General features: G+C 43.3%; 3 protein-coding genes and 1 pseudogene across 7 annotated transcripts; 1 reads left to right on the top strand and 3 right to left on the bottom strand.

Moving 5' to 3' along the window:
* The first annotated feature begins 18318 nt into the window (after positions 1-18318).
* On the top strand, positions 18319-20528 carry LOC120029634 (annotated as a pseudogene).
* Positions 20529-44173: 23645 nt separating this feature from the next.
* On the bottom strand, positions 44174-96409 carry LOC120029458 (C-Jun-amino-terminal kinase-interacting protein 4-like). 4 transcript variants are annotated; one of them, XM_038974676.1, is made up of 28 exons: positions 95795-96407; positions 78259-78379; positions 70606-70676; positions 68654-68751; positions 63760-63904; positions 60459-61050; positions 60214-60304; positions 59784-59914; positions 59352-59409; positions 58972-59124; positions 58816-58876; positions 56866-56996; positions 56570-56626; positions 54498-54677; positions 54177-54309; positions 53968-54063; positions 52242-52409; positions 51934-52105; positions 51596-51805; positions 48875-49043; positions 48669-48797; positions 48433-48581; positions 48153-48301; positions 47868-48039; positions 47529-47642; positions 47061-47234; positions 46852-46989; positions 44174-46633 (listed from the first exon to the last, which is right to left on the bottom strand). In XM_038974676.1, exons 1-28 carry the CDS (start codon positions 96092-96094, stop codon positions 46521-46523), a joined length of 4275 nt encoding a protein of 1424 aa, XP_038830604.1. In that variant the 5' UTR covers positions 96095-96407; the 3' UTR covers positions 44174-46520. The 4 variants fall into 4 exon arrangements, with proteins under 4 accessions (XP_038830604.1, XP_038830605.1, XP_038830607.1 ...); XM_038974677.1 differs by having other exon boundaries at positions 54498-54679; positions 56569-56626; positions 60214-60301; XM_038974678.1 differs by lacking the exon at positions 44174-46633 and having other exon boundaries at positions 46871-47234; positions 54498-54679; positions 56569-56626; positions 95795-96409.
* Positions 96410-98237: 1828 nt separating this feature from the next.
* On the bottom strand, positions 98238-114459 carry daglb (diacylglycerol lipase, beta). Of its 2 annotated transcripts, XM_038975013.1 has the most exons (15): positions 113731-114459; positions 113115-113266; positions 112704-112878; positions 102191-102458; positions 101974-102096; positions 101748-101875; positions 101418-101544; positions 101224-101307; positions 101065-101142; positions 100876-100956; positions 100667-100794; positions 100482-100550; positions 99930-100002; positions 99571-99815; positions 98238-99395 (listed from the first exon to the last, which is right to left on the bottom strand). In XM_038975013.1, exons 1-15 carry the CDS (start codon positions 113823-113825, stop codon positions 99200-99202), a joined length of 2022 nt encoding a protein of 673 aa, XP_038830941.1. In that variant the 5' UTR covers positions 113826-114459; the 3' UTR covers positions 98238-99199. The 2 variants fall into 2 exon arrangements, with proteins under 2 accessions (XP_038830941.1, XP_038830942.1); XM_038975014.1 differs by lacking the exon at positions 101065-101142.
* An 8191-nt stretch (positions 114460-122650) lies between these two features.
* On the bottom strand, positions 122651-135816 carry LOC120029595 (zinc finger protein 420-like). Its single transcript, XM_038974879.1, has 7 exons — positions 135586-135816; positions 127943-128145; positions 127731-127832; positions 127479-127574; positions 125645-125755; positions 125416-125539; positions 122651-125316 (listed from the first exon to the last, which is right to left on the bottom strand). The coding sequence occupies exons 1-7, from the start codon at positions 135611-135613 to the stop codon at positions 122831-122833; spliced, it is 3150 nt and encodes a 1049-aa protein (XP_038830807.1). The 5' UTR covers positions 135614-135816; the 3' UTR covers positions 122651-122830.
* Between the last annotated feature and the right edge of the window lie 8363 nt (positions 135817-144179).

Here is a 144179-nt window from a genome sequence, read left to right as displayed (position 1 = left end):
GGTCTCGACCGCGCCCTGTGCAACTGGGTCCTGGACTTTCTGACAGGCCGCCCCTGGTGGTGAAGGTAGGAAACAACATCTCCACCCCTCTGATCCTCAACACTGGGGCCCCACAAGGGTTCGTTCTCAGCCCTCTCCTGTACTCCCTGTTCACCCATGACTGTGTGGCCATGCACGGTTCCAACTCAATCATCAAGTTTGCAGACGACACTACAGTGGTAGGCTTGATTACCAACAATGACGAGGCGGCCTACAGGGAGGAGGTGAGGGCCCTTGGAGTGTGGTGTCAGGAAAATAACTTCTCACTCAACGTCAACAAAACAAAGGAGATGATCGTGGACTTCAGGAAACAGCAGAGGGAGCACCACCCCATCCACATTGATGGGACAGTAGTGGAGAAGGTGGAAAGTTTTAAGTTCCTCGGCGTATATGTCATGGACAAATTGAAATGGTCCACCCACACAGACAGCGTGGTGAAGAAGGCGCAACAGTGCCTCTTCAACCTCAGGAGGCTGAAGAAATTGGGCTTGTCACCTAAAACACTCACAAACTTTTACAGATGCACAGTCAAGATCATCCTGTCGGGCTGTATCACCGCCTGGTACAGCAACTGCTCCTCCCAAAACCGGAAGGCTCTCCAGAGGGTAGTGCGGTCTGCACAACGAATCGCCGGGGGCAAACTACCTGCCCTCCAGTACAACTACAGCATACCGATGTCACAGGAAGGCCAAAAAGATCATCAAGGACTACAACCAACCGAGCCACTGCCTGTTCACCCCGCTATCATCCAAAAGGCGAGGTCAGTACAGGTGCATCAAAGCTGGGACCGAGAGACTGAAAAACAGCTTCTATCTCAAGGCCATCAGAGTGTTGAACAGCCACCACTAACATTGAGTAGCTGCTGCCAACATACAGACTCAAATCTCTGGCCACTTTAATAAATGGACTTAATAATGGTATCACTAGTCACTTTAAACAATGCCACTTTATATAATGTTTACATACCCTACATTACTCATCTCATATGTATTTACTGTACTCTATACCATCTACTGCATCTTGCCTATGCCGTTCGGCCGTTGCTCATCCATTTATTTATATGAACATATTCTTATTCATCCCTTCACATTTGTGTGTATAAGGTAGTTGTTGTGAATTTGTTAGATTACTTGTTAGATATTACTGCATTGTCGGATCTAGAAGCACAAGCATTTTGCTACACTCGCATTATCTGCTAACCATGTGTATGTGACCAATAAAATTTTATTTGATTTGTATTTATCTAACATATGCCGTTGTGGTCAGCAGTTTTAATGCGATGGTCATTTTAATGTTGATGTCGGCATTTGAAGTTGGCCTTATAGTGACTTGATGGCCTGTATTTAGGCATAGTGGTTTAATATGTAAATTTTGTTTGGTAAAAGATGTTTAAATGTTGGTTTTATTCATGGTTTTGATTTATGGACAGTATTCCTATGATGCGTTTTATTAAGATAGAACCAAGATTTCGTTGTGATACGACACTCCTTTGCCGTTTTCAATTGCATTTATCAGACATTTTGATTGTTTATACATGGAAATTTCATTAGAAAACTTGGAAATATGATTTATACATCTTAGTCTAAAATAATATTAATAATGTGTATAAATTGCTCCTCCTTCATGCATTTTTTGTGAAACAGTCCCATTTCAATTATTGCACACAAAACACACACACAAACACACACGTTTACATTACTACTTGCTGACATTTACTGTCATGAACATTACAAGATTATATAATTTTGTATTTAAAATCACATCTTACCGATTTAGTGTGATCCCTGTCCCTGCTTTCCATCGCTGAGCCGCATAATATCTTGGCCATATTTGGAGACTTTGAGCTGCACACAGGCCTCAGTGGTCAGTGGTCAGCCGGCTGCATGAGTGACTCAGGATTGACTTTATGTGTGAAAAGATCTGTTCACATAGATACTGTATGTGGATCCAAATGCTGAAAGCATTGCACATGCAACTTTCTTCAGAATCAAATTTCACTGACAGGCTCTCCCAACGGTGGATAATGGAGGCCCCCTGATCTCTCTCAGTCCCTTCCAGTTCTTTGCGCATCTTCATGAATTTTGATGACGAAAGGGATGATGCCTTGAGCTCGATCCCCATCCCCATCCACTGAAACACATAAAAAAAGAAAACATTGGCCCATGTTGCTTGAAGTCTTGAAATATGACAGAGAACTCCCCCATGACGTCAGTACCGATAGTGTGTCGGGTTGACAGACCTTTGAGTTGCTTGAAGTAGCGGAAAGTTCCACTTTGAATATCCCGTGAGTAGACTTCTGGCTTGGCAACGAATGCCTTCCATGCATCCAACAGATCCAGCACTGTCTGGCCTGAACCCTGCAGGCACAGGTTAAGCTCATTGAGGTGACCTGTTATGTCAGTAAGAAACAAGAGTTTTACAAGCCAATCCTCCTCCTCAAGCTCTGGGTAGTTTTGGCCCTTTTCAGCCAGAAAGGCTTTAATCGTATCCAAACACTCCACAAACCGTTCCAGAACCTTCCCTCCACTTAATCACCTGGTACTGCAGTGAAGAGGCAAGTTTTTGTGGATTTGTTCCATCTCTTCCGGCAGTGACCGAAACTGTTTGTCAAAGATGAGCGAGCAACAAGGACATTCAGCCATCATAGTACTTACTGTACATCAGAATTTGAAATCTTGGAAAAGATTCTCTTGGTGAATGATACAGTGAAATTGAACTACAGAGTGGCCAATCTTTTTGCGAATCCTTTGTGTTTCCTCACCATAGCGGGGGCACCGTCAGTAATAGCGAATATGTTTTTAATATCGACACCTCTCTCCTCAAAATGATCTGTGAAGGCTTTTGCTACATCTTCTCCTTTAGTAGTACCATGCATGGGTTATAGACAAAGCAGCTCCTCATGTACCTGCTCTGAGTCACAGTATCTTGCAACAACTGCCAGACATGGAATCTCATTCACATCCACACTCTCATCAAGAGCCACACTAAACTCAAGTGCATCTTTTAATTTGACCGTTTGCTGCTCCTTTCAACAGCTCTGGCAGACGCAGGCATGTCTTTTATCTTTGAGATGATTGTGTCTTTGTTAGGCAATCAAGCCTACGAACTCCTGAGGAAAGCCTCCTTGATATATTCCCCATCAGTAAATGGTTTTGAATGTTTAGCAATGCACTGCGCAAATTTGTAGCTCCACTCTGTAGCTGGATTTTTGACTGCATGTAGATTTGTAAACACAGTGCTTTGCTTTTCACACCTGGACATGTCCCTCTTGATTCCTTAAGCCTTGTCCGCCTCCTCCTTGAAGTTTTTCTCATGTCTCGTTTCAAAATGACACTGTACACTTGATGTCCAACAAACAACAGTTTTACAACAAAGAGGGCAAACAGCCCGGCCCTTCCATATTCCTTTGTCCAGGAGGCAGTAAATGAGCGGACATCTGTCTTATGTTTCTTTGCTGATGACATTTTACACCCTGAACTTTTTAAAATAACAATGGAAGGCTTGCTAGCTGCAAAAACGAATCTCTCATCTTCAGTGCCGCCTTGGTTTTGAATTTGGCGGGAGAGGCAAGGCGGTTTGTCTTGTGCTGAACTAATAATATGATATTCCTGCAATATCATGAAAGGCTATTGGCTAATCAGGACTGACATAGTGTGGGAACTACAACCTTGCACAGAATACCAATGCAATTTCGAAGCCAATGCGTGTGTGTCTGTGTGTGTGTGTGTGTGTGTGTGTGTGTGTGTGTGTGTGTGTGTGTGTGTGTGTGTGTGTGTGTGTGTGTGTCTGTGTGTGTCTGTGTGTGTCTGTGTGTCTGTATGTGTGTGCGAGAGAGAGGTAGAGAGAGAGGTAGAGAGAGAGAATGAATATTTCATTTGCCCCTGAGGAGGGAGAAAAACAAAGAGAAAGTGTTCAAAGAGACAGGCCAAGACTCCTGTCAAAATGTACTGTCTATGAAGCTTACTACTAATGTGTTGCATCAATATGCTCCCTCCTGATAAATTACACTGCTTGGTTTATATGGCAGCTCAAAATGAATGTGCTTTTTTAGCTTTTTTAAATGTTTTACTTGTTAAGCAAAATCTCTATCTCTGAGCAATTTTAATAGTATAAAATAATATAGTTTTAAAAATGTTGTGAGCATACAATATGGGTGGTCATTTCCATGTAAAAGGACCCCGTGAGGACCATTGTGAAGTTCATTGGAGCATGTCAAATTGGGTGTCAAAAGAATCTATATTTTTGGGAAATTAAGGCATACAGTTACTTCAGAAAATATTCATACCCCTTGACTTATTCCACATTTGGCTGTGTACAGCCTGAATTCAAAATGGATTAAATAGATGTTTTTTCTCCCATCTACACACAATACCCCATAATGACAAAGTGAAAACATGTTTCTAGAAATTTTTGCAAGTTTATAAAAAAAATTATATATAGAAAAGTCACATTTACATACATGTCAGTGTTCACACCCCTTTGCTATCAAACTTCAAATTGAGCTCAGTTGCATCCAATTTCCTTTAATCATCATTGCGATGTCACTACAACTTCATTGGAGTCCACCTGTGGCCAATGTTTGGGCATGATTTAGAAAGAAACACACCTGTCTATAAGGTCCCACAGTTGACAGTGCATGTTAGAGCAGAAACTATACCATAAAGTCCAATGAACTGTCCATAGATCTCTGAGATATAATTTTGATGATGCATATATCTGGGGAAGGGTAAAAAACAATTTATTGAGTGTTGAAAGTTTCCAGGAGCACAGTGGTCTCCATCATTGGGAAATGGAAAAAATATGGAACTACTCAGATTCTGACTAGAGCTGCCTGTCCGACCAAACTGAGTAACCGGTCAAGAAGGACCTTGGTCAGGGAGGTGACCAAGAACTCAATGATCCCTCTGACAAAACTACAGAGTTCGTTGGCTGAGATGGGAGAACCTGCCAGAAGGACAACAGTCTCTACAGCACTTCAGCAATCTGGGCTTTATGGGAGAGTGGCCAGATGGAAGCCAATCCTGAGAAAAAGGCACATGACAGCACACCTGGCGTTGTCAAAAAGGCACATGAAAGACTCAGAGCATAAGGCAAAATATTCTGAGGTCTGATGAGACAAAACTTGAACTCTTCGGCCTGAATGCAAAGCGCTATGGCTGGAGAAAACCAGGCACAGCTCATCACCCGTCTAACACCATCCCTACCATGAAGCATGGTGGTGGCAGCATCGTGCTATAGGGATGCTTTTCAGCGGGAGGGACTGGAAGACTGGTAAGGATAGAGGGAACAATGAATGGATCCAAATACAGGCAAATCCTTGATTAGAAGCTGCTTCAGAGTGCAAACAACCTTAGACTGGGGCAAAGATTTCTACAGGACAATGACCCCAAGCATACAGCCAAAGCAATGCTGGAATGGCTTCAGAACAAGAATGTGGAAGTCCTTGAGTTGCCCAGCCAAAGCCAAGACTTGAATCCCATTGAAAATCTGTGGAAAGACTTGAAGATTGCTGTTCACCGCCAGTCCCCATCGAACTTAACAGCGCTTGAGAAAATCACCAAATCCAGATGTGCAGAGCTTATACAGACATACCCAAGATGACTCAAAGCTATAATCACCGCCAAAGGTGCTTCTACAAAGTATTGACTCAGGCGTGTGACTACTTATGTAAATTTAATATTTCTGTATTTCATTATCAATAAATTGTCAAACATTTCTAAAAACATGTTTTCACTTCGTCACTATGGAGTATTGTATGTAGATGGGTGAGAAAAAATAACAATTTAATCCATTTTAAATTCAGGCTGAAACACAACAATGTGGATTAAGTCAAGCGGTATGAATACTTCCTGAAGGAATATATTGTTCAAACATCTACCTGAAAAAGTCATGAAAGGTATTAGAAATACATCAAAACACTGCCAACTGATATCAACACTTATATTTAGTTTAGCAGAACATTTTCTGCCTTCTGTAAGAAGCATTGAGGTTTATTCCTTTTCCTTATTTTCTCATTAAACTGTAAGATGTCAATATTGTGTTTATTGTTCATGGAGCTGTTGATAGCCAAAAGATACCTGTTTTTGATTGTAAATTAGATGTGATTGGCCTGACTGAAACATGGCTCAAGCCTGATGAATTTATTGTGTTAAATGGCGCCTCTCCCCCTGGTTACACTAGTGACCATAACCCCCGCGCATCCCACAAAGGTGGAGGTGTTGCTAACATTTATGACAGCAAATTTCAATTTACCAAAAACAAGTCTGCATTTTTCTCTTTTGAGCTTCTAGTCATGAAGTCTATGCAACCTATTCAATCACTTTTTATATCTACTGTTTACAGGCCTCCTGGGCCGTATACAGCATTCCTCACTGAGTTCCCTGAATTCCTATCGGACCTTGTAGTCATGGCAGATAATATTCACATTTTTGGTGACTTCAGTATTCACATGGAGAAGTTGACAGACCCACTCCAAAAGGTTTTCGGAGCCATCATCAACTCAGTGAGTTTTCTCCAATGTCTCGGGACTTACACATTTCCACAATCATACCCTGGATCTAGTTTTGTCATGTGAAATATTGTGGATCTAAATGTTCTTCCTCATAATCCTGGACTATCGGACCACCATCTTATTACGTTTGCAATTGCAACAAATAATTAGCTCAGACCCCAAACAAGGATTATCAAAAGCTGTGCATAAATTCTCAGACAACCCAAAGATTCATAGATGCCCTTCCAGACTCCGTCCATCTACCCAAGGACGCCAGAGTACAGAAATCAGTTAACCACCTAACCGAGGATCTAAACGTAACCTTGCGTAATACCCTAGATGCAGTCGCACCGCTGTAAACAAAAAAACATTTGTCACAAGAAACTAGCTCTCTGGTATACAAAAAATACCAGTGGCCTGAAGCAAGCATCCAGAAAATTGGAATGGAAATTGCACTCCACCAAATTGAAAGTCTTTCGACTCGTTCGGAAAGACAGTGCCGTGTAATATCGGAAAAGCCCTCACTGCTGCTCGATCAGCCTACTTTTCCAACCTGATTGAGGAGAATTAAAAACAATCCAAAATGTATTTTTAATACTGCTGCAAAGCTAACTAAAAAGCAACATTCCCCATGTGAGGATGGACTTCACTTCAGCAGTAATGAATTCATGAACCTCTTTGATGAAAAGATGATCATTAGAAATCAAATGACAGACTTCTCTTTGAATATGCATATTTCTCCAAAACTCAGTTGTCCTAAGTCTGCACAGAACTGCCAGGACCTCGGACCAATGGAGACACTCAAGTTTTTTAATCCTGTATTTCTCAACATATTCACATTCATGGCCTCTAAACCTTATAGCTGTCTACTGGACCCTATTCCAACTAAACTACTGAAAGCTGCTTCCTGTGCTTAGCCCTCCTATGTTGAACATAATAAATGTCTCCCTAACTTCAGGAGCTGAACCGAACTAAAAGTGGCAGTAATAAAGCCTCTCCTGAAAAAGCCAAATCTTGACACGGAACATTTTCAAAAACTATAGGCTTATATAGAATCTCTAATTACTCTCCAAAATGTTTGAAAACCCTGTTGCTCAGCAACTCACTGCCTTCCTGAAGGCAAATAGTGTATACAAAACGCTCCAGTCTGGTTTTAGACCCCATCATAATATTGAGACCGCACTCGTGAAGGTGGTAAATTCCCTTTTAATGGCATCGGACCAAGGCTCTGTGTCTGTCCTCATGCTCTTAGATCTTAGTGCCGCTTTTGACACCAACAATCACCACATTCTTTTGGAGAGATTGGAAACCCTAATTGGTCTACACAGACAAGTTCTTGCTTGGTTTAGATCTTAACTGTCAGAAAGATATCAGGTCGTTTCTGTGGATGGTTTCTCCTCGGTGTTCCTCAAGGTTCCATTTTAGGACCACTATTGTTTTCACTATATATTCTACCTCTTGGGGATGTCATTTGGAAACACAATGTCAACTTTCACTGCTATGCAGACGACACACAGCTGTACATTTCAATAAAACATAGTTAAGCCCCAAAAATGCCTACCCTTGAAGCCTGTGTTTCAAACATAAGGAAGTGGATGGTGGCATTTTCTTTCACTTTTGAACTGAGACAAAACAGAGAAGCTAGGTCTTAAGAAACAAAGCGATCTGCTGTTTGATCTGACAATTAATCTCAATGGTTGTACAGTCATCTCAAATAAAACTATGAAGGACCTCAGTGTTACTCTGGACCCTGATCTCTATTTTGATGAACATATCCAAAATATTTTAAGATCATATTTTTTCCATCTTCGTAAGCAAAAATCGGAAACTTTTTGTCCAAAAATTAAGCAGAAAGCTGATCCATGCTTTTGTCACTTCAAGATTAGACTACTACAAAGCCCTACTCTCCAGCTACCCAGATAAAGCTTCAGCTAGTGCTGAATACGGTTGCTAGAATCTTGACTAGAACCAAAACATTTGGCCTATTTATTGCCTACCTCCTCATGCCTTTTGCACACATTGTATATAGATTCTCTTTTTTTCCTTCTTTTTTTCCCTACTATGTTATTGACTTGTTTATTGTTTACTCCATGTGTAACTCTGTGTTGTTGTCTGTTCACACTGCTATGCTTTATCTTGGCCAGGTCGCAGTTGCAAATGAGAACGTGTTCTCAACTAGCCTACCTGGTTAAATAAAGGTGAAATAAAGATTTTTATTTTTATTTTTATCATATTAGTACAGTGCTAACCTACACTGGCTTCCTGTTAAGGCTAGGGCGGATTTCAAGGTCTTACTGCTAACCTACAAAGCATTACATGGACTTGCTCCTACCTATCGCTCCGATTTGGTGCTGCCGTACATACCTACATATACGCTATGGTCACAACATCCTTATTGTTCCTAGAATCTCTAAGCAAACAGCTTGAGGCTCCTATAAAGCTACATTTTTATGGAATGGTCTGCCGATCCATGTGAGAGACGCAGACTCCGTCTTGACCTTTAAGTCTATACTGAAGACTCACTTCTTCAGTAGGTCCTATGATTGAGTGTAGTCTGGTCAAGGGGTGCGAAGGTGAACGGCAAGGCACTGGAGTGACGAACCACCCTTGCTGCCTCTGCCTGGCCGGCTCCCCTCTCTCCACTGGGATTCTCTGCCTCTGACCCTATTACGGGGGCTGAGTCACTGGCTTGCTACTGCTGCCCATGCCGTCCCTAGGAGGGGTGCATCACGTAGTGCCAGGCTTTTCCCCCCGCTATACTCGACTTGAGTGGTTGAGTCACTGATGTGATCTTGCTGTCTGGTTTTGCGTCCCCCTCAGGCTCGTGCGGTGGGGGAGGGGGGGGGGGGGGGGGATCTTCATGGGCTATACTCTGCCTTGTCTCAGGGTAGTAAGTTGGTGGTCTGTTGCTATCCATCTGATGGTGTGGGGGCTGTGCTTTGGCAAAATGGGTGGGGTTACAGTACATTCTGACTGGTTAGCCCTGTCTGGACAGGGCCACAGGGCCACTCCCCCTATCTATGCTGCAATAGTCTATGTGTCTATGTGGGGGCTAGTGTTAGTCTGTCCTGTCTGGTGTAATTCTCCTGTCTTATCTGGTGTCCTGTGTGATCTTAAGTATACTCCCTCTAATTCTCCCATCTCTCTCGCTCTCTTTCTCCCCTCCCGGAGGAACTGAACCCTAGGACCATGTCTCAGGACTACCTGGCCTGACAACTCCTGGCTGTCCCCATCCCCAGTCCACCTGGTCATTCTGCCGCTACAGTTTCTGCTGTTCTGCATGTGGCTATGGAACCCTGACCTGTTCACCGGATGTGCTACCTTGTCCCGGACCGGCTGTTTCGACCCTATCTCTCCCTCTTTCTCTCTCTCTCTCTATCTCTCTTTCTCTCTCGCTACTGCACCTGCTGTCTCAACCTCTGAATACATGGCTATGAAAAGCCAACTGACATTTACTCCTGAGGTGCTGACCTGTTGCACCCTCTATAAACACTGTGATTATTATTTGACACTGCTGGTCATCTGTGAACGTTTGTACATCTTCAAGAACGATCTGTCCTTAATGGCCATGTACTTATAATCTCCACTGGGCACAGCCAGAAGAGGACTGGCCACCCCTCAGAGCCTTGTTCCTCTCTATGTTTCCTCCTAGGTTCCTGCCTTTCTGGGGAGTTTTTCCTAGCCACCATGCTTCTACATCTGCATTGCTTGCTCTTTGGGGTTTTAGGCTGGGTTTCTGTATAAGCACTTTGTGACATCTGCTGATGTAAAAAGGGCTTTGTAAATACATTTGATTGATTAATTGCCTTGTGCCTTGAAATTCCGTTACCAAGAACCCACATCCAATGACTATGAGACCAGTCTAGGGTCACACGAGTTGAATATTGACCATTACAATAGTACTTCTTTCCTCTTTTATTGAAGAAAAATGTACTTGCCAAATTGGGCATACTTATGAACTTGTTCTGAAGTGTGTTGCCAAGCCTGTAATGGTTTCTTCCAACTCATTCCCCCCAGCTAATATTCTCAGGCTCCTACTGTAGCCTACAATCTCCTTTGAAATCGCTGGCTGCCTTGAGTTTGTTTAGTGCCGTGTTTACTGTCTGGCCTTGCTGTGCTGAGGGTGTCCCTTAGGGCTGACCCAGGGTCAGCTTTGGCTAGGGTAGCAAGCTGGGAAGAATGTCACAGGGAAGTGGAGACTGATCCCTCGTCAGTGTGAAAAGACATCCATCAGAACAAATTTTACATTCTCCCAGACTGAGAAGAGGTCAAAGAGTGGACACAGAGCCAGCTCAATTTCTCTCTCCCTCTTTCTTAATCTTTCACCTGTTCGCGCTTCTCCAAATCCCTCCACCTCTCTCTCTCTCCCTCTCCATCTCCCTCCCTCCATCTTACCCCTCATTCATAGTGTGTCTGGAGCTCAGCCAGTAAAAACAGCTTGAGCAAACCTGCTTTCCCCTGGGCTCTCTGTGTGTGTGTGTGTGTGTGTGTTCACTCAGATGACCATATCCAGGACACTGTGCCATAGGGTCAGCACGTACATCCTTTCTGTCTACTCAAACAAGGCAAGGTCTGCCAGTCATGCACAATACCCTAATGTCTGGCTGTTCTTTCCGTTTGGGTCTTGCAGCAAGGACTATTCTTTGGAAGACTACACTGAGTGTACAAAACATTAGAAACACCTGCTCTTTCCATGACATAGACTGACCAGGTGAATCCAGGTGAAAGCTATGATCCGTTATTGATGTCACCTGTAAAATCCACTTCAATCAGTGTAGATGAAGGGGAGGAGACAGGTTAAAGAAGGATTTGTAAGCCTTGAGACATAAATTGTGTATGTCTGCCATTCAGAGGGTAGTACGTGCCAGGCATCGGTTTGAGTGTGTCAAGAACTGCAACGCTGCTGGGATTTTCACACTCAACAGTTTCCTGTGTGTATCAAGAATGGTCCACCACCCAAAGCACATCGATCCAACTTAACACAACTGTGGGAAGCATTGGAGTCAACATGGGCCAGCATCCCTGTTGAATGGTTTCATTCCATCCCCCAACGAATTTAGGCTATTCTGAAAAAACGGGGTGCAACTCAATATTAGGACGGTGTTCATAAGGATTTGTACACTCAGTGTACAGTATACTTGTGAACTAATGTTTATGTTTCACCATACAAAAATGGATTCTGTTTTCCAAACATGTCCTTCAATCTCTACAAGGGAACTAACTATAAGTGTGGAAGATGTGCTCAGTGTAACAACATGGTAAACAGTTCTACCAGAGAAAGTTCATCACTTGTAACTCTACCAACATTGTGTTTATGCTCACATGCCCGTGTGGTAAAGCCAATGTGGGCCAAAGAAGAATATGTTTAAAAATAATATCTGAACATATAACAGCGATCCGGACTGGCAATATTGAATATGCTAAGGCAAAACATTACTTAGAAACCAAACACTGTCCTCTTTGCGCTTTGTGGGCCTGGAACAGATCATACCTATTAGAGGTGGTAAAATCCCTAAAATGTACTTACAGCGAGAGATGTTTTGGATTGATAAATGAAATACCATGTACCCTCAAGTTTTAAATTATTATTTCTAATTCAGATCTATTTTGCAGATTATTAAGGCTGTGCTGTATTTTGAATGCTCATGTACAGCGCATTTGGAAATATTCAGACCCCTTGACTTTTTCCATATTTTGTTACGTTACAGCCTTATTCAAAAATGGATTAAATCGTTTTTTCCCCTCATCAATCTACACACAATACCCCATAATGACAAAGCAAAAACAGTTTTTTTTGAATTTTTTGCAAATTTATTACAAATAAAAACAGAAATATCACATTTACATAAGTATTCAGACCCTTTACTCAGTACTTCGTTGAAGAACCTTGGGCAGCGATTACAGCCTTGAGTATTTTGGGGTATGACACTACAAGGCACACCTGTATTTGGGGAGTTTCTCCCATTCTTCTCTGCAGATCCTCTTAAGCTCTGTCAGGTTGAATGGGGACCGTCGCTGCACAGCTATTTTCAGGTCTCTCCAGAGATGTTCGATTGGGTTCAAGTCCGGGCTCTGGCTGGGCCACTCAAGGACATTCAGAGACTTGTCCCGAAGCCACTCCTGCGTTGTCTTGGCTGTGTGCTTAGGGTCGTTGTCCTGTTGGAAGGTGAACCTTCGCCCCAGTCTGAGGTCCTGAGCGTTCTGGAGCAGGTTTTCATCAAGGATCTCTCTATACTTTGCTCCATTCATCTTTCCCTCGATCCTAACTAGTCTCCCAGTCCCTGCAGCTGAAAAACATTCCTCATGAAGCTGGTTGAGAGAAAACATTTTTATTTCACCTTTATTTAACCAGGTAGGCTAGTTGAGAACAAGTTCTCATTTGCAACTGCGACCTGGCCAAGATAAAGCAAAGCAGTTCGACACATACAACACAGAGTTACACATGGAATAAACAAACATACAATCAAAAATACAGTAGAAAAATTGATATACAGCGTGTGCAAATGAGGTAGGATAAGAGAGGTAAAGGCAATAAATAGGCCATGGTGGTGAAGTAATTACAATATAGCAATTAAACAATGGAATGGTAGGATGTACAGAAGATGAATGTGCAAGTAGAGATACTTGGGTGCAAAGGAGCAAGATAAATAAATCAATACAGTATGGGGATGAAGTTCATTGGATGGGCTAATTACAGATGAGCTATGTACAGGTGCAGTGATCTGTGAGCTGCTCTGACAGAATTTTGATAGAATGCCAAGAGTGTGCAAAGCTGTCATCAAGGCAAAGGGTGGCTACTTTGAAGAATCTAAAATATTAAATATATTTTGATTTGTTTAACACTTTTTTGGTTACTACATGATTTCATATGTGTTATTTCATAGTTGTGTTGTCTTCACTATTATTCTACAATGTAGAAAATAGTAAAAATAAAGAAAAATCCTTGAATGAGTAGATGTGTCCAAACTTCTGACTGGTACTGCATGTAAATAAGGTATTTCAGTTTTTTGTCTTTAATAAATGTATTTTTTTTAACCAAAAAACCTGTTTTCACTTTGTCATTATTGTGTCTAGCTTGATTAGAAATGGTTTTTATTAATCAATTTTAGAATAAGGCTTTAACATAAAAAAGGTGGAAAAAGTCAAGGGGTCTGAATACTTTCCGAATGCACTGTATGTGTATATTTTCCTACATTCAAATAATTTTTCTATCCAGATTTGTTCTATCCAGATCAATTTGTTATACCCCAAACCATACATTTTTGTAGGCTTTCCTGTGCAATAGGAAGTAACTAAATGCACCCAAATTTCAAAAATGTCCTGTGTGTGTGTGTGCATACACGTGTGTGTGAGATCGATAGAGAGAATTCAAATTTTATTTGCCCCTGAGGAAGGAGGAAAAAACAAACAAGAGAAAGTGTTCCATGGGACAGGCCAAGACTCCGGTCAGGAACGATTCCCGTTTAAAACAGAAGAATTTAGCTTCAAAGAACTGAACTGTCTGTGAAGCTCACTACTAATGTGTTGCATCAATATGCTGCCACCTGATAAATGGCACTGCTTGGTTTAAATGGCAGCCCAAAATGAATGTGCTTTTTCCACATTCATAAATACAACTATTTATGATTGTCTGGTAGTGTTCATATTGAAGATAAATCCAAGTAACGCCACCATTTGGTGAGATTAGATTAGATCACCCCAACACCAAATGCTCAACCCCCTCAAACGTGTCCCTGCTAAAATATCTGTTGTCAGTCAACATACAGTATATCTGTTGAAGTAAAGGTGGCATAATGAAATGAATATGGCTTTGATATTATTGTTTCATGGCATTAAAATAGAGGAAGATCTATGCACACACTCCTGTGATCGCTATAAAACTCTCTGATGTATACTAACTAATCAAGGGGGCAGACCTGCATCTGTGGCACTGACTGAGACAGATTGCTGCCGTTAATGTGAAGAGCAGATACTAATGCACCAACGTCACTGTCAAGCTGTTTAAAAAACACCTCCGACAGACATGAGTCACTGCCTCCGCTGAAAGATGGAAATGTGTCTCGTCTCTCTTAAAAGCATGGCTCGATCTGAAATGGTATCCTATTCCCTATACTGTGCACTGCTTTTGACTGGAGCAATCTATTATTATAGGGTGTTATACTATGAAAGACAGACAACGTCATCATTGTCTTCCAGTCTGAGTGTTTCTTCAGTGAACTGGGTGATGATGTTTTATTATGCAAGTGGGTCTCCAGCTTCTACACCCTGTGATTATAAACTGCTTATTTACAATTCAATCGTGTGTTTGTATAGCTGCATCAGTGAATGTGAACCCAGAATTTTAATTGGGTTCAGTCACTGGAGCTGTTGTTGATTTCAACGGACCTGCCTTCCACAAGACCAGTTGTCTCGGAAAAGAGACATAATTGTTATTTTCTATAGAAATATGTTTTCAAATGTGCGTGTGTTTGTGTGCGAATGCTAATGCATGTGTATATGCAAGTGTGTGTGCATGTCTGCATAGGTGCATACTGTCTGAGTGTACCATAGGATAGTGTGCCTGCTGGGTCCTTCTCCAGTTTCCAGTCTCTGCTCAGTTTCTGCCTTTTTCAAAGCTGCCTAATTAATCATGCATTATTAAGACAGAGCTGAGCTGGGGAGCGTAATAGCCTTCACTGCAGTCCCAGCACAACACAGGCACACACAGGTCCTAATGACTGCTCTGTGTGTGTGCGTGTGTGTCGGTGTGTTGGTGTGTGTGTGTCGGTGTGTTGGTGTGTGTGCGTGCGTGCGTGCGCATGACTTGAAGGGCATCAGCGGTCAGAGAGATAACTTGTAGCAGTACTTGTTACTGCTCTCAGGGGTGAAGCGCTTGAAACCTGCGGTACTTCTCAATGAGCCTCAAATCCATTTTAAATTGCACCATCTGTTATTGGATACACCAGGACACGACCTTAGCTCATCTTTTCATTGGTCTCATCATTAGGATGATATATCTCTGTCAACTGAAAAGCAAGGGACATTTGCATATTGAGTGTTCAATTAGGTTTCTCTACACTATTCTATTCTATTCCAAACCTAACAACAGTGGTTCTAAAGCGGAATATAATAAAGAGAGGTAAAAAATAAGGTAATATTTGTGGTTGTATGGCCTCTCGGTGTGTGTCCATCTCTGACCTGGCTTCTCTCCCCTGACCCAGATGCCAGGGTGTGTGTTAGGGTTAGGGTTGAACCAGGATGTGGACATGAAGCTAGGGTTAGGTTTAAGAGGGTTTCTGTTTGTATCAAACCTTGGGTTGCACGGGCCTATTGCAACTTCCTGCTATGTCTGCATATGTATATGGCAGGTCAGTCTGGTCTGGAGAGGATGGGGGAACATGGGCTGGTTGTTTGCCTGAGGCATCAATGGAGGCCGAGAGCTCAGAGGGGTCACCTGCGATGGTTCAATGAGAGAAAGACAAGGGTTGATTAAGTGCTGAGGGTAAACAAGTAAAACACATTATAATAATAAAGCATGCAAGCTGGAACAGTAAATTCATAGATAAATAATTGAATAAGTAAATAATATAGTAAAACTATATTAAAATAAAGGGATTAAGGGATTAAGTGCTGCAAAAATAAGTGCTTAATATAATAAATAAATAAATATAAAAGACAAAATGTGGAAAACCTGTAACGGTTTTCTTCCGTTGGTGAAGGAGAGGACCAAAATGCAGCGCGGCTAGTGTTCAACATGTTTAATAAACAAAGGGACGATGACGACGACGATAACGTGAACACTATACAAAATACAAAATAACATACGTGAAAACCGAAACAGTCCTATCTGGTGCAGAACACAAAGACAGAAGACAACCACCCACAAACCCCAACACAAAACAAGCCACCTAAATATGGTTCCCAATCAGAGACAACACAAAACACCTGCCTCTGATTGAGAACCATATTAGGCCAAACATAGAAACAGACAAACTAGACACACAACATAGAATGCCCACCCAGCTCACGTCCTGACCAACACTAAAACAAGTAAAACACACAAGAACTATGGTCAGAACGTGACAAAACCACTGTTTGGAGCATCAGTCACGCCCCACAACCAGCATTGTAGGCTGCAGCAAGCTAGGCTGCAGGGCTACACCCACACCTGAGGCCACATGGCCTTGTTAGGCTGCAGCGCACCTGAGGAAATCTAAGGGGCTGCTTTTGTTCAGTACAGGGGAGCTCCTGGCTGGACGCCGGAGGCTGACTGCTACAGACATTTGTTTAAAGCCCTGGACACTGTGTTCTTCACTGGAAGAAGGGACTGGACCTCAATGTAAGCTGGGTAGCTGTCCAGCAAATGTTCTTTAAAGTTAAGGCTAACTCTAGGTTAGGTTAAGTAGAGTGGGAGAGTGTTTTGTTTTCAGTTAATGTTTGAGAACCAGCTTTGTGAACTTTTTATTTTGAATAATTATGCCAGCCTAGCCTGGTTTAAGCTGTGCCCCTGTGTGTTGGACTTCTGTCATTGTTCCTCCTCGATGCCTTCCTACCAGCCATACCTAGCGAGTCGTTGCAAAAACTAGAGACAAAACAAGGCAGGGCAAATAAATACATAATTTTTTCCTGATCTTACTCCTGGTGTTGGTGGCCCCTCTGGATCTCGTAATTTGTCCCTGACCGACCCCTACAGGTCAAGGTTAGATATTCTTATTTATTTCCCATTCAAGCCAAGTGGAGCTAAGGTCTTGAGTTTGGCTTTCCACCTGGATTCGGAAGTTCTTCTCTGGCCTATGGTCCAGGAGGTGTTCATCTCCAGACCGGTGATGCTGACAGAGGTTGTGGGGTTGAAAGTTAGGGTTAGGATTTAGGCTCTCTGGCTCTCTCTTCTTCTGTCAGCCTACCTACTCATCAGACACCCTGTCTGGCTGCCAATGTTCTGCCATGCCCCTCTCCTGTTCCTTGTAGAGGCCTTCACGGGTCCAAAAAGTTAGACCCGTTCTGAAATGGATCTAGGGCTTTCCCACCCAGACCCAATAAAGAATTGTTTTAAATATAGCGACCAGTTCCGAAACGGACCCGAGGAAAACTAGACTCGTTACGTATAGAGCTGGTCAGATCAAGACCCGGGCAGATTAGAGCTAACCGCAATTTTTAAAGCGCGAGGGAGAGGAGGTAGAGATAGGTCTCTCTAGCAGGGTCCGTGCTATGTGTGTAGGCTGTGTGTGAGTGTGAACGAGTGACATGGGGAGCAGGGAGGAGGGAGAGGCGTGCGACAGCAACCAACCAAGCAGTGTCTCGACACAATCCTGTCTCGGGGCTCAACGGACAAATCCTTCGACCTCGTGGCTTGGTTTTTGCTCTGACATGTACTGTCAACTGTGAGACCTTATATAGACAGGTGTGTACCTTTCCAAATTATGTCCAATCAATTGAATTTACCACAGGTGGACTCCAATCAAGTTGTAGAAACATCTCAAGGATGATCAATGAAAACAGGATGCACCTGAGCTCAATTTCGAGTCTCACAGCAAAGAGTCTGAATACTTATATAAATAAGGTATTTCTATTTGCAAAAAATTCTAAAAACCTGTTTTCACTTCATCATTACGGGGTATTGTGTGTAGATTGATGTCGAAAAATTCAAGGGTTCTGAATACTTTCCGAATGCACTGTAGGTGTGGTGTTAGTTGGTGCAATTTTTTCCTTTCCCCCTTCCTTTTGATTTTTATATTACAAAATGTAACATGATCGACCACACACTCCTGCACATTAGGTGGCAGCATGCACAAACAAAATGTGCCAACATCATGATACCAAAGAAGAAAAAGAAAAAGAAGAAGACGTGGTCCATCAATCCATGTAGCCTATCATGTCTGCCAGTAGCTCTCGAACTCTCTAGGTCGGCATTCTGCCTTCTCCCTACAGCTTTCGGCCATTAGCTTAGCCCACGACTACCTCGTGTGAACTACAATCCTGACGCTGTGTTTTAAAGTTTAGAAACCTCAATAACCATCACTTGTGAAACAGCTTATCTTTCATCAGCGAGAAATAATCCTTAAAATAAAAAACATACACTTACTGTAGCAGTTTTGAACAGATCCATACAGCTATGGTATGGGTGCCTCCATCTGACAAAACTACATTTACGCTACACTTGCCGAGTTACGCTTACACACAGGTGTTTGGACCATGCTAGATAGCTAATTAGCATAGGTGGTTGCCTCTTGTCCTCCGTAAACAAGCACTGTAACATGGAGATATGGCCGTGTGGGAACACTAACCCTATCAAGGTGTGTATCAATTTAATTTTTTGGTTTTTGAAAAAGATTTCACGCTGATATAAAATATAAACTCCTTATGTTTCCAAAACAGTACCGCAAGCGATGCGTGTTAATGTTCAGACCGAACTTCAAAAAGCCCAGCTTAAAAAATATACTATCGTCAATAGGCGCTAAAGCAGTTAGCATCTATGAATGGGGTATTCTGTCAAAAACAATGTTGAAAGGGGGATAATGTTAGCTACAGTAACTTCGTTAGGTAGGCCTACGTTGGTTGGAGAAAAAAGTACATTAGGTCTTCTTACCCTTATGTTTAGCCAACTGTACAACGTTTCTAACGGAAAATGCGCCCTTCTGCTGCTTGACTGGCAGAGCCCACAAAGGAGGGGAAATTAACCTAAACCACTATAGTTTTTTAAAGTTTTTTTGTCAGGTATAGTTAACTTTTATTTTATATCAAATGGCCCGAGTTGCCCGCCTCCTAAAAAAAACACTCAACCCCTCTGACGTCAGAAATTACAGACCAGTATCCCTTTTTTATGTTCTTTCCAAAACACTTGACCAACTATCTCGCTCTCTCTCTCTTGACCCTAACCAGTCCAGCTTCACAGCGGGTCACCCAACCGAGACTGCTCTTCTCTGTCAGAGAGTCTCTCCGCACAGCAAAAGCTGACTCTCTCTCCTCTGCTCTCATTCTCTGAGATCTATCCGCTGCTTTCTACACCGTGAACTATCAGATCCTCCTCTCCACCCTCTCACGGCTGGGTGTCTCATGCTCTGCACATTCTTGGATTGCATCCTATCTGGCAGGCCGCTCCTACCAGGTGACTTGGAGAGGATCTGTGTCTGCATCACGTACTCTCACTACTGGTGTCCCCCAGAGCACAGTTCTAGGTACTCTCCTCTTCTCCATATACACCAATTCACTCAGCTCCGTCATATCCTCACATGGTTTCTCCTATCATTGCTATGCGGATGACACTCAACTACTTTCTCCTTCCCCTCTTCTGACACCCAGGTGACAACATGCATCTCGGAGTGCCTGGCAGATATCCCAGCTTGGATGTCTACCCTCAAGCTCAACGTCAACAAGATGGAGCTGTTCTTCCTCCCGGGGAGGGACTTCCCGCTTCAAGACCTCTCCATCACGGTTGACATCTCCATGGTGTCCCTCTCCCAGAGTGCTAAGAACCTTGGCGTGACGCTGGACAACACCCCGTCATTCTCTGCAAACAACAAAGAAGTGACTCGCTTCTGCAGGTTCATGTTCTACACAACATCCGTAAAATACGACCCTACCCCACACAGGAAGTGGCGCAGGTCCTAATCCAGGCACTGGTCATCTCCAGTCTAGACTACTGCAACTCACTGTTGGCTGGTATCCCCGCTTGTGCCATCAAACCCCTGCAACTTATCCAGAACGCTGCAGCCTGCCTAGTGTTTGACCTTCCCAAGTTCTCCCACGTCACCCCGCTCCACTGGCTTCCAGTCAAAGCTCACATCCACTACAAGACTATGTTACATGCCTATGGTGCAGCAAGAGGAACTGTCCCTCCCTAACTTTAGGCTATGCTCAACCCTACACTCCAACCTTTGGTCTCTTAGCCCAGTCCAAGCTCTTTTCTGTCCTGGCACTGCAATGCTGGAACCAGCTTCCCCCTGAAACTAGAACAGCATAGTCCTTGCCCATCTTCCAAAAACATCTGAAAGCTTACCCTTTCAAAGAGAATCTTAAATAATCTCACAGCACCCCCCCCCCCCCCCAAAAAAATGTTTTGCCTTTTGTGAACTAACACCTGTACGTTACTTTTTTAATCCCCTTACTAGCTCGGACTTTACTGAGAGCTACTTTATTGAGGAAAAATGTACTTACTGTGATATGTGGTTGTTTTAAGATTAATGCACAAAGTGTAAATTGCTCTGGATAAGAGTGTCTGCTAAATGACTAAATGTAAATATCACTCAAATATGCAATTAATGGTGGTTAATATTGAGCAATATCGAGAGGCTACCCTCACACATCTGAAATTATATGCTTAATTGATGTTTACCGATCATGAAAATCATGCAGTTACTTGCTGTATAACTCTGATGGTAGAGCTAAATGTGCACATTTGCTTTTCATGGAATAATTGGACATTTGTAGTTCTGACTATGTGTAATTGGGCGGCAGGTAGCCTAGTGGTTAGAGCGTTGGGCCAGTAACCAAAAGGATGCTAGATCGAGTCCCCTAGCTGACAAGGTAAAAATCAGTCGTTCTGCCCCTGAACAAGGAAGTTAACCCAGTAGGCCATCATTGTAAATAAGAATTTGTTCTTAACAGACTTGCCTAGTTAATTAAATAAAACAAATTATACGCTGCGAGTCAGTAAGCAGGTGCAGAATGTGAGTTTAAGAATAAGACAGATTAACTAAACAGTAGAACGTTTAGCGTACTGAACGTGACCAAAACCAATACTGCCTAATGACTGAGGCTACTGAGGGCTAAATAAAGGCAGAGTAATAAAGATGATGAGGTCGAGGTGTACATAACGATGGGGAGCAGGTGTGTGTAATGATGGTTGCCTGGACTGGTGGTTAGTAGACCGGCGACGTCGAACGCTGGAGTGAGTGAGTGACTGGGAGTAGGCATGACACTATGCTCTTCAAGAACAGATAATATCACAACCAAATATTTATTTAACAATCCCTTGAAAGTGGTACGCAGTTGTCAATGGTTTTAGCGGAGCTAGGAGTCTCCTTGCCCCCCAGCAGGCAAATCAAACTCTTTGCACCTTATTGTGACGTTTTATTGATAACAATCTATTGCCGTTTGATGACGTTTTTAATTTAATTAATTTAACCTTTATTTAACTGGACAAGTCAGTTAAGAAGAAATTCTCATTTACAATGATGACATATGATTGGCCAACAACAAGCTAAACGCGCCACTCTCGTGAAAAGCAAGAGCAGAAGTATCATACTGTCATGGTTCCTCCTGGCACCAGAGGGCGGCAGTGACCGCCCTAGAGACTTTTATTGGACTGTGTGTGTCTTATTATTTCATGGTTGTGTCCCTGTTAAAAGAGGTGTGTTTTCTGTGGTCCTTTGCAGAAACTTGAATTGTTTACTGTGTGCTTCGGTGCTGCGGCTATCGTATCTTAGTAAAGTATTATGTTTATTCTTAACCACTGATTCCTCGTCTGGTCTCTTCTCTGCACCTGGGTCCAACCTTATTACATCACAGCAAGCTTCTGCCACAACATGGACCCAGCAGAGATCACCCAGATCTGGAATGTGGTAGCCCACCAAGGAGCACTGTTAGGATGGCAGCAAGAGCAGCTCTCACAAATCTCCAGGACCCTTCGGGCACTTACCGAGTCCCTCCAACCACGACACGCCCCAGGAGGAGCCAACGCCCAGGTCTCATTGCCCAGTGCTACAGATGTCGCCGTTGTTCCTCCAGGGAAACTGTACCGGGAACCCAAGATCCCAGCCCCCGAGCGGTATGACGGCCACCCGGGAGGATGCAAGGGGTTCCTCACTCAGTGTTCTCTGGTGTTTGAGCTACAGTCCTCCTCGTTCCACACCGATTGGCCATGATCACCTACATCATCTCTCTACTCTCGGGCAAGGCCCCGGCGTGGGCAACGGCGGTGTGGGAACAGCAGCCACCATCTTGCAGATCCATAGTAGCCTTCACTGACGAGTCTTCGACCACCCAGTCGGCGGACGAGAAGCGGCCAGCCGACTGTTCAACCTCCGCCAAGGGGCCAGACCAGTGCCTGACTTAGCCATTGATTTCCGCACCCTCGCCGCTGAGAGTGGGTGGAATACGGAGGCACTGGTTACTACTTTCCACCATGGTCTGTCTAACTCCATCAAAGATGAACTGGCCGCACGGGAACTGAGAGAGGACCTCGAGTCCATAATAATGCTGGCAATCAGGTTGGACAACCGCATCCGGGAAGGGATGAGACAGCGCTCTTTTGACACCACTCCAGCATTCTGGTTTCCTGAGCACCCCAAGCCCACCGAGCCCAGCATGGAGGATCCCATACAGCTGCGTTGCACACGTCTGAGCCCACAGGAGTGTGCCAGGCAAATGAGCGAAGGCTTCTGCCTCTATGGCGGAGGTCTTGGCCTTCTGCTTGCTACCTGCCCAGAGCTGACGGGAAACACCAGGGCTCACCAGGACAGAAGGAGACTCTGACGAGCTGTGCAGTTACCTCCCGGCTACCCAGTCACCGTCTCTTACTACCCGCAACCCTCCACTGGGACAACCGTCAGCACGAGATTCAAGCCATTGTGGACTCCGGGGCTGCAGATAATTTTATTGATCAATACTTAGCAGGAGAGTTACAGATCCCCTTGCTTGAAATGTCCCATCCCTCTACAGCTTCAAGCCCTCAATTGATGCCCCATTGGCTCCGGTTAGGTGGAATATCTGACCAAGCCCATTCTACTGCAGGTTGGGCTGAACCACTCAGAGACTCTTAGTTTTCAGTTGACAGTTTTCTTATCCTAGGGTACCCCTGGCTAGCGCTACATAACCCACTAGTTTCCTGGTCCATGGGGTAAGGACTGCCAGACTAAATGTCTAAGACCCCCACCAAGAGCCTCGCCATGTCCTCCTGCATCCATTGAAGACCAAGACTTTCCCGCTCTCCCTCCCGAAGACTTCGACTTCCGGGAGGCCTTCAGTAAGAGGCTGGAGGCAGGTTTCATTCACCCCTCTACATCCCATGCTGGTGCAGGCTTCTTCTGTTGTGGGTAAGAAGGATAGAGGCCTGCGCCCCTGCATCAACTACAGAGGGCTGAACCAGATTACGATCAAGAATCGTTACCCCCTACCCCTGATGTCCTCTGCATTGGAGTTGGTCCAAGGGGCCCAATTCTTCACCAAACTGGACCTCCGCAACCCTTACAATCTGGTGAAAATCAGGGAGGGAGATGAGTGGAAGACTGCCATTGACACCCCTAGTGGCCACTATGAGTATTTAGTCATGCCCTTCAGATTATTGAACTCACCGGCAGTCTTTCAAGCATTGGTAAATGACACCCTGAGGGATATATTGAATCGGTTCATCTTCGTTTACCTCAACGACATCTTGATCTTCTCCAAGACCCTTCTGGAACACATACTGCACATCCGCCAAGTCCTGAGATGCCTCCTGCAGAGTCAACTATATGTCAAGATAGAGAAGTGTGAGTTCCACGTATCCCAGGTTTCCTTCCTGGGTCGCATTACCTCTACCACAGGCATCCAAATGGACCCCGTAAAGATGCGGTTGCTGACTGACCCCGTCCCACCTAACGCAAGCAGGTCCAGTATTTCCTCGGGTTTGCCAATTTTTACAGGCGTTTCATAAGCAACTTTGGTGCGGTGTCAGCGCCTCTCACGGTCCTAACCTGCAAGTCCCAAACCCGTTTTTGCTGGACCCCCGAGGCTGACAGGGCATTCATGGAGCTCAAGGATTGTTTCACTTCTGGACCCATCCTTGTTCATCCTGATCCGACTTATCCCTTTGTGATGGATGTGGACGCCTCGTGGATGCCTCGGACACCGGAGCAGGGGCGGTCATTTCACAGCAGAACGAGGAGAACAAGAAACTGCACCCGTGCGCCTTTCTCTCCAAGCGGTTCTCGCCAGCGGAACGCAACTGCAATATAGGCAACCTGGAGCTCTTATCAGTTAAGTGGGCTGTTGAGGGGTGGAGACACTGGTTGGAGGGTGCACCTCATCCTTTCGTGATCTGGACGGACCATGAGAACTTGGTCTCCATTCAAGAAGCCAAGAGCTTGAATGCTCGCCAGGCTAGGTGGGCTCTGTTTTTTAACGGGTTCGATTTCATACTTGCCTATCACCTGGGATCCAAGATTCAGAAGGCAGATGCCCTGACCTGCCAACACAATGTCTCTAACGAGGAGAGGGACCCCGAGCCCATCATCCTCAGCTCACGCATTGTGGCCCCTGTGATATGGAGTATTGAGACCATGGCCCGACAATCACAGACCCGAGAACCTGACCCCAAGTACTACAATGAGGACACTCCTCTAAATTAACTGGGCGTCCAGGTGGAAATTCTGGTGGCCCAACATGATGGAGGATGTGAGATCCTTTGTTGCGGCCTGTTCCATCTGTGCCCAAAGCAAGTCTTCACATCAGCGGCCCTGGTCTCATCTGTCTGTAGACTTTATCACAGGGTTAACTCCATCTCAAGGGCTTACCACTATCCTAGTGGTCGTCGATCGGTTCTCCAAGGCAGCCCATTTCATCGCCTTACCCAAGTTGTCTTCAGCAAAGGAGACCGCTGATCTAATCATTATCCATGTCTTTCGACTACACAAACTTCCCCAGGACATTGTCTCAGATTGTGGGCCCCAGTTTTTTGCATGGAATTGGAAGGCATTATGTTCCCTGTTGGGGGCATCGATGAGTCTCTCCTCGGGGTTCCACCCTCAGTCGAATGGGCAAACTGAGCAGGCCAACTAGAAGCTGGAGAAGTTCCTCCGCTGCTTCTTCTCCACAGGCCAGCAACTGGAGCAAATTCCTCGTCTGGGCGGAGTATGCTCATAACACACTGCCGAACTCGTTCACTGGACTGTCACCGTTTGAGTGTCAGTTCGGGTTCCCCCCCCCCCCCCCCCCAGAGTGGGGGTGCCATCATCGTTCATTCGACGATGTCGCCACACCTGGATCAGAGCCCTACCCTCCTTGCTCTGCTCCTCTGCCCGACACCAACATTAGGAAAACCGGCACCGAAGACCTCTTCGACTCCTCCAACCAGGCCAATAGGTGTGTCTGTCCATCTGTGATCTTCCCTTAAAGGTGGACTCGTGGAAGCTCACTCCTCGCTACATAGGACCATTCAAGATCCTGAGTCGCATCAATCCGGTCACCTATCATCTCCAGCTTCCCAGGTCCATGAGGGTCTGTTCGTCCTTTCATGTCTCCCGTCTCAACCTGGTAAGGACCAGTCCATTCTCTCCCCCCACACCTGATCCTCCGCCCCCTCGACTTGTGGATGGCCGCCTGACCTACACAGTCCGGCGTCTGTTGGAGGCTTGTCGGGTCCGAGGAACCGAGCAGTACCACATGGACTGGGAGGGCTACAGTCCCGAGGAGCGGGTGTGGGTGCCTGCCCAGGACATCCTGGATCCGGGTCTTGTTAGAGACTTCAAACAACAACGTGGTGGTTGGCTGGAGCCGCTCCAAGGGGGGGGGCTGTCATGGTTCCTCCTGGCCCCAGAGGGCGGCAGAGACTGGCCTAGAGACTTTTTATTATTTCATGATTGTGTCCCTTTGCAGAAGCGTGAATTGTTTACGGTGTTTACGGTGAATTGTTTGTGTTTGTTGTTTTTCAAGTGTACTGTGATCCTGAGCTTTCGTATCTTAGTCAAGCTTTATGTTTATCCTTACCCACTGATTCCTCGTCTGGTCTCTTCTCTGCACCTGGGTCCAACCTAACTACATCACACATACAATTTATATCTCTCTCTCTACTGCAGCAGTCACATTCAGATCTGTACAGCTCCTTCCGGACTAGTCAGTTAATAAAATTACACATACCCGAGACAATCATATCAGATCCAACCCAGTCCCATGACATTATTTAGAATTCTGGATCTGGACCCGCTTGGGTCCCAGATCAGGTCTCGGTATTCGAGTACAGATGGATCCGTGAAGAGCTTAAGTTCATTGCTCCCTCCTTTTGAATGTAAAAAAAAGGTCAAATAGGGGGGGCTTATATTTGTATGTAACTTGTACAGTGTAGTGATTTTGCATATCCCACTCCCCCTGAGACACCCTCAGAGAGTGTAGTTACTGCAAACGTACTGTATTTAATGGTGCTATTTCTCGTAATTTTTCACTACCTTTAATAGTTTACCCTCCCCCTTGCCCCACCCAGACCAGAAAAAAAGTACCTGTCAGATGTCTTGCTTTCTCTACTGTCTCTGGTATTACTCCCTAAGCTGTATAATAAACATTAATAATGACAAAATTCTTATTTTAGATGAGAACTATTGACCGTTCTTATTTTGCAAAAGGATCTTCTATTGCAGGGATGTGTGAGTGTTTTTCTTATTAGTGTTTTTCAGACCTCCGCATATACAGTCTTTTTATAGGCAGGTGGTCTGGAGAATCCTTGCCTCAGCAGCGGTCTACTTGCTGTCCCTGGTCTCTTTAACCGGCAATAGACGTCTAGTGACATGATAAAAAGCTGGTGAACATCAACAAACTCAACCACGCCTGCAGGAGGCGGGAGCCCCCATTTTTCGCAAGGCCTGTACACAGAATCATACGAACTTAAATGATAACAATCATCACCAATTTTTGATTTTTCCGACAATTTTCCAGAGAACATTCCTTCCCTCCAGAACCATTTATTGAATGGCCCAGGAACACCTTACATCTTCAACATTTCTGTCTGAGCCAATATTTCCTCACTATTTCATCACAATTGATTTGCCTGTGACATTTGAGTGAGACAAAGAACAAAGTATGCCTTTGTGTTTCTTATTTACACAACAACTGAGTATGAACCCTGAGTGAGAGTACGATTCCTTGCTGGAGAAACAGTCTGTACAATAAAGTATAGTGATGAATGCTCCAGACAATAATGAGAATATGATTGATCACAGGAAAGATAATTGAAATGGATTAATAATTTGTGTTTGGAACTTAATCCTTTCAGTCCCTTCGAGTTATTGTGTGTGTGTGTGTGTGTGTGTTTGTGTGTGTTTGTGCGCGTGTGTGTGTGTGTTCGTGCATGTGTGTCCGTGTGACTTATAGAAGTGATAGGGGGCCCAATTGTGAGAGAGAGGTAATAACATTCTGAATATCAGCCATGCCCCAGGCCCTCTGATCTTGCTGTGATCAATACCACTACAAAGCTCTCCACATCCAATGATTTGATGGGAAACGTGTTGCTATCCTACCAATCCACCAACAGATATCTTCAACACATCCCAACACTAAGGAAAAATCTGAATTCACACGTTGGTTGTTTTAAACTGTTGTTTGAGTGTCATTTATTTGTGTGTTTTTCCCATCATAGAAACCTGACACATTGCAGAGCATCATGCAGCAGAGTACAGGCCTACCATTGCAGAGCTCTAAGGCTTACAGTCCTTCTGTTGCTCCACTTAGCGGTTCTGATATTAGGCAGGCACACAACACTTTTACCATAAAGATAAATACTTCCCAATTTGGTGGCAGCTGGAGAATCTCTTTAACCTTCAGCTGGTATCATATTTGCTTCAAGAGATGTACAATTCAAGGAGATAGTGGGAGAGTCAGTGTGTATGTGCATGTGTGGGTCCATGCACAAGTGTTAGAGAGATAAGGTCAGAGTGTAAAAAAGGGAGACACTTGTTTACAGGATGTAATATATGTAATATATAGTTATCATGTTCTCTGTCAGGTCAGGGAGACACAGTGACTATGCTTTGTCATCATACATAGACCCCTACAGCATGTTTCTCTTACATGTGTCCCCCTGCCCTTTCAAACTCTGTTAACACCAGGGATGCTGTCACGCCCTGACCATAGATTGCTTTGTATGTTTCTATGTTTTGTTTGGTCAGGGTGTGATGTGGGTGGGCATTCTATGTTGTATGTCTAGGTTGTCTGTTTCTATGTGTTTGGCCTAGTATGGTTCTCAATCAGAGGCAGGTGTCAGTCGTTGTCTCTGATTGGGAGCCATATTAAGGTAGCCTGTTTTTCATTGTGTTTTGTGGGTGATTATTTTCTGTTCAGTGTTTTTTGTATTCACCGTTCAGGACTGTTTCGTTTCGTTCTCGTTATTTTGTTTTGTGTTCATGATAATAAATGATCAATATGGACACTTACCACGCTGCGCATTGGTCCTCCTCTTCTCATTCCAACGATGAGCGTTACAGATGTTTTGGAGATAAATATAATGTAACATGACTCACAGAGCATAAAGCCGCTGTACTATGTGGTTTAAAATATAGTAAACATTATACCGTTTACAGCCTTCTGACCCTTGCCTGTTTTTTTTTTATACCCAAAATGTATTGTACTGGTAAGCTCAGTAAGGCGTGGAATGTAGAGTATCTAGGATATTGTCAGAACTGTTGGTAAACAACAGTGCTGTTGCCAAGGCAGTTACAGACCAGTGGAGGCTGCTGAGGGGAGGACGGCTCATGATAATGGCTGGAACGGAGCGAATAGAATGGCATAAAACACATAGAAACCATGTGTTTGATGTATTTGATACCATTCCACCTATTCCGCTCCCACCATTACCACAAGCCCGTCCTCCCCAATTAAGGAGCCACCAACCTCCTGTGTTACAGACAGACCACTCTGCTCTGTCAAATATTGATCAACAACGAGTGGAGTCAGAAATGTGACAGGGCCATGTTAGGACTTTCGGAATGAGAAATGAAATGCCAACCTGTCTCGATTTCGCTTGCTTTTTTTCAAACTTGTCCTTCAGATGCTGCTATGATAGAAAGAACGAATGCTGTTCAAGAGATTATTTCACAAAAGACCCATTGAGGATTAGATCACAAAGATGTCGGACATATGATCCAGCCTACAGATCAGTCTGTAGATGGCGTAGTCGGCAGTGTGATGTGACTCAGTGGCCCACTGACCCAGATGTCCCCCACCTTGCTGACACTGCTTGGCTTTAGAAGTAGATCAGAGTAATTTTGAGGCCAACAGATGATCCACCTTCAGACCCTGAACCTCCTGAATGACCCCTGACCCTGTGACATGACAGTCACCTAGTGAGAAACCACTATATTTCTGACCTACATATTTAAAAATTGTAAAACGGTCAGCCTGTGCATACATGTGTGTGTGAATGAGTGAGTTTGTTTGTTTACAAAACAACTCTGTGCTGTTAATTGAGCTGTCAGCAGCTGTTTCCAAATAAGCTCTTTCGGACAAGCAAAAATGATTTGCAATTAAGAGGCACCTTACAGCAGGGGTAGGCAACGAGATTCAGCCGCGGGCTGATTGTTGTCGGAGCGGATGGTCGGGGGGTCCGGAACATAATTATAATCATTTGTACACTGCAAATGAATCATAACTAAGCCCAAAAATATTTCAGACCTTGAATCACATGATCACATATGTTTCTAGCGAATGGATGTCCTAAATTAAACACATTCTTAGCTGAATTCCTGGTGATTTTACAGTCTTTTTTTTACCACCACAAAAAATGTAAATATAGATTTTTGTTTTTTTTTACTTTGGAAGGGAAGGGGGAGGGGTGGGGTCAAAACAAATCACTTGCGGTCCTGTTACCGATCCCTGTTGCCACCCCTGCCTTACAGGCACAAACATACCCACACCTGTTTTCGTAAACACCCACATCAACAAGGAGGCATTATATGAACTATAAAAGACTTACATTATCATATGAATTGAAACCATAAGAGATTAATTAATGCACCATTGTGCTTTCAACCATTTTCCTCTTTTCTTTTCTTTTCTCTTACATCCGTGAGCTGAAGGACCTCTCAATATCTCCATCTCTATTTCTCTCTGTGTGTGAGATAAAAGGATGAAAGGATGTGGATGAAGAAAGGGAGCGACTGCTATTCCTGGCCCACTAGAGAAGTGTACGTCTCAATTAAAGACCAGAGATGTGCATCACAGGTGTGTGTGTGTGTGTGTGTGTGTGTGTGTGTGTGTGTGTGTGTGTGTGTGTGTGTGTGTGTGTGTGTGTGTGTGTGTGTGTGTGTGTGTGTGTGTGTGTGTGTGTGTGTGTGTGTGTGTGTGTGTGTGTGTGTGTGTGTGTTTGTAAATGTGAGAGATTTGACTTAGATTTTCTTTTTTTTCTCGTCATTAGTATAACAAGTGCACTGTAATTGAACTAACCTTCCTTTAAGGAAGAAGAGAGAGAAAGGGAGAGAGAGAGCAGAGAGAGCAGAGGGTGGAGAGAGAGGGACGGAGAGAGAAAAGAGAGAAGAGAAAGAGCTACAGTAGAGAAAGAGAGTGAGGAAGACAGAAAAGAGAGAGGCAGGGGAGCGAGGTAAATGCGAACATTAATCATCTGTGAGATATACGGCCTGTAAACAGAATTATCCTCTGAATCTCACCATCAGCAACTTAGCATGGCCAGTGGTCATAGCAATACGATTATAGTGGCTGAGGGACTGTACTGTATTAAAATATATCTCTGCTACTGATGACTCCTTAGATTGCCTGATGGAAGACAGAGAGAGGGAGAGGGAGGGAGAAAAAGAGAGAGAGAGGGCATTAGTATTGACCTCCAAGTCTGCAGTATTCTAAAAGAGAGAAAGAGGGAAGGAAGAGAGACAAGTCTGAGAGTAGGACAAGTCTGTACAGTATGTACACTGAACAAAAATATAAATTCATCATGCAACAATTTCAAAGATTTGACTGAGTTACAGTTCATATAAGGAAATCAGTCAATTTAAATAGATTCATTAGGCCCCAATCTATAGATTTCACGAGTGGGAATACAGATATGCATCTGTCTGTCACAGACACCTTAAAAAAAAGTAGAGGCATGGATCAGAAAACCAGTCAGTATCTGGGTCGGGTGACCACCAATTTTGCTTCATGCAGTGCGACATCTCCTTCACATAGATTTGATCAGGTTGTTTATTGTGGCCTGTGGAATGTTGTCCTACTCTTCAATGGCTGTACGAAGTTGCTGGATATTGCAGGAAACTGGAACACGCTGTCATACAAGTCGATCCAGAGCATCCAAAACATGCTCAATGGTCGACATGTCTGGTGAGAATGCAGGTCATGGAAGAACTGGGACATGTTCAGCTTCCAGGAATTGTGTACAGATCCTTGCAACATGGGGCCGTGCATTATCATGCTGAAACATGAGGTGATGGCGACGGATGAATGGCACGACAACGGGCAGTTAGGCCTGTCCATACCATAACCCCACCGCCACCATGGGGCACTGTTCACAACGTTGACATCAGCAAATCTGCCCGGTACAGTTGAAACCAGGATTCATCCATGAAGAGGACACTTCTCCAGCGTGCCAGGGGCAAATCAAAGAGGAGCATTTGCCCACTGAAGTCGGTTACAACGCTGATCTGCAGTCAGGTCAGGACCCTAGAAAGGACAATGAGCACGCAGATGAGCTTCCCTGAGACGTTTCTGACAGTTTGTGCAGAAAATCTTCAGTTGTGCAAACCCACAGTTTCATCAGCTGTCTGGGTAGCTGGTCTCAGACGCTCCCACAGGTGAAGAAGCCGTATGTGGAGGTCCTGGGCTGGCGTGGTTACACGTGGTCTGCGGTTGTGAGGCCAGTTGGACATACTGCCAAATTCTCTAAAACGACGTTGGAGGTGGCTTATGGTAGAGAAATGAACATTCAATTCTTTGGCAACAGCTCTGGTGGACATTCCTGCAGTCATCATGCCAATTGTATGCTCCCTCAAAACTTGAGACATCTGTGGCATTGTGTTGTGTGACAAAACTAGAAATTTTAGTGGCCTTTTATTGTCCACAGCACAATGTGCACCTGTGTAATGATCATGCTGTTTAATCAGCTTTATATGGCACATCTGTCAGGTGGATGGATTATCTTGGCAAAGGAGAAATGCTCACTAATAGGGATATAACAAATTTGTGCACACGATTTGAAAGAAATAAGCTTTTTGTGAGCATGGAACATTTCTGGGATCTTTTATTTCAGCTCATGTAACATGGGACTAACACTTTACATGTTGCGTTTATATTTTTGTTCAGTGTAAGTACCCTAACTACAGGAATTAAAGTACTGCTGTTAGAGCTTGGAGCAGAGAGAGTAGTGTTATTGTAATCCTCCGGCAAGATAACATTGCCCAAGGGTTGTGTAAGAGATATAGAAACACACAGACACACACAGACACACACAGTCCGTCATTCAGAGGGACAGCAGGTGGACCAAAGGGCATAGAAAGGTAAGCCAAGGACAGCAAAGCTTCAACCACTCTTAAGGCCAGGATTCAATCAGATCAGCAGTAACCCGCATTAGCCAACATAATGCATAGATTTTCATTGCTTTTGTTTAGGCAGCGAGCGGCTGCTATTGTGGTTATTGTCATGAAATAACACCCCTCTTATATCCCACTGGGGTGAGAAGTTCAGAACACGAAAGTCTAGGCTATATAGAAATGATGACCCATTTTTTAAATTTATTATCATTAACAAAACAATAGTGCTTTATATCACCCTAATCGAGGTGTAAATTACATCACATTCCAGGGTTCGAACTTGTAATGCGGCTGTATGGGATATTTACTGTGACTCGACAAGGAATTGGCCTGCGATTTCTGAAACATTGTAGGGTAGGCTACAAAAAAAAGCAATTGCAATACTTACAGTAGTTAGTTATATTTCTTGTGTGTTTTTGATCTACTTGACTTAAAAATATATATATATTATACTACTACTGATATTCATTACTGCATTGTTGGGAAAGAGCAAGCAAGAAAAGCATTTCACTGTAGGCCTACTTGTGCAAGTGACAATATCAAATTGAAACATGATACATAGGCCTACTTCAACGTAAAAGATCAGCTGTTAAATTCGACTGTACACTGAGTATACAAAACATTTAGGACACCTGCTCTTTCCATGACATAGACTGACCAGGAGAAAGCTATGATCCCTTGTTGGTGTCACTTGTTAAATCCACTTCAATCAGTGTAGATGAAGAGGAGGAGACAGGTTAAAGAAGGATTTTTAAGCCTTGAGACAATTGAGAGATGGATTGTGCATGTGAATGGTGAATGGGAAAGACAAATATTTAAGTGCCTTTGAACGGGGTATGATAGTAGGTGCCAGGCGCACCGGTGTCAAGAACTGCACCGCTGCTGGGTTTTTCACGCTCAACAGGTTCCCGTGTGTATCAAGAATGGTCCACACCACCCAAAGGACATCCAGCCAACTTGACACAACAGTGGGAAGCATTGGAGTCAACATGAGCCAGCATCCCTGTGGAACGCTTTTGACACCTTGTATTTGGTATTTGATTAGAATCCCCATTGACTGTTGCTAAAGCAGCAGCTACTCTTCCTGAGGTCCACACAAAACATAGAACATGACATAATACAGAACATTACAAGAACAGCTCAAGGACAGAACTACATACATTTAAAAACAGAACATATAGTCAACATATCAGTACATACACATAAAATATCTAGGTCAAATAAGGGAGAGGTGTTGTGCCATGAGACGTTGCCTTATCTCTTTTTTGAAACCAAGTCTGCTGTTAATTTGAGCATTTGCGATGGAAGTGAGTTCAATGCAATAATGGCTCTATATAATACTGTACGCTTTCTTGAATTTATTCTGGATTTGGGAACTGTGAAAAGACCCCTGGTGGTATGTCTGGTGGGGTAAGTGTGTGTGTCAGAGCTGTGTGTAAGTTGACCTGTAGAGTCCATGCCCCGATTAATTGAGGCTGTTCTGAGGGCAAAATGGTGGGATGCAACTCAATATTAGAAATGTGTACCTAGTGTTTGGTATACTCAGTGTATACCGGTATTATAATCCACGTTGCCTATGATATTGCAGTACTTGAAATACATAGCCTATAGGCTATCTATTTAGGCCTACTAGGCTACTAGGTCTTATTAAATGAGAGATGCGCATGGAATTTGTTGTATGGCTCCTTCGTGAATATGAACCCATCATGACCAGAAAAGGTGAGGAATATATTCTGCAATGGTTATGAAAATAAAGCAGGAAAAATCAAATGAAATGTATTTAATGTATAAAATTGACCTATGTCTAATTATAATATTCTGATGTTTAATTATAATTTACCTATGTCTAATTATAATATTCCTATGTCTAATTATAATTCACCTATGTCTAATTATAATATTCCTATGTCTAATTATAATTTACATATGTCTAATTCTAATATTCCTATGTCTACTTATAAGATTCCTATGTCTAATTATAATATTCCTATGTCTAATTATAATATGCCTATGTCTAATTATAAGATTCCTATGTCTAATTATAATATTCCTATGTCTATTTATAATATTCCTATGTCTAATTATAAGATTCCTATGTCTAATTATAATATGCCTATGTCTAATTATAAGATTCCTATGTCTAATTATAATATTCCTATGTCTATTTATAATATTCCTATGTCTAATTATAAGATTCCTATGTCTAATTATAATATTCCTATGTCTAATTATAAGATTCCTATGTATAATTATTTTAGATTTAAAAAAATAAAACACAGATTTTCTCTCTTCTCACTAATAGCAAATAATTTCTTTCTTGTTAATATGTTTTTCGTTTTTTATGAATAAGCTTTTCATCACATCCCCATTTGCACAAAATACTTACTTGACAGCTTGCAATACAATATCTCAACCACTAGCAGATGTGTGTATGCATGGTCTTAAGTTTGCTGAGAGGTGAGCACATTCTCACTTCAAGTACATGTTTTATAAATGCCAACTTTTGCATGAAAACTGGCGCATACACATTTTGGGCTATATTTGTAAGTAAGCACAGTTTATTAATGAGGCCCCAGGAGCCGCTTGTGGATTTGGCAGCTCTAACACCTCTGACACCGCCTAAACAAAAGCAATGAAAAGCTCTGCGTTTTTATCGACTATCGTGTTAGTACTAATTTGATTGAATCCTGGCCTAACAGTACCTCAGACCAGGGCCAGAGAGGCTCTACCACTATATCACTAGGGTGGTAATGCACTGAGCCTCTTACACACACAGACACACACAAACAGATGAGGTGTCTTCACACTGGGAGCTAAGTCACAGATCCACCCAGAGAACGGGGGAGAGGCACGCACGCACGCACGCACGCACGCACGCACGCACGCACGCACGCACGCACGCACGCACGCACACACACACACACACACTGAGAGGGGAAATGCTTACAGGTTTTCCTGAGGCAGCTGAGATTGGCAGGGGCAGGGGAGAAGAGGTGACGAAAGTGGAGGAGAGAAGAGAAGAGAAGAGGAGTAGGAGAGGGTGAGGGGGGGTCAGGTGGGGGCCTCCATCAAAGGGCAAAGTTGAGAGAGATGTCCCGACTGTGCAACACCCAGCCCAACCCCCACCCTCCGACCACTCCCACCAACAGCTGTGTGTCATAAACAAGCACACGATCTCTCCTGAACCTCTCCACTCATCTCTCTCCAAGATCAGAGCAAAGGGTGCAGATCCAAAAACAGGAGGTAATGTAACACATATTTATTTCAAATCTTAATTACAACTGTGCTTTTCCATGAGACTGGACTGTGGGGGTGATTGAACTATGGTAGAACATGATGCGTGTGTGTGCGTGTCAGCTTAGTGCCCTTGTTGTTGTGCAACCATGGTGTCATCCTGGTGTCACAGTGCCCTGTATGGCCAACATTTCTCAGTGTGCAGAAAGGCACACAACACCGTGGAGGATGCGATGACAGAGGCAGTGACCTCTCAACATGATTCCATGTTCCTCCGCTCACTTCAATCCGTGGCTGTAACATTTTATAGTGATAGGACCATATGATGATAAAAAACTACGCTCGCATGAACCTTCTGAGATCTGAAGACGGACTTGTGTTAGCTTCTTGAGCTAATGCCTAGGCAGTCTTGAGTTGTGCAACCCAAGTTTGAAAAGGTGATCGGTAACATCTGAGGGTGCAGGTCCTACTTTTAAAATTGGTAAATAATGTGAAGGAGAGATGACAGTATCTGCAGGTAGAAGTCACTAGGGTTGCAACATTCTGGAAACTTTCAATAAATTCCCTGGTTTTTCCAGAAATCCTTTTTTGTTGTTGCACATTTATAATAAAAAAAAACTGAAATATCACATTTACATAAGCATTCAGACCCTTTACTCAGTACTTTGTTGAAGCACCTTTGGCAGCGATTACATCCTCGAGTCTTCTTGGGTATGACGCTACAAGCTTGGCACACCTGTATTTGGAGAGTTTCTTCCATTATTTTCTGCAGATCCTCTCAAACTCTGTCAGCTTGGAAGGGGAGAGTCGCTGCACAGCTATTTTCAGGTCTCTCCAGAGATGTTAGATCGGGTTCATGTCCGGGCTCCGGCTGGGCCACTCAAGGCCATTCAGAATCTTGCCCCGAAGCCACTCCTGCGTTGTCTTGGCTGTGTGCTTAGGGTCGTTGTCCTGTTAGAAGGTGAACCTTCGCCCCAGTCTGAGGTCCTAAGTGCTCTGGAGCAGGTTTTCATCAAGGACAACGTAAAAATATGTAAAAATGGAAGAGGTCTGAATACTTTCCGAATGCACTGTATAGTATACATTTGTTATATCTGTGTCCATATTGTCCATTAGTTTCTAGAGATAGTTTAATTAAGAGAAAATAGCCAAATGAATGAAAAAAGCATCTAATGTCACACCCTGATCTGTTTCACCTGTCCTTGTGCTTGTCTCCACCCCCCTCCAGGTGTTGCCCATCTTCGCCGTTATCCCCTGTGTATTTATACCTGTGTTTTCTGTCTGTCTGTGCCAGTTCATCTTGTTTTCCAAGTCAACCAGCGTTTTTTCTCTTAGCTCCTGGTTTTTACCCTTGCCTGTCCTGACTCTGAGCCCGCCTGCCTGACCTCTCTGACTGCCCTTGACCCCGAGCCTGCCTGCTGCCCTGTACCGTTTTGGACTCTGACCTGGTTATGAACTGAACTGTCCCCGACTTGCCTTTTTCCTACTCCTTGGATTATAATAAATATCAGAGCTCAAACCATCTGCCTCCCGCGTCTACATCTGTGTCTCGCCTTGTGTCGTTATATCTAATTAACAATGACATTCTTTTCAATTAACTCTGCAACTCTTCCAACCATTGACAAAACATTGACAAAAAATACATATTGGCAGTAAAATAAATAAAAGTATGTAAATATATATAAAGGATATTTCATGCTGCTGAAACATTCATATTAAACACCAATGGTATTCACTAAGTTTCTGGTTTATATTTAAGATGTTTTACAGCTTTGGCATTGTATTTATTTTTAAATAATCTTATTTTATTAGTTCATATATTTTACATGTGATTATGCCACACAGAGGGTCAGAGATAATTACAGACACCTGTGATCATCAGAAGTACCCAAAAAGGCCACTAAAATGCATTGTGATGGATTACAACAAATCCTTGATAATCACCAAAATTCTGGTAGTTTACTGGTAAAATGTGAAAGTTTCAAGTAATATACCCTCCCTTTTCAAACGTAGTTGCTGATGAAGACCGGTCTCTCTGTAAATATCGGCTGGTGAGGCTATAAATCAGTTGTGTTAATGGGTCTGATCAGAGAGAGCGAGAGAGAGAGAGGAAGACATACATAACATAGTGACATAAGCTTGTTAGTGTAGAGGCTTTCCTTTCTGTATGGGAACATATGGTCCCATTGAGGATCAATGGCATATATAGGCCAGTCTTAGCACAGAGTCTAACACGGCTAATCGGCTAACTTTCTAAGATGTCCTCGCTGCAACAAACACACACGCACGCACGCACGCACACGCACACACACACACACACACACACACACACACACACACACACACACACACACACACACACACACACACACACACACACACACACACACACACTCTAAAATGACCCCAATCCTCCTGCTCTAGGCCGATGGGTCAGTGAACACTCTAACAGTGTGTACATTTGTGCGTGCGTCTATTTTCAGTCATGTCTGGCACATTAGTACAACTATTAATACAGCAGCCAATATTTTCCTCTTGCTGCAAATCCATATGGCCAATATACCACGGCTAAGGGCTGTTTTTATGCACGACGCGAAGCAGAGTGGCTGACTACAGCCCTTAGCCGTGGTATATTGGCCATATACCAAAAAACCCTGAGGTGCCTTATTGCATTTCTTGGAGATTGCATTTCTAAATTGCAACATTGTCACTTAGGTTGGAGAGGCAGACAGCAAGGTTCATACAAACCTCTTGCTTTTTAAGTATTTGTCCAGTAGGTTTCCTCAGGAGTGGGTGGGTCACTCCAGCCCCATCTCTCTCTTTTTCTCTTTCTCTCTCTCTAGTGATCTTCTCTGCAGCATCAGAAGACTCCTCTGGATTCTTACCAACACAGGAATGTGGCAGCAGTGACCCTATAGTCAGTCCTAACCTCCCCCTTCAACTACTCTCTTCTCTCTGGCCCCCTGTATTCCTATAGGCCTAATCACTCCCCTCCCTCCCTCAATCCCTCCACAACCTCTCTCTCTCCTTCCTTCGATTCCTCTACACCTTCTCTCCTACCTTCATCCCTCTTTCTCTCTCTGGGCAAGGTGAAGAGCAGACAGAAGTGGATTAGGGAGAATCTGATCAGGAGAGAGAGAGTTACTCCTCACTATTCCTTACTCTGCCCACTTGTGGGGGTCAGGACCTCAGGCCTGTTAGAGGGACTAGCAGCCTTTGGCTCGGAAACAGCCATCACTGTCAGCATTGCTCCTAACCATGCCTACCTACTCCGATGTGTTTGAATATACAGTCATTGGTTGATGGTGGTTGGTTGATCAAAGCAACTTATTCACACACAGGTATCATTATCAAACGGTGACCATCTGGCTACTTTTAGGGTTTCGATGGTATTTTTTGGATGGTTTGTATTCTGTTATGAACCATTACCCCCAGCTGTAAACGTAGTTTGAAATTCTACTACATATCACCATGAGTGTGCTAAATGCCTCGCTATCTGTGCTCACTGGTTCATTTTAGGAAGTAAACAACTTTCACAACCTTGTCTGGGGAAAACCCATGAAGAAAGTTTCAAGGAGTCTTGGTTCACTTTAGGTAACCTTGGTGTGTTAATAGGCTTAATATGTTGTTCAAACTCACTATGGGTTGCATGTTTCCTCACAATATTGTTTTGAACATTAGTTTTAGAACTGAGCATTCTACTCAATGCATTCTCAATGAGCACTGATGAAGATTTCATCAAAAGTGCAACACAGTGGCTTGGAACTACGATGACATTTCAAAAGGAGGCAAATAATTAGTAAGAAAACCTTTTGTCATCATTTTGATGTCGCCAGATTGACTTTAGATGCAGTATAACGCTAGCTAGCTGGCTAAGATCGAGAGGAGACCACTGGATTTATCATGGTTAGCTATTTTTGACTAACTTTGCTAGCTAATGACAACATTGCCATTTGTCTAAAGTAAATTTGACCACATGATAATGATGGCAAAGTTGTTTCTTACTAAATATTTGCCTACTTTAGCAATGTCATGGTTATTCCAGTTCACTATACTGTAAATCAGATGAAACAGTCATTAGCCTGCCTTCATAGAATGACTGGGTTTATCACGTAGAGATAGAGGACTCATCTTTATATCTGTGCCGTTATAGCGTCTGTGACAGCACGGGCATCGCCACTGAGGCTACAACCCATAGGAATCCCCACCCAGTTGACATCTTTGATTACTTTAAAATGACCAAAGCAGGGTGGGCGCCCTCAATGGTGCTGGTCATGCTAAAACTGCCAAGAGGCCTCTATCATTCAAATCAAATCCAACTTTGTCACATGCGCCGAATACAACAAGTGTAGACCTTACCATGAAATGCTTACTTACAAGCCCTTACAAACAGTGCAGTTCAAGAAAGAGTTAAGAAAATAATTAACAAAAGTAAAAAATTATAAAAAGGGACACAGTAAAGTAACATTAAAGAGGCTACATACATTCTCTATGGTTATCACGACTTTTGGGCACCACAATGGCAGAGGGCAGCTGGAGAACGGTCATAACAATGGCATGACGCTACCGAGTGACGGAGGTGCAACCTATGAATATTGACCAATAGTTTCTCTGTAATCGTGAGGATTGCTGATGCTATGTAATGGTCAATGAGAGGCTTTGAAGCCACCGGCTGCCATATTGGTACTCCTCAGAAGAAGCAGTACTCCATAGTAATGAATGGAATATTACATTATTTCAATAAAATGTTTCAATGACAAAATTACATGTTTTTTAGTATGTATTTGTTTTAGTGGGGAAGTAGCATTGGTACTCTACAAAAATACTTTCAGGAATATGTTTTATATATTTTTTGATGTTCAGTTTACATAATATAATTTAAAAGTATGCATTTAGTGGTAATAGGATATACTTGTCAAAATGTATACATTAATACATTCAATTATATAGCTACCAAAATCTATTTATTTATTGTTTACTATGGAGGAATACCAAAATATACATATATTGGGTCATTGTGACTCAGCAGCACAGGTGGCAAAGCATTCTGAACATTTATTCTCAACTTTTGAAAGAGCTGTTCTGGAACATTCTCTCCTCAAGCATCATTTTTTGCATGGATTAAATTACATGAAATCGAAGCAATTTATCTTCAAGCTTCCTTATCTGATCATTGAATTTATGCAGATTATGTGTTCATGCTAATTTCCCCTAGTCATATGCTACTGAAAATAGTAGCTGCAAGCATGAAAAACACAAAAACAAACATACCTAAGTTCTATTATGAATAGTATCTAGCTTCTACTCTCATTCAATGGTCCTTGTGGTACCTAGAGATCTAAGCAAATTCTTTCCATGATACCTTTTTTACAAATCCGTTGGAACATCTTTGAAGTGATTAATCAAAGACAGCATATTTGACTGTTACAGCCTTCTGCATAGTTACAGGGTCTGAAATTACACCTCCGGTAGCTCCTCCAACCTCGTGGCTATCTTCTCAGCTACTGTATCAGGGAAAACATCTATTTTTAGAGTTTTAAACTTATTTGCTCAAGGGCAGGGCAGCGTAAAAGACCTTGAAATAAGGACATGACAGCTGAAATTGGATACTGACTTCAGATGTTAGCATTATCTCAAACCACTGAGTCTGTGCAGCTTTGAGTGGTTTTAGGAGCCTCTTTCACAAATATCTGAGTGTATGGAAGAAAGGGTATTCTATTTCACAAACCCAGCAGAAGCAAATGGCAGGCAAACCAAACCTGAACTTCATCTGTCTATGGCATCCATTTTCAGGTCCAAATTTAAGAGTTGGTCAGCAACTGCTGATTCTCCACTACGGCAGAGGAAGGATGTTTTGGACAATGGATTCCATCACCTGACCTCTCCTTTCAAAATGTCCTGTGTATTCTATTCTGAAATGTTGGTGTTGTTGATTCTATTTTATTATTGTCTATTCTAAAAATCGGTTTTGTTCTCTGCCAGACTAGGTCTAAGTCTGAGTGTGTGCGTGTGTCTAGGCCGAGGGCGAGCAGCCTGCATTCTGAAGCTCATTCTCCCAGACACCGTCTCTAGCAGACCCTTTGATGTGCTGTGTCAGCGCGCACGCACGCACGCACGCACGCACGCACGCACGCACGCACGCACGCACGCACGCACGCACGCACACACACACACACACACACTAGCAAATCCCCTTTGGCGACAGAGCTGGAGAAGGAACACTCAGACATCACAGAGGAGGAAGATAAACAGAGAGATGGAGAGAATAAGAAAGAGAGCGACTGCAGCTGTGTGTTTGGGTCCAGTGACACCTATGATCTGAAAGACCCGATGATGACTGTGACACTCAGACACAAACTGCACTCAGCAGAGGGACATAGCTAATGATGAATTGATATGGGTCCTATATGATAGGGTGAGAAACCAAGTCTTTCTCTTACTCCGACCAGTGTATTGTTTAATGAGAGGGTAATGTGGAGTATTTTCTGTGAGTATGATAATGACAATGAGTTATACCTTGTGGTAGAAATACACCATTCAACAGATTCAGCACTCACCTCATTGCACCCATCTGGCCCTGCAATGAAACATATGGGCAGACAACACAGACACGCATGCATGCACTGCAGCCAATGCAGGATTGTTTCAGGCACCTGAGATATTACCCTTTCCATAAAATAGAAAGAGTGATCCCCTCAGTGTTATTGGTTGGACCGTAGACAGAGAGGCCTGGGCAGCGGGTGATGGTGTGTGCCGAGACATTCTAGTCATTTAGCAGACACGCTTATCCAGAGCGACTTACGGTAGTGAGTGCATTCATTTTCATACTGGTCCCCCGTGGGAATCGAACCCACAACCCTGGCGTTGCAAGCGTCATGGGGCCAAGGCCAAGCCAACCTCCCCTAGAGACACCAGCTGGCTCATTACATAACCGCTACACCCTGAGAGAGCAGGGAAGCAGGGAGAGGGAGGTGTGTATGTTCTACTGATATGGGTGGTGTAAATGTGTGGGCCAGGGGGGCAGCGCAGCAGGCCAGGCATGCGTGACCATTACTATCACCCCCTCCATGTGTCCTGTCCAAAGTCACCATCCATCCTCACACCCTAATACGCACTAACAGAAATGTTATTACATCCTTATTGTCTAGCGGCTAAGTGAAACAATTGTAGCTTTTGCGATAGAGGCACCAAATTTCACACATGGCTATAGTGCCATCGCAGATTTTGTACATTATTGGGATGGAATGGAACATTAAATCCATGAATAGAACAGTAAAAAGCCAATTAGAGCAAAGGGAGAGGTGTTTCTATTGGCTTCTAGTAATGCCCCCTTCCAGACGCCACCAGACTGTGGGGCAACACTGACACCTGGTGGCAAGGAAGAAAAGTGAATGTGTTTTCTTCAGCGAAGGATGACCTCTTTTCAGGAGTTCAAATAGAGCCTGTCCTATTTTGACCTTTATTTAACTAGGCAAGTCAGTTAAGAACAAATTCTTATTTTCAACGACAGCCTAGGAACAGGGGTAAAACGACAGATTTGTACCATGTCAGCTCGGAGATCCAACCTTTTGGTTACTAGTCCAACGCTCTAACCACTAGGCTACCTGCCACCCCTCTATTGCAGTAGGCTAGGCTACAGGTGGGATATTATGGTATGATGCTATATGTAAAAAGTCAATAGTTAAACACTGCATTGAAATCAAGGTGTTTCATTGATTACAGGCGCTCTGTCTGGCCTTGCAAGGTTATCATCTATCCAGTTAATGTAGACACACATACAGCAGAGAGATACTATTTCAGGGCAACATGAGACAGCGTTGTGCTAAATGTTGGTTTCTGCCTATCCTAAAGCAATCGATACTGTGGCAGAGCATTAGAGAGAAGAGAGAGCGAAATAGAGAGGGAGAGCGAGCGAGAACGAGAGAGGGTGTCTACCTTCACCAGGCAGCGCTCCACAGCCATAAAAGAAAACCAACCCTCTATCTCCCTGCAGAGTTAACCTCTGGTCAGTCATTCTCCAGGGTGCTGGCTACTGCTGAACATGGACAGCCATTGTGTTTGGTTTACACATATGTACGCTGAATGTTTGCTTATCTTTTAAGAGGTTGATTTTAAGTGCACCTCATGTATTGGAAAGAGCCATGTCTGGTAAAGTCAAGAGCACCTAGGAATGATTTCAATAAGTTGGAAAAAGCCAAATAACGAGAGGACACAAGAGTTTCCCCAAAAAAGTCAGTTTAATTGAATGCTAAAAGAACAAGGCTGAGACGCTGTATCAGTACATAGGTGATGCATCACAACAGTTTTTTATGTGGGGGGGGGGGGGGGGGGGACACACGACTGTGACCTGTTCATCAACCTCCAGGTTAGAGTAGAAAGAAGCTGATCTTAGGCACTGGTCTGTTTTACACATTTCACCTTAGCCGTAATGAAGGATTTTGTAAGGATAAGCTGTTGCTAGATCACTGCCCAATGACAACTCCTACCCAGAACACTCAACCTTCCCCTGTGGATGTAGTGCATAGCTCAGTAGTTTCTCTCTCTAATTCAACCACTCATGTATTGACCATTCCAATAACAATCCTTGTCAAAATAATATCTAATGTAAAAAACACAATTTCAAATTTGTCTACATAAGACCGAATCAAGTCGGTCGCTCACATATATAGTGATATTTCATATTGTACAAAGTTACATTCTGAACTGCAAATGCTCTTTCATAGAAATAAATACTGAAATGGCTAAACTGCAATATGAGGGATCTTCTCCTGGAGAGAAACACACACACACTTTCACCCCTCAGGACAGACACCAGCTAAATCTGTTGATGCACAGACCAGAGACACATGAAACCTTACCCCCTTTCTAGTGCACTTCTTTCAACTAGCCTGGCCAAAATAGTGTACTAGATGGGGAATCAATGTGTCATTTTAGATGCAACCAGAGTCTAAAAAGACAAAATGTACAAAAAGTTAATCAAAATAGGCTTAGAGTCTGAAAACTTCAGTATCATAGCAACCTATGGGGGGAGCCACCTTGCCCTCTAGTGTACAAAAGGTAGAAGAAAGAAGTTGTTCCTAGACGCTGATCTAAGGTCAGTGTTGAGTTGTTCCCCTTAATGTTTCATGTTGGGATTTAGAGAAGATAAACTGATCCTAGATCTGTGCCTATGGGTAACATCTACTCTCAGCGTACAAAAGATGTCAGAAGCAGAGAAGCCGGCTATTATACACCAACATCTCTGCTCTCGGAGAGTGCTCTTAGTTTATTTGCAGAGATGACAGCTTAAAAATATATCTCTATTCTATACACCATGATCATTTTAACAAAGACGGTCTGGCAAAATGTTATTGTATTTACAGAGAGACGGGGCTGAACATGCTGCTACAAGGCCACACATTACACATTTACTTTATTTGGTAACCGGCCATGTAACATTCTTTCACATAGGAATAAATAAATCTGTCACACTTAAAGTCCATAATGTAGTTTTCAATATATTTTTTCTCAACTTTCAAACATAAGGCAGCCGTTGATTTTCGTAAAGTGTCTGCAAGCTCTAGCTGGTGGGAGGGAGGGAAGGCGGGAGAGCAGCGGCCCAGAAACTAAAGACGGAAGCCCTGTTCCAACACTTGCAATGCAACACTGCCTTCCTTCCGTGAGGTAATAAATTATTAATCTATATGTATCCATCCTATTTAAATCTTGTCAATCATTACCCCTAGAAAGAAAAGGTGCATTTCGAAAGTATTGAAACAAGGCGATTCTCTGCCCCAGCAGCTACGGACATGATTGATCAGAGATCTATTAGGTTAGCCTAAACATAAGCCCAGTAATGGAGGACAACACTGATCCCAGGTCCAGAAAACTCTTACAATTGATTAAAAACTGTCTTTCATACAATCAAGAACCATGTTCTCACAAAATAAAATCTATCACGCAAGAGTACGTCTGTGTCATTCAGGACACACAGGATTGGCTCACTTGCTGGATTGTCCTGTAATCCCTTCTTTCTTATTGGACGATGTGAGACATCATGGGGTTGATTTGGTTTTGCATTTCAAAACACATCATAACCAATAAACCATCATTATTCTCCTGTGAGCAGGTCTCTTATACAGTATTGTCTCCTCTCCGTCTATCTGAAAGAAAGCACAGAGGGGAGGCCAAAGACACACCCTGACCCTGCATTGATTCCACCAATCACCACACAGTATTTGGACAGAGGGGTTGGACCCTAAGCATCCAATAGAAAACCAGGTGCAAAATATGATCTAAGAAAATTGAAATCACCATTTTTTTTGTTTTCACTAATAATCATTCTAGTAATAATAATAATAATAATAATAGAAGCGCGACAGGCTTGTATCAGATTTAAAATACAATACAATCAGTAAAATAAAACATTTAATTAAAAAAATGTAAAACAAAACAAAGATACAAAACCAAAATTAGAAGAAAATAAATAAACAAAAATAAACATGCAAAAGAGTGAATCTGACTGGACAGCTTGTTCCTGCTTTAAATAGGCTCCTCATCGCCGTGGCATGGTCAGAGGTTAAAGTTCAGTCCTGGCTGTCCATGACCTGCCAGACGATCAGGTGACTCCTCTCAGCTTTGGCCAGGAACGGCTGCAGCTTCAGAGTGGGCTCGTCCAGTGGCTCTTCAGTCTCATCACCTACACACACACAAAGACACACACACACACACACAAAGACACACACACACACAAAAAGACACACACACACACAAAAAGACACAAAGACACACACACACACACACACACACACACACACACATTAAGCCACTTCAACTCATACAAATATCTATGTTTTCATGCCCTGCCATATACTGACTGTACTTGTCAGTCTGATGTGATGGTCCATGCCAACTCACCCATCCTGAAGTCGATGTATCCCTCTCCTCCACTCATCACCAGAACAGACTTGCCCAACTGCTTTTGAGGGTTCTCCTCTGCCCCGTTGTCACCCCCCGCCTCCGCTGCTCCGCCTGCACCTGACGGGATCACCTGACCTGGGGGGACCTTCATCAGTTAAAAGGCAGGACGAGGAGGAGAAGAAGAGAGGGAAGAGAAGTGAAGTTACCTGGGACAGCGGTGAAGAACTTGACTGCGTCTCGGTGACCATGGAAACAGAGCTGAGCGTGCACCATGGAGCAGAAGGGTACGAAGGTTCCAGCCGTCACCTTGTCACTGTTCTCATCACCATACACACGGATCACTCCGCCAGGTTTACCTGGCCCTGCCATCACCTTATTGGCTAGAGAGAGAGATGAATCGTTAAATAGAGAGAGGGTGGATAGATGGAAGGATGGAGAGATTTTCATTAAATAGAGAATGGGAGGAGAAAGAGAAGGATGGAGAGAGAGATCTATCATTAAATAGAGATTGGGAGGGGAGAGAGAAGGATGGAGAGAGATCTATCATTAAATAGAGATTGGGAGGGGAGAGAGAAGGATGGAGAGAGATGCATCATTAAATAGAGATTTGGGGAGAGAGTAGTGGGCATAGAGAGGGGGATGGAGAGTGGGAGAGAGACATTACTTCCCCTTACTGTCAGTGAGAGGTATAGAGATGATGACTCCATTGCCAGTGCCGACCCAAAGACGGTTACAGGACACCATGAGAGCTGTGATCCTGACAAAGGAGAAGCCCAGCTTCCCCGTACCTGAGGGAGACCAACATGACACATTAAGAAAAGAGGAATAATGGGTCTGTATTTCCTGTATGTCACTTGGGCTTGCTAATGCTGTGAACCCCTGTCCCATATCAGTCAAAACTAGCTAACAACGAGGACACAAACACCACAATCAAGTTGCGTTAGAAGCATAGAACGTAGAACACACAATAACTACATCAACTGCAACAGGTGTAAATGGCCTTGGTTCCTCACCCAGCATCTTGCTGACGTAGGGCTCTATGTCAACGTCCTGCAGGTGTTGGTGTGTGTGGGAATGGAACAGTCTCAGAGTAGAGTCCAGTCGGATGGACACCCAGATACCATCTCCTTCCCCCGCCAGCTGTCTCACCTGGCTCTCCTTACGGGGGTGGGCATCAAACGACTTCTACAGTGGAGAGGAGGATTACAACTATAATCTGTGGACTGAGCCTGTGTGAGTCCGTGTGTGTGTGCGTGGGTTCTTGTGCGTGCGTGCGTCCATGAACGGGTCAGACGTACCTCTATCTTCATGGCTTTGGGCTGGACCACGTAGATCTTGTTCCTGTAGCCACACCAGACCTTGTCGTGAACCACGGTCATACAGCGGACAGAGTGGTGGGGTCTGCCCAGGTCTAGTAGGTGGTAGTTAGTCAGGTCCCACTGACCATCTGGAGAGAGGGAGAGTAAGAGCGGTGTGTAAGCACCAATGTAGGAATCCTTTAATGGACACAGTCACATAAGAAACTAAGACAACCAATTAAAAGTCACACAAACGTGTAAGAAAACATCTCAGCCTTACCCACTCCTCTGTGGAAGATAGCCAGTGTTCCATCAGCCAGAGCCACCAACACTCTCCCCTTCACATGGACAATGCCCAGGACAGAGTCCTTCAGCTTTATAGAGTGGAGACACTTCCTCCACTGGGCCACTGACGAGTGCACGTACACACTGGAACACACACACATTTGACTGATGAGATCAATATGAGATAGATAAACTGATCTGATTGATTGATTAAATCGATCGGCGTCTCACCATCCGTTCTGTGCCCCAAGCCACATGGTTGGTAAAACACTGCTCATCTTCTGGGCTTCTTCTCTCATCAGGTCCTGTTCCTCTGGGTTAGGGTTGGAGCTAACTCCATCCTTCACCAGATCAGACTCCCTGAGAACAGAAACAGGATGTTAGTGTGTGTGTGTGTGTGTGTGTGTGTGGTGTGTGTGCATCCCTGTATCCCATACCTCTGTGTGTAGTTGGCTGGCGTCTCCCCAGGACTAGTGCTCTGTACTCCCAGAGGGTCAGTGAAGACATGTTCAGTGTAGACTCCCCTCTGACTTAAGTCATGCTCCGGGCCTGCAGGACCCGCACTGGCCTCTGTAGCTTCAGTAGCCTCCTCTGCAGCCTTGGCGTCTACACAGAGAGGAGTGAAGGAGAAACTGTAGGTGTAAGAGCAGAGAATTCAATAGATAATCACTTTTGACTTAGGGAAGGACTGGAGAAGCAAATATTATTGCTTTTTTGCCATAATCACTGATCTGGTCTATGAAAACACCCTTTTTGTTACACACTTACCAGAACCATGCAAAATGCACATTCACTAATAAATGACTAACTTCTGTTAGCAGGCGTTAACAATCTCTCAAGCACAGGCCCACCTGCTAGTGAGTAGCCAGCTAATCTTTATATTTAAAGTCTAGTTTTACATGGATCTAGTTGCTTGCTAACAAGGTAGAACAGTTGATCTGTTATGAATACACCCTCCTTTCCGTCTCCAACTGTTTGAACAACCCAGCCTGTTCACTTAGTTTAGGATGTTGAAATCCAGTGGCCTACCTGGATAAGAAGATGCTTATTTCGCAGAATGAGAACGAGTTGCCAATTCCGTATTTAAATGCGTATTCTTATGCTCTTTGCACATTTATAAAACACAGGCTAGACAGCTAGCATACAGTCTGGATAATATGCTGCTAGCTGTACATGGTGCCGCGCACGACAGAAACTGAGCATTCATTTTTCACAATCACTTTAATGGATACTCCCATCTTAGTAGGCTCTGCTCTGTAATACATTTTGGGAGTTGAGACATAAAAGGGCATCGTTGCAAAGGTTACGTTCTCCTCTATTACAGTAAAATAATGTCTCAATGTGTTTCGGTGTCATATGAGTTGACTGCTTGTTGTACGAGGGAGATGATCTTGTCTCGTTGTGGTGGTGAGTGGCAGGGGGAGGGGCTTGGTGTCTGGAGCGAAGGATACGAGACCAAAAATACAAACACACAAACAAAAAAAAGATACATGTGTGTATGTATGTACAGTTGAAGTCAGAAGTTTACATACACTTTAGCCAAATACATTTAAACTCAGTTTCACAATTCCCGACATTTAATCCAAGTAAAAATTCCCTGTCTTAGGTCAGTTAGGATCACCACTTTATTTTAAAAATGTGAAATGTCAGAATAATAACAGAGAGAATGATTTATTTCAGCTTTTATTTCTTTCCTCACATTGCCAGTGGGTCAGAAGTTTACATAGACTCAATAAGTATTTGCTAGCATTGCCATTAAATTGTTTAACTTGGGTCAAACATTTTGGGTAGCCTTCCACAAGCATCCCACAATAAGTTGGGTGAATTCTGGCCCATTGCTCCTGACAGAGCTGGTGTAACTGAGTCAGGTTTGTAGGCCCCCTTGCTCACACACGCTTTTTCCAGTTCTGCCCACACATTTTCTATAGGATTGAGGTCAGAGCTTTGTGATGGCCACTCCAATACCTTCACTTTGTTGTCCTTAAGCCATTTTGCCACAACTTTGGAAGAATGCTTAGGGTCATTGTCCATTTGGAAGACCCATTTGCGTCCAAGCTTTTAACTTCCTGACTAATGTCTTGAGATGTTGCTTCAATATATCCACATAAATTTTCCTACCTCATGATGCCATCTATTTTGTGAAGTGCACCAGTCCCTCCTGCAGCAAAGCACCCCCACGAAATGATGCTTCCACCCCCGTGCTTCACGGTTGGGATGGTGTTCTTCGGCTTGCAAGCATCCCCCCTTTTCCTCCAAACATAACGATGGTCATTATGGCCAAGCAGTTCTATTTTTGTTTCATCAGACCAGAGGACATTTCTCCAAAAAGTACGATCTTTGTCCCCATGTGCAGTTGCAAAACGTAGTCTGGCTTTTTAAAGGCGGTTTTGGAGCAGTGGCTTCTTCCTTGCAGAGGTTACGTCGATATAGGACTCGTTTTACTGTGGATATAGATATTTTTGTACCCGTTTCCTCCAGCATCTTCACACGGTCCTTTGCTGTTATTCTGGGATTAGTTTGCACAATTCGCACCAAAGTACGCTCATCTCTAGGAGACAGAACGTGTCTCCTTCCTGAGCGGTATGACGGCTGCGTGGTCCCATGGTGTTTATACTTGTGTACTATTGTTTGTACAGATGAACGTGGTACCTTCAGGCATTTGGAAATTGCTCCCAAGGATGAACCAGACTTGTGGAGGTCTACATTTTTTTTGTCTTGGCTGATTTCTTTTGATTTTCCCATGATGTCAAGCAAAGAGGCACTGAGTTTGAAGGTAGGCCTTGAAATGCATCCACAGGTACACCTCCAATTGACTCAAATTATGTCAATTAGCCTATCAGAAGCTTCTAAAGCCATAACTTCATTTTCTGGAATTTTCCAAGCTGTTTAACGGCACAGTCAACTTAGTGTATGTGAACTTCTGACCCACTGGAATTGTGATACAGTGAATTATAAGTGAAATAATCTGTCTGTAAACAATTGTTGGAAAAATTACTTGTGTCATGCACAAAGTAGATGTCCTAACCGACTTGCCAAAACTATAGTTTGTTAACAAGAAATGTGTGGAGTGGTTGAAAAATGAGTTTTAATGACTCCAACCTAAGTGTATGTAAACTTCCGACTTCAACTGTATGCCTGCGTGGGTGTACTAATCTTACCTGTGTCGGTGTCATTCTCTGCTCCTGCTGTCTGGGGGGTAGCCACTGCCCCCTCTGTAGAGCAGCCAACCACATTGATCCCTGCCAGCACTCCAGCTTCGCCCATTGAGCAACTACTGGTTGTGCTGGCTTGCAAAGTCCCGCCCTCAGCACCCGACCCCGCGTCATGGGGCACCTCCTCCCCTGCCGGATAGTCTGTCTCTCTGGCACCTGACACACACACACACACACGTCATATATAAACATGTATAAACAAACATGGTATGATTAGCTGCAATCAAAACAAAAACATTTTGCCTTGTCTTCAGTTTACATCACACAAACGAACACACGCAGACCTGGCACACTGGCGATGCAGAGAACATGAGAGTTGCAGACAAAGAAATTCTCCAGGACGTTCCCAGGCTGGTTGGCATCGATGACGATGACCTTAGTGGTGGCCTGAGTACTGGTACAGATCCACACCAGAGAGGACAGCTCCTCCTGGTGGAGCAGCTCCTTCTCCTGCTCCTACACACACACAACGGAAAAGGGTGTATGAGTGTGAGTGTGTCTTTACTGTACGTACACACGTGTGTCTTATGAGCCCGTCTGTCTGTCTATTGTATGAGTGCAAGCATGTGTGTGCTGTATGATGTATATGTACCTTTAGGTCCTGGTCCAGTTTGTCCAGACTGCTCTGTGATCCTGTCTTCCTGAGAGGGCTCTCAGGACCAGGGCTGGTCAGGTCACTGTAGAACACACTGGCACCTACTATAGACCCGCCGTCACGAGTCTTACCCCCCGACAGGTTCACACCCGCAGCACACCACAACTACAGGAGATAAATACACACAGTTACCAATACGCAACATATACAGTACATTCAGAAAGTAGTCAGACCCCTTGACCTTCTCCACATTTTGTTACGTTACAACCTTATTCTAAAATTGATTAAATATGTTTTTTTCCTCAATCTACACACAATACCCTATAATGACAAAGCAAAAACAGGTTTAGAAATTTTGGCTAATTTATAAAAAATAAAATAAATGAAATACATGAAGTACATATGTATTCAGACCCTCTACTCAGTACTTTGTTGAGGCACCTTCGGCAGAAATTACAGCCTTGAACCTTTTTGGGTATGACGCTACAAGCTTGGCACACCTGTATTTGGGGAGTTTTTCCCATTATTTTCTGCAGATCCTCTCAAGCTCTGTCAGGTTGGATGGGGAGCGTCGGTGCACAGCTATTTTCAGGTCTCTCCAGAGATGTTCGATTTGGTTCAAGTCCGGGCTCTGGCTGGGACACTCAAGGACATTCAGAGACTTGTCCCGAAGCCACTCCTGCATTGTCTTGGCTGTGTGCTTAGGGTTGTTGTCCTTTTGGAAGGTGAACCTTTGCCTCAGTCTGAGGTGCTGAGCACTCTGGAGCAGAATTTCATCAAGGATCTCTCTGTACTTTGCGCCATTCATCTTTCCCTCGATCCTGACTAGTCTTCCAGTCCCTGCCGCTGAAAAACATCCCCACAGCATGATGCTGCCACCACCATGCTTCACTGCAGGGATGGTGCCAGGTTTCCTCCAGACGTGAGGCTTGCCATTCAGGCAAAGGAGTTAAAGCTTGGTTTCATCAGACCAGAGAATGTTGTTTCTCATGGTCTGAGTCCTTTAGGTGCCTTTCGGCAAACTCCAAGTGGGCTGTCGTGCATTTTACTGAGGAGTGGCTTCTGTCTGGCCACTCTACCATAAAGGCCTGATTGGTGGAGTGCTGCAGAATTGTTGTTCTTCTGGAAGGTCTCCCATCTTCACAGAGGAACTCTGGAGCTCTGTCAGAGTGACCATCGGGTTCTTGGTCACCTCCCTGACCAAGGCCCTTCTCCCACCGTTTGCTCAGTTTGGCCGGGCGGCCAGCTCTAGGAAGAGTCTTGGTGATTCCTAACTTCTTCCATTTAAGAATGATGTAGGCCACTGTGTTCTTGGGGACCTTCAAAGCTGCAGAAATGTTTGGGTACCCTTCCCCAGATCTGTGCCTCAACACAATCCTGTCTCGGAGCTCTACGGACAATTCCTTCAACCTCATGGCTTGGTTTTTGCTCCGACATGCACTGTCAACTGTGGGACCTTACCTTAGACAGGTGTGTGCCTTTCCAAATCATGTCCAATCAATTGAATTTACCACAGGTGGACTCTAATGAAGTTGTAGAAACATCTCAAGGATGATCAATGGAAACAGGATGCACCTGAGCTCAATTTTGAGTCTCATAGCAAAGGGTCTGAATACTTATGTAAATAAGGTATCTGTTTTATATACGTCAAGGGGTCTGAATACTTTCCGAATGTACTGTATGGAGAGAAATACAAGGTAAGGAAAGGTACACACACACACACCTTCATGGTAGCATCTTTCTCATCCAGTGGTCGGAGGTAGACAGGTACAGGTAGATTCTTCATCTTGTTCTCTAACGTCTGACCACCATTGGCCACCTGTAATATAACACAGTGGTCAGCATACCTGGAGTCACTGAACCTAACTTAACACGCAGCCCTCGTCTAGAAAAAGTCTAGTATAAAGTAATGCACTAAGACACTTGTCCTACCTTGAATTTCTGCGGCAAGCTCCACCCGTAGGCCTGTACCCTGCCGTCGTCCTCCTTCTGAACGTGGGCTTTCACCTGTCTGTACTGGGCTCTCTTCTGCTCCCTGCGAGACACCATGTTGCCTGACTCAGACCTGAATTGGGGGAGAAAAAAAACATCTAATCTATTTTGGACATACTGTCCAGTGTAGATGGGTAAATTAATTGAAGAATGGATGGTGGCATGGAGGTGGGGCCAAAGGACGATTGAATCCTTGACGTGTGAAAGACTGGTTGGATCATGAGTGAAATGGAAAGATGGGTAGACGTCTCCAACACTCACTCCTCATTGAGGAAGTCGAAAGCCTTGCTCTTGTGGCTGGGTAGCTGTTGCAGAGCTGCGCTCCTCTTCTTCACAGAGGGCTGGACCTGGGAGGAGGGGGCGTTGTACTTCACATTCACTGGCGCAGCCTCCGCAGGCTTCTTAGCCGCTCCTCCACTCGAACTGAACAACCGACTGAAACTGGAGGACGGAGGGAGGGATGGAGGGAGAAGGAAGGAGGAGGTAGAAAGAAAGAACACACAGACACATATAGAGGGGCAGACAAAGCAGCAGCAGCAGGGTTTAAGGGATAAATAATCTAATTAAGGTTTGATTACCCCCCCGCCCCCCCAAAATCACACCTTCAGTACCCATTTCAGTTCCAAAATCACAGCAAAAATCAGAACCATACAGAGCTTGGCAAACTTTCAAAAGGGTCAGAACAATGTTTGTTGTTCCAGTGCCATGATGCAAAGAGACCTTTCTCAATCAGATTGGTTAGATCAGACTACACCGACCAAAAGCAGCGAGCAAGTCTCCACTCTGTGATTTTACAGGGGATGGGAGAGCAGGGAATGCATTGGTTAGTACTGTAACACGAACCAGGCAGTTAGTAATTCAACACAGAACACAACACAGTTACAGACTATTGCTGCTTATTCCAGCTCTAGAGACGATGCTTGTTAAGTAACAGAGTGAGATGAAAAGACTAGGTCCATAAATATCAGGATTCTTTCAGTTGAAGATCAAATAGCTACAGACCATCAGGTCAAAACGTATAGATGACTGTATGACCCTCTCCATATAGCAGAAAGTAGCCTCAAGACTAAACTCAGTGTATCAGTTTAGAAATCTGTCCAACCACAGATGACATTCTGATTACAGTATCTGACTCTAGAAAACAACTATCCATTCCACTAGTTATACCCTCTTTCTCCACGCCCATCACCCATCCCAACCACTCCCAACACACCTCCTGCATACAGATAGGACAACAACATCAGGCAGGATACAACAGAGAGAGGGACCAAAGGAGCAGAGGGTAACAGGAGACAGAGGATTTCTTCATAAATAAACATGCATTCAATACACACAACCCCTCTCCAACAGCTTAATGCTTTAACCCCTGCCCCAAATAAAAATTCATCATTAGTCAGATGCATTACACACCATAACCATTCCTGCTGAAACCCAACAGGGGAGCCTAGATCAGGAAATGGCAATTTATAAGACATTTCAGTAAAAGATATGTAATATGTGTACTAAGCTGAAGCACACTGATACGCGTGCACGCTCACAAACACACTTCTGTCTTCCATTTGTAGGTGAATCGTTTTTGAAACGTTTTAAACCAGATGAAAAGTGTTGGTTTCCCTTGGGAGATTTCACTCAATTTGAACTCACTCCGACTTACAACAAAAACAAAATGACACTTCAACTAAAAAGCCATTCCCTGATCAGGCAGACACTCCCTGGTTTGTTGATTTGTTTGTTAAGAACCAAAATCAAAAAGACCCATTAGCCTGTCAAAGGTTTACCTACACACTGGAGATCAAAACGTGAAAAAAAGAAAAAAAAAGAGGGGAAATCAGATTAAATGATCATCAACAATCTTACAGTGGTTTTAGCTATAAGTGTGGTATGACAGCTCCTAGATGTGGAGTGTAAAGAGAAAAGGAGAGCACGCAAAAAAGGAGAGATGTGTGGTAAAGGGGAAGGATTGCATTGAAGGAGTGAAGAAAAGGAGTGATAAAAGGAGTGACGGTAGGAAAGGAGAGACGGTAGGAAAAGGAGAGACGGTAGCAAAGGAGAGACGGTAGCAAAGGAGAGACGGTAGCAAAGGAGAGACGGTAGCAAAGGAGAGACGGTAGCAAAGGAGAGACGGTAGCAAAGGAGAGACGTTAGGAAAGGAGAGACGGTAGGAAAGGAGAGACGGTAGGAAAGGAGAGACGGTAGGAAAGGAGAGACGGTAGGAAAGGAAAGACGGTAGGAAAGGAGTGACTGTAGGAAAGGAGAGACGGTAGGAAAGGAGAGACGGTAGGAAAGGAGTGACGGTAGGAAAGGAGAGACGGTAGGAAAGGAGTGAAGCTTACAACTGCCAGATGCTGGATTTCTTCTTGTCTGCGGTGGCTGGATTCTCTCTCGATGCTCTGAGGGGAAGATTACAACACATTTAATGACTTATCACTATTCAGCTGAGACAAAAACGATCTTGTTACTCAACTAGCTAGAATCGCCCAGGAGAGAAAACACAAAAACACAAACTAGAAGGGGTGCATGTTTATCAGTAAGCATATTGTGTGGTTGGAATACAAAAAGACAAAAACTCTTCAATATGCATAATTTTGTTTTGGACTAGCTGAGCTTGTCACATGATTCCTCTCCCTACCGTATCATCTCTGTCCATCGTACAGCTTCCTGTAGCTCCATCAGTCTCTCTTTGTACTGGTTCCTCTCCATCAGGACTCTGGCCATCTCTACCCTGGTGAACCTCTTCCTCTGGGCCGTGGGAACATCCGCCTGCAAGAAGTGGTATCAGCAACCTCAGAGACACACACACACACACACACACACACACACACACACACACACACACACACACACACACACACACACACCTCAGCAAACACACACACCTACATACAGTTGAAGTCGGAAGTTTACATACACCTTAGCCAAATACATTTAAACTCAGTTTCACAATTCCTGGCATTTAATCCTAGTAGAAATAACCCGTTTTAGGTCAGTTAGGATCACCACTTTTATTTTAAGAATGTGAAATGTCAGAATAATAGTAGAGAAAATGAATTACTTCAGCTTTTATTTCTTTCATTACATTCCCAGTGGGTCAAAGTTTGCATACACTCAATAAGTATTTGCTAGCATTGCCATTAAATTGTTTAACTTGGGTCAAACATTTCAAGTAGCCTTCCACAAGCTTCCCACAATAAGTTGGGTGAATTGTGGTCCATTCCTCCTGACAGAGCTGGTGTAACTGAGTCAGGTTTGTAGGCCTCCTTGCTCACACACGCTTTTTCAGTTCTGCCCACAAATTTTCTATGGGATTGAGGTCAGGGGTTTGTGATGGCCACTCCAATACCTTGACTTTGTTGTCCTTTAGCCATAACTTTGGAAGTATGCTTGGGGTCATTGTCCATTTGGAAGACCCATTTGCATCCAAGCTTTAACTTCCTGACTGATGTCTTGAGATGTTGCTTCAATATATCCACATAATTTTCCTACCCCATGATGCCATCTATTTTGTGAAGTTCACCAGTCCCTACTGCAGCAAAGCACCCCCACAACATGATGCTTCCACCCCCGTGCTACAGGGTTGGGATGGTGTTCTTCGGGCTTGCAAGCCTTCCCCTTTTTCCTCCAAACATAACGATGGTCATTATGGCCAAGCAGTTCCATTTTTGTTTCATCAGACCAGAGGACATTTCTCCAAAAAGTACGATCTTTGTCCCCATGTGCAGTTTCAAATCATAGTCTGGCTTTTTAATGGCGGTTTTGGAGCAGTGGCTTCTTCCTTGCTGAACGGCCTTTCAGGTTATGTCGATATAGGACTCATTTTACTGTGGATATAGATACTTTTGTACCCGTTTCCTCCAGCATCTTCACAAGGTCCTTTGCTGTTGTTCTGGTATTGATTTGCACTTTTCGCACCAAAGTACGTTCATCTCTAGGAGACAGAATGCGTCTCCTTCCTGAGCGGTATGATGGCTGCGTGGTCCCATGGTGTTTATACTTGCGTATTATTGTTTGTACAGATGAATGTGGTACCTTCAGGCGTTTGGAAATTGCGCCCAAGGATGAACCAGACTTGTGGAGGTCTACAATTTTTTTTCTGGGCTCTTGGCTGATTTCTTTTGATTTTCCCATGATGTCAAGCAAAGAGGCACTGAGTTTGAAGGTAGGCCTTGAAATGCATCCACAGGTACACCTCCAATTGACTCAAATTATGTCAATTAGCCTATCAGAAGCTTCTAAAGCCATGACATAATTTTCTGGAATTTTCCAAGCTGTTTAAAGGCACAGTCAATTTAGTGTATGTAAACTTCTGACCCACTGGAATTGTGATACAATGAATTATAAATAAAATAATCTGTCTGTAAAAAATTGTTGGAAAAATGACTTGTGTCATGCACAAAGTAGATGTCCTAACCAACTTGCCAAAACTATAGTTTGTTAACAAGAAATGTGTTGAGTGGTTGAAAAATTAGTTTATGACTCGAACCTAAGTGTATGTAAACTTCCGACTTCAACTGTATATCTCAGCAAACACATACACACACATACCTCAGCAAACACATGCACACACACGCACAGAACTCACATCTTCCTCATTGTTCTCACTCTTCGTCTTTGTTTTGGCCTCCTCCGCCTCAGCCCGAACCCTACGAGAAACACAAACACACTAGAGATGCCTGGGGATCCTATATTCATCTAAACAGGGAAAGAAAACAGACAGAAGGGTAGAGTAGAGACTGACTTCTTGAGTTCCTCCTCCAGTTCCTTGCTCTTCTCCTCCAGTCTGGTCTTGGCCTGAGTCACAGCCTCCAGCTCTCCCTGCAGCACCTCCTTCTCACACGACAGCTCATCCACACGCGCCATCAGGTCATTCTTCACCAGGTTCAATGCATTTCTGACGAGACGGAGGACAAAGATTAGACGGCGTGATCATCAGGCCCTACACATACTTCCTCTGGGACCTGGGTGAACTCTCTCTGATGAAAGCTAAATCCCTCCGTGAACAATAGGTGGCAGTAGTGTGCTGTCTACTGCACAACGTGGAACATTGTTGCGCTTGATAAATTCATGTTTCGTTGATTTCGTGAGCATGGACGCAGGTGATTTGAAAACACAACTTACTTGGTCTCCAGCAGCTGAGTGTTCTCGTGGATGAGATGCTCCACTTCACGGCCCATACCTTAGGAGGAGAAAGGAGGGATGAAAAGGAAAAAAAGAGAAGAAATGGAAATTCCTCCTGTCTAAAATGGAATGATATGACACACACACACTCCTTCAGTCTTACCCAGGAAGTTAAGGTCTGAGACCCATGCTGGCAATGTGAGGTGGAAAACAAAACAGATTATCTTGACGATCACCTAACAGTTTAGTTGATTTCGTGAGCATGGACGCATGCTCACAGAATTGCGGGGACTCCAACAGGTCTATACGCAGCCTAAAGAACACTGAACCTACAACCTCACCAAGAGGGAGATCCCACTGTATATTTTAGACATCATTTGGGAGTTTGGGAGCTAAAAGGGGAGAACTAGAGGGAGGGTGGGAGTGTCTTACCCAGCAGGTCAGCCCCCTCGTCCATGTCTGCTATTTCCATGTCGGGTCCTGCCGAGGACAGCTCTGCAAACAGAGACTCAGTGTTCCTGTCGAACGCCATGTTCTCTATACCTACTCCTTCAGTAGGAGTACTGGAGAGGGATGTGAGGAGGGAGAAAGGGATGGGGTAGGAGGGGGGGGAAGTGATGGATGTGAGGAGGGAGAAAGGGATGGGGAGGAGGGGGGGAAGGAGAGAGGTCATCTGAGTGAACACAGCTACAATACATTCCATCATAAAATACAATTTGTATAGATTTGTTTTATATATCCGGCTCAAAAGGACCCAAGCTGGAAGGGATTTTCTGTACAGTTTGACACATAAATGGAGATTGAGTGTTCAGGATAGAGATGCAGAGATCGAGATAGAAACACTACTTCCTGTTGACCCTACCTGGCGTCTCTGTAGCCGCTAAGGTCCATGTCCAGTTCAGGAGTGGACTCTATGATGGCCTGCACCTCCAATGACTCAGTGTTATCATCTGCTGCGTGTGGAGAGGAAAGAGAACATGTTAGATTACTGTTCTTGTGGGATGCCAAACACATTTTTGGTAGGTTTTACAATACAACTAATCCAAGTCCCCAACATAGCCAATCCCCATGTTATCCCAGTTTATGCCCTGGAGCTGCAGTACTGACCTGTGCGAGGTCCTGACCCTCCTCTCAGTTCTAAGTTCTGTCTTTCTGGACCCTCCTGATCCTCTGGTACTGTGGTGTTCTTACTGCCGATGTTCTCTGGCTTCCTGTTGCTTCTGTCCAGGTTCCTGTTCAGACCCTTGCCCACTTTCTCAAACTCTTCCTGGAGTGGCGTGCTCACCGATGCCATGGCAACGTCAGACTCGGAAGTAGACATGGGACTGGCCGACATAGACCCGCCCCCTTGAGAAGACAGTGGAATGACCAAATTAGAGCCACCGTTTTGCGTGGACAATGGGGTAAGCGACTTTGAGTCCCCTCCTTGAGATGACATGGGGGTACCCGATTTGGACCCTCGTTGAGAAGACATGGGGGTGCCTGATTTAGAGCCACCTTGTTGTGAGGACATTTTGGAACCTCCTTGAGCGGGAGCCCCAAATGAGGTCCCCGACTTGGAGCCCCCTTTAGGAGACATGGGCATGTTGGACTTGGAGCCCCCTATAGGAGACATGGGGGTCCCCGACTTGGAGCCCCCTTTAGGAGACATGGGCATGTTGGACTTGGAGCCTCCACGGTTCGCATTAGACATCTCATCCTACAGAAGAGAAAGAAGAGGGAGAGGAAGAGGAGGAATATAAATGAGATCCTGACAGATGGTCAAGGACACAAGGGCCATATTCTAACAGTCTTAGCTTCTTTCCCTCGAAAAGGAACAAGGATGTTTGAAAAAAGGTTAGCCAATCCAACACAACCATGAATACCCAGTCAAAATCATCCCTGAACACTCAAACATTCACAAGGCAATGATATAAAGTGCATAAAACAAAATCAACAAAAACACAAAGTCCCCCCCAAACTCAGTAAATACAATATCTTCCACTGAAACAAAAGGCAAAGTGAAAACCAACCGGGAAAAACCACCTCAATTCACATCAAGTAGAAGTAGAGAGAATTCTACAGCTAAGGCTAGTTGATTAGGTTGAAGTAGAGAGGATTCTACAGCTAAGGCTAGTTGATTAGGTTGAAGTAGAGAGGATTCTACAGCTAAGGCTAGTTGATTAGGTTGAAGTAGAGAGGATTCTACAGCTAAGGCTAGTTGATTAGGTTGAAGTAGAGAGGATTCTACAGCTAAGGCTAGTTGATTAGGTTGAAGTAGAGAGGATTCTACAGCTAAGGCTAGTTGATTAGGTTTAAGTAGAGAGGATTCTACAGCTAAGGCTAGTTGATTAGGTTGAAGTAGAGAGAACGCTCCATGCATTAGTAATCCTAGCAAGCCGACTAACCCTGAAAGGCTGGGTTGCATCTGAAATGGCACCCTACTCCCTATATAGTGCACTACTTTAGGTCAGAGCCCCACAGGGCCGAAAGTAATGCACTACATAGGGAATAGGGGTCATTTTAGATTCAGCCCCACAGTCACACCATTGGCGTCCAGGTGAGTAAGCAGCTTGGGTGGCATACAGCTGGCAGTGAACTGTGTTCTAATGGTGACACAAAGGCTAGATGAAGCTTTTATGGAGACTACATGGTCAACAACACAGCAACTACAGGCCTTAACAACAACAACGCGGTAGTTTGGACCTGGTTCTGTTCAGCCTGTTGATTGGCCCAAAGCCTCTGCCCTCTGCTCTGGGAGTCTGGCGCCCCCAACTGGTTTAGAGAAAAATTACAGTGAAGGCCCGTTTTAGAGCAGTGATCACAACTGGAAAGGGGGAGGGGGGGGGGGGGGGGGGGGGGGATTTATGTTGAAAAAAAGTATTGCAAATCATGAATTAAGTATAAAGACAGTTGATCAAGTGAAAGGGCCGGTGGAGTCAGACGTGTTGGACTGAAGGTGACAAACGGGTTAGACGTTCTGATGAGCAGCCACTTCCAGAGGTCGTCTACCCAGGCTTTCTACTGCAGTCAACCATTCAACTGATTGCATTACATACTTTATATGGCTTTTTAGAATAGCCTCGGACAAGAGCATTGGCAAAACACTGGCTGACATCCACTACACCAGAGTTTCTCATGTTCTGTCCTTCACTCTCCCCGCCTCTCTTTTCCCTTCTACTTCTTCCTTTACCCTTGGGTGTACTCCCCCGCTTTCCCTCGCTGTCCTCTCTGCCGTTGCCATAGTATCACCTGTCAGCCATTCAGAGCCTAGCTTCTCTTCTGTCCATCAGACTGATAAAGCTGACGCTTTCCATGACAAAAAACTCTAAGCTCTGCTGACACAGTGTGTGTCTGTATACAAACCTGAGATAGAGAGAGATATAATTGGCGGGGGTGAGAGAGAAAGAGAGAGAAAGTGGGAGGGGGGACTGTAACCGAAAACTATAAATCTTTGGGAAATATCGAGTCAGAGGCTGTAACAAAGGCGTCCCTGTGAGTCTGAACTGTGGCTGTGTGTGTGTGTGTGTGTGTGTGTGTGTGTGTGTGTGTGTGTGTGTGTGTGTGTGTGTGTGTGTGTGTGTGTTTAAAAGTCAGCTTAAGAGATCCACTGTGAAAGTGAGAAAGGGATGGTTTAGTGGGATATGGGATAGAGAAAGAAAAGAGGTTTGATAGAGATGAGGATTAAGTAAAAAGATGATTTAGTAGTAGCCAGGGCTGAGCTGAAACGTCGGCAGTTGAGTTTCATCTACTGGTCTCATATCAAATGTTGTCTTGTAACTTCTGACATGAAGCCCCCTCTTCCTGGTATCTGAATCCTTTCTATCTGGCCACGAGGAGTAAAATATCACAACAAATGAATACTTAAATCAGCCGATCACTCATTAATATTCATGACGGAACCTTGCTCGCGGCAACCATGGTGAGGTTCTTGTGTGGCCCCAGCAGAAAGCGTCCCTTTGGTCTGCTCAGACACTCTGTCCTGTTCCTCTGTTCTCTCCTCTGTTCCCCTCTTCCCCTGCTCCCGGCCCCGAATGGTACCACTTCCATGGGCCCTCAGACAGACACACAAGCCCCCCTGCCCTCCCTCGATGCCTTCTTAGGCATTCTGGGCACACTGATCCAAGTTTACCTCTCAATCGTGCTTTGGTACACACTGAATCAAACTTCCTTCTCAATAAGCCTTCCCGTCCTCTGGCAGAGTGAACGGTTGAAATCTCCTCTGGGCCAAATGACCCATCTTATGTCGCCCTTCAGATTCCTGGGAAAAGCTAAGAGGCATGGGGGGTGGGGTCCAGATTCAAACCACCGAGTTCACTTTGTACTCACACAGTGAATTCCTGAAAAGTATGTCCAAAACAGTCAGCGAATGTTAGAATAACGTCTGCATCCGTTTAAAGTGACTGGCAGGTGAAGAGCATATTGATACCTTGAGGCTGGTGTTGGAGCGAGGGTGGCTCAGGTCCTTACATCTCCAGGCTTCAGACGGCGTTTCAACAGCTTCCCTCTGCGAGTCACTGGTCAAATCATATCCTGGTAATGGGAATAACCCCATTGAGATGGGACGCTCCTTCCTGGATTCAGAAAGATAAAAAGAGTGTGAGGTGAAATCCACAGAGAAAGGTGTGACAGTGTTGGATAGTGTAAGAGTGTGAGGTGTGCCCTGTAATAAAGGAGTCACTGAGCTGATTTATAAGCCTTACAGAGGCTGGTCAATGTGTTGTGATTGAAAACGCAAGTCAATACTCCTGCTGCAGGCATGAAAGCTGAACATCATGAAGAAATTTCACACCCAAAACATGGCAACAAAAAACAAGACATTAATCATTTGAGACTTTGCAAGGAGGCACTACAGCCGTTTCTATTTGGTGCTTTAGTACGAGGGGTGACATCCCTCTGATCCATTGGTCTCTCAGTAACCTCTGCGTCTCTATATCAGGCCAGTGACTGAAGAGCTGGTAGATTCCCACAGTGGTGGTTCTTCTTTTCCACACATTGCGTCATCTCTCTAGCTCCCCTCTAATGACAAAACTAATCCTTCATGCACAGCGTACACACTCACCTGCTAGCTTCCACACTTCCATGCTCTCTCTCAGCACCCACAGTTCTCTGATGACCCAATACATCACACACTTTCAAGGATTTTCAAAGTCACATGTTCCATAGACCCTATAGGTCTCTGAAGTGAACAAATATTCCCTTGCTTTAAGCATCAAACATGATCAGCCTCTGAACATCAATGGAAGTGGAGCACAATATCAACCCACCCACATCAATGAAGATCTATCAAAAAGGTACAGTAGGCAGAAACAAAGGCTTCCATGTTGAAAAGAGCAGGCTGTATGGAATGGTAGCAGTCCATAGACAACACACACCACTATAGGCTGATTCCCAAAGAGAGAGAATCAGAGAGTTTCCCATGCCAATAAAGCCCCTTAAATTGAACTGAGAGAAAGAGAGAATAACATTTTTGTTTATTTCACTTCTGTTTATTATCTACTTCACTTGCTTTGGCATGTTTCCCATGCCAATAAAGCCCTTAAATTGAAATTGAGGGACAGAGAGAGCGAGAGAGGGATAGACAGCGAGCGAGATCGAGCGGGACAGACAGCGAGTGGGACAGAGCACGCGTGAGCCAGACAGAGAGCAAGCGAGATCGAGCGGGACAGACAGCGAGCGGGACAGAGTGCGCGAGAGCGGGACAGAGCGCGTGTGAGCGGGACAGAGAGCGAGCGAGATCGAGCAGGACAGAAAGCGAGCGGAACAGAGCGCGCGTGAGCGGGACAGAGCCTGTGAGAGAGAGCAGAGAGCGCAGGACAGAGAGCGCGGGACAGAGAGCGCGGGACAGAGAGCGCGAGACAGAAAGCGCGAGACAGAAAGCGCGAGAGCGAGGGACAGAGAGCGCGGGACAGACAGACCGAGGGACCGAGCGAGCGAGCGAGCGACAGACAGACGGACCGAGTGACCGAGCAAGCGACAGACAGACAGACCGAGTGACCGAGCGAGCGACAGACGGACGGACCGAGGGACCGAGCGAGCGACAGACGGACGGACCGAGGGACCGAGCGAGCGACAGACAGACGGACTGAGGGACCGAGCGAGCGACAGACAGACGGACTGAGGGACCGAGCGAGCGACAGACAGACGGACAAAGGGGCCGAGCGAGCGACAGACAGACGGACCGAGCGACAGACAGACGGACCGAGAGGCAGGCAGGCAGGCAGACAGACAGACCTAGCGAGCGACCGAGCGACAGACAGAGACAGACCGAGCGAGCGACAGACAGAGGGAGAGCAACAGACCGGGGGAGAGAGAGCGAGAGCACAGACTGCACAAGAGGGACAGAGAGAGAGAGAGAGACAGGGAGAGGCCTCAGAGGTCAAACTTAGGGCAACAATGTTCACTGTCAATGCCTGCCATTTTGACAAATTGGAGGGTAGCTGAACTAAAGTCAACTATTTTTTTAAACTCTCAAAGAAATATCCAAAATAACCAAAAATAGCATAAAGCTTTGACAGGTCCCTCTGGTATAGGATATTTTTTCCCCTCATTGGGAACAACTGCATAAATAAATGATAAATGAAAGCAAGTAAGATGTCATGTTATCATGGATATGAGTATTGCTGTGATTTACTGGCTGAGAAGGCTCTTTCTCCTGACCTACTTTCAGCCTGCAGAACCATACTGCCTGGCTGTTTGTCTCCAACACAGCAACAGCATGGTAACCACATGTTAAAAGCCTGGCAACTGGGCTTTACCCCACGGCAAGTAAACAAGCAAGGGGAAGAGGGATGAGACGGAGTCAATCGGAGGGGTAAGCAACCATATAAAATAACAAGTGATTGAAGCAGAGATTGGAAAGTGAAGAAAGGAGGAAATGAGAGATGTAGGAGGAGAGAGAGAAAGAGAAGAGACTGGAGAAGAGGACATGGAGAAGAGAGAAAGAGAAGAGACTGGAGAAGAGGACAGGACATGGAGAAGAGAGAAAGAGAAGAGACTGGAGAAGAGGACATGACATGGAGAAGAGAGAAAGAGAAGAGACTGGAGAAGAGGACATGTAGGAGAGAGAAAGAGAAGAGACTGGAGAAGAGGACATGGAGAAGAGAGAAAGAGAAGAGACTGGAGAAGAGGACATGTAGGAGAGAGAAAGAGAAGAGACTGGAGAAGAGGAATGGTAGGAGAGAGAAAGAGAAGAGACTGGAGAAGAGGACAGGACATGGAGAAGAGAAAGAGAAGAGACTGGAGAAGAGGACATGTAGGAGACAGAAAGGAGGTAAACAAACACACCCATCCCTTTCACAGAGAGTTACCTGCAGGAGTGGGGGTGACTTACAGTAGGCTGTGTTTCATTCTCTCTCTCACACACACACACACACACACACACACACACACACACACACACACACACACACACACACACACACACACACACACACACACACACACACACACTACCTGCTGGGTCGTGGCAGGGTGGGCAGGGCAGGGAGGCCAGTGGAGACAGAGTAGTGCACCAGCAGCAGGACAGACAGAGAGACCAGCACGGCAGAGTTAATAACAACGGCTCCCCCAACGAAGCCAAAGACAAACAGCAGCATACACCTCGGGCTCATGACCCCCCCTGAACATGGCCCAGCGCCTCTCACTGCCGGGACCAGGGGAGGGGGGCGACCGCCAGGGGGCTAAAACACACGCCTCTGGGGCTTTTACAAACTGTCCCTTGGATGACGACGCGAACTAGAGTATACTCCTTCTCCTTCTGTCGTCAAAGTACTCCTCACATACACACTCTGTTGCCGTGTGTTGAAGAGAAGAATGCTCAGGTACAGGAGATCTGGAACTCAGGCTGGAGAGTAGAGTGTGTGGCGCGGTGTGTGTTCAGACCAGCGGGCCAACGAGCGACGGCCACAGAAACAACAACAGCAGTAATCCCATGAGCAGTAGCAGCGGAGGCAGAGAGAGACAGAGCAGCAGCTGCTACTGTAGAGTGATGCCGGCTTGAGTTCAACACTGCTGTGACATCATCCAGTGAGAGAGAGAGAAAGAGGGTGGACACTGGCCTTGCAGCAGCCTTCTCCTCGCCTCACTTTTCTTGATGTATTTGTATCCTCTTTCTGGCAGACGATGCTCTTTCTTTACTAAACTGCGACACTGATGTCGCTGAGCAGTCTAGAATTGTCGCCGTCACTCTCACCCTCCCTTTCTCTCCCCTCCCCCTCGCCCTCTCTCCCCTCCCCCTATCGGATGCTGAGGCAGCATCAGAGCTGGTAACATATGCCTCCCCTCAGCTCGATGCTGATTGGCTGAGCCATGGAGAGACTGGGAGGAGGAAAACCCTGTGGGAACTGACAGCGTCTGCTGCTACTGAGAGACTGTAGAGGGCTACTGACTGACTGACACACACACACACACACACACACACACACACACACACACACACACACACACACACACACACACACACACACACACACACAGCTAATAATTTTACACACTTCTGTTAGGAAAAACACAGAAATCACTAATTAGTTCCTTGTGAACACAAACATAAATGCTGTTAAAAAATTTAAAGTTACACAAACTGCTTTGATCTGATGTACTAGTCAAACTAACACCACTCTCTGATCTGCTCAACATGAAGGTTTGCCCAGCAGGAGACCATGACCTCTTTTTACTGCTGTTTCACTAATCTGATCAGCTGACCAAAACACTACAGCTCTGAATCACTCATCTCCATCACACTGTGGGATTACTGCAGCTGACCACTGACTGCTGCCAAACCTCTGATTTATATACAGCTGATTCCATGGCATAATCCCACTCAATATCTATCCCAATCTCCTCTTCATCATCCTCCCCCCACTTCAACACATATCCCCTAAAAGTTAATCCCCATCTCCTACCACCGTCCCCTCTTTTTTCCATCCCTTTTGCCTCTCCTCCCATCCCCTCGCCCCCCCTATCCCTTCCTTCTGCCCAGCCCCTCATGCCTACCTCACATCGCTCATCTTCTGTCAGGTTCTGACCTAAAAGGAAATCGTGCCCATGGAGAGCAGAGAGCGCAGTAGTGGCGCCTGCAGTGATGAAGCACGTCACATCAACGTACTCTCTCACAAACACACTGAGTCAGGGTGAGGAGCCAACTAAGCCAATGAATGTTAGTGTGCAATACTGTATAATAAAATACAAAACACCTACACAGTACCCAGGATGAGAGTAGTTATATGAGAGTGTTTGTGTACAACTTCAGATACTGTCCACGCAGTGATCTCCGTATGGGACTTAGTTGTATGAATAGTTGTAGAATAGTTGTATGATCTTACCGTGATCTGCTTGTGCTTGTGTCTGTAGGCGCCTCATGCACCGCCGCGTGCTGCTGGTGTTTGGTACGTTCCAAGTGCTCCATGTAGCTGTGGATCATCTGCATGGGACATACCACATAGGGAGATTAGGGGGTTAGCGTGGACAGGGAGTGGTCCTATTCAAATAATTATTTGAACATGGCCATGATGCCTGCTGTTTCTTAGATGAGTTTTTTTGTGTTGATGTACAGCTGGAACAGACAGCCTCCCGGCCTGTGGGGTTTTTAGCTGTCACTGTGCGTTTGTGTGAGCTTCTAAAATCACGTTTCCGTCCATATTTAAAATGTCATGGTCTCTACGCAGGCTTGTTTGTTTTGGCGTCTGGGCCAATGTGTTAGTAATAGATTGGAGAACAGACTTTAGGCAGACTGAGTTGAGGCAGCTTGACAACATACTTAATACTGGGAAAATTGCTCCAATCTCCTTAAACTGACCCAATTCTAACTCCCTCTTTCTCCTTCCCGCTCTCCTGCATCTTGCATCCTCCATCCCTCACCATCCTCATCCCTCCCTCCCCCTCCCTCCATCCTCTGTTGTAGTGTGAATTCCCTGAATGCTGGAAATAGCATCTTGTCTTGGTTCACTGTCGGTTAAACATCAATGGGATCCACTAGTCTGCCGACCTATGTCTAAAACATATTATACATACATTCTAGCCATTTAGCAGACCCAACTCTCTTAACCGCTAGGCTACCTGCTGCATAGGCAACCTGCCATCCAGGTGCGTATGTGTGTGTGTGTGTGTGTGTGTGTGTGTGTGTGTGTCTTCAAATCCCTGTTCACCCACGAATGCGTGGCAGCGCATGCCTCCAACAGCATCATTATGTTTGACAGATGTCAAACACTTACCAATACTAGAGTTTCACTTGTCTTTTTTACCTCCAATTTTGTGATATCCAATTGCGATCTTGTCTCATCGCTGCAATTCCCCAACGGGCTCGGGAGGCAAAGGCCGAGTCATGATTCCTCTGAAACATGACTCGCCAAAACGCGCTTCTTAACACCCGCCCGCTTAACCCAGAAGCCAGCTGCACCAATGTGTCGGAGGAAACACCGTTCAACTGACGATCGAAGTCAGCCTGCAGGCACCCGGTCCACCACAAGGAGTCCGCCCGGGTCTGTAGTGACGCCTCAAGCACTGCGACGCAGTGCCTTAGACCGCTGCCCCACTCGGGAAGCCCTGAGTTTTACATGATTTCTACTAAACAAAAATATAAACGCAACATGAAACAATTTACTGAGGTACAGTGCATTTAAGGAAATCGGTCAATTGAAATAAATTCATTAGGGCCTAATCTATGGATTTCACATGTCTGGTCAGGGGCACAGGTGCAGAAGCTGGATGTGGAGGTCCTGGGCTGGCGTGGTTACACGTGTTTCTGCGGTTGTGAGGGCGGTTGGACCTACTGTCAAATTCTCTAAAACAACGTTGGAGGTGGCTTATGGTAGAGAAATTAACATGAAATTCTCTGTCAACAGCTGTGGTGGACATTGATGCAGTTAGCATACCAATTGCACTCTCCCTCAAAACATCTGTGGCGTTGTGTTGTGTGACACCACAGCACATTTTAGAGTGGCCTTTTATTGTCCCCAGCACAAGTTACACCTGTGTAATGATCATGCATTTTAATCAGCTTCTTGATATGCCACACCTGTCAGGTGGATGGATTATCTTTACAAAGGAGAAATGATCACTAACAGAATTGTAAACAAATTTGTGCCCAAAATTTGATAGAAATAAGCTTTTTGTGCGTATGGAACATTTCTGGGATTTTTTGTTTCAGCTCATGAAACCAACACTTTACATGTTGCGTTTATATTTTTGTTCAGTATAGTTTGCCCAGTAGACCTACAAAGGAACAGTCCCAACACGCACTTAAATACACAAAACACTATCTTCCCCTCCCCCCTACCTCTGTGTGTCTCTGGTGGAGGGCATTGTACTCTTTCTTCAGCTCGGCTTCTCGTTCCTCCAATCTGCCAACTAAAAGAGAAAACGGTTAGATGATCTCAGTCAAACAGAACTACATGGTTAATGAGGGAAAAGAACCCTAAAAAATTGTTATAGGGTCATTCCAAGGGTTGCAAAGCAAACGGTAATTTGGGTAATAAACAGAAAATCTATGGCAATCTATGGTAATTTAGGTCATTTATACTTTGAATAACTTTTTTTCCACGAATTTCTAGTAGATAGACTATATGGTTCAAGAGAAATTGCCTAATTAATGAAAGAAAGCATCTAAAATCAACAATGGCATTATTTTCACCTCAACTCATCCAACTATTGAATTTTGTTTCCACAACTGCCACCTGTTTGATGCCAAAACATCGACAACAAATACATAGACATAGTCAAATAAACTGTAATTTTGGTGGGGGAAATGTTATATTTCATGCTGAAAACCCTCATTAAAACACCAATTGGTATTCACTAGGTTTATGGTTTATATTTAGGATAATGTTTTACAGCTTTGTCATTCAAATGTTTTTATTTTGAAATAATCTTATTTAATGATTTCAGATATTTTAAATGTGGTAAGGCCACATAGGGCCAGAGAACTGCAGACACCTGTGATAATCTGAAGTACCCAAATTTGGGTAGTTTACTGGTAAAATTTCCAGTAATATACCCTCCTTTTGCAACCCTAGTCATTCCATTTTATTTCAACCACTTTTTGAGCGCACCCCTTTTTATTTGAACAAATACTTTTCATACATACATACAGTGCCTTCAGAAAGTGGAGGCAGGTAGCCTAGCAGTTAAAACCCCCCTATGGTTGATGTCCGTGCTCCAGCGTGAATCTAATTAGCATCATTTAAAAAATATCCATTAAAAACAAATCTGTCAGTTTAAGAGAGATGTTTTTATTTTATTTTTTCAATTGGATGCATCTCAATCCACCGCATCTGCCTATGCAACACTTCCGCATCTGCGGTGAAAGGTGACAGAGCTAGAGCGGTGTTTGTCGAACTACAAAAATCTCTGAAACTGGAAACACCTATCTCCCTCACTAGCTTTAAGCACCAGCTGTCAGAGCAGCTCATAGATTACTGCACCTGTACATAACCCATCTACAATTTAGCCCAAACAACTACCTCTTTACCTACTGTATTTATTTATTAATTTATTTTGCTCCTTTGCACCCCATTATTTCTATCTCTACTTTGCACTTTCTTCCAATGCAAACCAACCATTCCAGTGTTTTTTTAGTTTTTATTTTACTTGCTGTGTTGTACTCACTTCGCCTCCATGGCCTTTTTATATTTTTATTTATTTATACATATATCTGTTTGCCTTCACCTCCCTTATCTCACCTCACTTGCTCACATTGTATATAGACTTATTTTTTTTCACTGTATTATTGACTATATGTTTGTTTTTACTCCATGTGTAACTATGTGTTGTTGTATGTGTCGAACTGCTTTGCTTTATCTTGGCCAGGTCGCAATTGTAAATGAGAACGTGTTCTCAATTTGCCTACCTGGTTAAATAAAGGTTAAATAAAAAATAAAATAAATTGTCAGACCATGAGACATCCCGAAAATCAGTCTTCTCACAAAATCATCTTTTGCGTCTGAACGGTTTGGCCTACAAAACTATGATGACCGCTCTGGAAAGATGAGACTCACGAACACGCTGGTGTTCTCCGACTCCCACATGCTTATTGGGATTCGTCTGAAGTCGGTACAGCAGATCTGCCAACTTCTGTCTGTAGCCTTCTGTGTAAAGGTGAGACTCTCACGAACATGTCGGTTGCTGTGCTCTCTAGGAATGCTCACAGGCCTTACAAGACTCGTCTGAAGGTCCCCAGTCAATCTGTTTTATGGAAGTATGTATATGGAGACTGTTTAGTGACAAAAATAAGGTGTTTAATACAAGTATCTCAAATATAGGATAGAAACTTCAGAACAAACAGACTGTTGTTCCATATAGTGACTCTGTTATTCAATGTGTTTGTATGGGCTAATAGCAGTAAGGCCAAATATATATATATATATTTTTTTTATACTTCAAGAGTCTTAACATTTCAATTCAAATAGCAACATGATCCTTGGTATGACCTTCTTAAAACAATTCCATATAACTTAGTAGAACCCCCCCCCCCCCCTGGATGCAGAGACATACAAATGTTATCCATGAGTTCATCTGACTCTGGGGAAGTAGATGAAGGGCTTCATTGCCAAAATCCTGAAGTAATCCTTTAATGCAATCTGGGAACATTACTAATATCTGTCAGTGACCAGGTTTCAAGTTTTATTAGTCATATGTACGGGATACATCGTACAACGAAATGCTTACTTGCAGGTTCCTTTGACAAAGCAATAACAATACGAACAAAGCAAATAGCTCAGTAGAATAAACCTTTTTAGCATAACTAACACAGGATGGCACAATTTATAGGCCAATATTTATTTACAAGTGTATTGGGGAAGGGGGGGGGGGGGCAGTGTATAAACTGAGCAGTATAATAAGAGTCTGGTAGCAGCAGTTGTGGTGTGTGTAGCATGAATGTATATATGTATGTGTGTGTGTGTGTGTGTGTGTGTGTGTGTGTGTGTGTGTGTGTGTGTGTGTGTGCGCGCGCTAAGGTGCGGAGAATCAGAGCAGGTGATCACTCCAGTTCAACTGTTCAGCAGTCTGATGGCTTGTAGATAGAAACTGTCTCTGAGCCGGTTGGTATCAGACCTCATGCTCTGAAATCGTCTGCTAGACGGTAAGGGAGAGAACCGTTCGTGGCTGGGTTGTGTGGGGTCCTTGATGCTGCGTTCCTTCCTCAGGCACCGTTTCGAATATATGTCCTGGATGGGTGGCCGCACGGTCCAATTACTGATGCCAATCAGTAATATCTGTCCCAAACCAGAGCCATGTTTAGCAGGACACAACATTTGCCAACATTCAGATAGAAATGTATGATGTAGAACAGACATACCTCTTTGGTATTTGGAATAAGGAATCACGTCAGCTCTATTTTTAACAGTTCTTGCTTTGAATATTGAGGTTACAAAGGGTCTCTCTATAACTGTGATTGGCTGTTATAGATCCCCCTCTGCTCTTGGTGATGCATTGTCTTCTCTGATGCACCTTACTGCTAAACTTCTTTACAGTGAAATTATCTTGATTGGTGATCTCAACTGGTGTTGGTTAAAGCCGGTGTCTGATGATTTAAAAATGTTTTGTAATTCTATGAATCTTACCCTGTTGATTAACTAACCCACTCGCCCAAATCTCAAATGTCCAGAGGAATCTACTAAATAAATCATTACAAAAAAAACAACAACCATAGAATATTTAAGACACCATTGTGCTGTTGTTGCTGTTAGAAATACTAAGACAAACCCACACTTTACTCGTAAGAGAAATTTGAAGAGTTTTGATGAGCAGGCTCTCTTTCATGATTTGTTTTATTTTGACTGGAGCAAGATTGATCTTATTCCTGATGTGGAAACTGCCTGGAAATTCTTTCATTATGTTTTATCCCAAATAGTAAACAAACATGCCCCATTCCACAGGTTCAGAGTTAAAGGGAGGGATAATCCATGGTTTTCTGAGCTGTCTTGTATTATTCACAACCGTAATCTATCCTGGGCTAAGGCAAAGAAATCATGTTATGATGCTGATTGGCTTATTTTTAGGCAGTTACGAAACAAGTGTTCTTTTCTTCTCAGGAAGGCCAAGTCTGAATATTTTATTTCTGTTATGACTGATAACCTGTATGACCCTAGAAAGTTTTAGAAGGATATTAAGTCTATGTCTGGTAACAGTAATGTTAATGAATTACCGTCATCTGTATTGAAGGACTTTGTTGCTGTATATGACAAAACTGAAATGTTGAATTGTTTCAATGAGCACTTTGTATCATCTGGTAGGCTGTTTGATTCAGTGTCCTCTGTCTCTGTACAACCCTGTGTGGATGAAGCAGTGAGAGCTGTTCAAACATTTAGCTTTTTGCCATTCTCAGTGAAGGAGATACATAAAGCCCTGAAATCCTTAGATCAGAGAAAGCCTACAGGTCCTGATTTTCTTGATGCCTGCTTTTTAAATCTGGCAGCTGATTTCATAGCTGAACCACTTACATATCTGTTCAATCTAACTCTGGAATGTAATGAAATTCCAAAGATCTAGAAATCACCATTTGTCTACCACTTTTAAAAAGGTGGAGATCAAACTCTTAAATAATTATAGGTCCATCTCAAAGCTGTCACCCCTGGTGAAAATACTTGAAACCCTTGTGAGTGAACAGCTAAAAAAAAAGTTTTTATATACTAACTCTATTTTATCAATGTACGAATTGGGCTTCAGGAAGAAGCATACCACAATTACAGCAGCCATGAAGGTTTTAAATGATATCACTGAAGCCCTTGACAAAAAACAGCACTGTGTCTCACTTTTTATTGATCTCGCTAAGGCTTTTGATACAGTTGATCATGCTATTCTGGAGGCAGAGATTGTTGAGTGTAGGTCCTTCGGAGCATGCAGTTGCATGGTTTGCTAACTGTCTGATAGAACTCAGAGCACTCAATTTGATGGGCTCATGTCTGTTAAATTGTCTGTCTAATGGTATACCCCAGGGCTCTGTACTTGGTCTCCTCTTATTCACTCTTTATATAAATAATGTAGACAAAAATGTGCAAAATGCGCAACTTCACTTTTATGCTGATGATACTGTTATTTATTGTTGTACCTCATCTCTCACAAAAGATTTCCAGAACTTGCTAACTGCTTTTTATACTGTTCAACATACCTTGTCAATTGAAGCTTATACTCAAAACTGACTAAACTAAACTAATGGTGTTTTCTAAAGCAAGAAATAGACCTCTGAACCTTTCACCTATTACTACCTGTCAGGGTAATGAGATTGAGATTGTAACCTCATAAAAATCTTGGAATTTTAATTGATGATGGCCTCTTTTAAAATGGCATATTCAACAACTTACAAAAAAATTGAAGCTGAAGTTATTTTAGGAATAAGGCCTGTTTTTCTTATGAAGCCAGAAGGAGGCTAGTATCAGCTACATTTATGCCTTTACTAGACTATGGGGATATTTTATATATGAATGCTTCAGCTCAGTGTTTGAGATCAATTGACACCCTTTACCATTGCGTATTGAGATGTATTTTAAACTGCAAAACCCTTATGCACCACTGCACTTTATATACCAGGGTTGGTTGGTCTTCTCTAGTCACTCGTAGGCTCAGTCACTGGTACACTTTTATTTACAAAGCCATTTTGGGTTTACTACCATTTTATTTGGCCATTTTTATTGTTCAGAAATGTGGTGGGTACTCTCTTCGTTCGCTGGACTTTATCCTGCTAACTGTTCCAAATGTCCAAACTGAATTTGGTAAAAGGGCTTTTATGTACTCTGCGCCATCGTCTTGGAACGCCTTACAAAATACTTTTAAACTGGAAGAACTTGTCCCGATTGGTGTTTTTAAATCACTGATGAAGGATTTTGAGGCTGATTCCCTGACCCGTCAATGTTTTTAATTTGCTGTTTTATGATTTTGTTATACTCTTGTGAATTCTATGGTTTTTACTAGATTACTTATAGTTTTTCATGTCTGTCTGAAATTGTGTAACGACTTGGTGCTGCCCATCTTGACCAGGACGCTCTTAAAAAAGAGATTTTAAATCTCAATGAGCCCTTCCTGGTTAAATAAAGGTTCAATTTAAAAAAATCTCTAGTCATGGTATTTCTATCCACAACATTCAAGGTTTTCCAACTGAACATGGCCGAGGCTTCAGATGAGAAACCAAGTAAGGTTTTAAACTGCTGTCAGTTGTAGTAGCAACGCATGACCACCAGGTGTCATTAGCACACTAGTAAAATACACTGGCTGGCTCAAACACTCAAATATTTTGGGTTAAGGGTCACTGAGTAACCATTATCCTATGGAAAACATTAGGAATTCTAAGCCATTTCGTCCAGTCATCACACACACACACACTCAGAAGCCATGTTTAAACTTTAAGACTAAAAAGCACACGCAGGAACCCAAACACACTAGAAACAGACTTAGAATCCACTCTATTTGAGTAAAGGATAGGTCTTGAGCCATGTTACTTATTCCACTTTGTTGGCAACTTGGCTGGCATGGACTGTTTATAGTGAAAACACCCTGACAACGTTCTGTGTGTACACGCAGATGATTGCCCAGCCTAACAATATCCTCTCACAAAGGCAGTGTGTGTGAGACTGAGACACTAACCCAAGCAGGCCTACCATCTGGTCATTGACAATGACCCTCCCAACACAGGATCAGGAGTTAATGTCACTAACTGCCAACACAGTTATCTAATATAATCTGCTACCTCCACACATCTCTATGGTAGCCTGGCTAACAACACCAGACTGTTGTCATTGGATTTTTAGAGTTGGCTTTTAGTAGAATGAGACATACGACAGGGATTTGATTCAGAACAACAGAAAAGAGACTTGTTAGGTCAGGCTTTTAACTCAGACCGTCGTAGGTGGTTAGGAGAATGCCTAGGAATGAGCTCAGCTGGCTATGTGATTTGTAAGTTATTTGTTACCATGACTAATGACTATCAGTAGACAATGAGGAACCAACTAGAGAATGTACAGACAGAAATAACCCTTTAGGAAACCACCTGATGTGTGTGTGGGGCTTTTATTACTATCCTCGTTGGTACTATGCTAGAAAATTCTCCCTCGTGGGGACACTTCCCAGGACCTCATGAGGACAAAGGTTATTTTTAGCTTAGGGAAAATAGGGTTTTGAATGGAAATTAATTTTAGGTCCCCAAAAGGATAGTAAAACATATGTGTATTGGGAAGTGGAAGTACTGTATGTTTACGGCTTGCGGTCTATTATATGTCCAGTTCATCATCTACAGTCTACACACACATGCTGAGCAATCTGGACTATGAGCTAGCCTAGATTTCACATCTAAATGACTCAAGAGTATTACTGCTCTGCCTCTCCCTATCTAGTTTAAGGAGAGAGAAGACAGAGTGAAAACTGTTCAAGTAGGAAAGAACTGAAAGTGAGAAAAAAAGGAAAGATGTAGTGACAGTGGAAGAGAGAGAAAAACTGAATAGGAAAGAACAAGAACTGTGGACTTGGCTGTGAGCACTAGTGAATATCAAGTCAGGTGATGCGTGCGTGTACTCAGTCAGGGTCAGCTGGCAGACACCCATAAAGTAGCTACTTAACCCAATCAGAGTCCTGATGGTTCACACCAACTCAGCAGATCAGAATAAACTGAGTTGAGATGTGATGCAAGGATTGAAAAACAAAATTAAAATCTCCAATCAAGACTCGCTTAGACTGCACTTACACAGACACCTCCAAACGGTCACCTCTTGAGTTTATTCCTTATGTAATGACCTTCCCACGGTTCATGAGGGTGTGTTTGGCAGCATCGTGTGGGTTGTTTGTTTCTATGGCCTGCAGATACAGTATAACCCAGTAAACATATTGGTCTTCCAGCCCCAAGTGATGTGCACATTCCTGAGCCCTTCACTTGTAATGTCTTTCTCAGTATTCCTTCCATTAGGGTTCACCCCTCCAGTCCTAGAAGCCATAATGATTGACTCACTCTGGTCCGAGTAGTTCCTGGTCTTGAGCTCCATTTGACGTGTTTGTGACTCCAGCATGACCAGTCGACTCTGAAGGTCCTTCTTCTCTGTCTCCTGACTGTCCTCAAACACCATGTACCTCTACAGAGACAGAAACAGAAAGATATTAAAACACTGAATAACACAACGGCATGTGTCTGTGTGCGTTAAAGGCCCAGTGCTGTCAAAAACGTGATTGTCCTGTGTTTCATGTATAGGTAACTGCCAAAATAAATGGAAACACTTGAGTAAATGAGGGATACAAAGTATATTGAAAGCAGGTGCTTCCACACAGGTGTGGTTCCTGAGCTAATTAAGCAAATCACATCCCATCATGCATAGGGTCATGTATAAAAAATACTGGGAAGCTCATTATTGACTACCATGGCCCCATAAGATGACAATACCCCACCATCCACAGGGTACAAGTGGTCACTGAATAGTTTGATGAGAATGAAAACAATATAAACTATATGGCATGACCGTCTCAGGGACCAGACCTCAACCCAATACAACACTTATGGGAGATTCTGGAACGGCTCCTGAGACAGCATTTTCCACCACCATCAACAAAACCAGATAGTGAGACTAAGCGCAAACCAGATGGGATGGCGTATCGCTGTAGAATGCGGTGGTAGCCATGCTGGTTAAATGTGCCTTGAATTCTAAATAAATCACTGACAGTGTCACCAGCAAAGCACCCCTACACCATCACACCTCCTCCTCCATGCTTCACGGTGGGAATCACATGCCGAGATCATCCATTCACCTACTCCGCGTCTCACAAAGACACAGTGGTTGGAACCAAAAATCTGAACTTTGGACCTCATCAGAGCAAAAGACAGATTTCCACCGGTCTAATGTCCATTGCTCGTGTTTCTTGGCCCAAGCAAGTTTCTTCTTATTGGTGTTCTTTAGTAGTGGTTTCTTTGCAACAACTCAACCGCGAAGGCCTGATTCACGCAGTCTTCTCTGAACAGTTGATGTTGAGATGTGTCTGTTACTTGAACTCTGTGAGGTGCAATCTGAGGTGCAGTTCATTGCCGATTTCTGAGGCTGGTAAGTAATGAAATTATCCTCTGCAACAGTGGTAAGTCTGGGTCTTTCTGTCCTGTGGCGGTCCTCATGAGAGACAGTTTCATCATATCGCATGATGGTTTTAGCGACTGCACTTGAAGAAAATGTCAAAGTTCTTGAAATTTTCCGTATTGACTGACCTTCATGTCTTAAAGTTATGATGGACTGTAGTTTCTCTCTGTTTACACCATTCCATCAGGTTTGGGAATAGTGGGACCACCATCTGTTTTTCAACAGGACAATGACCCAAAACACACCTCTAGGCTGTGTAAGGGCTATTTGACCAAGGAGAGTGATGGAATGCTGCATCAGATGACCTGGCCTCCACAATCACCCAACCTCAACCCAATTGAGATGGTTTGGGATGAGTTGGACCGCAGAGTGAAGGAAAAGCAGCCAACAAGTGCTCAGCATGTGGGAACTCCTTCAAGACTGTTGCAAAAGTTCCTCATGAAGCTGGTTTAGAGAATGCCAAGTGTGTGCAAAGCTGTCAAGGCAAAAAGGTGGCTACTTTGAAGAATCAAAAATATTCAATATTGGTTACTACATGATTCCATATGTTAATTCATAGTGTATGTCTTAAATATTATTCTACAATGTAGAAAATAGTAAAAATAAAGAAAGACCCTGGAATGAGTAGGTGTCCAAACTTTGGACTGGGACTAATATACATATATATACACACACACACAGTTGAAGATGGAAGTTTCCATACATTTAGGTTGGAGTTATTAAAACTCGTTTTTCAACCACTCCACAAATTTCTTGTTAACAAACTATAGTTTTGGCAAGTCGGTTAGGACATCTACTTTGTGCATGACTGTCACGTTCTGACCATAGTTCTTGTGTGTTTTACTTGTTTTAGTGTTGGTCAGGACGTGAGCTGGGTGGGCATTCTATGTTGTGTGTCTAGTTTGTCCATTTCTATGTATGCCTGATATGGTTCTCAATCAGAGGCAGGTGTTTGTCATTGTCTCTGATTGGGAACCATATTTAGGTGGCTTGTTTTGTGTTGGGGTTTGTGGGTGGTTGTTTTCTGTCTTTGTGTTCTGCACCAGATAGGACTGTCTCGGTTTTCACGTTTGTTATTTTGTATAGTGTTCACGTTATCGTCTCTTTGTTATTAAACATGTTGAACACTAGCCGCGCTGCGTTTTGGTCCTCTCCATCTCAGGAAGAAAACCGTTACAATGACACAAGTAATTTTTCCAACAATTGTTTACAGACATGTTATTTCACTTATAATTCACTGTATCACAATTCCAGTGGGTCAGACGTTTACATACACTCAGTTGACTGCCTTTAAACAGCTTGGAAAATTCCAGAAAATGATGTCATGGCTTTAGAAGCTTCTGATAGGCTAATTGACATAATTTTGAGTCAGTTGGAGGTGTACCTGTGGATGTATTTCAAGGCCTACCTTCAAACTCAGTGCCTCTTTGCTTGACATCCATTGGAAAATCAAAAGAAATCAGCCAAGACCTCAGAAAAAAAATAGTAGACCTACACAAGTCTGTTTCATCCTTGGGAGCAATTTCCAAATGCCTGAAGGTACCACGTTCATTTGTACAAACAATAGCACGCAAGTATAAACACCATGAGACCACCCAGCCGTCATACTGCTCAGGAAGGAGACGCGTTCTGTCTCCTAGAGATGAACGTAATTTGGTGCAAAAAGTGCAAATCAATCCCAGAACACCAGCAAAGGATCTTGTGAAGATGCTGGAGGAAACAGGTACAAAAGTATCTATATCCACAGCAAAAACGAGTCCTATATCGACGTAACCTGAAAGGCCGTTCAGCAAGGAAGAAGCCACTGTCCAAAACCTCCATAAAAAAGCCAGACTACGGTTTGCAACTGCACATGGGGACAAAGATCGCACTTTTTGGAGAAATGTCCTCTCGTGTGATCAAACAAAAATAGAACTCTTTGGCCATAATGACCATTGTTATGTTTAAGAGGAAAAAGGGGGAGGCTTGCAAGCCGAAGAACACCATCCCAACCGTTAAGCACGGGGCTGGCAGCATCATGTTGTGGGGGTGCTTTGCTACAGGAGGGACTGGTGCTCTTCACAAAATAGATGGCATCATGAGGTAGGAAAATTATGTGGATATATTGAAGCACCATCTCAAGACATCAGTCAGGAAGTTAAAGCTTGGTCGCAAATGGGTCTTCCAAATGGACAATGACCCCAAGCATACTTCCAAAGTTGTGGCCAAATGGCTTAAGGAAAACGAAGTCAAGGTATTGGAGTGGCCATCACAAAGCCCTGACCTCAGTCCTATAGAAAATGTGTGGGCAGAACTGAAAAAGCGTGTGCGAGCAAGGAGGCCTACAAACCTGACTCAGTTACACCAGCTCTGTCAGGAGGAATGGGCCAAAATTCACCCAACTTATTGTGGGAAGCTTGTGGAAGGCTACCCAAAATGTTTGACCCAAGTTAAACAATTTAAAGGCAATGCTACCAAATACTAATTGAGTGTATGTAAACTTCTGACCCACTGGGAATGTGATGAAAGAAATAAATGCTGAAATAAATTATTATACTGACATTTCACATCCTTAAAATAAAGTGGTGATCCTAACTGACCTAAGACAGGGAACTTTTTACTAGGATTAAATGTCAGGAATTGTGAAAAACTGAGTTTAAATGTATTTGACTAAGGTGTATGTAAACTCCTGAATTCAGCTGTATACACACACACAACCTTTCAAAAATTTGGGGTCACATAGAAATGTCCTTGTTTTTGAATGCACATTTTTTGCCAATTAAAATAACAAATTGATCAGAAATACAGTGTAGGCATTGTTAATGTTGTAAATGACTATTGTAGTTGGAAATGACAGATGTTTAATGGAATATCTACACAGGCCCATTATCAGCAACCATCACTCCTGTGTTCCAATGGCACGTTGTGTTAGCTAATCAAAGTTAATCATTTTAAAAAGGCTAATTGATCATTAGAAAACCCTTTTGCAATTATGTTAGCACAGCTGAAAACTGTTGTCCTGATTAAGGAAGCAATAAAACTGGCCTTCTTTAGACTGGTTGAGTATCTGGAGCATCAGCATTTGTGGGTTCGATTACAGGCTCAAAATGGCCAGAAACAAAGCACTTTCTTCTGAAACTCGTCAGTCTATTCTTATTCTGAGAAAAGAAGGCTATTCCATGTGAGAAAATGCCAAGAAACTGAAGATCTCGTGCAACGCTGTGTACTACTCCCTTCACAGAACAGCGCAAACTGGCCCTAACCATAATAGAAAGAGGAGTGGGAGGCCCCGGTGCACAACTGACCTCTGTACGCCTATGTAGATATTCCATAAAAAATCTGCCATTTCCAGCTACAATAGTCATTTACAACATTAACAATGTCTACACTATTTCTGATCAATTTGATGTTGTTTTAACAGACAATTTTTTTCTCTTTTCTTTCAAAAACAAGGACATTTCTAAGTGACCCCAAACTTTTGAACGGTAGTGTATGTATATATCTATATATATATATATATATATATATATATATATATATATATATATATATATAAATACATACTTTATGTTGCTGTTGCCTTTATTTAGGCAGTTACTTGTATATTTCCACACTATGAGGTTGGAATAATACTGTGAAATTGTAAAATTATGATAATGTCCTTTTCGTGAAAGAGCTGTTTGAAAATACCGCCTGAAATTTCAGCCTGTTTTGGTAGGATGGCGTTTTGGCCTGCCTGGTGACATCACCAGGTGGTAAATTAGTTAATAGACCAATAAGAAAGCATTCCAAACATCTCTCCCAATACCAGCTAGTTTTCACCTCACCACTGAGACAGTCCTCGCAAAATTATTGCTTGATTTTTGACCATTTTAATAGAAAATGGTCACAGTAAGGTACTTGTTACCCAGAAATTATTTGATATCGAGATTAAAAGACCTGCATTGGACCTTTAAGTACATGTAAGAAAAGGTCATTGACCACTAGCCAACAGACAGGAGGGTGAGCTGTTTGCATCATGTTCATGTGAGATTCCTCCTGTCACCACTTCCTGCGATCCTTAGTGTCACTCACTACTACACAGTGAAAGAACGAGAGAAGAGACTAATGGGGAGAGACTCTAGGGATAGCTCTAAGGTCTCGCTAACTCATAAATATGGACTGAGATCAATGGGACAAAACCCACCCGTCTGCCTGTGTGGCTTTCTGCTGCTCCATTGAGCGTGTGTGTATCAGGTCTGAGATCATCATGACGAGTCAGTCGGTCTTCAGTTCCATTCACTGGGTGTCAGACAACAGGTGCAGAGCGCTAACCCCTTGGGCACATGTGCACACACCCACAGCTTTTGAGTGCGTTTATGCGTTATACCGACATATCAGTGTCAGGCAGTGAGTCTTATTCTTGTTGTCCGTTAGATCTCTGTAACTTCTTTCAGATCAAAACTCACAACAATTTTCCATGGGAATGAGAGAGAAACACACACAGAACTGCATATCACCTAGCTTATTAGCAACATACAGTAAGAGCTGAACCAGCAGCTTTGGCTGAACCAGCCTGTGACTGTTAATAGAGACCTGTTAGAGCAGTGTTGCAGGCTTTCGTCCTAGCCCGGCACTAACACACATGACACTAGACTGAGTTGAATCTTGTGTTAGAACACTAGGCTGGAACTAAAGTTTGCGCTCATTAGTCCGACACACGTAAAACAGTCTTGAGTCTTGTGATCATGGAGCTCAGCCAGCCCATCGGCTGGGATGAACAGTCATCTGCTGGTGGAGACCATCACCCGAGACCATTGCTCCGCCGGAGGCCTACTGGAACTAATAGGCTCTTCTTTACATGACCGCCACTTTATGTGTCAAAGAGCAGACGTAAGCTAGGCCAAATGCGCTCGGAGAATGTCTGTGACCTGCTTAATTGCCTACACTGATATAAAGCAAATCGTTTTGGCTGTAGGCGTAGTCAAGGCCCTGTTCAAATGGTTATGAAAGCATAAGCCTAGCGAGCGAGAGAGAGAAAGGGATAAAAAAAACTATGTGGGAATGTGGGAAGGTATGAGAAAGGGTCTGAAAGGCAGTAAAGGCACAGACTTCACAGTAAATCTAATAAGAGCATTAGGCTACATGAAGCCTGGACTGAACAAGGGGCTGGGAGAGGGACTTAAATCTGTCAACAGCACTAAACACAAGGCTGCAAGTCACACAGAAATATACTATCATAAAAGCATAATGCCCAACATCCCTCCCTAGAACCTAACCGCCTTCCCCTATTGACTTACACACACACACACACACACTTTCTCTGTGCTGCTGATCATATGACCCATAGTTGAGTGTTCATATGATAACGAGTAGAACTCTTTCTCTGCTGTGCTATCTGCCTCTTTCTCTTCCCTCTCTCCTCTCCTCCTGAAAACGCATAATGCTCCCTTTGTCCCTTCACACACACACAGTGCCCCAGTGTATGAACATTCTATTGACAGGGAGTTTTATTAAGTGCACTGCGTCTTCTTTGGGTCTCGCCTGGGCTTAACTGGGCCGCTGGGAAAGCAAGATGGTTCTGACAAAAAGGGTAGGAGATTGATTGGCCAAGATCAGATATCACATACTGAAAGTCACTAAAAAAGGGCCATGCATCTGTGGTTAGCAAGATCGTAAGGTTGTCAGTCAGGGTTAGATTTCAAATCAAATGATACAGTGGGGCAAAAAAGTATTTAGTCAGCCACCAATTGTGCAAGTTCTCCCACTTAAAAAGATGAGAGAGGCCTGTAATTTTCATCATAGGTACACTTCAACTATGACAGACAAAATGAGAAGAAAAAATCCAGAAAATCACATTGTATGATTTTTAATGAATTTATTTGCAAATTATGGTGGAAAATAAGTATTTGGTCACCTACAAACAAGCAAGATTTCTGGCTCTCACAGACCTGTAACTTCTTCTTTAAGAGGCTCCTCTGTCCTCCACTCGTTACCTGTATTAATGGCACCTGTTTGAACTTGTTATCAGTATAAAAGACACCTGTCCACAACCTCAAACAGTCACACTCCAAACTCCATTATGGCCAAGACCAAAGAGCTGTCAAAGGACACCAGAAACAAAATTGTACACCTGCACCAGGCTGGGAAGACTGAATCTGCAATAGGTAAGCAGCTTGGTTTGAAGAAATCAACTGTGGGAGCAATTATTAGGAAATGGAAGACATACAAGACCACTGATAATCTCCCTCGATCTGGGGCTCCACGCAAGATCTCACCCCGTGGGGTCAAAAGGATCACAAGAGCGGTGAGCAAGAATCCCAGAACCACACGGGGGGACCTAGTGAATGACCTGCAGAGAGCTGGGACCAAAGTAACAAAGCCTACCATTAGTAACACACTACGCCGCCAGGGACTCAAATCCTGCAGTGCCAGACGTGCCCCCCTGCTTAAGCCAGTACATGTCCAGGCCCGTCTGAAGTTTGCTAGAGAGCATTTGGATGATCCAGAAGAAGATTGGGAGAATGTCATATGGTCAGATGAAACCAAAATATAACTTTTTGGTAAAAACTCAACTCGTCATGTTTGGAGGACAAAGAATGCTGAGTTGCATCCAAAGAACACCATACCTACTGTGAAGCATGGGGGTGGAAACATCATGCTTTGGGGCTGTTTTTCTGCAAATGGATCAGGACGACTGATCCATGTAAAGGAAAGAATGAATGGGGCCATGTATCGTGAGATTTTGAGTGAAAACCTTCCATCAGCAAGGGCATTGAAGATGAAATGTGGCTGGGTCTTTCAGCATGACAATGATCCCAAACACACCGCCCGGGCAACGAAGGAGTGGCTTCGTAAGAAGCATTTCAAGGTCCTGGAGTGGCCTAGCCAGTCTCCAGATCTCAACCCCATAGAAAATCTTTGGAGGGAGTTGAAAGTCCGTGTTGCCCAGCAACAGCCCCAAAACATCACTGCTCTAGAGGAGATCTGCATGGAGAAATGGGCCAAAATACCAGCAACAGTGTGTGAAAACCTTGTGAAGACTTACAGAAAACGTTTGACCTCTGTCATTGCCAACAAAGGGTATATAACAAAGTATTGAGATAAACTTTTGTTATTGACCAAATACTTATTTTCCACCATAATTTGCAAATAAATTCATTAAAAATCCTACAATGTGATTTTCTGGATTTTTTTTTCTCATTTTGTCTGTCATAGTTGAAGTGTACCTATGATGAAAATTACAGGCCTCTCTCATCTTTTTAAGTGGGAGAACTTGCACAATTGGTGGCTGACTAAATACTTTTTTGCCCCACTGTATTTGTCACGGGCCGAATACAACAGGTGTAGACTTTACCGTGAAAAGCTTACTTACAAGGCCTTAACCAACAATGCAGTTCAATAAATAAATAAACTAAAGTTTTCAAAAATGTAATCAATCAAAAAGTAACAATACATTTAGGAGGCTATATACAGGGGGTACCGGTACCAAGTGAATGTGCGGGGGTACAGGTTAATCAAGGTAATTGGTAAAGTGACTATGCATAGATAATAAACAGCAAGTAGCAGCAGTGTAAAAACAAAGGGGGGGTATTCAATCAGAGAAAGGCAGAAAAGTTTGTGTGTGTGTGTGTGTCTTCAAATCCCAAATCCCTGTTCACTCACGACTGCATGGCTGTGCACGACTCCAGCACCGTCATTATGTTTGCAGATGACACAAAGGTGGTAGGCCTGATCACAGACGACGATGAGACAGCCTATAGGGAGGAGGTCAGAGACCTGGGAGTGTAGTGCCAGGACAACAACCTCTCCCTCAACGTCCACAAGACAAAGGAGCTGATCCTGGACTACAGGAAATAGAGGGCCGAGCACACCCCCATCCTCATCAATGGGGCTGTAGTGGAGCGGGTCGAGAGCTTCAAGTTCCTCAGTATCCACATCACTAAGGAATTATCATAGTCCACACACACACACACACACACACACACACACACACACACACACACACACAGAGTCGTGAAGAGGGTACGACAATGCCTCTTCTCCCTCAGGAGGCTGAAAAGATTTTCCAATGGCCCGCAGATCCTCAAAAAGTTCTACAGCTGCACCATTGAGAGCATGTTGACTGCCTGCATCACCACTTGGTATGGCAAATGCTTGGCAGCCAACTGCAAGGCGCTGCAGACATTAATACGTGCAGCCCAGTACGTCACTGGGGCCTATCTCTGTGCCATCCAGGTCCTCTGTGCCAGGTGGTGTTAGAGGAAGGCCCTAAAAATTGTCAAAGACTTGAGCCACCCAAATCAGACTGTTCGCACTGCTACTGCAGGGCAAGCAGTACCGGTGCAACAAGCCTGAAGTCTGGAACCAACAGGACCCTGAACAGCTTCTACCCCCAAGCCATAAGACTGCTAAATAGTTAGTTAAACAGTTAACTACCAGCTACCCGGACTATGTGCATTGACCCTTTTTGCACTAACTCTTTTGACTCATCACATACGCTGCAGTTACTGTTTATTAGGGATGCACGATATATCGGAATCGGATGATATTAGCTAAAAATGCCAACATCGGCTCTATGTATAGTTTAAACACCGATGTGCAAAACCGAAGTCAAAGCTGACGTGCATACCTGTATAACGTAGGTAGATGACGCAATGACGCCACGAAAAATACAGCGCTACACGTGCAACACAGCATTCCTAACCCAGCCCACAATGTCCTTTGTGTGGATCTATTTTGAAGTTTCAAAGGAAGATAACAAAAAGGCTATATGCAACGTTTGTGCTGGTATTATTTCCAGATTATTATTACTCATTTGAAACTTCATCACCCCCAGACGTTCAGCGACTAAAACTAAGCTCACACTTCCAACAACTAAACAAGTTCAAGTCGAGCAGTCATTTGAAAGAGTAAGACCATTTCAGCGAGACAACTCAAAAGGCAAAATGCATTAACGCCAAGGTAATGGAATTCATTGCCCTTGACAATCAACCGTTCTCTGTCGTGGATGATGTTGGCTTTTGCTGACTGGTCGAGCACCATGAGCCCCGGCACACACTACCAAGTAGGCCCTATTTTTCAGATGTTGCCCTACTGGAGTTACACAGTATTGTTGAAATGCACATCCATGAGCTACTTGCTGTGGACGTCACAGCTATTAGCTTCACGACTGACATTTGGACCAGCGATGTCAGCCCCATGAGCATTCTGAGTCTGACAACACAGTGGGTCGACGAAGATTTCGTACTGAGGAAAGATGTATTGCACGCTCAAGAATGTGCTGGTTGTCATACCGCCTGCTGCCACTTCAATGGCTTTTGAGAACATGTTTGAAACTTGGAAAATCCCCAAGAACAAAGTACACGCTGTGCTAAGTGATAATCCACAGAACATGACAAAGGCTTTGGAAGAATGCGGAGTCGCCAGTTTGCCATGCATGGCACACACGCTGCAACTGGCTGTGAACGAAGGTGTTTTGACCCAACGCAGCATATCTGACACAGTGGCAACAGGTAGGAAGATAGTGGGTCATTTGAAACACTCACAGCTAGCATACAGCCACTTCCAAGCAATACAGGGGCAGCTTGGAGTGAAAACAAAAAGGCTTAAGCTAGACGTTTCCACCAGATGGAATTGTACTTTTTACATGACGGAGAGCCTGCTGGAACAAAAACAAATGCTTGGCGTGTACGCAACCGACTATGAGTTACCTGCAACAATCACTACAAATCAGTGGACTCTCATTGAAAACATGAACACATATTCCTAGCTCCGTTTGAACAACTGACTGGAGAAATAAGCTCATCAACTGTGCCTGCAGAAGACGTGATACCCTGTCATGGCATTGAAACGCCTGCTCAACAAAACTGCCGACAGAACGTGGGGTTAAAACTTACAAAAAAGTACTCTACTAGAGGCTGTGAACAAGTAATCCGGTGGCATTCTCTCTGAGCCTCTTTACGGTGTCGCCACCATGCTCGATGCTAGGTACAAGGACAGCTACTTCGATGCAGACAAGAAACAGGGTTTACATGAAATGTTAGACACAGCTGGACAAGATGGGAACGGACACAGCGACAGTCCACACCGAGAAAGAGGACCCACGACAGAAAAGGCCACAGACAGAGCTGAAACATCACTGCTTGACATGTATGATGAAAACCTGGTTGAGAGTGAAACGACTGAACAAATGAACAACGAAACAGCACAGCAAGTAAGTGAAAGAAATAGGTTTTGATTATGTTTTACTGGTAATGGGGACATACGTAAATGCCAACAAAATTACTTTTTGGTCAGTGTGTGTGTGTGTGTGTCAACTATTTAACTGTACTAGAATAGTTGAAAGGCCTCTAAAATTGTAAATATCGGTCATCGGTATTTGTTTTTTTGGCGAGGAAAATATTGGTATCGGCCAAAAATGTCATATCGGTGCATCCCTACTGTTTATTATCCATCCTGTTGCCTAGTCACTTTATCCCTACATATGTAAATATCTACCGCAATGCCCTTGTTTACCTACACATTGACCCGGTACTGGTACCACATGTACACAGACAAGATATGCTTACTCATTGTTTATTTAGTCCTTGTGTTATTATTTTTTCGATTATTTGTCTTTGCATTGTTAGGACAGGCCCGTATGTAACCATTTCACTGTTAGTCTACACCTGTTGTTTACGAAGCATGTGACAAATAAACATTTGATTGATTTAATATTAAATCATAACTTAGATCAACATCAAACATCCGGATAAATTGTCCTAATCAACAAACCATACAAATGGTCTGGGCCGTGACATCCAATTATGGGGCTAACAGGTTCGGTCTTGATTTAAAATAATGAACCGGGTTCAATAGAGGGCTGTGACAATACCAGTATCGCAATATTTTTTCCTTGGCAAAAATGAAAACACGAAGCAGACTGTACTGTCTGTTCTTTTAAAAACCTGCTGTATGTAAAATATTGTGTGCTATAGCTTGGAAAATAAATCAAGAGCCGCTTTGTTTTCTGGGACAAGGAATGGGGATGTAGCCTACTACAGTTGACTCTTGAACCATGCACTTTAGATTAACACCCCCGACCTCTGTTTTCCAGCCCCAAATCAATGACATGCTTTTAGGCTTTCAAATTGCTCCTGATAAATGCTGTGTGATAACAGATACCTGGCACAAGAAACAGGGGCTTTTTGGTTAGAGCCTGACTGACATTGGCAGGAATGACACGACTCTCTGACGTCGCCTTCTAAGTTCTGACATCACCCTGTGACATTATCATTATGAACCGTGACCCTATGATGTCAGGGGTCAGGGGGAATGGGTGGGAGGAGCATCCTGGCCGCAGAGAGGGACTCACTAAGTCTTGTTTTCCCAGCAATTTCCTGCCTGGCCCTGCCCTCTTCCTGTCTTTAGTGTAGAGTCACAGTCCGTCTAGGAAGAGTTACACTGGACTTACTAGGACTGTTTGTGTCTGGCAGTTGAGTCACAACAGCATTTAATGGGTTGTCCCAAGAAGTACTTGGGGCGTCTGTCTGCAGTGGTATTTACTGGCTGAGAACCATATTGTCTTTACTTATAGTCTAGTAGGCAGGTGTTTGGGTTTTTACAGCCATGAGCATGTGGATTGGATAGTTTTCTAGAGCCTAATGACCAACATGACTGATGTCATTGAGTTAGCCAGGCGTGTGTAAAGCCAATTAAGCATAGTGTTTTTCAACCTCATGGTAAACACCTAGGCCTAACACTGGTGAAGAATCTAACACAGGACAACTGGTTTCTCAACTCTTTTGAACTGTAGAGTGTAGAAAATCATTGTACCATCTAAACCGCTGTGAAATATATTTTCCAGAATCAAAAATCTAGTATTTTCAGCTGTTTGAAGCTGGTGTACACAAAAAAAAAAAAAAAAAAAAAAAAAACTTAATAACGGGAAGCATAGAAAGTGCATATAGAACAGATCAACCGCTTCTTGTACTTGTTTTCAATGAGAATGACAGATCTATAACACATTTCTATGTGAATTTTGTCAGGTCGTCTAAAAAGTTACATATATATTGCAGCTTTAACTACTTATGAAGCTTTATGACCAGACTCTGAGCTCGTCTTTCCACACTCCACTGAACTGCAGCTCTGAGGAGAAAGTCAAGCCTGGGCAGTGCAAAGCAAATTACTTCAGGGAGACACAAACACGTTAATCAGTCCCCACCCAGCCCCACCCTAGTTTTCAAATCATGACATGTCGAATCAAAACTAGGCCTTGTACTCAATGTACTACATAAGCTCTCATTCTGGTGGCAAGGAAAGCAGTTAGCGCTAGCAATGCCCTTTGACAGGACAAAGTGAAGGATCAGACAGATTTGTAACATTACCACTGTGACCTTCAATTGTTGTCTAAGTGGTGTTATAATGTCCTAGTTAACACTAATCCATTATTATTTTTAATGCACACCTCGCTGATGTAAAGGAAGTTGAAAGGGCAGAGCACCTGACACACACAAGCCATAACCAACACTACAACAGAGGTCTCCTAAACCGTGTTCATGTACAGTACTGTCTGGCAGGCTGAGAGAAAGCTAAACATGGCTAAATTACAGCTTAAAAACACAGATGCAGGACAAGCCTACAGCACTGCTACTGCTAACAAAGGATCACTTGACCTGTTAACCCATCTTTAGGAGAGGATAGGAGCTTTCACTTTGGCAGTTATGGGAATAAAGAGATTAACGACATGGGGGGGGGGGGGACAAATCACAACAGCACTAGAACAGTGTGATGAGACAGAGAGACAGACATGCAGATAGCCTAGTGCAGCCAAACTCAACGGGCGGAAAGCGGGTCAATACGGACCAGACAACACATTTTGTTAAATTTTTTAAAAAAGTATATAAATTATTTTTGGACAGCTTTATAAAAAAAAAATTGAAAATCAACCGGGCGCTGCGGCCTCGCTAACTCAGCAACCTCTCTCTCTCTCTCGAAGCAACGCCCACATTTACTAGTGCCACGTCTAATCCAAACATGTGGTTATATGCAAATACAAGAGGCCACTTCTTACCCAATCACATCAATCCAAATATCCTCTGCAGAAGCTTGGGACAAGCAAGCAGAAAGAAACAGAAAGATTTGACTGAGTCCGCAGCCCTCATGAAAAGTGCCAATGTTAAGCGCCATTATGACAGCAGGCATAGTAATTTCGATCAAACGTATCCCCTGAACACGGAAGTGAAAACAAACAAGATTAACCAACTCCAATATGAGAGGTCCACCAAAGTCCTTGTCAATTTCCTGACAGTCCAACAACGTGCAATGAGTGTTTACTGAGGATAGCTTGGGTTTTGGGAAAACATTTTCAGACGCAGAGATGGTAAAATAATATTTGTGAAGGTGCTGACATCTTGCTTGAAGGTAAACAAAAAGATGAGCTCTGGGAAAAGATCAAACAGATCCCACTGTCAGATTCCACAGCAATGAGGAGAAGTGAAATACTAGCTGAATATTTAACTTCACAACGTTCAGGCCATTCAGAAATTCAGCATGCATTTCATTAGCTGTGGACAAACAGATAACACTGACAAACAAACACTGACAATAACCAGCTTCTGGTGTTTGTCAGATTTTATAACAAAACAGAGAAGGAATTCTGTGAGGAGCTGTTGGGCTTAACAAATCTAGAAGCACACACATGGGGAGAGGATATCCATGATGCCATCAAAGGGATGCCGACAAAAAGGTGGATAGATCTGAAGTCAGTGGTCCCATCACCACAGATGGAGCTCCAGCCATGATAGGAAGAGGGAGGGGACTGGTTGCACGTTTGAAAGAGGACCACCCTGACCTGACATCATAACACTGCATTATCCATCAATCTGTCCTGTGTGCCAGTCTGGGAAAAGAGTATTCTGAAGTCATGACAACGATGATGAAACTGATCAACTTTTTGAGAGCTACAGCATCCCAACCAAACTGCCTGATACGAGGCATTCTGAGAGGCCAATGCCAGTTGATGACTTACTACTGCACAACAATATCAAATGGCTCAGCAAAGGCAGGGTTTTGGAATGCTTTTGGGCCATTAGGGAGGGAATCAAAGCTTTCTTATCAGAGCAAAAGAGTGACAAGGCAACTCAGTTTTTGGAAGATCAGAAGACGAAAACAGTTGCATTTTTGACAGACATTACATCACACCTTAATCAACTGAATGTTAAGCTGCAGGAACGGGATAACACCGTGTGTGATATGATAACAGCAGTCCGGACTTTCCAGAAGGAATTTGAGCTTTTCAAGAATGATCTCTAGGGAACATTTGTCCACTTCCCAATCTTCTCGTATAAATGCAGGGAGACAAAGACGTTACCAACCATGTTGATTTCATCCAGAAGCTGATGGATAACTTCAAGGCTCGCTTTGATGACATCACTGTTGGACGAGAGCTGCTGCTGCTCATCCCCAGAACCCTTTATTGGTCACAAATGTGACAAAGTTGTCAGAAGAAACAAAAACAGATCTTCAGATGGGTAGATGCTGCATCACTGCAAAAGGGAGTTGATTGAGTTGCAAGAAAATGTGTCTTTGAAGGAGTAGGCTGGTGATTGTGACCCTGTCACTTTCTGGGAAATGATGGTGCCTGCAGCCGATGTCCCTGTTCTCAAGAAACTGGCACTATACATCCTGACCATGTTTGGCTCCACATACAGCTGTGAATCAGCCTTCCCCACAATTGTTTTAATTTAACTAGGCAAGTTAGTTAAGAACAAATTCTTATTTACAATGACGGCCTACCCCGGCCAAGCCCTAACGACGCTGGGCCAATTGTGCGCTGCCCTATGGGACTCCCAATCACCGCCGGTTGTGATACAGCCTGGAATCAAACCAGGGTCTGTAGGGACACCTCTAGCACTGAGATGCAGGGCCTTAGACCGCTGTGCCTAACTTTTTGAACTTTATTCAAAACAAATACCGCACCAGGCTCACCAATGAACACCTGCACCAGTGTCTCAGAGTTGCTTTCACACCATTTGTGGCAAAGTTCAAAGTATTGGCAGGAGACAAAGTGTAATTTCTCTCATTGATGCAAGGGCAAGGCTCAGTGACACATGAATATTGCATGGCCCACAGTGACATTTTGTGCATTCAGATTATTATTTTCGGTTGAACTCTCCTTTGTTCTCCAGAAAACATGCACTTTATTTAATTTATATATTTTTTTATTCAACGGCCATGTGCAATGGTTCACAGTGAACTTTTTGCATAGACAATTATGCATCCGCCTTTATTCTTCAGCAATGTTGCACATGTTTACATTCAAAATAAAGTTGTAATAAATTCAAATTCTTAGTCTCATTTAATGTACATTTTATATAACAACATGTTCGCTAAATCGTAGACGACTACGTTTGTTACTACGTCGTAACACAGCGCCATTAACGGATGAAATTCATCCGGACTTTTGCCACCTAGGAAATGTCACTGGACCTTCTCAAATAGTAGTTGAGTATCCCTGGCCTAGTGGGTGAAAGGCAGGGGGATGGGGGAGAAAGAGAGGGGGGAGCGAGAGAGAACGAAAGAGAGGGACAGAAAGAGAGTAGTCTCATTGTCTGGAGTGACTGCAGTGTGTGGTGGCAGAACAAACAAACAGGAGAGAGAGAGAAAAGAGACAAGGTGGCGCTCAAACTTCCAATGACACTACTGTTTTGGATTTGGACGTTATGGCCAAATCTCATTTGGCAACTGCTCTTATGGTCGATCTGACTCTACCAAGTCAACCAGAAATGTTTTTAGCCAGAAAGCTGTACGGCTAGGTTCAAACTATCTAGAGCAGTGACCTAAAGGGACCCACCACTGGGTCCTGACCCATCATCTGAGAAACACTGACAGGTTTGGAATATACTGTCAGCGTAATTCCCTTTGGGTGTAGCTCCATGTGTATGCTGACTAGTGCATGGCTGCAAGAGTTTGCATCCAGTTTGGACCGCGGGCATGAAATTAAGCAAATTAGTCTACAAAAAGAAATATGCATACAAAACCACCCATGAAGCAAATTACTTTAGTGTCACCAGCCACAATATTAGCAACAGTGTCAAATGAGTAATATGTAACCTTGTCATCAGCTGTTGCAACCAGATGACATATCCTGCTAGCTTCAGAATGCTATAGCTTTATAAGATTAGCCTGTGCAGCTTACCAACATTGACTTTCGGGGTTTAAAGCTAGCAGCAATCTAGTCCATACATAACTGTTTGCAAGTTCTCACAGGCAATAGGCCCTGCTATGTACAAATTAAACTCATGGGAATAGTAGCTACAGTATTGGGTACAGTCTGTGCTTGTTGTTGAACATTACTTGCGCTTGAACTGTCAAAGCTATCTTGAGTGGCCTAGCAGTAGCAAGCAGTTTTTCGATCAGTTTCGTGGTCTGTCTGCGAAAGTTGTCTTTCTCTCCCCCTTTCTTTGACAGTCGAAGACTCAAACCCACCTCTTCTGCAGATTTTCTGAGCGATTTCTCCCGTTCATACTGGGTAACAAGTTGTTCGTTGTCTTCTTTTAGGAGCTCCAACTCAACTTCGTGCTCCTGGTTCTCCGCGAACACCGCGTCCAAGTTCTCCAACACCGCGACGACGAGCGGCATGAGTTCTTTCACAACGTCCTCGTCGTACTGACCGATCAACCGTTCAAACTCCCGGTAAATGGAGCTCGCCAGACCAGACACCCGTTCGGACATCATCGCCGAACTACCAGAGTCGTCCTGGTAGAGAACTCCATCGTCCAACTCCATGTTCTTGCCTCCTTTTCTTCTCGCAAACTAAGGTTAGCAGGTTAGCCGAGGAAAAAGCTACTTGAGAAAGCCTGCCAGCAGCAACCTGCCTTATCCTTATTTGTGAAGCGAGACCAAATAGTGTCCCTTAAATATAGCTAACTGAGCTACCGTTAGCTACCTTTTTTAACGAGAAAAGGAAACGACGTTAAACAAGTTGCAGTCCCTTTCTCCTATGGAAGGTTGACTTATAAGGGGGTTAAATAGAAAAGTCTCTACTTGGCTCCGGGTTTCTAGTTAGTTCTCCTCCCGACTTCCCAACAGATGAGCTTCTGTGTTCTTGTTGACGACTGGCCCGTCACGCTGACGTCACATGCTATAAGAGGGCTGGGAGGGATCTAGGGAAGAAAATGTACCGGTAATCCGTTTGAAGTGTTTTTCATTCAATAGCACTGTCCACATCAATATTGTTAACTCTAATTTGCCAACTTTATTCAATGTGCCTCATCACTGTACTGTTGCTTTATTAACTCAACAGGTAGTCTCTAAAAATTGCTTGGGGACTTTGCAAATGTTTCGTAAATAATGTACACTACCGATCAAAAGTTTTAGGACACCTACTCATTCAAGGGTTTTCCTTTATTTTTTTTACAATTTTCTACATTGTAGAATAATAGTGAATACATTTAAACTATGAAATTACACATATGGAATCATGTAGTAGCCAAAAGTGTTCAACAAATCAAAATATATTTTATATTTGAGATTCTTCAAAGAGCCACCCTTTGCCTTGATGACAGCTTTGCACACTCTTGGCATTCTTAACCAGCTTCATGAGGTAGTCACCTGGAACGTATTTCAATTAACAGGTGTGCCTTCTTAATAAAAGTTAATTTGTGGAATTTCTTTCCTTCTTAAAGCGTTTGAGCCAATCAGTTGTGTTGTGACAAGGTGGGGGGTGGGTATACAGAAGATAGAGCTATTTGGTAAAAGACCAAGTCCATATTATGGCAAGAACAACTCAAATAAGCAACGAGAAACGACAGTCCATCATAACTTTAAGACATGAAGATCAGTCAATAAGGAGAATTAAGAACTTTGAATGTTTCTTCAAGTGCAGTTGCAAAAACCATCAAGCGCAATGATGAAACTGGCTCTGATGAGGACCGCCACAGGAATGGAAGACCCAGAGTTACCTCTGCCGCAGAAGATAAGTTCATTAGTTACCAGCCTCAGAAATCACCACCCAAATAAATGCTTCACAGAGTTCAAGTAACAGACGCATCTAAACATAAACTGTTCAGAGGAGACTGTGTGAATCAGGCCTTCATGGTCGGTGTGTTGCAAAGAAACCACTACTAAAGGACACCAATAAGAAGATACTTGCTTGGACCAAGAAACACGACCAATGGACATTAGACCGGTGGAAATTTGTCCTTTGGTCTGATGAGTCCAAATTTGCGATTTTTGGTTCTAACCGCCGTGTCTTTGTGAGACACGGTGTGGGTGAAGATGATCTCCGCATGTGTATTTCCCACCGTAAAGCATGGCGGAGGTGTTATGGTGTGGGGGTGCTTTGCTGGTGATACTGTCAGCATGGCTACCACAGCATTCTGCAGCGATACGCCATCCCATTTGGTTTGGGCTTAGTGGGACTATCATTTGTTTTTCAACAGGACATTGATCCAACACACCTCCAGGCTGTGTAAGGGCTATTTGACCAATGAGAGTGATGGTGTGCTGCATCAGATGACCTGGCCTCCACAATCCCCTGACCTCAACCAAATTGAGACGGTTTGGAATGAGTTGGACCGCAGAGTGAAGGAAAAGCAGCCAGCAAGTGCTCAGCATGTGGGAACTCCTTCAAGACTGTTGGAAAAGCATTCCAGGTGAAGCTGGTTGAGAGAATGCCAAGAGTGTGCAAAGCTGTCATCAAGGCAAAGGGTGGCTCTTTGAAGAATCTCAAATATAAAATATTTTGATTTGTTTAACACTTTTTGGTTACAACATGATTCCATGTGTTATTTCATAGTTGTCTTCACTATTATTCTACAATGTAGAAAATAGTAAAAAAATAAAGAAAAACCCTTGAATGAGTAGGTGTGTACAAACTTTTGACTGGTAGTGTAAGTAAACCAGCCTCCAAATACACAAATAACTGCAGTGACTATTGACAAGTTTATTTGTATGATGAGTCTCATCACAAATACAGGATTCAAGACGTAAACCATTACTTTGACTTTCGTTTTTTCAATGTTTAATTACCTTATAAAGTATGTATATGGCATGTTAACAGAACATGTGTCATGAAACTGGAGTCATTTAGGCTACCTGATATCACCTAGAAGTTGTTTTCATGCCAATTAACTCATTTGTTTACATATATGGGGCAAAACAAACTGGTCAAGCATTGGTGAGACTTGTTGATCTGCGATGCATAGGCCAATAAGGCCCTGATTTTTGAGTAGGTAGAAATGTCCCCTTAACACTGATACAAGGTCAGATATTGCTCTTCACCCACCCTAAGGAGTGGGGGGGGGTGGGGGGGGGGTAATCTGATCTTAGATCTGTGGTCCAGGACAACTTCTACCTCAAGCAATTTCAAAGTCTTAGACATTCAACACAAGACAAAGCACAGTTACATAATCAAAAAATAATCTCAAAACCAGCAGCCAAAAAAAACAACTAAAGAAAATAAAATCTGAATGTACACTTTTGAAATTACAGTAACACTGCAATGCTATCTAAGTATGTGCACAGAGCACAATGGATGATAAGGACACAATGACAGTTCATGGAATTATTCAAAAGATAGCAATAACCAATGAAATGGCAACAAATGTTTACTACATAAATAATCAAATAACAACCCCCTTTCCAAAGGCCTAATGAGAAAGACAGTCCTGCACAGTCCTTTAATCGAGGAGTCCAATTGTCTTGTCCCTTAGTCTTCGCTGTTGAGTATCCTGGTCATGGAGTAGGGACAAAACAGGGACAGAAACTGGGGGGGGGGAATTGAGACGGGGTGGGAAGAGATGAAACTGGAACCAAAGGACTGGGGACAGCCTTGCAACAGACAGTCAGGCTCGCCCTGTCCAGGTGTGTGTATGTGTGTAGCAGTGTGACTCAGATGACGTTGAGGTGGCTGTTGCTAAGCGACGAGGGGCAGAGGTTGAAGGGCCTGTCCTGTGTCATACTGTGGAGAGATCGGAGTACAGCATCAGGCATGTGGTCGGCGATCATCCTAGGACTGATGAGAACACTCCGGAACGCTGTCTCACTGGACCACTCCGCCCGGTAACGCACCTGGGAAAAACAGGACCTGGAGAAGCGATGAAGGAGGGAAGGAAGGGAAAGAAAAAGTGGAAAACAAAAACTTTGGTCAATGACAAAGGCAGACATGGGTGTAATGTATTTTGTGTGTGTGTGTGTGTGTGTGTGTGTGTGTGTGTGTGTGTGTGTGTGTGTGTGTGTGTGTGTGTGTGCGCCATACACACCTCCGTGATGGGCCGTCCTCTGTAATGTGCAGTATACGTCCCGGTAAATAAAGTGGCAGGTGGGCGCAGTGTACCGGAGAGTCCTCGGAAGCCAGGCTGTGATAGGATGAGGAGCCACGAATCAGTGTCTCCTCCCCCAGGAGCGGCTGGCTTAGTTCCTCCTCCCTTCTGTCCATCTCAGTAGGGAAGTCATCAGGATCTCCCCCAAACAACTCATACCAACAGCCCTGGAGTAGGATACGGTACTGAGGTAGAGGGGGAGAAAGAGAAGTCATCAGGGTCCCTCTCCAAAGTTAGGATTCTGCCCAACTTATTTGATTCATAAACTCAATTTTGGATTAGAATTTTAATGTTCTCACCTTGGGCTTATTGCAATTAGAAACCATTTTTAATATTCTCCTTTTCAAGTCCTCCATGTTGGGATAACTCAACCTGAGAGATGGAAGTGGAGGAGAGAAAGGAAAAATGAATGAAATCTGTGCTTTCAACAAAACACAGAACAAGCACTTGAACTCCAACTCAGAGAGGAGAGCGAGAGGGAGAGAGAAAAGAGTGAGAGGGCGGGAGAGTTGCTCTCATTTTCTATGTGCCTGTAATAAGGGGGCAGATCCTAAATATAGCGTCTCCATCGTTCAGAGTCAGGAATAGCCTCTACACCACAGCACTTTCACATTCAGACTCAGAAACCAGGACTTTCCACTTGAGTTGACACACTGACACATGAATATAACAAGAGTTTCCGAATCCCTATCCTGGTCCACTGTGTGTACTAGTATAATAATGTGTAATAGTGAGAAACTCATTAATAGAACACAGTTTGTTTCAGGGGAACCTTTTGTCTGAGATAAACATGGGAGTACAGAGCACATGACAGGAGGAGGGGGGCATCTCAGTCTAAAGTGGCTCCTCACCTTGGCACCAAGTCCTTGCCCAACACCACAGACACCACAAAGTCTTTGGAATATTCCGCCAGGGCTTTACTGCAGAGGGAGCACAAAGGGAAATTAATTTGAATAATACTAAGTACATTACACAAACTTAAATCCTCACTTGATGTAATGCTAGGCATTAATTATTTGAATGTGTGTGTTGGTACCTCATAAGTCCCCCTGGTGGAGAGAAAGCATAACACTGTAGGGTGGGGAAGGAGCTACGTAATAGAATGGCCAGGAGAGAGGCTGTACCCCCTCCAAGACTGTGGCCTGTGATGACTAGCTTGTACTCCTGAAAACACACACACAGTTAGGGCTTCTAAGGTTACAAGAAATGTACTTTTTCGGAGAGAGGACAGGTAAGGAGACTTACAGGTGCGATGGTGAAAGCCTGGTTTAGAATGCCATCGTTGAGGAGCTTCTTATAGATGTAGCCGGCTGCCTGAGACATGCCCTGTGAAACACAGAGGTTACAGCTCCTATCTACAAATAAATAATGCTCTGATAGAAATTCATAGAAATGTAAATTCAATAGATGAAGTAATGTGACTATTCTATCCACCTTGTGAGCATAGCATGTTCCTGACACTCCCTCTACTGGGAGGTTCTCACAGTCTGCAGACAGGTCAGTCAGCAAATCCTACACAGAAATGTACATGAGTGAGTGCGAGAGACAGAGCAATAGATAGATAGGTGGAACGGAGTGATGGAGGAGTCTCACCCGGAGTGACAGTGTTCCTCTGATAGCCACCAATACTGCCTCTCTCTTATGGTCCAGAGCCACAAAGAATGGAATTTCATAGATCTGGAACACACAGGGTTACATTTCATCAGTAGAGAATTCAGTACTGGCCAAAGGTAGCAAACTAATTTGGGAATAGGATCTCACTTGAGATATGCCCTGAGTCGAAGTACCTGGTTGTGAAAGCTAACGTAGATGAAGTCTCTGTACTGTAGGCCGGTGCTGTGGAGGATGGAGGAGAAATGGCAGCCCATGTTGTCTCCTCCGACAATGTCATACTCAGCAGACTGGGTCTTACAGCTGAAACACACAGTAGACGGGCATATAAGTATTTACAGTGCCTATGTAGGTATGCTTGTGTTTTTGTTTATGTAGTTATTTAATACACTGGTGTCTACTCCTCTAGATATTGCTGTTAACAAATAGAGGCCAAATTAGTTTCACTCCCCAGCTCAAAAATCGAGAAGGATGAGCACGTTAAATTAGAGGTGTAACAGTCTTACCAGTTCCCACTGAGTTTGCAGGCTCCAGTGAGTGGGTTGGAGTAGACATACATGGGCCAGCCATACGCTGCTATAGCAAATTGCATACAGTGGGCTGCCTTCTCCAGCTCTGCCTCAAGATCCTCCGCCTGCAGAGCACACACACAAATAGTAATTGATTAATTTAATGACTCACTGATTATTTTTGGACGGATTGACAGACTTATTGACTGACTCCAGTACTTACGATAGGTGATGAGGGGCTGTGAGGCAGGACTTCGTCTGGATCCCTACACTGCTCCTTCTTATCCTGCTCCTGATGTAGCAGAGCCAGACCCACTGCGATGTCACTGGGAACCAGGTCTGTATCCTAACACAATGAAAACATGATTAGTTAAAAAAAAACTTTAGTCTCACACTGACCGACAAGATGTACACAGACACACCCTGTTTCCCTTACTCACCGAGAAGAATCCGCTGACTAGCTGAGCTATGCTGGAGAAGGCAGCTCTGTGGCTCTCATCCTGAGGCAGGCAGCAGCAGAGGAGCCTCAGCCTGCTCTCCCACACCCTGACAGCCACGGAGCGGGCGGTGGACAGGAGCTGGGAGCCCTCACTGCTCTCCAGGTCCCTTACCCCTAGCTGCTCCTGGGACGGAGGCCCAGGATGGCGGCTGCCCAGCGGGTCGAACACAAACAGCACTCCCACCCCTGTGGACAGCAGCAGGATCCAACTGCCAGGGAGGGAGATGAATGTTTCACACAATGTAAACTGCCAATGTACTGTATATTCAGGTAGGATGTAGGCCTATATGGGCGATTCCTCAGGAAACTAGAACAAAACAGGACCGTGATGTTTTGGATTTTCACAAAATGTAATCTATAGAAGGGTCCTTTGGAGGAAGGATTGTTGACATACACTGAGTGTTCTTTCCATGACAAAGACTGACCAGGTGAATCCAGGTGAAAGCAGTGCTTGTAGTCCATGCCCGGACGAATTCAGACTGTTCTGGAGGGCAAAAGGCCGTGCAACTAAATATTAGGAAGTGTATTAGAGCGGCGCACAATTGGCTCAGCGTCGTCCGGTCTAGATTAAAGTTTGGCCGGGGTAGGCCGTCATTCTAAAATAAGAATTTGTTCTTAACTGACTTGCCTAATTAAATAAAGGTTAAATAAAAAAAATATTTAGAGAAGTCAAATTAATGGGCTGCTGCACAGTCACTATGGGAGCTCTTTCTAGAGCGCCAGGTTAAGTTGTGCATAAAATACTCGTTTAACCATTTAGAGATTTTAAAAAGTAAGAAATCTGTGATTATTGAACAAATCTGTGAGTTTTCATTTGAATTATCTTGCCATATCTAATTAATGTATACAACACTACTTTCCATGATGTGTTACTATACTGAACAAAAATTAGAAACCCAACCATTTCAAATATTTTACTGTGTTACAGTTCATATAAGGAAATCAGTCAAGTGAAATAAAATCATTATGTCCTAATCTATGGATTGAACATGACTGGGAATACAGACATGCATCCGTTGGCCACAGATAACAGATAAGGTAGGGGCGTGGATCAGAAAACCAGTCAGTATCTGGTGTGACCACCATTTGCCTTATTTATCTCCTTCACATAGAGTTTATCAGGCTGTTGATTGTGGCCTGTGGAATGTTGTTCCACTCCTCTTCAATGGCTGTGAGAAGTTGCTGGATATTTGTGGAAACTCGAACACGCCAATCCAGAGCATCCCAAACATGCTCAATGAGTGACATGTCTGGTGAGTATGCAGGCCACGGAAGAACAGACTTTTTCAGCTTCCAGGAAGTGTGTACAGATTCTTCCGACATGGGGCCCGTGCATTATCATGCTGAAACATGAGGTGATGGCGGCGCATGAATGGCACGACAATGGGTCTCGTCACGGTATCACTGTGCATTCAAATTGCCATCGATAAAATGCAATTGTGTTCGTTGTACATAGCTTAAGCCTGCCCACACCATAACCCCATCGCCACCATGGGTCACTCTGTTCACAACCTTGACATCAGCAAAGTGCTCGCCCCCACACGACACAATACATGTGGTCTGCGGTTGTGAGGTCGGTTGGACGTACTGCCAAATTCTCAAAAACAACATTGGAGGCAGTTTATGGTAGAGAAACGAACATTACACTCCTGCAGTCAGCATGCCAATTGCACGATCAATCAAAACTGGAGACATTGTGGCATTGTGTTGTGTGACAAAACTGCACATTTTAAAGTGATCTTTTATTGTCCCCAGCAGTAGGTGCACCTGTGTAATGTTCATGCTGTTTAATCAGCTCATTGATATGCCACACCTGTCAGGTGGATGGATAATCTTGGCAAAGGAGAAATGCTCACTAACAGGGATGTAAACAAATGTGTGCACAATATTTGAGAGAAATACACTTTTTGTTTGTATGGAAAATGTCAGGGATATTTTAATTCAGCTCATGAAACATGGGACCAACACTTTACATGATGTGTTTGTATTTTGTTTCAGTGTACACAAGCTGACGTTTGGACCACATCGAATTGGGGCGAATTACACATCCCTTTTACCTCAGATTGGTGATGTTAGTGTAAAAGTTTATAGTCAACATGGTGACACCAGATCGATTGCTTAAAACAGATCAATATCTTTGGTTTTGTACTGTTGATTTTGTCATATGCACTGGGGGTCGCAGGATATAGAACGCAGATATCAATTTATTTCTCAAATGGCACGAATAACTCAGGGCGGTCTCTTTATAAAAGCTGCTGGTCACACACACCAATAAACAAATGTAACAGTCCAACTATCCCTTAAATAACAGCCAACCGTTGTCACTGTTGATATACTATGGCGGGTCGTGATTCGTTGAATTTAACAGAAGTGGTTTGTTCCCTTTTCAGTGATGGCAGCCTCCCGAAATCAACATCCTCCATTCCAAAATATAAATACAAATTCTAATTTAACCAAACATGTATAGGTTACTCCGTGTGGCCTTTGAATAGTGTTAGTTTAAACAGCGCTACACCAAACGATTGCCTGATTTCAGAGTGATATCGATGGAAGTGATTCACTTTTTTTTTTTTTTTTTAAGTGTAACACCAAAAATTATCCTCTAACCAGTGATGTACAAATTATTCCCAGATTCTGTGTGTGTTTTTCAGCTGTGTTAGTTAACAGGACGTGCAACCTCATATCCCCCCTCTCGCACAATTGATTTCAAAGTGATAATGGATAGGATTAATTGACAAAACAGTGTTGCGTTTCCCTTTCTGTTTTGGTGACCCCGTATCCAGAGGTGGAATTTATTTATTTAACTAGGCAAGTCAGTTAAGAACAAATTCTTATTTACAATGACGGCCTAGGAACAGTGGGTTAAACTGTCTTTTTTAAGAGCAGAACGACAGATTTTAACCGTGTCAGCTCGGGGATTCAATCTAGCAACCTTTCGGTTACTGGCCCAACGCTCTAACCAAAAGCGGAAAGAGTACCCAATTGTCATATTTAAGTAAAAGTAATGATAGCTTAATAAAAAATTACTCAAGTAAAAGTGAAAGTCACCCAGTAAAATACTACTTCAGTAAAAGTCTGAAAGTATTTAGTTTTAAATATACTTAAGTACCAAAAGTAAATGTAAATGCTAAAATATACTTAAGTATTGAAAGTAAAAGTATAAATAACTTCCAATTCCCTATATTAAGCAGACCTGACAGCACCATGTTCTTATTTTTTTATGTACGGAGAGCTAGGGGCACAACACAATTTACAAATGAAGCATTTGTGTTCAGTGAGTCCACCAGATCAGAGGCAGTGTTCAGATCAGTAGTGTTCTCTTGATAAGGGTGTAAATTGGACCATTTTCCTGTCATGCTAGCCATTCAAAATGTAATGAGTACTTTTGGGTGTCAGGGAAAATTTATGGAGTAAAAGGTTTATTATTTTCTTTAGGAATGTAGTGAAGTAAAAGTTGTCAAAAATATAAATAGTAAAGTACAGATACCCCAAAAAAACTACTTAAGTAGTACTTTAAAGTATTTTTACACCACTGCCCGTATCAAAATGCAACATTTCAAAATGTAACTGACTGTTCTGCAGGTTGTCCTCTAACTAGTGATGTATTTTTTCTTATTATTTTTTTCGTTGTGGTAGTTTCAACAGCGCATCCCCCCTAATTGATGAGTGATTTTCGCCATTTGTCAAAACAAAATGATTGTGTCCAGTTGATATGGTGCTCGTTAGAAATAAATACAAGTAATATGATTACATGTGTAGATAAAATACTTTAGGTTTTCAATATAGTACAAACTCTTTCTGAATATCGTTTATTGATTTGGACACAAACTGTGTTTTGACATTGGGCTATTATCAATATGTCTTGTTAACAGGAAGCAGCGAAAGCATCATTTTCAACTTAAGTTTTAGGTATATAAATAAAACTTTCAACATACATTTCCAATGGTATTGTACTTAATCTGGTAAAAACTGCTGAATGAGTAAAAACGTCCTTGATGATATACCATAAAAATCACCAAAACAGGTTTGCCCTGCCTAAAATATGACGTTTGTATCTTAAAGCATAATTGAGAAATAATTCATTTAATTTACCCAGGCCTCCTTTAAGACAGCATAATGTTTCATCTGTATGTGCTACAAAGCAAAAATGTGTGTCATGAAGCTTTACCGCTTGCTCTGTAATATGAGTAGTATTTTGATTGATAAAAAAATGAATATTGAAGAATATAAACATGAATATTCAAAATATACCATTCTTAGATTGTCACATTTTAAAATATATTGTTTAACATAACATACTCTACAGGCATATCAAAGTTCCAGAGTGGGATCTCTACTAGATGTAGAGTTATGATCCAATTTATAAGCGTTACCATAGCGAATTTTTAAATGGATTCAAATTGGTCGCCCTCTGCTGGTGTTTTTGTTTTTTTTAAGTAAAAAAACCAAAAAAACTTAGGAGGTGGATCAGCTTTAATATTGCGGATAGATTGTTGCTTCCATCAATGTAATTGTCTGCATCAATTCCAATCCCCCATATATTTTGGGGGTAAATATATACACTACCGTACACTTAGAAATGTCCTTGTTTTTGAAAGAACATCAAATTAAATCAGAAATACAGTGTAGACATTGTTAATGTTGTAAATGACTATTGTAGCTGGAAACGGCTGATTACTAATGGAATATCTACATAGGTGTACAGAGGCCCATTATCAGCAACCATCACTCCTGTGTTCCAATGGCACGTTGAGTTAGCTAATCCAAGTTGATCATTTTAAAAGGCTAATTGATAATTAGAAAACCCTTTTGCAATTATGTTAGCGCAGCTGAAAACTGTGGTCCTGATTAAAGAAGCAATAAAACTGGCCTTCTTTAGACTAGTTGAGTAACTGGAGCGTCAGCATTTCTGGGTTTGATTACAGGCTCAAAATGTCCAGAAACAAAGAACTTTCTTCTGAAACTCGTCAGTCTATTCTTGTTCTGAGAAACGAAGGCTATTCCATGCGAGAAAAAACTGAAGATCTAGTACAACGCTGTGTACTACTCCCTTCACAGAACAGCGCAAACTGGCTCTAACCAGAATAGAAAGAGTGGGAGGCCCCGATGCACAACTGAGCAAGAGGACAAGTACATTAGTGTCTAGTTTGAGAAACAGACACCTCACAAGTCCTCAACTGGAAGCTTCATTAAATTGTACCCGCAAAACACCAGACTCCATTTTGCTCCTGCCTTCCTATAGGCAGAGACTCAAACAGGATGTACCCGGGATAAGGACTATTCAACGCTGGTCTGACCAATCGGAATCCACGCTTCAAGATTGTTTTGATCACGCGGACTGGGACATGTAGGACAGGTAGCCTCAGAGAATAATATCGACGTATACGCCGATTCGGTGGGTGAGTTGATAAGGAAGTGCACAGGAGATGTTGTACCCACTGACTATTACAACCTACCCTAACCAGAAATCGTGGATAGATGACGGCATACGCGCAAAATTGAAAGCGCGAACCACCGCATTTAACCATGGAAAGGTGACTGGGCAAATACAAAACAGTGTAGTTATTCCCTCCGCAAGGCAATCAAACAAGCGAAATGTCAGTATAGAGGCAAAGTGGAGTCGCAATTCAACAGCTCAGACACAAGACGTATGTGGCAAGGTCTACAGACAATCACGGACTACAAAAAGAAAACCAGCCACGTCACGGACACCGACGTCTTGCTTCCAAACAAACTAAGCACCTTCTTTGCCCGCTTTGAGGATAATATAGTGCCACCGACGCAGCCCGCTACCAAAGACTGTGGGCTCTCCTATTCTGTAGCCGATGTGAGTAAGACATTTAAACGTGTTAAGCCTCGCAAGGCTGCCCCCAGGTGGTGAAGGTAGGAAACATCTCCACTTCGCTGATCCTCAACACTGGGGCCCCCACAAGGGTGCATTCTCAGCCCCCTCCTGTACTTCCTGTTTACCCATGACTGCGTGGCAATGCACGCCTCCAACTCAATCATCAAGTTTGCAGACGACACTACAGTGGTAGGCTTGATTACCAACAACGACGAGAGAGCCTTCAGGGAGGAGGTGAGGGCCCTCGGAGTGTGGTGTCAGGAAAACAACCTCTCACTCAAAGTCAACAAAACAAAGGAGATGATCATGGACTTCAGGAAACAGCAGAGGGAGCAGCCCCTTATCCACATCAACGGGACAGTAGTGGAGAAGGTGAAAAGTTAAGTTCCTCGGCGTACACACCACAGACAAACTGAAATGGTCCACCCACACAGACAGTGTGGTGAAGAAGGCGCAACAGCTGGGCATGCACCCTTGTGGGGCCCCAGTGTTGAGGATCAGCAAAGTGGAGATGTTGTTTCCTAGCGTCATAGGGCGGCGCACAGGGTTTGGCCGGGGTAGGCCGTCATTATAAATGAGAATTTGTTCTTAACTAACTTGCCTAGTTAAAGGTTAAATCATTATTTTATTTTTTTAAATAATTCAACCTCAGGAGGCTGAAGAAATTTGGCTTGTCACCTAGAACCCTCAAACTTCTACAGATGCACAATTGAGAGCATCCTGTCAGGCTGTATCACCGCCTGGTACGGCAACTGCAATGACCACAACCGCAAGGCTCTCCAGAGGGTGGTGCGGTCTGCAGAACGCATCACCGGGAGCAAATTACCTGCCCTCCAGGACACCTACAGCACCCAACGTCACAGGAAGGCTAAAAAGATCATTAAGGACAACAACCCTGCCTGTTAACCCCGCTCCAGAAGGCGAGGTCAGTACAGGTGCATCAAAGTGGGGACCGAGAGACTGAAAAAAAGCTTCTATCTCAAGGCCATCAGACTGTTAAACAGCAACCACTAACACAGAGGCTGCTGCCTACATACAGACTTGAAATCATTGACCACTTTAAAAACATTTACATACAGTTGAAGTCAGAAGTTTACATACACCTTAACCAAATACATTTAAACTCAGTTTTTCACAATTCCTGACATTTAATCCTAGTAAGAATTCCCTGTCTTAGGTCAGTTAGGATCACCACTTTATTTTAAGGATGTGAAATGTCAGAATAATAAGAGAGAATAATTTATTTAAGCTTTTATTTCTTTCATCACATTCCCAGTGGGTCAGAAGTTCACATACACTCAATTAGTATTTGGTAGCATTGCCTTTAAATTGTTTAACTTGGGTCAAACATTTTGGGTAGCCTTCCACAAGCTTCCCACAATAAGTTGGGTGAATTTTGGCCCATTCCTCCTGACAGAGCTGGTGTAACCCAGTCAGGTTTGTAGGCTGCCTTGCTCGCACATGCTTTTTCAGTTCTGCCCATAAATTTTCCATGGTATTGAGGTCAGGGCTTTGTGATGGCCACTCCAATACCTTGACTTTGTTATCCTTAAGCCATTTTGCCACAACTTTGGAAGTATGCTTGGGGTCATTGTCCATTTGGAAGACCAATTTGCGACCAAGCTTTAACTTCCTGACTGATGTCTTGAGAAGTTGCTTAAATAAATCCACATAATTTTCCTTCCTCAAAGGGGGAAGTGCACCAGTTACTCCTGCAGCAAAGCACCCCCACAACATGATGCTGCCACCCCCGTGCTTCACGGTTGGGATGGTGTTCTTTGGCTTGCAAGCCTCCCCCTTTTTCCTCCAAACATAACGATGGTAATTTTGGCCAAACAGTTCTATTTTTGTTTCATCAGACCAGAGGACATTTCTCCAAAAAGTACGATCTTTGTCCCCATGTGCAGTTGCAAACCGTAGTCTGGCTTTTTATGGCGGTTTTGGAGCAGTGGCTTCTTCCTTGCTGAGCGGCCTTTCACGATATGTCGATATAGGACTCGTTTTACTGTGGATATAGATACTTTTGTACCTGTTTCCTCCAGCATTTTCACAAGGGCCTTTGCTGTTGTTGAATTTGCACATTTCGCACCAAAGTACATTCATCTCTAGGAGACAGAACACGTCTCCTTCCTGAGCGGTATGACGATTGCGTGGTACCATGGAGTTTATACTTGCGTACTACTGTTTGTACAGATGAACGTGGTACCTTCAGGCGTTTGGAAATTGCTCCCAAGGATGAGCCAGACTTGGAGGTCTACTATTTTTTTCCTGAGGTCTTGGCTGATTTCTTTTGATTTTCCCATGTCAAGCAAAGAGGCACTGAGTTTGAAGGTAGGCCTTGAAATACATCCACAGTTACACCTCCAATTAACTCAAATGACGTCAATTAGCCTATCAGAAGCTTCTAAAGCCATGACATTTTCTGGAATTTTCGAAGCTGTTTAAAGGCACAGTCAACTTAGTGTATGTAAACTTCTGACCCACTGGAATTGTGATACAGTGAATTATAAGTGAAATAATCTGTCTGTAAACAATTGTTGGAAAAATTACTTGTGTCATGCACAAAGTAGATGTCCTAACCGACTTGCCAAAACTATAGTTTGTTGACAAGAAATTTGTGGAGTGGTTGAAAAACTAGTTTTAATGACTCCAACCTAGGTGTATGTAAACTTCCGACTTCAATTGTATCTTGCATTACTCATCTCATATGTATATACTGTATTTTATACCATCTACTGCATCTTGCCTATGCTGCTCGGTCATTGCTCATCCATACATTTATAAACTCAGCAAAAAAAGAAACATCCTGTGTCAACTGCTTTTATTTTCAGCAAACTTAACATGTGTAAATATTTGTATGAACATAAGATTCAACAACTGAGACAAACTGAACAAGTTCCACAGACATGTGACTAACAGAAATTGAATAATGTGTCCCTGGACAAGGGGGGGGGAGGGTGTCAAAATCAAAAGTAAGACAGTTTCTGGTTTCCGGCCACCCGCTGCATTTAGTACTGCAGTGCATCTCCTCCTCATGGACTGCACCAAATTTGCCAGTTCTTGCTGTGAGATGTTACCCCACTCTTCCACCAACATTTCTGGGGGGAATGGCCCTAGCCCTCAACCTCCGATCCAACAGGTCCCAGACGTGCTCAATGGGATTGAGATCCGGCTCTTTGCTGGCCATGGCAGAACACTGACATTCCTGTCTTGCAGGAAATCACGCACAGAACGAACAGTATGGCTGGTGGCATTGTCATGCTGGAGGGTCATGTCAGGATGAGCCTGCAGGAAGGGTACCACATGAGGGAGGAGGATGTCTTCCCTGTAACGCACAGCATTGAGATTACCTGCAATGACAACAAGCTCAGTCCGAGGATGCTATGACACACCGCCCCAGACCATGACGGATCCTCCCCCTTTAAAAATCGATCCCGCTCCAGAGTACAGGCCTCGGTGTAACGCACATTACAATAAACGCAAATACGACGATCAACATTGGTGAGACGAACCCGCGACTCGTCAGTGAAGAGCACTTTTGCCAGTCCTGTCTGGTCCAGTGACGGTGGGTTTGTGCCCATAGGCGATGCTGTTGCCGGTGATGTCTGGTGAGGACCTGCCTTACAACAGGCCTACCAAGCCCTCAGTCCAGCCTCTCTCAGCCTATTGCGGACAGTCTGAATTGCCCTGGCTATATCTGCAGTCCTCATGCCTCCTTGCAGCATGCCTAAGGCACGTTCACGCAGATGAGCAGGGACCCTGGGCATCTTTCTTTTGGTGTTTTTCAGAGTCGGTAGAAAGGCCTCTTTAGTGTCCTAAGTTTTCATAACTATGACCTTAATTGCCTTAAAGCTGTTAGTGTCTTAACGACCGTTCCACAGGTGCATGTTCATTAATTGTTTATGGTTCATTGAACAAGCATGGGAAACAGTGTTAAAAACCCTTTACAATGAAGATCTGTGAAGTTATTTGGATTTTTACGAATTATCTTTGAAAAACAGGGTCCTGAAAATGGGGCGTTTTTTTTTTGCTGAGTTGATGTATATATTCTTATTCCATTCCTTAGATTTGTGTGTATTAGGTAGTTGTTGTGGAATTGTTAGATTACTTGTTAGATATTGCTTCACTGTTGGAACTAGAAGCACAAGCATTTCGCAACACTCGCAATAACATCTGCTGTGTGTTGGTGACCAATGAAAATATGATTTGATACATGTAAAAGGAGGGCTGTGATTGCCTACTATACAAATGTCTCTGTATAAAATGGGCCATAAAAATTTGCAGAAATCGCACTTTGATATGCTCGTAGAGTATATTATGTTCAACAATATGAAATATGTTCCTAATCAAAAATGGTATATTATCAATATTTATGTTTAGATTTTTCAATATCCATATATTAATGTAAGGACATTGTTATTGAAATCAAAATATTACTCATAATACAGAGAAAGTGGTAAAGCTTCATATGACACCAATTTTCATTTGTAGCACATACAGATGAAACATTATGGAGTCAAAAAAGGTCCCTTCTATGGATTAAATTTCATGAAAATCCCCAAAATCATACCACAGTATACGTACAGGACAAAACATTCTTCCCACCCACCTGGCGACCACTGCAGCAATGACGGCCCCCACCTCAGCAGGCTCACAGCCCCGGCTGTCATCAGACACCCAGATCGCACCCAGGATGGCCCAGATCAGCTCAGGGACATACAGCATCGCCCGCACATACACCAGCACCGGGATGGAGCGTCGCGGGCCCGGGTTTGTGATGGTCCCTGGGGAAACAGAGACAATCAGAGATGTTGACAATGTAAAACTCTGAGTCATGGTGAAGAGGAGGATTATGTCATGATAACCAGACCTATTTATTGCACTGAATATATTACTATAAGTGGTAAACAAAAAAAAATACTAAAATATATCACACCAATTCTAAACCCAATGTATAATACAGTAAATTAATGTAAATTCCTTTCATCACGTCATAACAGTAAAAGTGTGCAAGATTCACCTTGAGCGCTGACGTAGACGATGGCACATAAAGACAGGATGATGAAAGCCAACAGGACCAGTAAAACCACCAGGTAGCTGTGTAGAACTCTCCCACCAGAACAGTCAAACTTCCCCTTATGGAGAGTGTACAGAGCCAGCGTCCCGATCCACCTGTAGGGCAGTGAAGAGATACAGCATGATTGATTCTATTTTTTTTTTAGATCATTAAAACACATCAAAGCAATACCTGGGGTGTAATCATTAGTCCAAACACTTACAAAACAGAACAAGAGTTTCTATTGGACAAATTCCGTTGGGACCCTCCCGTTTCTCTCCTTTTGCTTAACGTTTTGCAACATATCCGGCATAATGAATACACCCCAATAGAGGTCAGTGCAGCAACCTTTACCAGGTTGTGGGTTGGGCACAGCAGGGAGGATAACGTTGTGTATTTCATGCTTGTATAATAAATAAAAGTGAAATACAAACAATGAGAGAATACTGAGTGTGGGATCTATGTAGCTACGACTACGTTTACAGCTGTCATTTACTGCACGTGGTATAATATAACAACAGCTATGCATCATCCCTCCCTTTGCTTTGAATATCGTTCCATTAATGTTGAGCTCACTTACCATAGAACCCTGACGAACAGCTCAAAAGAGCCGGAGAAGACCAGATCGTCGCTTGCGATGCCCCATCGCCGACCAAACGCTATCATTCCAGGCATGACAAATAGCTACACTACAATCAGTCAGTAACGAGAGAAATAACCTTACCTATCTAGCTAACTTGACAACGTTCTGATTTGTTATCTTTCGGAGAAGCAATACTGCTTTTTTAAGATGGCCATTTCGCAACACCTTCGATCGTGAAATTACTGTTATTGACGTAAAAGGGAAGGTAGTTACTTTGTTGCCATTTGCTTTCGTCGAATGTAGGCTAACGCGCTTTGCTAGCTATTAGATAGAACCTCTTGGCTAGTTAGCATGTCCCCTCAATAAGAGCCCGTGTATAACTAAATGACCGCACACTTGTTCACAATCTAATTGTAATGTCACAGATTTGTACAAATAAAAAAATAAACAATTATTTATTTTGCTTCGTTGAATTCGATTTGCTACGTTAGCTAGCAAGGAGTGGGCTGACGATACCATTGCTATTGCGCACCATCTTCACCGGTCATTTTATTCCTGAAAGCCATCGTCAACAACATGGGTTTACATATTTATCTGACGAAAATAAAAACTCCCCAATATAATGAATATAGGTAGCAGGCTGCCAGTACAGTACAGAAGCAAACAAAGCTGCTCGAAGTGTTTTGTTTTCTTCTAGTGATTGTGTCTATTTAAAAAAAACCTGTCGAACGATGTGCTGTGAAAATAAAGTTCCGCTTCTCGTTTCGTTATCAGTTGCTTCCACTGTTTTGTGGTCTAGGCCAAGACAATTCAAAAAATACTTGATTGTAACATTAATATTGTTTTAATTATTAAAAAGCCCTAATAATATAGAATCAGATCATTGAATATGTTGATTAATCCCATGAACATCTGTATGTGGAAAAATTCCAATCTGTTTTTTCGCCTGCAATACACCAGCACCAAGATGGAGCGCTGGGCCCGGATTATTGATGGATGGTCCCTGAGGAAACGAAGACAATCAGAGATGAGTTACATGTTGACGATGTAAAACTCTTTAAATACATGGTGAAGAAGAGGGTTGTTATTATGTTATGATAACCAGACCTTTTTAATCGCACTGAATATATTACTATGAGTAGGGGCGCAACTTTAACTGGGAACATGTCCCCCCCACATTCTGAAATTGCATTTTTGTCCCCACCCAGTTGTATAATTTGAATGTGATACAAAACGAGGCAACGATGTGCTGTAGGACCATGCGGACGCCTCCGAGCGGTCAGGTAGGCTGTTTGGAGTGTTTATCCGATTTAATAAAAATATATAATAATGTATGCCCCCCCCCCACCCCACTTCTAAAACCAAAGTTGCACCCCTGACTATGAGTGGTAAACAACAAAATGTGGTAAATGATTTTAGAGCCATTGCAGATGCCAAACAGTTCTCTGTCCTTGTACTCTTGTCTTTAAGTGCTGTATTCGACACTGTTGACCATGATGTCCTTCTGGGCAGATTGGAGAGGTGGGTTGGCCTCTCCAGTCCAGTTCTAAATTGTTTTAGGAACTATTTAACCAGTTGAGATTTTGTCAACCTTGGTGAACACAACTCAAACAAAATGCATATCACAGGTGGCGTTACACAAGGTTCGATTTTTGGTCCGGTACTGTTCAGTTTATATATGTTACCCCTTGGCAGCGTTATCAGAAAGCACAGCATTGATTTTCACTGCTACGCAGACGATACACAACTTTACATTTCTGTGTCACCAGAGGATTTTATCTCCACGTATAAATAAGACTGTATTAGTGATTTAAATACTTGGATTGCTCACAACTTCCTCCAGCTAAATCAAGACAAGATAAAAGGTACTTAATTGTTGGAGCCTATGCACAGGGAGAGAATCTGTGTGACTTTGACTGAGCAGAACTGCATTTCCACACGCAGGAAATTTATAAAAGCAGAGATTTTTGTTTGCCTAAAGAAATACTTACATGTCAAGACTCAGAAATGACTGCACACTTAAATACGCCACGTTCACACACTGATGTCTTTTCTCCCTCTCACACCAATTAACCAGTTTGGTCTCCAAAATCCATTTGCTCTCTCAACTACTTACTCTAATTTTATAATAGGGGGAAATTCTAGCCAAAGAACATTGCCTGTAGCAGTCTACTATAACACAATTGGTTAGGTTTTTGGACCAATTACAGCTTCACTGCTCTCTAACCAGATTTTTTACCAGAGAGATGAAAGAGTACGGTGAAAGGTGAACAATGGCTGACAATAAAGAAGTCAGCCTAAGATGGATAGTTTTTCAGTAGAGAAACTAGCTAACCAACTAGCTAGCTAATCAACTATGATTTCGACATTAAAATAGGTAGTTATTTGAACTTCTGCTATTAAAGCCGCTATTGATGGGGCAATATAGGTTAACGGCAGCTCACTAGAAAGCTAACGTTAGCTAGCTAACTAAGCTAACTAACTAACCACAGAGTTTTTGTACTGTCTTTGAAACTAACTTTAGCTAGTTTGCTAATGTTTAACCAAAGCCAATGTGTTTTTGTTTTCTATACTATCTCTGGTTTAACTAAGAACATTGTAGTGAAGTCAAGGATGCCAGGGTTTAGTAAAGGAGGAGGACTTTGAAGACCAGCATGACTGAGTGGCAGAAAAGGGTGAGAACAGACAGGAAAGGGAGGTCAGTGATTGTCTATGACTAGGGTGGTTGGAGTCTTGACAATGTTTAGGGCCTTCCTCTGACACCGCCTGGTATAGAGGTCCTGGATGGCAGGAAGCTTGGCCCCAGTGACGTACTGGGCCGTACGCACTACCCTCTGTAGTGCCTTGCGGTTGGAGGCCAAGCAGTTGCCATACCAGGCAGTGATGCAACCAGTCAAGATGCTCTCGATGGTGCAGCTGTAGAACTTTGAGGATCTGAGGGCCCATGAGGAACTTGAAGCTCTCGACCTACTCTACTACAGCCCCGCCGATGATAATGGGGGCGTGCTCGGCCCTCATTTTCCAGTAGTCCACAATCACCTCCTTTGTCTTGATCACGTTGAGGAAGAGATTTTTGTCCTGGCACCACACGGCCAGGTCTCGGACCTCCTCCCTATAGGCTGTCTCATCGTTGTCGGTGATCAGGCCTACCACTGTTGTGTCATCGGCAAATGTAATGATGGTGTTGGAGTCATGCCTGGCCATGCAGTCATGAGTGAACAGGGAGTACAGGAGGGGACTGAGCACGCACCCCCGAGGTGCCCTCGTGTTGAGGATTAGCATGGCGGATGTGTTACCTACCTTACCACCTGGGGGCGGCACATCAGGAAGTCCAGGATACAGTTGCAGAGGGAGGTGTTTTGTCCCAGGGTCCTTAGCTTGGTGATGAGCTTTGGGGGGGCAAAATGGTGTAGAACACTGAGTTGTAGTCAATGAATAGCATTCTCACATTAGGTGTTCCGTTTGTCCAGGTGGGAAAGAGCAGTGTGGAGTGCAATAGAGATTGTACCGTCTGTGGATCTGTTGGGGCAGTATGCAAATTGGAGTGGGTCTAGGGTTTCTGGGATAATGGTGTTGCTGTGGGCCATGACCAGCCTTTCAAAGCACTTCATGGCTACAGAAGTGAGTGCTACGGGTCAGTAGTCATTTAGGCAGGATACCTTAGTTCCTGTGCACAAGAACACTATGGTGGTCTGCTTGAAACATGTTGGTATTACAGACTGGGACAGGGAGAGGTTGAAAATGTCAGTGAATGCTCAGAGTACACGTCCTGGTAATCCGTCTGGCCCTGTGAATGTTGACCTGTTTGAAGGTCTTTCATCAGCTGCGGAGAGCGTGATCACAGTCGTCCGGAACAGCTGATGCTCTCATGCATTTTTCAGTGTTACTTGCCTCAAAGCAAGCATAGAAGTAATTTAGCTCGTCTGGTAGGCTCGTGTCACCAGGCAGCTCGCCGCTGTGCTTCCATTTGTGGTCTATAATAGTTTGCAAGCTTTGTCACATCCCAACGAGCATCAGAGTCGGTGTAGTACAATTCGATCTTAGTCCTGTATTGACGCTTTGCCTGTTTGATGGTTCGTCGGAGGGAATACCGAGATTTCTTATAAGCCTCCAGGTTAGAGTCCCGCTCCTTGAAAGCGGCAGCTCTAGCGTTTAGCTCAGTATGGATGTTGCCTGTAATCCATGGTTTCTGGTTGAGGTATGTACGTACGGTAACTGTGGGACGATGTCATCGATGCACTTATTGATGAAGCCAGTGACTGATGTGGTGTACTCCTCAATGCCATCGGAAGAATCCCGGAACATATTCCAGTCTGTGCTCGCAAAACAGTCCTGTAGCTTAGCATCTGCTTCATCTGACCACTTTTTTATTGACCGAGTCACTAGTGCTTCCTGCTTTAGTTTTTGCTTGTAAGCTGGAATCATGATAGAATTATGGTCAGATTTGCCAAAATGGAGGGCGAGAGAGAGCTTTGTATGCCTCTCTGTGTGTAGAGTAAAGGTGGTTTCGTTTTTTTACCCCCTCTGATTGCACATTTAACATGCTGGTAGAAATTAGGTAAAACGCCTCTGGATGAGCGTTTTCCTGTTTACTTACGGCTGTATACAGGTCATTGAGTGTGGTCTTAATACCTGCATCGATTTGTGGTGGTAAATAGACAGCTACGAAGAATATAGATGACAACTCTTGGTAAATAGTGTGGTCTACAGCTTATTGTGAGATACTCTACCTCAGGCGAGCAAAACCTCGAGACTTCCTTAGATATCGTGCACCAGCTGTTGTTTACAAATATACATAGACCGCCACTCCTTGTCTTACCACACTGTTCTATCCTGCCGATACAGTGTATAACCCGACAGCTGTATGTTATTCATGTTGTAGTTCAGCCATGACTCGGTGAAACATAAGATACTACAGTTAATGTCCCGTTGGTAGGATATACGTGCTTGTAGTTCGTCTATTTTATTATTCAATTATTGTACGTTGGCTAATAGTATAACACAGGGCGAGACAGATGCAGACACCGGAGGCAGATGGTTCAAGCCTCTGCTATTTATTGAAAAACTAGGGGTGGGCAAGAGGCAGGTTGAGGACAGGCAGAAGTTCATAAACCAGGTCAGAGTCCAGAAGGTACAGGGTGGCATCCAGGCTCGAGATCAGGGCAGGCTGAATGGTCAGGCAGGCAGGTACAGTGTCAGGACAGGCAAAGGGTCAGAACCGGGAGGACTAGAAAAACAGACTATGGAAAACCAGGAGCACAGAAAAACACGCTGGTTGACTTGACAAAACGAACTGGCAACAGACAGAGGACACCGGTATAAATACACAGGGAATAACAGGAACAAATGGGAGACACCTGGTGGGGAGAGGAGACAAGCAAAAGACAGGTGAAACAGATCAGGGTGTGACAATTAGGACCAATGGTAAAGGCAAATTATCCACTCGCTGACCGATCCTTACAAGGCATCCCGACCTTTGTCCTCGATATCTCCGTCTTTTTCTCCTGTGAATGACGGGGATGAAGGCCAGCATCTCGGAGTCGCTTCTAAACTGTTGACGTTGAGACTGGTGTTTTGCGGGTACTATTTAATGAAGCTGCCAGTTGAGGACTTGTGAGGCGTCTGTTCCTCACACTAGACACTCCTCTTTCTATTCTGGTTAGAGACAGTTTGCGCTGTTCTGAAGGGAGTAGTACACAGCGTTGTACGAGATCTTCAGTTTCTTGGCAATTTCTCACATGGAATAGCCTTCATTTCTCAGAGCAAGAATAGATTGACGAGTTTCAGAAGAAAGGTCTTTGTTTCAGGCCATTTTGAGCCTGTAATAGAACCCCCAAATGCTGATGCTACAGATACTCAACTAGTCTAAAGGCCAGTTGTATTGCTTCTTTAAATCAGTACAACAGTTTTCAGCTGTGCTAACATAATTACAAAAGGGTTTTCTAATGATCAATTAGTCTTTTAAAAATGATAAACTTGGATTAGCTAACACAACGTGCCATTGGAAAACAGGAGTGATGGTTGATGATAATGGGACTCTGTACGCCTATGTAGATATTTCATAAAAAATCTGCCGTTTCCAGCTACAATAGTCATTTACAACATCTACACTGTATTTCTGATCAATTTGATGTTATTTTAATGTACAAAAAATGATTTTCTTTCAAAAACAAGGACATTTCTCAGTGACCCCAAACTTTTGAACAGTAGTATACGTTTTCTCAACAACAGGTTATGGTCAATAATATCAAAGGGTGCACTGAAATCTAACAGTACAGCTCCCACAATCTTTTTATAATAATTTTTTCAACCAATCAGTCATTTGTATCAGTGCAGTACCTCACAGGCTACTTTGACACAGAATCTGAGCTCAATTAAAAACAACCTTGACTTGAATCCATCAATAGCCTAGGCTTTGCTGTGTGGCGACACGCATTGTAGGATACAATGAGGAAATTATAATCCTAAAAATGCTTTTGTTTCACTGACTCAATGTGCAGCTCACTCTCCAGTGATGGCCGATGCGTTCGTGCCAAAAGCCTCTCCCTCTGTTGTTTTACTTTGTATCCGAGCAGAGAGAGATCATGGAAAGTATTTCTGTGAGAGATACAGGGGAGTGGGGTGGGGGTTGTTTGACAGATTTTAAAGAAAGTAAATTTTGAGTTTCAGCATCTGTTATCGTGGAATTGCCCTACAGCTCGGCTCAATCCAGTCCCACATCGTATGTTATCATTTATTTGGCTAAATTATTATCCATAGTTGCCTCTTGATACAGCCATAGCAGTCTTGGACTGTTACCTTGAATGCAACATTAAGATGTTAAAACATGTAAACTCCAATTGAACTCTGTCTGTGACATTTCCTGACATCTTGTTTTCCACCCGCTCACTCCAGTTGTTTTCAGGAGACCGGTCATTGTGTTCTCCAGTTGTTTTCAGGAGACCGGTCATTGTGTTCTCCAGTTGTTTTCAGGAGACCGGTCATTGTGTTCTCCAGTTGTTTTCAGGAGACCGGTCATTGTGTTCTCCAGTTGTTTTCAGGAGACCGGTCATTGTGTTCTCCAGTTGTTTTCAGGAGACCGGTCATTGTGTTCTCCAGTTGTTTTCAGGAGACCGGTCATTGTGTTCTCCAGTTGTTTTCAGGTCATTGTGTTGAGAGAACAATGTTTGACCAGGTGGAGTCAGGCTTCTACTTCATCGCCCCGGACCACAACACCAATGAGGCAGAGAACACCAAGTTTGGACCAGTGAGTCACCAACTCATCTTATGCCTTATACAACTTAGCACATATTGCTCCACCTTCCTCAAAATCGTGCCCTACTTTTGTTGACCTTTTGACCAATATCTATGGATTGTACAAGGACTCTAAATTTGGATTTCAACTCCATATTAAATCTAATTCCATCTCCTGTATTGTTCTGCCCTCTATAGATTACGCAGATTCCCCACTTGAAGAACCTGGAGATCTTCACTGGATCTGAGGGATGGGGCTGGAGAAATGTAACCACTCAAATTCAGACAGAGCTATGGGGATACAAGGACTGCCCATTGCGTTTCCTTCTAAAACCCCATTGGAGACGACCCTAGGTTCCTCGCCTCAGACCTCCTCCAATGAGTTTTGAGGAGGATGTGAGGAGTTGAGCAGAGATTAATTGGGACAGTGCTCATGTCATTGTTTTAGGTGGAATTTAACTCTTTTTTTTTGTTGATCTGTGACAATGTTCTGCTCACTCAGTCACACTTGCAAGCTCTCAAGTTTAATTTGTACTCTCGACTGGCTTGCGCACTCGCAGGACGCCTCTGCCCACTTGATCATATTTCTTCTCTCTCGATGGTCGGGCAATGTTGTTTCATCTTGCTCACGCGCCATTTTGTGCGTGTTCAACTTTTGAATTGGATTTGACACCATACATGTGATTACTACAAACCTAGACAGGGATGTGTGCGCATATGTAGCCATAGACGTGTTGGTTGTTTAGCAACAAGACCGACTCATGCGCAACTATGGGGCAAAACAGACGGGGTTGGCTTAGAATGTTGACATGTAATCTACATTTCATCTCCAATGTTTATTGAAAACATTTGCACAATAAGCACTTCTCTCATATCACTACAGTTGTTGATTAGCTAGCTAATTTTAGCCATATTAGCATTGATATGAAATCAGTCCGATACCCCACATGGCAGTTTGTCATTCATGCTAGCAATCTAGCCATCCAGAATCACAACATGCTGACTTCTGCCCCATGGAAGCACACACATGGTTTAGCTAACATCGTCACGAAAACAATCCAAAGGCCGGCAGATAGCAATTGAGTCTTTTCATCTTATCATCCAAAGAGAATTTATGCAGCCGGTACACTCATATCCCGTGGACTTGTTTGTACATAAAACATTCTCCATTCAGGCTGCAACGGTATGGATTTCCTCATTTACCCGATCTAATGGCGAGAAGATGAAAAAATAGAAAATATGCACTCATTACGAAACTCAATTTCCCACCTGCTAATGCTACTTCCTGACATTGTGTACAGCGTTCAGACCTAGTGTAAACCGAGTGCTGCAACCTGATTGGCTGAATGTGATACACAACATCTGGGTCTAGCATTTAGCCACTCTAGCATGGTGGTGGAAAATGGTGTTTCATCAAGTCTCCATATTTTCACCATTAAATCGAGTTAAGGAAATCTACACCTTTGCAGCCTGAATGGAGAATGTTTTACGTACGAACCAGTCCGTGGGGATAGGTGTAGAGCCGGCTGCATAGATTCCTTTTGGACGGTAAGATGAAACAACTCAATATCGCCATTTGCCAGCCTTTCGGCAACAGTAGCCGATGTGAAATGACTAACCAGGTTGAGACAAGGAGAGGGCCTGAAAGAACAGTGTTATACATACACAAAACCATAACACCAACTATTTTATTCTACTTTTATTTAGTTTCACTTATACTTTTCTCTCAACTGTAGTTATATGAAAAGGGGAAACATTTTATTGACTGGCCACAACAAAAAATTACAAAAATAAAGTGGGAGATGCACTCAGGCCACAATCTTATCAAATGTACATCTTGTACACAATTGTGGGGCAGGAGGGATTAACATTTCAATAATGATGTACATGATCGTTTATGTACATTCAACAGAGTTTTACGTTCGAAAGCTTTTCCACAGTCCAAGCATTTATAAGGCTTCTCGTTTGAGTGTGTAGACATGTGTCTCTTCAGGGAGTCATGGTAGTTAAAGCTTTTGTCACAGAGGGAACATGAATACGGCTTTTCCCCTGTATGAGTCCGGTAGTGCGTAGTGAGATAATTGGCTTGAACAAAGCCCTTTCCACAGACGTTGCACTTGAACGGCCGCTCTCCAGTATGGTATCTCGTGTGTATCCTCAGTTCAGCTCTCGACCTGAAAGCCTTATCACAACTCTTATGATTGCATTTAAAAGGTCTCTCCCCCGTGTGAATCAGATCATGCCTTTTCAATGCATTTGCACAAACAAACTGCTTGCCACAGTACGTACACGGGTAACGCACCCCGCCATGCTTAGTCTTCTCGTGGTTCGCACGGGAATTACTAAGCCTGAAGGGTTTCCCACAATGGCGACACGGGAAACGACACTCTGTGGATTTTTCACCATGGCTATTCTGCATGTGTTGTTTCAGGTCAATGTTGGTACAGAAGGCCTTACCACACTCCCAGCAGAGACAAGGCCTGTCGTCAGAGTGCCTTTTCTCATGTTCGACTAGGTCGTAATTGTAGATGAATCTCTTTGGACACTGGGAGCACTGTAAGGGGAGGTTCCCGGTGTGAACCATCTCGTGTTTGATGAGTGAATGGAACTTCTTGTAGCTTTTCGGACAGTGGGTGCAGACGAACGGTCCGCTGAACTTATGGACATCCAGATAGTGTGTTCTGAGGTTTGTAAGCATGAAGCTCTCCTCACACATGCTGCACTGAACGGGCCTGTGCCAAAGCTTGTGTCTGGTTAAAGTTTCTAAGTCAGGCAATACCTTCCTGCACCCTGTGCAGTAGAGCGGGCCGTGGATAAGTTTGTGTTTCCTCAGTTTTGATTGGATCGTGAATGTCTTCTCACATTTGTCACACTCAAAACGTATGTTGAAGCTGTCGAGCTCAGCAGCGTCAACTGTCCGAACCTTGCAATAGCGTCTGAGATGGACCCTCAAACCTCCGCTGTGTATGAACTTCATCCCACACTGAGGATGAGGGCAGGAGAAAGGGCGCTCGCCTGAGTGAGTTCTCATGTGATACTCAAAGGCTCCAGCAGTCACGTATTTACCACAAATACGGCACATATGTTTTGGTTTTTGGAAGGTTTTTCGGTTTGACTTCTTTGCTGTGCTGGAGCACTTTGGTCTTTTGATCTGGCTGAGTTCTGGGTCATAAGATGGGTCCTGGGGAGCACTGGTGGAGGATGAGTCACTTTCCTCAAGTGTTGCCTCAAGAGTAACACCACTGGACGGCTCTGTGTCTTCTCCCTCAGCTGACGGTTTCTGGACTGCTTTCGCTTCTTCAAGTGAATAGTGACGATTCGCAGAGTGAATCTTCATGTGGGTACTCAAGTATCCAATGCGATGCACAATCTTGCCGCACACCTTGCACGTTCTACGGTCTATTGAGGATTGTGCGAATTCTGCCTCACACATAGTAAACGGAGCACTACTGCCCTCTCCAGAGGGAACCTCCTCTTGTTGCCCAGTTCCAAACAGACATGACTTTCTGTGAGTTTGCAAAGTGTACAAGTGCTTGAAAGTCTTCTGACAATTGCGACACTGATAGGTGCGACCGTTCTTATGGGTTTGCATGTGCTTTTTCATGTCTGAAAAGCGGGATAAGACACGTCCACACACTGTGCACATATTGGGGTTTTGGGGTGTTTTAACTCTCTTGCAGACACGTTTTTTCTGTTCTGAAAATTCAGTTTTGGTTTGCTTCAATTCTCGTGCTAGCAATGTCTTCATCTTACGCCCCCTGTTTCTTCTCACTGGTTTTAAGGGCAATGTCAGGTTACCAGTGTCAATCCTTTGTAGCTCCACTGAGGGCTTGTGAAGCATGGACGATATGATCGTATCAGACAGGTCTATGCTTTTCATTTGTGGAGGGCTAGGTGTTCGGTGTTTTTTCCCATCAGGTATGCCACTGGCGTCATTTCTTTCTCTTTTGAGCCCTTTGAGTTTATTGGTTTTGACTAAAGGCGCCATCTTCCCATCTTCCCCTAAAACCAACACTGTTTCATACACTGGTGCCACCTCTTCAGTCTCAGCAAACTCTGAATGATCTTCTTCCTCATCATCATTAATAACTGAGGATGCTTTTTCCTTTCTCTTACATTCCACCCTCTCCTCTTCTATTACATCCATACTTGTCCCGGGTTCCATCTCTGTGTACTTTGCCAGTGTTGCAGAGTCCACCTCCAACTCTTTGGTGAATGTATCCATAAAGACGTTCAAGGATGATACGTGCGTTTCTGAATCTGTCTGTTCGGTTGCAATCACCACCCTTTCTACTGGAGGGAGACAGAGAGCTGAGAGAATGCAGTCCCCATCGGAAGAAGACAGAGTATCTAGAAAGGGAAGAGGATAAATAACTTTGTATAGTGAAAATGTTTTTGTCCCTACAGAAGAAAAGCCAACATATACATGGGTCCTGTGAAATTGCCTACCATGGTTGTCCAGCTGGCCGAGGTCTCTGTGGTACTGAAGCAGGGTTTTCAGGTGCTGAGGGTGAGACACTGACTCAACACATTCCTCAAGAAGAGAGGGGGAGTCGCTGAGCAGCAAGGCAGCCTGACACAATGAGGAATACAGAGTTAGAAGGAATATAGGTAGAATTCACAATTGCGTAAGTGTCAAGTCCATGGTTCCTCTATATAATTGTATTTCTACTAGTACCTGTTGGAAGTTTGACACAGGAAGTAGCTTCTCCAGTCTCGAAAGGAATTGCCACATGAGTTTCTGTATGTCTGCATCATAACTGGGACCAAATTCTACAGGAAAAACATCCTAAAAGAGAGTTTTTTTAAAATTGTATTATTTCACCTTTATTTAACCAGGTAGGCCAGTTGAGAACAAGTTCTCATTTACAATTGCGACCTGGTCAAGATAAAGCAAAGCAGTGCGACAAAAAAAAAACAGTTACACATGGGATAAACAAACACAGTCAATAACACAATAGAAAGTATATATACAGTGTGTGCAAATGTAGTAAGATTAGGGCGGTATGGCAATAAATAGGCCATAGTGGCAAAATAATTACAATTTAGCAATTAAACACTGGCGTGATAGATGTGCAAGTAGAGATAATGGGGTGCAAAGGAGCAACAAATAAATAACATGGGGATGAGGTAGTTGGGTGGGTTATTTACAGATGGGCTGTGAACAGGTGCAATGATCGGTAAGCTGCTCTGACAGCTGATGCTTAAAGTTAGTGAGGGAGATATGAGTCTCCAGCTTCAGTGATTTTTTTCTATTCGTTCCAGTCATTGGCAGCAGAGAACTGGAAGGAAAGGCAGCCAAAGGAGTTGGCTTTGGGGATGACCAGTGAAACAAACCTGCTAGAGCGCGTGCTGCTATGGTGACCAGTGAGCTGGAGATAAGGCGGGGCTTTACCGTGCAAAGACTTAGATGACCTGGAGCCAGTGGGTTTGGCAACGAATATGAAGCGAGGGCCAGCCAACGAGAGCATACAAGTTGCAGTGGTGGGTAGTATATGGGGCTTTGGTGACGAAACGGATGGCACTGTGATAGAAAATTGGATGTAGTCTGAGTAGAGAGTTGGAGGCTATTTTGTAAATGACATCACCAAAGTCAAGGATCGGTAGGATAGTCAGTTTTACGAGGGTATGTTTGACAGCATGAGTGAAGGATGCTTTGTTGCGAAATAGGAAGCCGATTCTAGATTTAATTTTGGATTGGAGATGCTTAATATGAGTCTGGAAGGAGAGTTTACAGTTTAACCAGACACTTAGGTATTTGTAGTTGTCCACATATTCTAAGTCAGAACCATCCAGAGTAGTGATGCTAGACTGTGTTTCCTAGCCTCAGTGCAGTGGGTAGCTGGGAGGAGGTGCTCTTATTCTCAAATGGACTTTACAGTGTCTGAGAACTTTTTGGAGTTTGTGCTACAGGATGAAAATTTCTGTTTGAAAAAGCTAGAATTAGCTTTCCTAACTGCCTGTGTATATTGGTTCCTAACTTCCCTGAAAAGTTGCATAGCGTGGGGGCTATTCGATGCTAATGCAGTACGCCACAGGATGTTTTTGTGCTGGTCAAGGGCAGTCAAGTCTGAAGTGAACCAAGGGCTATATCTGTTCTTAGTTCTACATTTTTTGAATGGGGCATGCTTATTTAAGATAGTGAGGAAAGCACTTTTAAAGAATAACCAGGCATCCTCTACTGACGGAATGAGGTCAATATTCTTCCAGGATACCTGTGCCAGGTCGATTAGAAAGGCCTTCTCGCAGAAGTGTTTTAGGGAGCGTTTGACAGTGATGAGGGGTGGTCGTTTGACCGCGGACCCATTACGGACACAGGCAATGAGGCAGTGATCGCTGAGATCCTGGTTGAAGACAGCAGAGGTGTATTTAGAGGGCAGGTTGGTCAGGATGATATCTTTACTCATATTCCTATGAGTAAAGGAATATGAGCTATCTCCTGAGATTTTTCATTTGTGGAAACACACAGCAGTCACATGGAAATGACCCACAACTATTCCATACCCACTGACCTGGAAGAAATGTTCCCTCTCATCTGGGTCTTTCAGAAGGGTTTGAACCAGCCCCAGGAAGTTGGATTCAGATAATCCCACCTCTGCATCAGTCGCCTTAAACACAGAATATAAATGTTTCCTTAAATCAGGACATCCTAAATGATAGCTTTTCATTTAGACTGCATATGTTTTTGACATAATGGATCAGTCATATCAGAAATATTTATGACTGACAGACATTAGCGGATTCTCTGCCCGTGAGGAACTCACTTGTGTCCTCCAGAGATTTGTAAGGGTCTGTATCCTGTCCAGGTGTGGCTGAATGGTCTGGAGGTCTGTGAACGGCTTCGAGAGACACAACTCCAGGACCAGCTGAAAGCAGAGCAAACCAGTCAGAAAATGTAGAGGGGAAGACATACATGACTAAAAATGTTCATCTCATCTTTCCCTACATGAGCACTAGTTCCGTCCCTCCCTCTCACCCGTGCTCGAAGACCCAGAATAAGTTGGGCCCTCTGACTGTCATTCAAAAGCTCTGGAACCATCTCTGTAACCATGGTAACAAACTCCTCCAGCATCCCATAATCCATCACGTGTCTCTGCTGGATCGTTTGCCAGATGGCTGCTGAGACCAGGCGCAGTGGTGGGACCATGAGGCGCAGAGCGGGGAGAGGAAGAGGTGGAACTGAAATAGAGAATTTGGTTTTGATGAGGACAGCAATGCATTTGTTACAACTGATTCAGTTACGTTCAGGGTTGAACAATGCAAAAATGAGTGCTAGTGGTAAAAATAAAATGTGTTTGAGCCAATACTAGCCAGATCGTTCTGACCTGAGATTCTGGCAGTAAATACAAACTTTCAGGTCGGAACGCTCGGCTGCCTAAATGAGGGAAGTGTGGATGGACGGGATATGGCTGAGAAAACGTACCTCATCCAGAGATGAAAGATGTCGCTGTACTCCTAATTATCCTATTATCCAAAATGATATTTCAAGAAGATTGAAATACTGCTAGTTCTTAATTAAAACTGCCTTTGTCCTCATGCTAGGTAGCAGAAGCCACAACAGCTATTTTGGAATGACACGTTGCGTTGAGCAACAAAGGATAGTCAGACAATCAGGCTCCTTTGTTGTTCAGCACAACATTATGTGCCATTCCAAAATGGCTGCTGTGGCTTCTGCTACCTAGCATGCGGATGAAAATGGCAGTTTAATTACAAACTAGCAATATTTCAATATTCAATTTAGGATATTTAGGAGGACAGCGACATCTTCGATCTCTGGATTGAGGTAAGTTTTCCCAGCCATATCCCGCCCTGCACTGTCCACCTTAACCCTGAGACCCAACATTGGAAAAACAAGTTTCCTAAATTGCATCCTGTCTAGGTCCTAATTTTTTTTTTTAAGTCAAACATTACATAGTGCATCTCCTTAGACCCAGATGTATCCATTAGTAGTATTTGTTATGTGTCAGTATATTTGTGGCATCATCCCCCAGTCGGGGAAAAACCCACTCAGTTTTTCCCGAGTTCCAGTTGTTTTTAACACTGCAATTGTTATCTTGGTGCTGTTGAAAATTGTGTTTTACCGGAATAAAAAGTCAGCTACCTGAGACAATTCTCATCTGGCTATAACCTACCTGCTGAAAAGGAGCTTACAATAGATTTGATTTTGACTGTTCAGGTTCACTATTGACAAGTTTTGCTTTATACAAAAGTGTATACGGTCATTTTTAGATGAACAGGGTAAAGTTGATAATTTCATGACGAGGAATCACTTTTTCAAGGTGCACTGCATGGCCAAAGCGGGAGGTGAAAAGAATCTCAACTTCCAAACGGTCAAAACCATTTGATTTCAAGATGGGGAGGTGAAATCCAAAGCTGTACTAAACATTGGGGGGGGGGGGGGGGGGGGGGTGTAATTGCATCATTTCCAATCCCCAATATATTTTGTTATAATACACACACACACTACCAGTCATAAGTTTGGACACACCAACTCATTCAAGGGCTTTTATTTTTTTATTACAATTTTATACATTGTAGAATAGTGAAGACATCAAAACTATGAAATAACACATAAGGAATCATGTAGTAACCAAAACAGTCTTACACAAATAAAAATCTTATATTTGAGATTCTTCAAAGTAGCCACCCTTTGCCTTGACATCTTTGCCCACTCTTGGCATTCTCTCAACCAGCTTCACCTGGATTGCTTTTCCAACAGTTTTGAAGGAGTTCCCACATATGCTGAGCACTTGCTGGCTGCTTTTCCGTCACTCTTCGGTCCAAATCATCCCAAACCATCTCAATTGGGTTGAGGTCGGGTGATTGTGGAGGCCAGGTCATCTGATGCAGCACTCCATCACTCTACTTCTTGGTCAAATAGCCCTTACACGGCTGGAGGTGTGTTTTGGGTCATTGTCCCGTTGAAAAACAAATGAATGTCCCACTAAGCCTAAACCAGATGGGATGGCGTATTGCTGCAGAATACTGTGGTAGCCATGCTGGTTAAGTGTGCCTTGAATTCTAAATAAATCACAGACAGCGTCACCAGCAAAGCATCCCCACACCATAACACCACCTCCTCCATGCTTCACGGTGGGAACCACACATGCAGAGATCATCTGTTAACCTAGTCTGCATCACACAAACACATGGCGGTTGGAACCAAAAATCTCAAATTTGGACTCAGACCAAAAGGACAAAATTCCACCGGTCGTAAGTCCATTGCTCGTGTTTCTTGGCCCAAGCAAGTCTCTTCTTATTGGTGTCCTTTAGTAGTGGTTTCTTTGCAACAATTCGACCATGAAGGTCTGATTCACGAAGTCTCCTTTGAACAGTTGATGTTGAGATGTGCCTGTTACTTGAACTCTGAAGAATTTGTATGTGCTGTAATTTCTGAGGCTGGTAACTCTAATGAACTTGTCCTCTGCAGAAGTAACTCTGGGTCTTCCTTTCCTATCTTGGAATTTATATGGCACAGCTGTCAATTTTTTGGTCCTTAAAATGAAGCTGGTATACTTTATTAAATACATTTTTTTAAACCAATTTTGGTGTTTAATGCAGGGCCGACAGACAAGTTCTTTACTTTCACCCCCTTCCATTTTTGCGTGAATGCTGCAATTAGTTGGCTGTAATTTTGGTAAACATGTCCACATATTTTTTGTTAGCTGCATGTGTGACAACGCTACCAGTCCTATTTATGATATCCCTTAAAGATTACACTTTTTTTGTGAAAAAAAAAACGTTTTTGTATATTCATTTGTATTTTTGAGTTTAACCACAATATTTGTTGTATTTGTTCTGTCTTTTCTGGTGGATTAAACTGAAATTGCAACCAACTTTCTATGGCTTGTTTTAAAAAGAGATATTTTGGGAGATTATTTCCTTTTCAAATAACTGAAAGAGAGGTTGTAATCTGAATAAAGGGAAAAAGGCCTTTCTTGAACATGGGGTGAGACATTCTTACTAATTTTCTAGAGAATCAGTTTGGATTTAAGAATAGCTTTTGTATGACTGAAACCGTCAGTAAGAGGTCTAATGCTTTAATATTTAATAATTTCTGCCCACCGAATTCACATTAATTATATAAAATGTCCCGTTTAATTGTCTGGCCTGCCGTTCCAAATAAGTGAATATTCTTTGCTCATAAAATCATTTAAAAAACAAGTCGCTATGTGTAGGCAAGACCATAAGCAAATAGGTAAACTGGGATATGATTAAAGAGTTAATCAGAGTGATTTTTCCACAAATACAGGTATTTTCCTTTTCATGGTAGCAAAATCTTAACTATTTGTTGTAAGATCATTTCTTTCGGGATATGTAGAATACCAATAAAATGGTCTGACTCATGTGGTTAACTACACAGTAATGTCAATTTTTTAGTGGTCCAATACGTAATATGGTTGTAAATAGTATCTAGATAACTCTAGAGAGTTGTGGAGGGATCCAAATTGTGGATTTTAAAGAAAGCATGAATCAGCGTACAATGACCTTTGTTTTTAAGCCGTTGATATTAATTGTTGGTTCTGATTTTAATAGCTAACATTGATGGCCATAATAAATAGATATGCTGATAGTGAACAACCTCGTTTTGCTCCTCTTGACAGTTTAATACTTTGAGAAGTAGCCATGAATTACTATTTTACACCTAGGGTTACTAGACGTATGTTTGTTGTTGAACGCTGAAACCTGAACTAAAAGACCTCTGTTTAAAAGCTGACAGTGTTTTTATATTATTTTATTTTATTTTGAATCCTGCGTCTGTTGGGCTAAATTGCTGTGAGCACTGCTATCGGTCCCGGGATCCTGCCAGATTCCATATAGGGGGAGAGGCACGAAAGCCCAGCTAGCCTAGCTGGCTCGGTGGTCTCAAACGGAGGCCGCTATTGAACGTTTCCAACATTGCAGGAGCTGCGTTTACTTTGTTTTGTTCCGAGACAATGTGGACCGCGTTGACTTTCAATGTAGCAACTGCTTGCGGAGGACTACAGGAGCGAAGTAGCTACTCTTAGCAAGCAAGTAGCAAACCTACATAAGCTACTGGGGAACCCACACCCACCTACTTTTTCTTTCACCCCAGTTTATTGAATCAGATGGCTCATTCATCACAAAGCCCACTGATATTGCAAACTACTTTAATGACTTTTTCATTGTCAAGATAAGCAAACATAGGGATGGCATGCCAGCAACAAAACGCTGACACTACACATCCAAGTATATCGGACCAAATTATGAAAGACAAGAATTGTACTTTTGAATTCCGTAAAGTCAGCGTGGAAGAGGTGAAAAAAATTGTTGTCTATCAAAAATGACAATCTAGATGAAAAATTACTGAGGATAATAGCAGACGACATTGCCACTCCTATTTGCCACATCTTCAATTTATGCCTACTAGAGAACGTGTGCCCTCAGGCCTGGAGGGAAGCTAAAGTCATTCCGCTACCCAAGAATAGTAAAGCCCCCTTTACTGGCTCAAATAGCCGACCAATCAGCCGGTTACCAACCCATAGTAAACTTCTGGGGGGGGGAAATGGTGTTGACCAGATACAATGCTATTTTACAGTAAGCACATTGACAACAGAATTTCAGCATGCTTATAGGGAAGGACACTCAACAAGCACAGCACTTACACAAATGACTGAGGGGACTGTGAAGCAACAAACATTGGCACACACACACACAGATTTAGTAATGTAGATATGTGGTAGTGATGTAGTAGGGGCCTGAGTGCACACAGTGTGTTGTGAAATCTGAATGTATTGTAATGTTTTAAATTTGTATAAACTGCCTTAAATTTTGCTGGACCCGAGGAAGAGTAGCTGATGGGGATCCATAATAAATACAAAATACATAACTTTAACCCATTTCATAAGAGATGCACCAAAATTGAAATATTCCAGACATTTATAAATAAATTACAGTCATACTTTATCAACAGCCTTTTCAGCTATGAATACAAAGCCAGGTTTCCCAGATTTTTCATAGTGTTCTATTGTTTCCAGTACTTGTCTTATATTATCACCAAAGTATCATCCATGTAAAAAACCTGTCCGATTAGGATGAATAATATCCAACAATAGCTTTTTAATTCTATGCGCTATCTATTTTGCTCAAATTTGTAAGAGGCCTCCAATTTTTTCAATGGACTAGATATTTATATTTACAATTATCTTCAGTTAGTGGAGATAGGGATATACAAAAAATGTGCTTAAAGTACTTTGCCTCAAAATATATTTGGTGAACTCCATTTGTAACAAGTTTCAGTAAATTCTTTTTGGTAGCATTTCTAGGTTGATGGAAAAAATTATTTCATGCATTTTCCCCACATTCCATCGAGTTTGCTTTATTTTTATAATATATATTACACGTGATCTTTCTTGAATAAGTTTCCATTTATTTTTCATCCAACTCACTCTGTGCCTCTATGGTACAGTTTATTGCTATCTGTACCATGAGTCCTTCCATTTCCTTTTTAAAATATGGACTTTTTCTACCTGAATTGCTTTTGTTTTAGTACTGAATTGCATAGCCTCTAAAGACATTTAAAAAGTGTCCTATACAGTAAGGTGATCTGCTGTACCTATGTCTGAAAAAGTCTGTTATAAATTCTTTCCTAATGAACTTGTTTTTAATCATCCAATAGGCTTTGATGATAACATTTCCAATATCCTCACCCATGTGGAAATTCTGTAAGAGTAATATATGCCAATTATTTGATGGTCTGACCGCATTCTGTCTCCAATCAACACTGTATACACACACACATATCTCACTAGGTCAGGATATTAAGCCTCCATATATCTACTAGTTCCAATATAGCCATGACATTCGTGATTTCCTTAAGTGCATGAGGGTGATAGTTTGTAGAGTGATTTCCTTTACGGTCCATTTCATGCATTTAAAACCGTATTATAATCTCCCACCATAATAGTCTTGTATTGATTGTAGGTTTGATAAGATATATTTTCAAAGAAGCATGGATTTCAGTTGTACAACTGACTAGTTATCCTCCTTTCCCTTTCATCATTATTTGGACCATATAGATGTATTTATTAGGGATCCCATTAGCTGCTGCCAAGGGGTCCAAACACACCAAAGCACCCACATTACATATAAAACAAAACACAGTGACCTGTGTTTGTCCTGAATGAGCTAAAGATACCAGTACATCATATAACATCCCTACACCACCACATATTCACACCACCACCATACAACAATGTGTCTCTTCACAGTCCCCGTTGTTCCATAAGGTGTATTTTTTCCTGCTTTTTAAACCTGGCATTCTCCTGCCTGCATCAGTTACATGATGTGGAATAGAGTTCCATGTAGTCATGGCTCTATGTAGTACTGTGCGCCTCCCATAGTCTGTTCTGGACTTGGGGACTAAAGAGACCTCTGGTGGCATGTCTTGTGGGGTATGCATGGGTGTCCGAGCTGTGTGCCAGTACTTTAAAAAACAGACAGCTTGGTATATTCAGCATGTCAACACCTCTTACGAAAACAAGTAATGAAGTCAATCTTTTCCACTTTGAGCCATTAAGAGATTGACATGCATGTCATTAATGTTAGCTCTCCGTATACTTTTAAGGGCCAGCTGTGCTGCCCTGTACTGAGCCAACTGCAACTTTCCCAAGTCCCTCTTTGTGGCACCTGACCACACGACTGAACAGTAGTCTAGGTGCGACAAAACCAGGGCCTGGAGGACCTGCCTTGTTGATAGTGTTGTTAAGGCATAGCAGAGCTTTATTATGGACAGACTTCTCTCCATTTTAGCTATTTTTGTAAACTCATGGTCAAAATACATTGATACAATCCAGGATTACTCCAAGCAGTTTAGTCACCTCAACTTGCTCAATTTCCACATTATTCATTAGGAGACATCACGCCTGTAAACAAATTAGTGTTCAAAAACCATATTAATAGATAGATTTTTATAAATAATGTTTTGTTGTTGCATTTAACTGCTGAAAATGCTGTTATCAAGGTAATTTCCTTAATAGGTGAAGTCAAAGGTCACCATGTGGGAGAAGTCAGAGCTCAGGAATGATAATTAGTATTAATTACCAGCTGGAGGGGCGTTCAGGTGGATTTTCCCTGTTTGTGTTAAATACCTCCTTCCCACTTCACTTGGTTATGCACGCAGGTTTAAAGTTAAATAAATACAATTAAAAAAGGTATGTTTCCCTGCTCAGGCATTACATGCGTCAACCAATGGTTGCATGCTACGTCATCGACTGCGCAGTCAGGCAACAGATTGCTATAACATAATGGTTAGCTGATACGTAAAATACAATTACGGGCGTTGTAAGGTCTGGCATGCGTCCGCAACGCCAGGCAAAGGATCGCGGCCTAACTCTGAGGTTCAGATGTATTTGCTGCCTAAATCAGGTCGGAAAAGTCTGGTTCAGCCAATAATATAATATTGCCAATACATGACTAGCTTGTTGTATTTATTAGGTAAGAGAATAAGCTAATTAAAAAAAAGCACTGTTCCCTAAACTTAGCAAATAGAAAAGGAAGTGAACTTAACTGATAACGTTAGCTAAATAGCTACTATAGCTAGCTTGTCTGTACTAACTAGCTAGGATCAGAATGATTACAAATTGTACTGCATTTTACCATTTTTTACTGAAATGTGTCCTCTCATCGTGCGATCCAAGCTGCAGTCACGTCTATACTTAAGAACTGGGGTGACGTAAGGTTTATCAAAGTTCTTGAATGTGAAGCGCCAAATATTTTCCTCTTCCTCCCTGGAAGCGGGTCATTGCTAGAAGGGATACAATTTATGTCAACGTGATGTCAAATTCCCGCGAGAGTTTGAAATTTGCCTGCAAAAATTGGGACTTCGAAATGTTCAGAATCATTCGGTATACTGAACAAAAATACAAACGTAACATGTAAAGTGTTGGTTTCATGAGCTGAAATAGAATATCCCAGACATTTTCCATACGCACAAAAGCTTATTTTCTCTCAAATTCTATGCACAAATGTGTTTACATCCCTGCTAGTGAGCATTTCTCCTTTGCCAAAATAATCCATCCACCTGACGGGTGTGGAAAATCAAGAAGCTAATTTCAACAGCATGATCATTACACAGGTACACCTTGCGCTTGGGACAATAAAAGGCCACTCTAAAATGTGCAACACAATGCCACAGATGTGCCCAATAATGTTTGTACCCTGTTTTGTGTTGCTACCATGTTGTGTTGCTACCATGCTATGTTGTTGTCTTAGGTCTCTCATTATGTACTGTTGTATGTTTTGTCCTATATTTTTATTTAATTTATTTGTATTTTTAATCCCAGGCCCCCATCACCGCAGGAGGCCTTTTACCTTTTGGTAGGCCATCATTGTAAATAAGAATTTGTTCTTAACTGACTTGCCTAGTGAAATAAAGGTTAAATAAAATAAATAAATAAAGATGTCTCAAGTTTTGAGGGGGTGTGCAATTGGCATGCTGACTACAGGAATGTCCACCAGAGCTGTTGCCAGATCATTGAATGTTAATTTCTCTACCATAAACTGCCTCCAACATCATTTTAGAGAATTTGGCAGTACGTCCAACTGGCCTCACAACTGCAGACTGCGTATATTTCTGTCTGTAATAAAACCCTTTTGTGGGGAAAACTCATTCTGATTGGCTGGGCCTGGCTCCACAGTGGGTAGCCTTGCTACCAGTTGATAACCATTGCTATGAATGCTAAGAAGCCAACCTTACTGAAGCATATATCACTCATTGGCCTATCCCTCTGTGCTGGCACACAATCCCCACTAACATGGACAACCCTAGAGTTGACACACACAACTTTATCCATTGAAACTACACAATCCTCTATCCCATGCATCTCCAGCACACTTCCCACATTTTGGAATCTCCCTCCTACAAACTGCTGCCGCATGGCCATAAACGTTGCACCTGAAACAGCGCAGTGGATTCGGCATAAAAGCTCTAACAGGATGATATATCCTAACATGACTTTGTCTGGTAAAGACTCTGACTCAAAACTTAAAAGGACTGTTAGTGACTCCTCTGTTTCACCACGTTCAACACCGGGTCTGCGTCGCACAAAACGGCAGGCATCACGAACACCAGGAATCTTCAACTTCAATTGCTCCACCTCCACACTTAACACTACCCCAGAAATCACTCATTTTAATGGCGCACTCTTCCTAAGAGCAAAGCAAGAAACATATTAACCCAAGTTGCGTAACACAGAGCACCTGCTCCCTCTGGTCAGAAGAAACACAAAATAAATACAGTATCACAACAGGTTACCTTCACTGATTCAACTGCACCCAAGTCCTTTCCCGCCCACCCTGAAACCACAAATGTATCTGCCAAAAGGCAAGGATACGCTTTGTCCAAAAATGTCACTCCTACTGGACCAGATTCTTCTATATCATGTCCATTGATGCCAGGCTCAGGTTCTGAGCTCTTCACCACACCTTCACTTAACTTGCCTTCATTCACTTCCATTTCACCTCCAGAACTCGGTCTGGTGCACGGCTCACTCTGTTTGCACTTGACACCAATTTTCTTCAACAGTCCATCTCCATTTTTTAGCGCTGTCTTCCTCAAATTCAAATCCAACCTCTGCTTTCCTCATTCTCTTCAACCTCTTTTCCCTTCCATTCTTCCTCAGAAATCCACCTTTATTTGTCCCTGTCCCAATACTCCTCTTCTCCCGACTTTGCTTGCGGCCCGGTTGCATCCCGAAGTAATTTAATCTCATAATCGTCTTGCTCACCTCGAAAACGTGTTTCCTCCAGGCGCCAACATTTTGAGAGCATGAGCAGTGGCCAAACAGAAAAACGAGACCCAAACTCAACTCTGTTCTACTGCCATTGCGGCGGAAAACCTTTAGCTCTCCCCAATGGGATGCTACCGAGAGGATCCCGAGTTATGCCAGAGACAATTAGGACCCAACCAAATTTCATCAGAGAACCAAAGACAGACTTTCATGGTGAAAATCACTACAGTCACGGTTGTCCACAACAATCGGATGTTCTGGTTTTCAGGGGAAATGGAAAGAAAGCCTGTGACGCATCTTCCTCTTTTGGACATTAACAAGGGATAAGGACACGCCTGACGCCGATATTTAATTTCAGAATTTATTAAAATTAGGTAAGGGTTTGGTTAAAGTTAGGTTTGAGTTAAGGGTCAGTTTTAGGTTTTGGCTAGGCGATTTAAGCTTCAGCTGTGTCCTTATAGTGTCTCAGTTAACAAGGCAACACTCCATCTTAACTCCTCCACATTTACTGGATTGGTTGAACAGTGCAGAAGAGAACCTCTTCCAACATTTTTTATTTTCTTGTCAAGACCAGTTTGTAGGGGATCTAGTTTGAGGCGTTTCTTTTATGCCTTAGGTTACCCAGGCTCAGGTTCCGAGCTTCTTCACCACACTGGCTACGCTAGCTAACGTTAGCTAGTACTTCCCTCACCGTACTGTGGAACAGCAGGGAAGAGCGAAGGACACTGTGCCCGGACAGCCCGGTTGTTGTGTTGCTGGCATAATATTACCTTTTGCATTGCACTATTACATTAATATTACCTTTTGTCCTCTGCATTGGCCGTGCAGCATTGATGGTGATACGGCCTCTGCAGAAGTCAGGGCATTCATACTTCTGCTTCGCGGAACATTGCAGCAGTGGTGATTTCAGCATGTAAATCTTGGTGAGGCAAACTCCCAAAATATTTTGAGGATGCATGCTAGCAAAGCCACTATACAACACAACACTAAACAATACATTAATAGCACTATAACGGTGACAAACGGTGCCCACAAACTGTCAGGACCTACATGAAGCTGTCCCAACAGCAGAGCTTTCTTTCAGCGCTATGGAGTGGATCGTTACCACCTCTACACCTGGCTATCAGCGGAGCCTTGTCTGGCAGCGAAACAGTTCACTCAGCCTCATTTACTGCCTTTAAAAAAAAACATAGCTGATATGGCTGACTTGTTTAAACAAATGTGGATTCTACTGACAATTGAGATGTACAAACTATGGCATAAGGGAACGGCGAGCGGATAAGAGGCAATCCGTAATTTCGATTAAGAAATTAATAAGCGAGCTAGAACGGACGTAGTCAACATAACTATTTGTTCAGCACTTTTGAAATGTACAGCGACAGAATTCAGAACATGGGCCGTTCTTACAGTGTTCTCCCTGTACACCAGTCAGAACCATAGGATAAATTAAAGGGGCATATAAACAGACAATGAAAGCTCTTACAATATTCGATGATGGCATTTCTCTAAAACAGGCTATAGGCTACATGTGCACCACCAAGTCAGAACAGTATGCTAAGTTATGAGGGGGAAAGGGACCAAATTATTAGGGTGAGGCTCATGGGCTACTAACAGCTTACCTCACAATATACAGTTGTGTACTTGTGTTACTTTCTTAGCTACACTATACATATCTCCCTGGCATATTACATAATTTATGTAGCAGCATACAATACTTGTTGTGCTGTGCTCACTTGAACAGGAAGGTGGCGCGGCGGTCCTTCTTGTGGGCAAATTTGTCATCAAAGTCTGGCATTCTATGGATTAACTGGGAACTCAGAAAAAAACAAGGTTGCCTCATGACGTCAGTGATCTCTGGTTGGAGCACTAGAAAGAGGCCAGAGTTTCCGACTTGGAATTCCGAGTTGGATGATCGTTCAAAACGTGTTATAACAGTATTATAACAGTCAGAGCTAGTTTTTTTTCCAGAGTTCCCAGTTGTCTTGAACTCAATGAAGTCTGAGGTTTCCCAGTTCAGAGTTTCTAGTTGTTTTGAACGCGGCAGAAGTCATGCTGGATTGACAGCATGGCTGTCAAACTTTTCTGGTCCATGGCATGTGAATGTTTATCCTTTAAAGCTTGGAAAAGAGATCCTTAAACCCAGACTTGGACCACGCACCCACTCCACTGACTTGCTTTGCAACGCTTGCAATTAGCCAATGATTCCTTCCAAACCACTCATTGTTGAATTTGTGATTTCCAAATTGTTGTGTAATGTTTATGTCCAAGGATTTGCCAGTAGATTGTCGACTTGATTCCTGATGATGACTGCTTGTCTTGCTTGCTAGCTAAGATATTGAAAGTATAATGTTGACACGATCAGTCCAATCAAAGCAATTTGACATTATTTTATCTGTGGCAAATGACCTTGATGGAAATGGAAATCTATGGCTTGAATTTTTGAGCTCTTCCTGTAGATTTTGCTGTGATGTCGTGTCCCAATGAGTGAAAGAACACTGAGAAACTAGAGAACATTAGCAACCCCTATGCTCCGTATTTTCCACTGGCTGCCACAGAAAGCACTGAGCTAGGCTGAAACACCTGCATTTTGGAGCTGCCTTACTCAAGAAAGAGCACATGTTTGTGGCTTTATTAATTCAATTATATATATTTTTTTTTACATTGTTTGCAAACTGTTTTTTACTAAGCAAGTCAGTTAAGAACAAATTATTGAATTTGTGGGTTAACTGCCTTGTTCAGGGGCAGAACGAGAGATGTTTACCTTGTCAACTCGGGGATTTGATCTAGCAACCTTTTGGTTACTGGCACAACGCTCTAACCACTAGGCTACCTGCCGCCCCATGACATGTGGCAGGTATTAATGCCACATTTTTTAAATATTTTTTTTTAGCTAAATGGGTGGGACTCAGAACAGGTGGAGCCCTTCCCAATCGGGTCGCCACTGCAGCGCAGAGATGTTTTCAAGGAAGTGAGTTGGTGTTTACACACCTATCGACGATAGTATCGTCATTCAATCATGTCGATGCGGAGCCCTCCACATTCCTACAACATTTGTGAGACGCACAGCAATGCGGTACGGAGCTCAATTTGGCATCTGTATGCATACGGAGCCTCCGAACACATTTTCATATCAAGCATAAATTGGCTTTTAAGGTTAGGGTTTAGGGAACCTACCAGGTACAACCCCAAATCCGTAAACACGGGCACCCTCATAGATATCATCCTAACTAACTCGCCCTCCAAATACACCTCTGCTGTTTTCAACCAAGATCTCAGCGATCACTGCCTCATTGCCTGCATCCGTAATGGGTCTGCCGTCAAACGACCACCCCTCATCACTGGCAAAAGCTCCCTAAAACACTTCTGCGAACAGGCCTTTCTAATTGACCTGGCCGGGGTATCCTGGAATGACATTGACTTCATCCCGCCAGAAGAGGATGCCTGGTTATTCTTTAAAAGTGCCTTCCTCACCATCTTAAATAAGCATGCTCCTTTCAAAAAAAATTGAACTAGGAATAGATATAGCCCTTGGTTCACTCCAGACCTGTCTGCCCTTGACCAGCACAAAAACATCCTGTGGCGTTCTGCATTAGCATTGAATAGTCCCCGTGATATGCAACTTTTTAGGGAAGTTAGGAACCAATATACACATGCAGTTAGATAGGCTAAGGCTAGCTTTTTCAAACAGAAATTTGCATCCGGTAGTACAAATTCCAAAAAATTCTGGGACACTGTAAAGTCTATGGAGAATAAGAGCACCTCCTCCCAGCTGCCCACTGCACTGAGGCTAGGAAACACTGTCACTACCAATAAATCCACAAGAATTGAGAATTTCAATAAGCATTTTTCTACGGCTGGCCATGCTTTCCACCTGGCTACCCCTACCCCGGTCAACAGCCCTGCGCTCCCCACAGCAACTCGCCCAAACCTCGCCCACTTCTCCTTCACCCAAATCCAGATAGCTGATGTTCTGAAAGAGCTGCAAAATCTGGACCCCTACAAATCACCCGGGCTAGACAATCTGGACCCTCTCTTTCTAAAATTATCTGCCAAAATTATTAAAACCCCTATTACTAGCCTGTTCAACCTCTCTTTCGTATCGTCTGAAATTCCCATAGATTGGAAAGCTGCCGCGGTCATCCCCCTCTTCAAAGGGGGAGACACTCTAGACCCAAACTGCTACAGACCTATATCTATTCTACCCTGCCTTTCTAAGGTCTTTGAAAGCCAAGTTAACAAACAGATTACCGACCATTTCGAATCTCACCGTACCTTCTCCGCAATGCAATCTGGTTTCAGAGCTGGTCATGGGTGCACCTCAGCCACGCTCAAGGTCCTAAACGATATCATAACCGCCATCGATAAGAGACATCACTGTGCAGCCGTATTCATCGACCTGGCTATGGCTTTCGACTCTGTCAATCACAACATTCTTATTGGCAGACTCAACAGCCTTTGTTTCTCAAACGATTGCCTTGCTTGGTTCACCAACTACTTCTCCGATAGAGTTCAGTATGTCAAATCGGAGGGCCTGTTGTCCGGACCTCTGGCAGTCTCTATGGGGATGCCACAGGGTTAAATTCTCGGGCCAACTCTCTTCTCTGTATACATCAATGATATCGCTCTTGGTACTGGTGATTCTTTGATCCACCTCTACGCAGACGACACCATTCTGTATACCTCTGGCCCTTCGTTGGACACTGTGTTAACTAACCTCCAGATGAGCTTCAATGCCATACAGCTCTCCTTCCATGGCCTCCAACTGCTCTTAAATGCAAGTAAAACTAAATGCATGCTCTTCAACCGATCGCTGCCCGCACCTGCCTGCCCGTCCAGTATCACTACTCTGGATGGTTCTGACTTAGAATATGTGGACAACTACAAATATCTAGGTGTCTGGTTAGACTGTAAACTCTCCTTCCAGACTCACATTAAACACCTCCAGTCCAAAATTAAATCTAGAATCGGCTTCCTATTTCGCAACAATGCATCCTTCACTCATGCTGCCAACCCTCGTAAAACTGACCATCCTACCTGATCCTCGACTTCGGCGATGTCATTTACAAAATAGCCTGCAACACTCTACTCAACAACTTGGATGCAGTCTATCACAGTGCCATCCGTTTTGTCACCAAAGCCCCATATACTACCCACCACTGCAACCTGTATGATCTCGTTGGCTGGCACTCGCTTCATACTCGTCGCCAAACCCACTGGCTCAAGGTCACCTACAAGTCTCTGCTAGGTAAAGCCCCGCCTTATCTCAGCTCACTGGTCACCATAGCAGCAACCACCCGTAGCATGCGCTCCAGCAGGTATATCTCACTGGTCACCCCCAAAGCCAATTCTTCCTTTGGCCGCCTCTTCTTCCAGTTCTCTGCTGACAATGACTGGAACGAACTGCAAAAATCTCTGAAGCTGGAGACTCTTACCTCCCTCACTAGCTTTAGGCACCAGCTGTCAGAGCAGCTCACAGATCACTGCACCTGTACATAGCTCATCTGTAAATAGCCCATCCAATCTACCTCATCCCCATACTGTATTTATTTATTTATTTTGCTCCTATGCACCCCAGTATCTCAACTTGCACATTCATCTTCTGCACATCCTACCATTCCAGTGTTTAATTGCTATTGTAACAGATGTATAATGTACTCTCCGTGCGTTGTGTTTTCTCAAAATAAATCACTTCGGCCAGTGGTCCCAGTTGAGCATCATTTATTTCTGTTGTTAAATAGGAAACAGCACGTTAGTTGTGCAGGGCTTAACAGTATTGATGGCTGTCGATGGCAAAATCCCTTGCATCACATTTTCCTACTGGGCGAACAAAATACAAAAATACAATATAAAATATAACATGTGTAAATACCTGTTGTTAAATAGGAAACAGCACGTTAGTTGTGCAGGGCTTAACAGTATTGATGGCTGTCGATGGCAAAATCTGTAGCATGAAGACAACTGTGTTAGCAGTGGCTCATGTGACCATGACATCGGTGTATGCTAGCTAACACACTTATTTACAGCAATCATATGCCAAAGCACATCCCAGAAAGCCCCTCAATCCCTAACAGGTACCATATACCCACACATGTATAAATCAGTAACGTACAGCAAACTTGTACACATTGTAAAATAGAAAACAGTATTCAGAACCTGACCTACCCCTTGCATCACATTTTCCTACTGGGAAGACCTGACGTTCGCGATCTCCCCCTATCTGCAAGCGGGGCCAATCACAACACACCTTATTTTCATCAGAGTTGAACTAACCAATAAGAATGCTTGAACATTAAATACACATTTCTTTAGAGGCAAGTGGAAACATAACCAACCCTGTTACACTATATTGTAATTACTTTGCCACCATGGCCTATTTATTGCCTTACCTCTCTTATTCTACCTCATTTGCACATGCTGTATATACATTTTTCTACTGTATTATTGATTGTATGTCTGTTTATT

Source organism: Salvelinus namaycush, chromosome 35, assembly GCF_016432855.1.
Source record: "Salvelinus namaycush isolate Seneca chromosome 35, SaNama_1.0, whole genome shotgun sequence".
Classification (NCBI taxonomy): Eukaryota; Metazoa; Chordata; class Actinopteri; order Salmoniformes; family Salmonidae; genus Salvelinus; species Salvelinus namaycush.
The sequence above is the reverse complement of the archived record's forward strand: the minus strand, read 5'-3'. Positions and strand labels throughout refer to the sequence as shown.

Bases quoted from the DNA above. Each gene is read 5' to 3' on its own strand.
- LOC120029458 (XM_038974676.1), bottom strand. From the start codon at position 96,094: ATGGAGTTGGACGATGGAGTTCTCTACCAGGACGACTCTGGTAGTTCG. The intron at 52,106-52,241 runs GTACATATACAT...GTGTGTGTGTAG, and splicing joins AACTGGACCAGGACCTAAAG to GAGCAGGAGAAGGAGCTGCT. The intron at 46,990-47,060 runs GTAACTTCACTT...AGGTCCCCCCAG, and splicing joins GTTCTTCACCGCTGTCCCAG to GTCAGGTGATCCCGTCAGGT.
- daglb (XM_038975013.1), bottom strand. From the start codon at position 113,825: ATGCCTGGAATGATAGCGTTTGGTCGGCGATGGGGCATCGCAAGCGAC. The intron at 101,143-101,223 runs GTGAGACTCCTC...ATTTCTGTGTAG, and splicing joins GAGGAACACTGTCACTCCGG to GATTTGCTGACTGACCTGTC. The intron at 99,816-99,929 runs GTGAGAACATTA...CCTCTACCTCAG, and splicing joins CTAATTGCAATAAGCCCAAG to TACCGTATCCTACTCCAGGG.
- LOC120029595 (XM_038974879.1), bottom strand. From the start codon at position 135,613: ATGAGAGGACACATTTCAGTAAAAAATG. The intron at 127,833-127,942 runs GTGAGAGGGAGG...CTCTGCTTTCAG, and splicing joins TTCTGGGTCTTCGAGCACGG to CTGGTCCTGGAGTTGTGTCT. The intron at 127,575-127,730 runs GTGAGTTCCTCA...TCTGTGTTTAAG, and splicing joins CAAATCTCTGGAGGACACAA to GCGACTGATGCAGAGGTGGG.